Source organism: Drosophila subobscura, chromosome A (genome assembly GCF_008121235.1).
Source record: "Drosophila subobscura isolate 14011-0131.10 chromosome A, UCBerk_Dsub_1.0, whole genome shotgun sequence".
Taxonomy (NCBI): domain Eukaryota; kingdom Metazoa; phylum Arthropoda; class Insecta; order Diptera; family Drosophilidae; genus Drosophila; species Drosophila subobscura.
Genome location: NC_048530.1, coordinates 24056608 through 24182865, shown reverse-complemented (window position 1 = coordinate 24182865; position 126258 = coordinate 24056608). Strand labels below are relative to the sequence as shown.

The 126258-nt window shown below is 48.7% G+C and overlaps 19 protein-coding genes and 1 long non-coding RNA gene across 29 annotated transcripts; 14 read left to right on the top strand and 6 right to left on the bottom strand.

Annotated features, from left to right (window-relative positions):
* Nucleotides 1-11844: 11844 nt before the first annotated feature.
* On the top strand, nucleotides 11845-15021 carry LOC117900558 (nuclear exosome regulator NRDE2). The gene is made up of 2 exons (XM_034810968.1): nucleotides 11845-12704; nucleotides 12772-15021. Exons 1-2 carry the CDS (start codon nucleotides 11934-11936, stop codon nucleotides 14971-14973), a joined length of 2973 nt encoding a protein of 990 aa, XP_034666859.1. The 5' UTR covers nucleotides 11845-11933; the 3' UTR covers nucleotides 14974-15021.
* An 8565-nt stretch (nucleotides 15022-23586) lies between these two features.
* LOC117893100 (aryl hydrocarbon receptor nuclear translocator-like protein 2) lies at nucleotides 23587-34820 on the top strand. Of its 3 annotated transcripts, XM_034799544.1 has the most exons (10): nucleotides 23587-24081; nucleotides 27203-28122; nucleotides 28156-28230; nucleotides 31425-31588; nucleotides 31654-32011; nucleotides 32084-32276; nucleotides 32343-32574; nucleotides 32639-33457; nucleotides 33526-33665; nucleotides 33726-34820. In XM_034799544.1, exons 2-10 carry the CDS (start codon nucleotides 27212-27214, stop codon nucleotides 33891-33893), a joined length of 3060 nt encoding a protein of 1019 aa, XP_034655435.1. In that variant the 5' UTR covers nucleotides 23587-24081; nucleotides 27203-27211; the 3' UTR covers nucleotides 33894-34820. The 3 variants fall into 3 exon arrangements, with proteins under 3 accessions (XP_034655435.1, XP_034655426.1, XP_034655443.1); XM_034799535.1 differs by having other exon boundaries at nucleotides 27203-28230; XM_034799552.1 differs by lacking the exons at nucleotides 23587-24081; nucleotides 27203-28122; nucleotides 28156-28230 and adding an exon at nucleotides 30686-30796.
* Nucleotides 34821-35197: 377 nt separating this feature from the next.
* LOC117903728 (lymphokine-activated killer T-cell-originated protein kinase) lies at nucleotides 35198-36968 on the top strand. The gene is made up of 3 exons (XM_034816080.1): nucleotides 35198-35576; nucleotides 35705-36048; nucleotides 36105-36968. The coding sequence occupies exons 1-3, from the start codon at nucleotides 35317-35319 to the stop codon at nucleotides 36539-36541; spliced, it is 1041 nt and encodes a 346-aa protein (XP_034671971.1). The 5' UTR covers nucleotides 35198-35316; the 3' UTR covers nucleotides 36542-36968.
* A 323-nt stretch (nucleotides 36969-37291) lies between these two features.
* Nucleotides 37292-39935, bottom strand: LOC117903727 (partitioning defective protein 6). Its single transcript, XM_034816079.1, has 3 exons — nucleotides 39591-39935; nucleotides 39051-39279; nucleotides 37292-38988 (listed from the first exon to the last, which is right to left on the bottom strand). The coding sequence occupies exons 1-3, from the start codon at nucleotides 39666-39668 to the stop codon at nucleotides 38195-38197; spliced, it is 1101 nt and encodes a 366-aa protein (XP_034671970.1). The 5' UTR covers nucleotides 39669-39935; the 3' UTR covers nucleotides 37292-38194.
* A 568-nt stretch (nucleotides 39936-40503) lies between these two features.
* LOC117903729 (ubiquitin-conjugating enzyme E2 S) lies at nucleotides 40504-42648 on the top strand. Of its 2 annotated transcripts, none has more exons than XM_034816083.1 (3): nucleotides 40504-41048; nucleotides 41122-41589; nucleotides 41656-42648. In XM_034816083.1, the coding sequence occupies exons 1-3, from the start codon at nucleotides 41040-41042 to the stop codon at nucleotides 41803-41805; spliced, it is 627 nt and encodes a 208-aa protein (XP_034671974.1). In that variant the 5' UTR covers nucleotides 40504-41039; the 3' UTR covers nucleotides 41806-42648. The 2 variants fall into 2 exon arrangements, with proteins under 2 accessions (XP_034671974.1, XP_034671973.1); XM_034816082.1 differs by having other exon boundaries at nucleotides 41119-41589.
* Nucleotides 42649-42892: 244 nt separating this feature from the next.
* LOC117903730 lies at nucleotides 42893-43794 on the bottom strand. Its single transcript, XR_004649526.1, has 2 exons — nucleotides 43746-43794; nucleotides 42893-42976 (listed from the first exon to the last, which is right to left on the bottom strand). It is a non-coding gene; the product is annotated as an uncharacterized LOC117903730 (long non-coding RNA).
* A 3559-nt stretch (nucleotides 43795-47353) lies between these two features.
* On the top strand, nucleotides 47354-65177 carry LOC117903725. 3 transcript variants are annotated; one of them, XM_034816076.1, is made up of 8 exons: nucleotides 48104-48235; nucleotides 51215-52163; nucleotides 54858-55027; nucleotides 55098-55379; nucleotides 60914-61421; nucleotides 61488-63727; nucleotides 63779-64477; nucleotides 64511-65177. In XM_034816076.1, the coding sequence occupies exons 2-8, from the start codon at nucleotides 51470-51472 to the stop codon at nucleotides 64577-64579; spliced, it is 4662 nt and encodes a 1553-aa protein (XP_034671967.1). In that variant the 5' UTR covers nucleotides 48104-48235; nucleotides 51215-51469; the 3' UTR covers nucleotides 64580-65177. The 3 variants fall into 3 exon arrangements, with proteins under 3 accessions (XP_034671968.1, XP_034671967.1, XP_034671966.1); XM_034816077.1 differs by lacking the exon at nucleotides 48104-48235 and adding an exon at nucleotides 47354-47521 and having other exon boundaries at nucleotides 52082-52163; nucleotides 63779-65172; XM_034816075.1 differs by having other exon boundaries at nucleotides 48105-48235; nucleotides 63779-65176.
* Nucleotides 65178-65788: 611 nt separating this feature from the next.
* LOC117903726 (nose resistant to fluoxetine protein 6) lies at nucleotides 65789-68166 on the top strand. Its single transcript, XM_034816078.1, has 3 exons — nucleotides 65789-66180; nucleotides 66278-67941; nucleotides 68004-68166. Exons 1-3 carry the CDS (start codon nucleotides 65982-65984, stop codon nucleotides 68136-68138), a joined length of 1998 nt encoding a protein of 665 aa, XP_034671969.1. The 5' UTR covers nucleotides 65789-65981; the 3' UTR covers nucleotides 68139-68166.
* A 237-nt stretch (nucleotides 68167-68403) lies between these two features.
* On the top strand, nucleotides 68404-69993 carry LOC117903741. The gene is made up of 3 exons (XM_034816107.1): nucleotides 68404-68733; nucleotides 68792-69378; nucleotides 69435-69993. Exons 1-3 carry the CDS (start codon nucleotides 68463-68465, stop codon nucleotides 69624-69626), a joined length of 1050 nt encoding a protein of 349 aa, XP_034671998.1. The 5' UTR covers nucleotides 68404-68462; the 3' UTR covers nucleotides 69627-69993.
* Nucleotides 69994-70117: 124 nt separating this feature from the next.
* LOC117903740 (spectrin beta chain) lies at nucleotides 70118-82080 on the bottom strand. Of its 4 annotated transcripts, none has more exons than XM_034816103.1 (9): nucleotides 81934-82080; nucleotides 77509-78160; nucleotides 71736-77322; nucleotides 71468-71664; nucleotides 71229-71397; nucleotides 70908-70958; nucleotides 70667-70773; nucleotides 70438-70604; nucleotides 70118-70371 (listed from the first exon to the last, which is right to left on the bottom strand). In XM_034816103.1, the coding sequence occupies exons 2-9, from the start codon at nucleotides 77968-77970 to the stop codon at nucleotides 70185-70187; spliced, it is 6927 nt and encodes a 2308-aa protein (XP_034671994.1). In that variant the 5' UTR covers nucleotides 77971-78160; nucleotides 81934-82080; the 3' UTR covers nucleotides 70118-70184. The 4 variants fall into 4 exon arrangements, with proteins under 4 accessions (XP_034671994.1, XP_034671996.1, XP_034671995.1 ...); XM_034816105.1 differs by having other exon boundaries at nucleotides 81938-82062; XM_034816104.1 differs by lacking the exon at nucleotides 81934-82080 and adding an exon at nucleotides 81286-81339.
* Nucleotides 82081-82643: 563 nt separating this feature from the next.
* Nucleotides 82644-86427, top strand: LOC117895186 (integrator complex subunit 2). The gene is made up of 3 exons (XM_034802667.1): nucleotides 82644-83635; nucleotides 83703-85342; nucleotides 85402-86427. The coding sequence occupies exons 1-3, from the start codon at nucleotides 82736-82738 to the stop codon at nucleotides 86258-86260; spliced, it is 3399 nt and encodes a 1132-aa protein (XP_034658558.1). The 5' UTR covers nucleotides 82644-82735; the 3' UTR covers nucleotides 86261-86427.
* A 562-nt stretch (nucleotides 86428-86989) lies between these two features.
* Nucleotides 86990-88426, top strand: LOC117893566 (exopolyphosphatase PRUNE1). The gene is made up of 2 exons (XM_034800239.1): nucleotides 86990-87147; nucleotides 87223-88426. The coding sequence occupies exons 1-2, from the start codon at nucleotides 87100-87102 to the stop codon at nucleotides 88402-88404; spliced, it is 1230 nt and encodes a 409-aa protein (XP_034656130.1). The 5' UTR covers nucleotides 86990-87099; the 3' UTR covers nucleotides 88405-88426.
* Nucleotides 88427-88448: 22 nt separating this feature from the next.
* On the bottom strand, nucleotides 88449-90243 carry LOC117893560 (60S ribosomal export protein NMD3). Its single transcript, XM_034800226.1, has 2 exons — nucleotides 89214-90243; nucleotides 88449-89147 (listed from the first exon to the last, which is right to left on the bottom strand). Exons 1-2 carry the CDS (start codon nucleotides 90140-90142, stop codon nucleotides 88517-88519), a joined length of 1560 nt encoding a protein of 519 aa, XP_034656117.1. The 5' UTR covers nucleotides 90143-90243; the 3' UTR covers nucleotides 88449-88516.
* Nucleotides 90244-90576: 333 nt separating this feature from the next.
* LOC117893595 lies at nucleotides 90577-90966 on the top strand. The gene has a single exon (XM_034800273.1). The coding sequence runs from the start codon at nucleotides 90660-90662 to the stop codon at nucleotides 90870-90872; it is 213 nt and encodes a 70-aa protein (XP_034656164.1). The 5' UTR covers nucleotides 90577-90659; the 3' UTR covers nucleotides 90873-90966.
* A 1943-nt stretch (nucleotides 90967-92909) lies between these two features.
* On the top strand, nucleotides 92910-93414 carry LOC117893585 (shematrin-like protein 3). The gene is made up of 2 exons (XM_034800261.1): nucleotides 92910-92999; nucleotides 93067-93414. Exons 1-2 carry the CDS (start codon nucleotides 92988-92990, stop codon nucleotides 93409-93411), a joined length of 357 nt encoding a protein of 118 aa, XP_034656152.1. The 5' UTR covers nucleotides 92910-92987; the 3' UTR covers nucleotides 93412-93414.
* Nucleotides 93415-93674: 260 nt separating this feature from the next.
* LOC117893575 lies at nucleotides 93675-94297 on the top strand. Its single transcript, XM_034800250.1, has one exon. It carries the CDS (start codon nucleotides 93760-93762, stop codon nucleotides 94198-94200), a length of 441 nt encoding a protein of 146 aa, XP_034656141.1. The 5' UTR covers nucleotides 93675-93759; the 3' UTR covers nucleotides 94201-94297.
* Nucleotides 94298-98949: 4652 nt separating this feature from the next.
* Nucleotides 98950-109054, top strand: LOC117894323 (monocarboxylate transporter 12). The gene is made up of 9 exons (XM_034801307.1): nucleotides 98950-99426; nucleotides 103248-103662; nucleotides 104078-104197; nucleotides 104256-104833; nucleotides 104894-105103; nucleotides 105170-105295; nucleotides 107916-108246; nucleotides 108312-108512; nucleotides 108583-109054. Exons 2-9 carry the CDS (start codon nucleotides 103488-103490, stop codon nucleotides 108753-108755), a joined length of 1914 nt encoding a protein of 637 aa, XP_034657198.1. The 5' UTR covers nucleotides 98950-99426; nucleotides 103248-103487; the 3' UTR covers nucleotides 108756-109054.
* LOC117894332 (fatty acyl-CoA reductase wat) lies at nucleotides 105301-107589 on the bottom strand. Its single transcript, XM_034801319.1, has 6 exons — nucleotides 106979-107589; nucleotides 106805-106914; nucleotides 106537-106738; nucleotides 106116-106484; nucleotides 105914-106060; nucleotides 105301-105853 (listed from the first exon to the last, which is right to left on the bottom strand). Exons 1-6 carry the CDS (start codon nucleotides 107560-107562, stop codon nucleotides 105763-105765), a joined length of 1503 nt encoding a protein of 500 aa, XP_034657210.1. The 5' UTR covers nucleotides 107563-107589; the 3' UTR covers nucleotides 105301-105762.
* Nucleotides 109055-110955: 1901 nt separating the features above from the next.
* LOC117895890 (polycystic kidney disease 2-like 2 protein) lies at nucleotides 110956-113341 on the top strand. The gene has a single exon (XM_034803896.1). The coding sequence runs from the start codon at nucleotides 111183-111185 to the stop codon at nucleotides 113319-113321; it is 2139 nt and encodes a 712-aa protein (XP_034659787.1). The 5' UTR covers nucleotides 110956-111182; the 3' UTR covers nucleotides 113322-113341.
* Nucleotides 113342-113358: 17 nt separating this feature from the next.
* LOC117895905 (SET domain-containing protein SmydA-8) lies at nucleotides 113359-120207 on the bottom strand. 2 transcript variants are annotated; one of them, XM_034803898.1, is made up of 2 exons: nucleotides 119257-120207; nucleotides 113359-113919 (listed from the first exon to the last, which is right to left on the bottom strand). In XM_034803898.1, exons 1-2 carry the CDS (start codon nucleotides 120190-120192, stop codon nucleotides 113482-113484), a joined length of 1374 nt encoding a protein of 457 aa, XP_034659789.1. In that variant the 5' UTR covers nucleotides 120193-120207; the 3' UTR covers nucleotides 113359-113481. The 2 variants fall into 2 exon arrangements, with proteins under 2 accessions (XP_034659789.1, XP_034659790.1); XM_034803899.1 differs by lacking the exon at nucleotides 119257-120207 and adding an exon at nucleotides 115051-116112.
* Between the last annotated feature and the right edge of the window lie 6051 nt (nucleotides 120208-126258).

Genomic DNA, 126258 nt, shown 5'->3' with positions numbered 1-126258 from the left:
CAAAATGTCCCGCAAAAACTGTAGAAATAGCGGAAATACGAGTGTATATGACATTTGATGTTTCTCCTTGCTATCGTCACTGATATACGAAAGAGAAAACATAAGAGAAACTATTCATGAGGAGTCGACTAAAATTGAAGGTTAGTTTACCCCATAATTTACTCAACATTTCCTACATATTTTTACATAAAACAGTTTTTGGAATTTTTTTTTTGATGCGGAAAATTAAACCACCAAAAGTATTATATGGATATCCTAAATATATGTATATTTTCTTTTTTGATTTTTATTATATTCATTATGTACAATTTTATAACTATTTTATCTATTATGTATCGTATCCTTTTTTGGTGGATAGTTTAATTTACTTAGAATGGATGGATCCAAAAGTATCTCTGGTGTCTCCTTCAATATGTTTCGGAAGTTTCGATTCCTTATTTCTCACAATTTCCTTTTGCACTGCCCGCCTGCTGCTCGCTCTTTTCCTCAGCCGCTGATTGAATTTCCTCGAGAATGCCTTGAATGCCGCTGGCTGCATATGTTGCCACTTGCCGGCTTGTGCCTCCTGCCTGCTCCTGTGGCAATAAGAAGAAGTTTATTGAAAGCGACTCTGCCACCGTATATTCTATAATGGTTGCTAGTTTTATGGACCCTCTTTTATTTGGTTTTGTAGGAAATAAGGTTTAAAGAAACCGGGCCAATGCATAAAACTTCAGTATGTAGGGAGTGCAATGTGTACGGTATAAAATATATGTATGTACATAAGTATGTGTGTGCGGATTGCTGGCCAACCGGCTTCAGAAATAAACATGGAAGCTGTGTCCAACTGATAAGTCAGTTTTTTATATAATTGGTTTTCCTTCTTTTTTGTTTAAAAATAATGTCTAAACAAAAAAACTAACATCTTTTTGTTGAAAGAAAGTCATATTCCTCAATTTTGAATTTGTGTTTAATATTACTAACTACCCAGAACTCTTATGGCTGAACATATAATTTGAACAGAAAGATTAATTATTTTTCTATAAAGGGGGCCTTTTTTAAGGATTTCTTCTTTGCTGGTTTGTTTTAGAAATTTGGTTTAAACAAAAGGGGCCAATGCCAATGTACGGTATTTTTGCAGTCGAAATATTTGTTGAAAGGAAGTCTTATTTATTGATTTTTAGATTCTGTTTAAAATTACCAACTTGCCAGGACTCCCAGGACAAATCATATAATTTTATCGGATAGATTAGTCAATTTTCTATAATGGTTGCTAGTTTTATGGACCCTCTTTTATTTGGTTTTGCAGGAAATAAGGTTTAAAGAAACCGGGCCAATGCATAAAAATTCAGTATGTAGGGAGTGCAATGTGTACGGTTTAAAATATACGTATGTATGTACATACATATGTGTGTTCGGATTGCTGGCCAACCGGCTTCAGAAATAAACTGGAAGCTGTGTCCAACTGATAAGTCAGTTTTTTATATAATTGGTTTTCCTTTAACAACTTTTTTTTTTTTTTTTTTTAGAAAATAATGTCTAAACACAAAAAATAACATCTTTTTGTTGAAAGGAAGTCATATTCCTCGATTTTTGAATTTGTGTTTAATATTAGTGGCTACCCAGAACTCTAAAGGCTGAACATAAAATTTGAACAGAAAGATTAATTATTTTTCTATAAAGGCGGCCTTTTTTAAGGATTTCTTCTTTGCTGGGTTGTTTTAGAAATATGGTTTAAACAAAAGAGGCCAATGCCAATGTACGGTATTTTTGCAGTCGGAATTTTTGTTGATAGGAAGTCTTATTTATTGATTTTGAGATTCTGTTTAAAATTACCAACTTGCCAGGACTCCCAGGACAAATCATATAATTTTATCGGATAGATTAATCAATTTTCTATAATGGTTGCTAGTTTTATGGACCCTCTTTTATTTGGTTTTGCAGGAAATAAGGTTTAAAGAAACCGGGCCAATGCATAAAAATTCAGTATGTAGGGAGTGCAATGTGTACGGTAAAAACGGTATGTAAAATATATGTATGTACATATGTATGTTCGGATTGCTGGCCAACCAGCTTCAGAAATAAACATGGAAGCTGTGTCCAACTGATAAGTCAGTTTTTTTATATAATTGGTTTTCTTTTTTTTTTTTTTTTAATGTCTAAACAAAAAAACTAACATCTTTTTGTTGAAAGAAAGTCATATTCCTCAATTTTGAATTTGTGTTTAATATTACTAACTACCCAGAACTCTTATGGCTGAACATATAATTTGAACAGAAAGATTAATTATTTTTCTATAAAGGCGGCCTTTTTTAAGGATTTCTTCTTTGCTGGTTTGTTTTAGAAATATTGTTTAAACAAAAGGAGCCAATGCCAGTGTACGGTATTTTTGCAGTCGGAATTTTTGTTGATAGGAAGTCTTATTTATTGATTTTTAGATTCTGTTTAAAATTACCAACTTGCCAGGACTCCCAGGACAAATCATATAATTTTATCGGATAGATTAGTCAATTTTCTATAATGGTTGCTAGTTTTATGGACCCTCTTTTATTTGGTTTTGCAGGAAATAAGGTTTAAAGAAACCGGGCCAATGCATAAAAATTCAGTATGTAGGGAGTGCAATGTGTACGGTTTAAAATATACGTATGTATGTACATACATATGTGTGTTCGGATTGCTGGCCAACCGGCTTCAGAAATAAACTGGAAGCTGTGTCCAACTGATAAGTCAGTTTTTTTATATAATTGGTGTTCTTTCTTTTTTTTTAGAAAATAATGTCTAAAAATAAAAAATAACATCTTTTTTTGTTGAAAGGAAGTCGTATTCCTCGATTTTGAATTTGTGTTTAATATTACTGGCTACCCAGAACTCTAATGGCTGAACATATAATTTGAACAGAAAGATTAATAATTTTTCTATAAAGGCGGCCTTTTTTAAGGATTTCTTCTTTGCTGTGTTGTTTTAGAAATATGGTTCAAGCAAAAGAGGCCAATGCCAATGTACGGTATTTTTGCAGTCGGAATTTTTGTTGATAGGAAGTCTTATTTATTGATTTTGAGATTCTGTTTAAAATTACCAACTTGCCAGGACTCCCTGGACAAATCATATAATTTTATCGGATAGATTAGTCAATTTTCTATAATGGTTGCTAGTTTTATGGACCCTCTTTTATTTGGTTTTGTAGGAAATAAGGTTTAAAGAAACCGGGCCAATGCATAAAAATTCAGTATGTAGGGAGTGCAATGTGTACGGTATAAAATATATGTATGTACATATGTTCGGATTGCTGGCCAACCAGCTTCAGAAATAAACATGGAAGCTGTGTCCAACTGATAAGTCAGTTTTTTATATAATTGGTTTTCCTTCTTTTTTGTTTGAAAATAATGTCTAAACCAAAAAACTAACATCTTTTTGTTGAAAGGAAGTCATATTCCTCGATTTTGAATTTGTGTTTAATATTACTAACTACCCAGAACTCTTATGGCTGAACATATAATTTGAACAGAAAAATTAATTATTTTTCTATAAAGGCGGCCTTTTTTAAAGATTTCTTCTTTGCTGGGTTGTTTTAGAAATTTGGTTTAAACAAAAGGGGCCAATGCCAATGTACGGTATTTTTGCAGTCGAAATATTTGTTGAAAGGAAGTCTTATTTATCGATTTTGAGATTCCTATTAATATTACCAGCTAGCTAGGACTCCCAGGACAAATCATATAATTTTATCGGATAGATTAATCAATTTTCTATAATGGTTGCTTGTTTTATGGACCCTCTTTTATTTGGTTTTGTAGGAAATAAGGTTTAAAGAAACCGGGCCAATGCATAAAAATTCAGTATGTAGGGAGTGCAATGTGTACGGTATAAAATATATGTATGTATGTACATAAGTATGTGTGTGCGGATTGCTGGCCAACCGGCTTCAGAAATAAACATGGAAGCTGTGTCCAACTGATAAGTCAGTTTTTTATATAATTGGTTTTCCTTCTTTTTTGTTTAAAAATAATGTCTAAACAAAAAAACTAACATCTTTTTGTTGAAAGAAAGTCATATTCCTCAATTTTGAATTTGTGTTTAATATTACTAACTACCCAGAACTCTTATGGCTGAACATATAATTTGAACAGAAAGATTAATTATTTTTCTATAAAGGGGGCCTTTTTTAAGGATTTCTTCTTTGCTGGTTTGTTTTAGAAATATTGTTTAAACAAAGGAGCCAATGCCAGTGTACGGTATTTTTGCAGTCGGAATTTTTGTTGATAGGAAGTCTTATTTATTGATTTTTAGATTCTGTTTAAAATTACCAACTTGCCAGGACTCCCAGGACAAATCATATAATTTTATCGGATAGATTAGTCAATTTTCTATAATGGTTGCTAGTTTTATGGACCCTCTTTTATTTGGTTTTGCAGGAAATAAGGTTTAAAGAAACCGGGCCAATGCATAAAAATTCAGTATGTAGGGAGTGCAATGTGTACGGTTTAAAATATACGTATGTATGTACATACATATGTGTGTTCGGATTTCTGGCCAACCGGCTTCAGAAATAAACTGGAAGCTGTGTCCAACTGATAAGTCAGTTTTTTTATATAATTGGTGCTCTTTCTTTTTTTTTAGAAAATAATGTCTAAACATATAAAATAACAACTTTTTGTTGAAAGGAAGTCGTATTCCTCGATTTTGAATTTGTGTTCAATATGAGTGGCTACCCAGAACTCTAAAGGCTGAACATATAATTTGAACAGAAAGATTAATAATTTTTCTATAAAGGCGGCCTTTTTTAAGGATTTCTTCTTTGCTGTGTTGTTTTAGAAATATGGTTTAAGCAAAAGAGGCCAATGCCAATGTACGGTATTTTTGCAGTCGGAATTTTTGTTGATAGGAAGTCTTATTTATTGATTTTGAGATTCTGTTTAAAATTACCAACTTGCCAGGACTCCCTGGACAAATCATATAATTTTATCGGATAGATTAGTCAATTTTCTATAATGGTTGCTAGTTTTATGGACCCTCTTTTATTTGGTTTTGTAGGAAATAAGGTTTAAAGAAACCGGGCCAATGCATAAAAATTCAGTATGTAGGGAGTGCAATGTGTACGGTATAAAATATATGTATGTACATATGTATGTTCGGATTGCTGGCCAACCGGCTTCAGAAATAAACATGGAAGCTGTGTCCAACTGATAAGTCAGTTTTTTATATAATTGGTTTTCCTTTTTTTTTTTTTTTGAAAATAATGTCTAAACCAAAAAACTAACATCTTTTTGTTGAAAGGAAGTCATATTCCTCGATTTTGAATTTGTGTTTAATATTACTAACTACCCAGAACTCTTATGGCTGAACATATAATTTGAACAGAAAGATTAATAATTTTTCTATAAAGGCGGCCTTTTTTAAGGATTTCTTCTTTGCTGTGTTGTTTTAGAAATTTGGTTTAAACAAAAGGGGCCAATGCCAATGTACGGTATTTTTGCAGTCGAAATTTTTGTTGATAGGAAGTCTTATTTATCGATTTTGAGATTCTGTTTAAAATTACCAGCTTGCCAGGACTCCCAGGACAAATCATATAATTTTATCGGATAGATTAGTCAATTTTCTATAATGGTTGCTAGTTTTATGGACCCTCTTTTATTTGGTTTTGTAGGAAATAAGGTTTAAAGAAACCGGGCCAATGCATAAAAATTCAGTATGTAGGGAGTGCAATGTGTACGGTATAAAATATACGTATGTATGTACATACATATGTATGTTCGGATTGCTGGCCAACCGGCTTCAGAAATAAACATGGAAGCTGTGTCCAACTGATAAGTCAGTTTTTTATATAATTGGTTTTCCTTCTTTTTTGTTTAAAAATAATGTCTAAACAAAAAAACTAACATCTTTTTGTTGAAAGAAAGTCATATTCCTCGATTTTGAATTTGTGTTTAATATTACTAACTACCCAGAACTCTTATGGCTGAACATATAATTTGAACAGAAAGATTAATTATTTTTCTATAAAGGGGGCCTTTTTTAAGGATTTCTTCTTTGCTGGTTTGTTTTAGAAATATTGTTTAAACAAAGGAGCCAATGCCAGTGTACGGTATTTTTGCAGTCGGAATTTTTGTTGATAGGAAGTCTTATTTATTGATTTTTAGATTCTGTTTAAAATTACCAACTTGCCAGGACTCCCAGGACAAATCGTATAATTTTATCGGATAGATTAATCAATTTTCTATAATGGTTGCTAGTTTTATGGACCCTCTTTTATTTGGTTTTGTAGGAAATAAGGTTTAAAGAAACCGGGCCAATGCATAAAACTTCAGTATGTAGGGATTGCAATGCGTACGGTATAAAATATACGTATGTATATGTATGTACATACATATGTATGTTCGGATTGCTGGCCAACCAGCTTCAGAAATAAACATGGAAGCTGTGTCCAACTGATAAGTCAGTTTATTTTATATAATTGGTGTTCTTTTTTTTTTTTAGAAAATAATGTCTAAACATATAAAATAACAACTTTTTGTTGAAAGGAAGTCGTATTCCTCGATTTTGAATTTGTGTTTCAATATTAGTAACTACCCAGAACTCTAAAGGCTGAACATATAATTTGAACAGAAAGATTAATAATTTTTCTATAATGGCGGCCTTTTTTAAGGATTTCTTCTTTGCTGGGTTTTTTTAGAAACATGGTTTAAATAAAAGGGGCCAATGGGAACGTACGGTATTTTTGCCGTCGGAATTGTTGTTGATAGGAAGTCTTATTTATCGATTTTGAGATTCTGTTTAAAATTACCAACTTGCCAGGACTCCCAGGACAAATCATATAATTTTATCGGATAGATTAATCAATTTTCTATAATGGTTGCTAGTTTTATGGACCCTCTTTTATTTGGTTTTGCAGGAAATAAGGTTTAAAGAAACCGGGCCAATGCATAAAAATTCAGTATGTAGGGAGTGCGATGTGTACGGTATAAAATATATGTATGTACATATGTATGTTCGGATTGCTGGCCAACCAGCTTCAGAAATAAACATGGAAGCTGTGTCCAACTGATAAGTCAGTTTTTTATATAATTAATTTTTGTCAGTTTTTTGAAAATACCCGGTAACATCTTTCGAAGAGTAAATCATATTATATTTTGAATTTGTGTTTAATATTTTAACCCAGTGAATGAACATATAATTTGAACAGAAAAGGAAATATTTTTCCGACCCCATAAAGTATGGGTTATATTCTTGTTTCAAACAGCATCAAATAGCCGAGTTTATGTCTGTCTGTCTGTTTGTCCGTCTGTCCGTCCGTTTTGTTGAGCGCCTGGATCTCAGAGGACAAATCATATAATTTTATTTTCAATTTTCTATAATGGTTGCTAGAGCCACCCCATTTTTTGCATCCAAACTTAAACTGTTATGTGTACGGTATAAAAAAAAAAATGCCACGCCCCCTTTCTGCAATGTTGTCGGGTTGCTGGCCAAAGAAAATGGAAAACCTCCTGATAAGTGTTGTTTGTAGATGACAGATGAAGAAAAATTTGATGTATTTCCGTCTAAACAAAAACTGACATACAAATTTTGAAGATTAGAAAACTAAAAACGCCATTCCGTAAGGGAATGTCTAAACCATATCATATTTTTGTTGAAAGAAATCGATTTTGAATTTGTGTTTAATATTACTAACTACCCAGAACTCTTATGGCTGAACATATAATTTGAACAGAAAGATTAATTATTTTTCTATAAAGGGGGCCTTTTTTAAGGATTTCTTCTTTGCTGGTTTGTTTTAGAAATATTGTTTAAACAAAGGAGCCAATGCCAGTGTACGGTATTTTTGCAGTCGGAATTTTTGTTGATAGGAAGTCTTATTTATTGATTTTTAGATTCTGTTTAAAATTACCAACTTGCCAGGACTCCCAGGACAAATCATATAATTTTATCGGATAGATTAGTCAATTTTCTATAATGGTTGCTAGTTTTATGGACCCTCTTTTATTTGGTTTTGCAGGAAATAAGGTTTAAAGAAACCGGGCCAATGCATAAAAATTCAGTATGTAGGGATTGCAATGTGTACGGTTTAAAATATACGTATGTATGTACATACATATGTGTGTTCGGATTTCTGGCCAACCGGCTTCAGAAATAAACTGGAAGCTGTGTCCAACTGATAAGTCAGTTTTTTTATATAATTGGTGTTTTTTTTTTTTTTTTTTAGAAAATAATGTCTAAACATATAAAATAACAACTTTTTGTTGAAAGGAAGTCGTATTCCTCGATTTTGAATTTGTGTTCAATATGAGTGGTTACCCAGAACTCTAAAGGCTGAACATATAATTTGAACAGAAAGATTAATAATTTTTCTATAAAGGCGGCCTTTTTTAAGGATTTCTTCTTTGCTGTGTTGTTTTAGAAATATGGTTCAAGCAAAAGAGGCCAATGCCAATGTACGGTATTTTTGCAGTCGGAATTTTTGTTGATAGGAAGTCTTATTTATTGATTTTTAGATTCTGTTTAAAATTACCAACTTGCCAGGACTCCCAGGACAAATCATATAATTTTATCGGATAGATTAGTCAATTTTCTATAATGGTTGCTAGTTTTATGGACCCTCTTTTATTTGGTTTTGCAGGAAATAAGGTTTAAAGAAACCGGGCCAATGCATAAAAATTCAGTATGTAGGGAGTGCAATGTGTACGGTTTAAAATATATGTATGTATGTATGTACATACATATGTGTGTTCGGATTTCTGGCCAACCGGCTTCAGAAATAAACTGGAAGCTGTGTCCAACTGATAAGTCAGTTTTTTTATATAATTGGTGTTCTTTTTTTTTTTTTTAGAAAATAATGTCTAAACATATAAAATAACAACTTTTTGTTGAAAGGAAGTCGTATTCCTCGATTTTGAATTTGTGTTCAATATGAGTGGCTACCCTAAAGAATATGAGTTGCTACCCAGTACTCCCCAGAACTCACCAAATTTAATATTACTAACTACCCAGAACTCTTATGGCTGAACATATAATTTGAACAGAAAGATTAATAATTTTTCTATAAAGGCATTTTTTTTTTTTAAGGATTTCTTCTTTGCTGTGTTGTTTTAGAAATATGGTTCAAGCAAAAGAGGCCAATGCCAATGTACGGTATTTTTGCAGTCGAAATATTTGTTGAAAGGAAGTCTTATTTATCGATTTTGAGATTCCTATTAATATTACCAGCTAGCTAGGACTCCCAGGACAAATCATATAATTTTATCGGATAGATTAATCAATTTTCTATAATGGTTGCTTGTTTTATGGACCCTCTTTTATTTGGTTTTGTACATATGTATGTACATAAGTATGTGTGTGCGGATTGCTGGCCAACCGGCTTCAGAAATAAACATGGAAGCTGTGTCCAACTGATAAGTCAGTTTTTTATATAATTGGTTTTCCTTCTTTTTTGTTTAAAAATAATGCCTAAACAAAAAACTAACATCTTTTTGTTGAAAGAAAGTCATATTCCTTGATTTTGAATTTGTGTTTAATATTACTAACTACCCAGAACTCTTATGGCTGAACATATAATTTGAACAGAAAGATTAATTATTTTTCTATAAAGGGGGCCTTTTTTAAGGATTTCTTCTTTGCTGGTTTGTTTTAGAAATATTGTTTAAACAAAGGAGCCAATGCCAGTGTACGGTATTTTTGCAGTCGGAATTTTTGTTGATAGGAAGTCTTATTTATTGATTTTTAGATTCTGTTTAAAATTACCAACTTGCCAGGACTCCCAGGACAAATCATATAATTTTATCGGATAGATTAGTCAATTTTCTATAATGGTTGCTAGTTTTATGGACCCTCTTTTATTTGGTTTTGCAGGAAATAAGGTTTAAAGAAACCGGGCCAATGCATAAAAATTCAGTATGTAGGGATTGCAATGTGTACGGTTTAAAATATACGTATGTATGTATGTGTATGTGCTTAATGTACATTTATGTATGCAAAGTGTACAGGCTGAATTGTCTCCCAAAAGCTGTCTTTATCATTGGTTATCGGAAAACAAAGTTCCCTAAAAGCACTAACCAAATAGTATAATAGATATCCAGCTTTGAAGAAGCAAAACGTCACCGCTAAATGTGCGCCTTGGAGTCCCAGGCCTCTGCCTGGAGTCCCGGCTACAAGTATTAGTGCATGTAGAACACGCAGCAGAAGCCCAAGCTACATGGGCATTAGTGTTTGTAGAGCGCGCAGCTAGAAGCTACATTTGTATAAGTTCGTGTAGCCAATGATTTTGTAGCGCTCCAAACCGGTTTTGTCTTCATTCACACGGACACTGCAAGCAATGTACATATGTGTTGGTGCGTTGACTTCCTAAACTGTGATGGAAAGAAAATTCGTTTTGATGATTTGATTTTGTTTTCGGGCTTGGCGTATGAACCTGACCTGCCGCAACATGTGCAGAATGAGGGGTGGGGGTTGGTGGCCAGACCCTTGGGGGTTGGAAAAATAAATATACCAATAAAAGTTGTTATTGTATTTGAATGCTGTAATTGTTTTAAATGCAGATTTTATACTGCTTTATTCAAAATTGTATGCATATTATGGAAACGCCGTCGCTTCTCGACTTCGTTGCTGCCGTATTATCAACATTGTTACCAAAGCCATCTTTTACAGACAAATCATTTCATTTCATTTCATACAACTTTTCAACTGCTCTTCTCGTCGTCGTTTCTGTTCTCGACTTCATGTGCGCTTTAATTGTTAGCGCTTGAAACCTTTTTTTTTTTTTTTTTTGCTTGTGAGCTAACATACCATTCAAAATGAAAACCCTCAAGACTTTATGAAGTAGCTTGCCCCTCAATATCAAAATAAATTTGTTTTGTGTTACCTTTATATGCTTTATATAATTTAGGGTGAAAGGGGTAACGGATATTAACATCTGAATATGTATACAAATAATGAATTGCGGCAATCGACTTTGCGATACAAATATTTCCCATTAGAGTATTCAGAGTCACGGTGTGAACAAGCAAGAAGTTTTGACGGAACGGGACATGGAGACATGTTTGATGGCAAGGCGGCTGCCTTGCACATGTACACACACATTAACACTTGCACATTTTCCTCCGTCTCCCATCGGCAAATCGAGATTTGGACAACTGACCACATATGTACATATTATGACGGTGCACACATGACGCTCAACAAGACGGTCGGATGGACGAAGGAAGGAACAGACGGACGGAGGAAGGAAAGAACAGACGGACGGACGAAGGAAGGAACAGACGGACGGACGAACAGACAGACATAGCTTAATCGACTCGGCTATTGATGCTGATCTAGAATATATATATACAGTATATATATATATAGTATATATATATTCTTCATCTATTACTATTACTACTACAATATATATATATACAATATATATATAAATATATAAACATATATATATATATTTATATACAAAATAATAAGTACGCGGTGGGCTATGCAGATTTTAGTGCCTTGCTTGGAGGTTTGGAGCGCTACAAAATCATTGGCTACACGAACTTATACAAATGTAGCTTCTAGCTGCGCGCTCTACAAACACTAATACCCATGTAGCTTGGGCTTCTGCTGCGTGTTCTACATGCACTAATACTTGTAGCCGGGACTCCAGGCAGAGGCCTGGGACTCCAAGGCGCACATTTAGCGGTGACGTTTTGATTCTTCAAAGCTGGATATCTATTATACTATTTGGTTAGTGCTAAAAGTCAATCATATAAAACAATGGTTTTTCCAGCTTTAATTCCCCCGTATATAATTTTGTACGGTATATTTACGGTATTTTTTGAAAATGGGCAGTTATACTTTGGTATATTTTAGAGGGTCGTGCGGTATATTTGGTCGATAAGACCGCTGTCACACTGATTGTTACTCCAGCTGTTCTTTGTTTGCCGCCACTTATTTTATTGTATTTATAAACATTAAACGATTCCAAATCACTGAGCATGTCACTGTTTCCAGCCTATGGCGGCGTATCAAAGCCGCCTCCAGCCGTCAAAGAAACAAATACTGAAGAAACCACACAGGCGGCGGCAGCAGCGGCATTCGCCGGTGAATCCTCAACGGAGGGCTGGAAAAACAACACAAGCTTCGCCGCGGGCAGCCAGGTGATAGACGACGAGAAACCCGGAACGCACAGCTCACCGCCAGATAGCTCCAGCGAGGAGGAGGAGAGCTCGAGGGAGGGCAGCAGCCCCCGACCGCCGGAACAGAGAGAACAGAGAGAGATTCCCCTGCGCCGCCTGGAGTTCGATGCCAGCGACGGCTTCTATGTGGACAAGAAGAACAATGCCAGCTACCTGACAGTCAAGAGCCTGGCTCGCCTCTCCCGCCCCCGCTACATACCGAAGCTGCGACGCCTCAGGGATGTCAGTCAGCCCTTTCAGGGGCTCGGACACCACCGGAAGGTGGACTGGAAGCGCTGCCGCTATGGCAAACGTGTGGAGAGGGAGAGCAAAGTGACGCCGGAAGAGCTGGACGCGGTGCGCACGGAGCTCAACGAGTGCCGCGTGCTGGTGGCCAGGGAGCCGCAGCGCTTGGAGCACTGGATGCGGCAGCACCAGCTGCTGGGACGCAATCCAGACAGAGCCAACCGTCTGGCCGTCTCCGAGCAGCAGCTGCACGCGCTCAAGCTGGCCCTGGAGCAGCACACCTCCAACGAGGAGATCCTACAGCTGTACATAGAGACGGCCTCCGCCACGTATCCGGCCAGTCAGGTGAGCGCAGTCCTTGCGGGGGGAATCGAAAATGAACTGAAAATGAACCCAAATTCCCTGCCCTTAGGTGGCGCTGCTGATCGAGCAGTTGCTGGAGCGGAATCCGTTCGAGTACACGCTGTGGACAGCGCTGATTATGGCCACGCAGGGCACGATGGCGAGGTGCAACGCGAACGATGTGCTGCGCATCTACGAGAATAGCATGCGCCGCATGCACCTGGGCCACACGGACGACAGCAGGCGGTTCGACTCGGTGGACACGGACCCCATCATGCTCAAGCTCTTCCACAACTGCGCGCTCTTTCTGCGGCAAATGGGGCACAGCAATCGGATGTTCGCCATGCTCAAGATGGCCCTGGAGATGAATGTGATGGGGCTGGAGGTGGACTGCCTGGTGGCGCAGGCGGAGCGCGAGCGGCCGCTCATTGACTACGAGGAGGTCGTCCTGGAGTCGGGCATGCCCCTGCCAGAGATATGGACGCGCGTCGAGCTGCTGCGCCAGGCGTACTGCTATCTGCCCTACCCGGCGCTGGCCACCGATGAGAACATCGATGCGGAGCGTTTGGTGTTCAGCGCCGACGTCTGCTCGTACGTCTACCCACTGAAGGCGCCCTGCAATCGGCTGCATCTGTATCTGCTGATCGTGCAGGTGACCAAGGTGCCCGTGGTGCGCAGCCACTGCCTGGCGGAGCGTCTGTGCGCGCGCATCAAGCAGATCGGCGAGTCGGAGGCGGTCGAGATGCTGCTGGCCGTTCTGGCGGATCGCCACACATACATCACCGCCGCGCGGCATGCCGGCAACTTCTCGCTGGCGCTGCTCAACCTCGCGCGAGAGATGAGCGTGACGCCCAGCTTCATGCCGCACTTCCTGGGCAGCGATCTGTACGAGGAGACCGTCTGCGGGCTGCTGCTCAAGTGCAGCGAGGCCCTTGCCCACGAGGAGAACTCGCGCCGGATATTCATTCTGCTGTGGTTCCGCTTCAAGCGGCTGCTGCTCGTCATTCGCAAGCGCATGAAGAAGCTGAACCCGGAGTACCTGAAGGAGGCGCGGCAGCGCATTCGCCAGCTGCTGCGCCAGGAGGAGAACCGGCAGGTGGCGCGCTTCTTCACGGAGCTGGCCATGTTCGAGTACGAGGCGCTGGACGGCGACAGCGATCCGGCGCCAGCCTTCAACGTCTTCCGGCACGTGGTCGACTGGCAGCGGAGCACCGAGGCGCGTCTCGCCCAGCCCGACCTCATGCACGCCTACGCCACCTACGCGGAGATGCTGATCGCGCGCAATCAACGGCAGGAGGCGCTGGAGCTGCTCACCTGCGTCTGCCTGCAGCAGCACGCGCCGCTCAGCGCGGAGCAAGCGGCCGACACAGCAGCGGCGCTGCAGCACAGCGAGAGGCTCGTGCAGGCGGAGCTGGAACTGCTCGACGCTGCACCGCCGACCCTGGCGCTGGAGGAGTTCTTTGCGGCCAATAAGCTGCTGCTGGGGCTGCGCTGCCACTGCCTCGCCCTGTGCCTGCTGGGCCGTGCCACCGAGGCCGATCAGCTGCTCCACGCTCTGCTCAAGGCACGCTTCGGCGCCGGCAAAGTGCTGGGCAGCGAGCGACATCGCTTCCTGCGCGAGCAGCTGCTGGAGCTGCACATGGTGGTGCTGCAGGTGCCGGGCGCTGTGTCCAGCAGCAGCAGGCAGCTGGTGCAGCTGCTGGAGCGGGGGCTGGAGGAGTTTCCGCGCAACATGGCCCTGCTGGGACGCTGGGCCACCGTGGACAAGCTGCCCTGGTACAAGCAGCGCGCACGCTTCATCCGCACCAAGGGCGGCATTCTGTCCGTGCTCCATCTGGTGCTGGCCGCCCGCTGCCGCTACGTCCTCAGCCTGGAGCAGCAGTCGGGCGGGGTGGAGGCGGAGGCTGGTGTGGGCCAGCACATCCCCTTCCAGCTGGCCGCGCGGAATCGCGTGATCCACGTGTTCGAGACCTTTCTGCCGACGAATGTGCAGCGATCGGAGACCGAGGCCGAGCAGTACCAGATCCTCAGGCGGAACTCGCTCTACTGGCGCTGCTACCTGCGCTGCCTGTCCGACAAGTACACCAGCTTCGACCGCAGCAAGGAGGTGCTGCTCACCGCCCTCGATGAGTGCCCCTGGGACAAGGCGCTCTACATGGATGGCGCCATGTACGTGCCGCAGGAGCTGGGCCACCTGCAGGACGTCATGATCGAGAAGCAGCTGCGCATCTACGCGATGATTGAGGAGTTGGACATCCTCAGGCACTCCTAGCACCCCTTTAACTATTTCATTTGCGAGTAAGTAAATAAATAAACGATGCAAATGTAGCAGCTGCCTGCACCGCCCGCTAATCCGCGCACTTGGTGCAATTTCCATTAAGGCTTAAGTCCCTTTTCCGGTAAACCAAAGTACGCTTCAAGGCTATCCGCTTATACGGAACGTGACAACAAGCGAACTGCAGCAGCAGAGAGGCTGAGCGGCTGCAGCATGGTGGCATGTTTGGCATTTCTTGTGGAAATTATGGGTAGCAGTGGAAGGAGAGGGGACCAGCTAACCGATGGCTGCTAATTTCAGGATCTAGTTGAAGAATTGAAGCATTTATGTTGCGAAAAACCAACCAAATGGGTTCAGCATAGACCTAAAAAAAGAACTTTCTGGGCGTGCAATTCATCATTCGTTTTTGGCATCATTTGGAGCTGCTTTGGGAACAAAAATTAAACATTAAAACGGGTATATGCCTTCTAGCACCTAGGATCAAAAACCCTGCGAAAGATGCCACAATTATTGCTCAAACTCAATTTGTTTTGCGAATATTCGCGCTGCAGTTTCTGTGTGAGAACTATAAAAGTGTTTTTTTATGCGATTTTTGGGTGTAAATTGCAAATTCGAAGTGCGAGGAATCGCAGGGCCTAATTGTTGTCTCGAGCATTTGTTAGCTCGCATTAGCGGGCCCCATCGGCGGCGCTTGTTATTATTTTGATTGTGTTATCGCAAGATTACAAAGGAAATCGTATACCAGCTAGCGGGCGAGGAGGAGGAGCGCCTCACTCCTTTCCCTGGCCAGGCTCTCGAGGGGAGTGCAAGCGAGATGGTTCGATTCTTACCACGCACTTGGAAATGCTGCGTGTGCGCCCTTTTGGCCACTTCAACTTCTGTTTTTCGGGGGCTCCCAAAAGGAGCAGACTCTACACTGGGTGGCGGGGATGCCGAAAAGCTTTTCTCAACAACGGAAAGCGAAAGCACTGGGAGCAGCCTTAAGGATTTGCCTTGCCACTGGGCGCTCAGTCAGTCGGCATCAGTCCAAGTCCAACGACGCGTCCGTCGCTTTGCCTAGGCCCCCCCCTGCTGCAGCGGATGGCGAGGTGGCGCCTCCAGCATAGCTCGCTGTTTCACAGTTACTCCTTTTTGCTGTAGCTGTTGTTGTTGTTGTGTCCAGTGCAGCGCGAACAACAGTAATAATCATAAGTAGCAGCAGCAGCAGCAGCAGCAATGGCAACGGCTACTCAGCCGCTTTGATTTGCCCCCCAAACGGTGGTTGCTGCTGCTGCTGCTGCTGCTCTTTTGCTCTTTTCAAGCTTTATGTGTTTGTGTTTATAAAACTCGGTTGTTGGCTGTGGTGTGTGGTGTGGTGTGGTGTTTGTGTTGTTCGGGGAGGCGTGTACATGCCATGCCGTGCCGTGCCATCAAATTCAAGCGTCAAGTTCATAGACTAAAAAGCGACAAACTGTCGCGACGCTCTCCACGCTGATGCCAAAAAGCTCGCTCTCTCTCCCTCACCCGCTCGCTCTCGCCCTCTCTCCGTCTCTATCTATCGCACTGTCTCTCTTTGGCAAACGCTGCCTGCCTGACTGCCTGCCTGCCGCTGTATAGTGTAAATGCTACAACAATCTGAGCGATGTAACGGCTTCCCGGCCGGAAACCTTAGTCCAAGGTCTTCTTGACGACATCCAACGACGTAGCCAGCTTTTGGAACGCAACGCAGGTTGTTGCTTTCGCTCTGCGCTCTCCGCTCACTCGCTCTCCGTTCTCTGCTCTCCGAACGCTTTGAGCAAGCTTTCATGCAGCTGATTCGCTCGCTCTTCGGTCTCCTCTCTGCCGCTCTGCTGCTCTGCTGCTGCTGGTCTGGCTGATTAGTTTAGTTTGTGATTTCAATATATGTAATTAATTTTTGTTTCTGTAGCGGCTCGGGACGGACGCGTCGCGACGTACGCTCGTTCGGTTTGTTTCTCGCTGTTCCATCTTTCGGCTTCTCTCTGTTCCTAATCCACCAACCAGCCCGCCCCCAACCCACTCCTACTTGTTATTATTACACACATAAACTGTTATTATTATTTGTATTTTGTTCTGTGAGTGTGTGCCGTGCGTGCGAGTGCTGTGCTGTGTGTGTTTCGGAAACAGTTTTCGAAAATGCAGAGAACACGCTCGAGCGGCCGAAATGCTAGCCAATGGAATTGGAACGTCAAACAGTGAGGCCAAAGCCAAAAGAAACATCAGCAGCAACCGAAACACACACACAACAATTGGTTGCAACTTTTCTTTTTTGTTATATTTATTGTACGTGTGTGCGTTCGTGTGTGTGTGTGTGTGTGTGCTCTGTGTAAAGTTTGAAACGAAACAAATGTGAAAATATTTGCCAAAACATAGCAAGAAATACAACAACAAGCAAACGACTTACAGGTAAAGCTCGTGGCTGAGCGGCGGCGTTCGAGTGTGCTTCACAGCGAGCTTTCACTGTACCACACAGTAAATATGAAACGTGAGCTTATACATGTGTAGGAATGTATGAATATGTATGTATTTGTGTATGTATTTGTGTCTTGGAATCAGCTGCGCGCGCGCCTTTTGATCGTCTCGAAGGAGCGTGATCGAAACTCGAGAACTGTAACTTTGGCAATGGCAAGAAGCATTTCGTGTCTGGCGGCAAAGGGAAATATGTTTCCCATTTGCCAGAAATCCTCACAAATTTGCTTAGCCAACGCTAAAAGCAACAACTTCAAGACACAGACACAAGACAGCCACAGCCACAGACACTGACACAGCCACAGATACAGACACAATCAATGAGGCAAGACAAAAAAGAAATTAACATATTAATGAATTTCCAGTTTCTTTTTTTGGTTTAGTTAATTTTGTTGCTTGTATTTTTATTTGTTGCCTCTTGACAAAATAATCAAACCCGAGAGACCCGATCCGATCCGATCAGATCAGATGCGACACTCTATCGACCATAAGGATACCCAAAGACAGACATTTGGGCCCGACTTTAGACTAGTTTCCGCTAGTTTTTCTTGATATTTGGTTCTTTGAAAGTGAAGAAGATCTGCGGCTGGGCAGATCCGTGATAAGCGGAAGGGCATGCCCCAGCAGCAGCATTCCACATCTCTCGCCCGCTGGCTGTGTGTGTGTGTGCGAGAGATCAAGGTGCTCGTTCTGATAGCCGGACGGACGGACAGGTGGAGTATATTTTACATATACATATACATACATACGTACATACGTACTACATGTATGTATGTAGTATAAAGTACAGTGTGATGGGGTCGCAAAACCCCTGAACTTGTCGCGGCAGCCAGCACCTCCGCAGCACACAAACACACAACTGAAACTGAGCGGAGTTAAAAGCTAATAATAATAATAATACTGCCAACATATTACACATTTTAAGGGGGCAAAGTGAGGCAATAATAGCAACACTTTTCGAATGGCTTCGCCGTCAAATTCCAAGTTTCGTTCAATAAAAAACGTTTGCTTTTGGTTTTTGGTTGTTTTTTTTTTTGTATCTTTTTTGTGTGTTTTTTCTGTCGAATTTTTTCGATTTTATTTTTTCAAGGTTTTTCTTGCGTTTTTATGTTTTTTTTTTATTATTATTATTTTCGCTGGCTGTTGTCCGAAATGTTTGCGTGTGTGTTTTGTTTTGTTTTATGTTTGATAATTAATTTCTGCGTCGCATGTCTCACACAAGTGCTTCCGGGTGGGGGTGGCGGGAATATCGCTGTGTGGGCAGCGGGAATGCTGGTGGGGGTGCTGGCTGCTTGGTGGGTGGTGGGTGGCAGGGCGTATAGGGGCTCAGCTCACTGCAAATAACTAAACATAAAAATGTACATAAATATGTACAAATGTACGCAAATATGTAAAAATGTACATGAATATTTAAAAATGTACACAAATATGTACAAATGTATGTACATTTTGGCGATTTCTTATTAATTTTCTTTTGATATTCTCTCACTCTTATATATATTGAATTTTTTGTTTTATATTTTTTGTTGTTTTTGTCGCCTTTGTACAATTCTTTTTTGCTGACGTCGCGTCTGAGAGAACAGCCAGGCGGGCAGGCAGGCAGCCCCGCTCCGATGTTCAGCATTTGTCTGAGCGCGGGAGAGTGGCATAACAGACGCAGAGCCAGAGACAGAGAGCGCTGAGAAGCTGAAAGCTGAAAGCTCGCTAGGGGGCAAACCGCGTAGAGCAGAGCCGGAGCTGAGGCAGCGAAGAGCCAGCAGCAGAGCAGCAGCAAAGCCGAACCTGTACTGGTTCGTAGACGCAGCCGTGGACGTAGACCCCAGCAACCTGAGCGAGAGCAAGTGATAACCTAACCTAGACAATAAATTTGCCATCTAGCAGCTCTGCCGTCTAGCATTTCAAAGAGCAGACCGAATATCCAATATTTATTCAGACTATTAATAATCTGCACATCGCTTGGCTACAGCTGCTAATGATTCGATTGTGTTGTGCCCCAGAAGAGCAGTTGACTCTCGCCTTGTCCTCAAACATCCACTTAATGATCGGCAATCATTTGGTGTATTTACGCCCATCCATTCACCGACTTTCCTGGGATCTGCTGGACTGCTGGAGCTCTGCAGCAATCTGATTTGATCCACAAATTAGGCGCAATCAAATCGATCGGGCAAGAATGCGGGAATGCCAGAGCAAAGGTTTATCGATAAATCGAATCTTAATTGGCTGAGAATTGTGGCAGGGCGAGGGAGCGGCTGCGGGGCGACTCCCAGATAGCTTGACGCCATGTTGGGCTGCCAGTCCATGGATCGGCTCTAACATTGCGACGAGTGTGCGTTGCGTATGCGTAATCTTTTGGCTACAAGCACATTACGCATACGCTCAGTGCGCCGTGTGCCGCTTTTCGGGTAGGTTATGTAAAGATGAGCCAGAGATCAGAGAGCACACGGAACGGAATTCAGCACGGAACGTGCCCAAGCCACAGAAGTGGCACACTGAAACCACAAATGACCACGTTCCGGGTCGCCACTCTCTGCCTCTCTGCTCTCTCTCTTGCTGCGGCAGTGTCCTCCCCCTTTGCCTTCGGGCTTGCTGCTATTTTTGGCCAGCCACCACCTGATGTCCCCCCAATGTTGGCAAAGAAAAAAACGACGTCAGCGTCAGCATTAGAGCAGGTCGAGGCGGCAGGCGGCAGGCGGCAAAGACAGACTCTGCAGGCGAGAGCAAAGCAAAAGACAAACAAGAGAGTGGAGCAAGCACTTGACACCGACTCAGCAGGCAGTCGAAGAGGAAGAGGAGCGAGGCTGCTGCCTGTTTTTCGCTTTTCTGTCGCTGATTTTTGCTGCTTCTGCTGAGCGCGTAATTCCTTTCGCAAGCTTCAAGGACGTGCTGTGTGCAGGTTCTATTATTTGCTGTGTGTCTGCGTAATCGCATGGCCCAGAAGCTGTTTCACATTCAATTAAATTGAAGACGAAATGGCAAAGGAGAAGCCGCCCGCCCAGCGACTGATCCTCTGCGGATGATCTATTTTGTCAGTTGTGTCTCTATTTATAAACCTAAGAGAGAGCGAGAGAGGGAGAGCTAAAGCGTCGCATACGTATACGTAATATTGCGTATACGCCCCACAGTTCACAACTAAATCTTAGCCGCCCTGCTTGGCACTTGATGTAACTTTAACTACAAAAAATGTAAACAAAAAACGTACAAACGTAGGGGGTGTAGCAGGGGTTTGTGGCTGTGCGGCGGGGTGGGGGTTCAGCAAACGTCAAAGCAAATTATATAATTTATTTATTTTATACTCTCTCTGTCTCTCTCTGTCTCTCTGGCTGTCGCTTCGTGCTCTGCTCTTGCTTTTGTTATTCTTTTTTATAATCCCTCAACACACACTCCCCGCCCCCCGCCCCACCCCGCTCTCTGCCGCGCTAAATTGCTTTTTTGCCTTTTGCTCGCCAACATTTTGTCTCAATTTGTTGTTGTTTTTGTTCTTTTTGGGACGAAGCACTTGAATTTATTTTAATTTTTTTCTACGTCGCGCCTGAAATGCAAATAAACCGAGTGCAAAAGCACACACAAAGCGAGAGCAGGAGAGAGGAGAGGGAGCAGGGAATAGAAGCGGCGAGGGAGAAGGGTAGAGCAGAAAAGGTTTCTTGTTCACATTACATTTGAACGCTTTTGTTGCTGTTGCTGTTGCTGTTGCTGCTTTTTTGCAATTACGAGCCGCAGTCGGGTGATTGACCCAGGCCCCCAGATGCGAACCTCTGCGGGAGACAGAAACAGTTACACAGACAGAGGGACAGAGAGAGAAGAGCAGGAGAGAGGCGAAGACGCAGTGCAGCGCAGCGCAGCGCATGGGTGTGTGGGTGTGGGTGGTTGTGCAAGTTAGTGCTGGAAGGGGCTGGATGTCGCCTGTCAACCGCAGCACAAACAATTGCAAATGGGAAATGCTCACAAGGATTGTTGTTTTGCGACGTGCGTGCGCTGGCTCCCCAGGCAAGAACCCAAGCACAGTGCTGCCCCAGCAATGAAGGCAACTTCAGGCAATGCCATGCCTGGCAGAGAGCGAGGTCTCACTGTAGTTGGACCCTGGCACAGACGCATACGCAAGCGAACGAGCAGCCCACACGCAGACTGTCGTCTTCAGAGCTTCGCCCACCGCCCCCACTCCCGCAGCGCAAGACATCAGTGGCTCATGATTCAGTTGTCCTTGCTCCACTCATAAATGTGTACCCATACCCATACATATACATAAATATGTGTTCATGGGGGAAGCTTTTGGCAGGAACAAGAACTTAGGCAAAACAGAAGCAAACAATTTGATTCCCCAAAGGAGCTTGCGTTGGGCTTGGGCTTGGGCTTAGGTTTGGGTTGGTAATATTTGATTTGGCATGCCAAGCGCCACTTGAGTTCAATTCACACAACTAGACAATGCTGTGCATACACACACACACACATACATACATATGTACATACTTGTGTACATATTTACGTACATAATATGTACCTGCCTGTCGGCATGGACTGTGCGCCTCTGATTTGATAGAAAGCAATCGAAGGAGATGCATATCTCAGCAGGGATTGATACAAGAGAGCAAGGAGAAAATCTGAATTGGATTGTTCCGAATTAGTAGCTGAAATGCGAGCAGCAGAACGACATTTGCATAGCAAATCAATAGTTGCTCCACAAATGCAAATGGGAAATGTTGAATGCATGTTCGTGAGACTCTCTCACGTGTGCAAGACAATCTGTTGGTACTTATCGAATGACGTAGAGCCCCGCGCACCACCCCGCACCCCCTCCCGCGGACTGGTGTTAACTGCGACGCGACTCCAGCAACCGGTTCATATGTACATATATGTAGATATTCCCACCAACAGCTTCACGCGAGCCCAAAAAACAATGAAATATTTAATACAAAAACGAATTTTAGAAGCATTTAGCAGCAGCAGCGGCGGCAGCAAAAAGCAACAAAGCAACAGGTGACAGACCCGCCGATTCGATCAACAAAAACAATTTCTGTCCGTGTGTTGGCTTTGTCGAAATACACAATAAAATATGTACACTGCACATACATAAATTAATATTATTTAATTAGCAAAAACCAGACGCAGGCCGCAGCAACATCTAAATTATATTTTAGTCAGGTTTAAAAAAAACACACACACACACACGCACACAAAGGGAGTCAAAGTCTGAACTGAGTATTCGAGAATATTTTGTGTTCCAATTAAAATTAAATTAAATTTGGAGAGCAAAATAAAATATTTGCAGGGCAATCATTTTGTTTATATTATTTATAAACAGAGAAACGCCAGAAAAGTGCAATTTAAATTCAATTAAAATCTATTTAACATAAAAACAACAAATTCCGTTGCTCGTGTGTGAACCAGCGGCTTAATACATAATAAACTCAACAAAAAGCAAAGAACTAAGAGGACAAAATGAAGTTCATTAAATACAGATTGTTTTTCAACTTCTTTCTCCACTTATTTTGTTCTTTAGCAACAATCATTGAGCACTTGCTGGAAGCTTGTTGCGAGGACAACAACGGCAACAGATCCAACACCAAGAACTACCTCCAGCTGTACAAATATTTCAAAAACAACAGCAACCAAAATATATAACTGAAGAATATAAATATGCAAATTAAAGTAAAAAGTGAGAAAGTGAACAAGTGAGGAGAAGCAGCAGCAGCTACACGTCGAAAATGTAACTGAAGAATAAACTGTACTCCGTACCCCGTGATCCCGTCCGCCAAACAAAATATTTGTATTTTAATGCAGGAAAATGGACATAATCCAATTTCCACGCCAATTGAAAATGCATTCGGTGCGTGAGTTGAAAACGAAAACACTTTTCCCTGCGAGTAAAACTATAAAATACCATCAAAAGGCGCAGAAAACTTAGCTAACTGAAATGCTAGAACACAATTGTAACCAGTGGAGTGGACCAGAAAAAGCAAACAAATAAAATTAGACAAATAAAAATAAAAACGAGTGGCAAGCAAATGCCGGCGAAAAAGTGAGAGTACCCGAAAATACAACAACAAACAAAATACTTAAAGTACAGAATTCTGCCAGTTACTGTTGTTTTTTTATCTTTTTTTTTATTGTTGTTACATTGGTTTTTTTTTGTTTTGTTTTAAATATGTAAATAAAAAAGCACAAAAATTGAAGTACAAAAATAACGACAGAAACAAAGAGCCAGCCCAGCCGTAGAAGATAACAACTGTAATTGCAACTGCACAACAGAGCTATCAGGACAACAACAAAGTAATACAAAATACATAAATTTCTAATACCACCCACCACCCGCACCCCCCCGCCACTCCCCAGAAGAAGGAAGGGCGAACCACTCCTGGCCGCGCCACTCCACTCCAAATCCCCCACTGGAGGCGAGACAGAGCGGGACAGCGACAGAGACAGACAGTCTTGTCAATCCAGGGAAGGAGAGAGAGAGAGGGGGCAGTGCCATCGAAATAAACAAACCGCACAGACAGAGCGCGCGCAAGAGTGAGCGGGTGGAGAAAGCTTGCAGCGAACACACACAGCAGAGTGAGAGCAGAGCAGAGCAGAGGAAGAGCGAGAGCGAGCTTTTGCTTTCGAACGCTCGCTTCATGCAGAAGACGAAGAAACAGCGCAAAATATGTAAGTGAAATTGATTTTAGCCTCTCTCCCCCGCCAAGCGTCTCTGCGTCGCTTTTTCGCTTTTATTTGATTGTTATGGTTGTTGTTATTGTTACCGTTAGTGTTGGACGTAAATATTTAATGATTGATTTATGTATGTTGGGCTCAAGGCTAAGCGTCAGCGCTGAGTGGTGTAAAGGGAATGGGGAAGGGGCAGGGGCAGGGGCTTGTGCGCAAAAGGTGGCGACAGCCATGTGAGAGTTTGCTTAAACCGTTAGATCTACACATTAGCTGCGCTCCTCTCTCCCTCTCTCTTTGCGTAGCGAAAGCTCTCTCGTGCATCTCATCTCTCCCACGGAGCAGTAATCTACATATTCCCATGATTGAGTTGCTTTAAAGCAGCAGCAGCTAAAAGTTGGGTTAAAAGTGAACTTTCATTGTGACTGCTCAACCTTCAGTGGGGTCTATGCACTACAAGATCTCTTGGCTCTCCTACTGAGCCAGCGCTAACTGTAACTGACCTTCCGCTTGCGCAGACGAACCACAAGTGTTAGAGAACACTACAGTGTGGGTGCATAGCCCAAACTCGTACTCAAAATGTAACTAATGTGAACAACGCAAACAAATTTTGTGGGTGTCGTCTGGCCATGGTCATTGGCCCAACACACAACACAAGCGAGAAGAGCAAATAAGCGTCGGCGTTGCCGCTGTCGTTGTCCACACTGGCGGTTTATCAAAAGCCATATTCATGTTAAATACAAAGATTATACTTGCCCAACACACAGAGACCAGACCGTATAAATATCACACACACATTTATAATTTACACAGCTCACAGCCTAATAAAGCGGAACCGGCCCAAAGCATTTCTCCCACCTGTATGCTTTGCAATGTGGATGATATGGAGTCGCTTGGTGGCACATACTTGCATATTTATGAGCAATCTCCACTCTGTTGCTGCTCCTTTAATTATTGAGATTGAGCCACGCTAATTGAGATTAGCCAACGTCTGCCTGAAGATTTTGGCAGCAATTGACACATGTCTGCCCCTGCCCCTGCCCACTGTTTGCGATGCACTCGAGAACAATTACAAAACAAAGTATGGAGCTGGGAAAAACAAATAGGCGCGCTACAGTCAAGTGTTTCGACTGCGGGGATACCCGCCAAGTGTGCATAAAGTGGATCTCGTCTGCTCCGAAGATATTTCAAAAATGTTGCAGAAAATTATAACCCAAAGTGCGAATAAAATCAAAAATAATCTATCCGCGATGCACAGAAAAGTGCATGATAATGAACTAAAAATAAGAGCACTCGAATCGCATATTAGTTACTTTCTTGTGAAGTATTTGTTCGGGTTCCGTGTTTACTTAGCCCCGGGTACTTGCACTTCTTTCGAGACTGTAATTGCTGGGCAGAGGCTGAGCACTGCCCAAACAAAGGTGGGTGCAGGGGGGCGAATGACTGATAGCCAGACTTTGCGATAGGGAAGAGCAATGGCGCTTACGAATGGGAGAATGGTTCTATTTACACGAAATAACAATACGCCTTGACTGTCTTTTGTATACCTTTTACCAATGTTTGGTGGATCATTGGGAAATTATCTGTTCCGATACTTATTTGCCAGTCAATCAATCGATGGAATGAGCTACAATTATTGCTGAATGTAGGATTTGTTCAAGAGCAATAGGTTAGTGGACAAATTCGAGAGGGAAAATCAAAAAACAAAATCACAGAATGAATCAGAGGAGCGGAATATGAGTGTGTGTGGACAAAGGAAATGGAATGGCACTGGCATGGACAAAGCGAGGAGTAAATATAGTTCAAAGATCCGACATGAAAGCGCCGCCATATGTATTTGTCCCCGGCTCTGTCTATGTATCTGTGTTATACACCTACTTATATATTATTTATATACTCGGATCTATAGTTTTGCGTATTATTTATAGGCGGCACTAGGACAAGAGTCGCGTATAAATAACCAAGAGAATATGTAAAAAAGTTTCACTAGCAGTTCTTTGACTTTTCCTTTTTTTTTTTTATACCCGGTACTCGAAGAGTAAATAGGGTATATTGTATTTGTGCGGATAACGGTTGTATGTAACGCACAGAAGGAAACGTTTCCGACCCCATAAAGTATATATATTCTTGATCAGCATCAATAGCCGAGTCGATTGAGCCATGTCTGTCTGTCCGTCTGTCCGTCTGTCCGTCTGTCCGTCCGTCCGTCTTGTTTGTCGGCTAGTTCTCAGAGACTATAAGAGCTAGAGCCACCAAATTTTGGCACCAGACTGCTGTATGCTCACACTGAAACCAGTGTATTTCAAAAATGAGCCCCGCCCCCTTCCGCCCCCGCAAAAGGGCGAAAACCTCCCAAATCCCCAATTTTAAAGATAACAGAAAACTAAAAACGCCATTCCGTAGGGAATGACCATATCTATCAGATCACCAAATTGGGATCCGATTGGATCATTATTATAGCCACAATGGAGAAATTAATTTTCAGTGGCCAAACCCACCCCGTCCCGCAGCATTTACACTCTGCTTCGCGCTGTTTATGGCCTGGCCCCTGACACGTCACTGCCTCTGCCGCTGCCTCTGCCGCTGCCTCTGCCTCTGCCACTGCCCCTGCCGCGACTCTGCAGTGTGTGTCTTTAGGGGAGGGTGGCGAGCTAAAGGAGCGTGTTGGCTTGAGTAGTGTTGTTGATGTAGATGACAGATGAAGAAAAAATGTAAAATTTGACAAATAACCGCTAAAGTGCAGATGTAGTACTGAGTGCCGGGTATAAAAGTTGTGACGCGTAAGAAGCGTCTCACACGTCCCTTCTCGTTTGTCATACACTTGCGCCCTTCACGGTACCCTCCCCCGCCGCACCACCATGACTCACGGTCTCACAGTCGTTTATTGCCGCCAGAAGTTTACGAGTTCGATCATAAAAATACACCAAAAAAACGTTCAGCAACGTCCAATTGGATTTTGTTTTTTTTGTGGTTGATCTATTTTTAATATTCGAATATAATTTGGCAAACGAATGGGAAAACAAATGGTAACAAAAGCTCAAAACTAACAATAAAATAATAACAATCAAGCAATCGAAATACTTTATTGATTGAACTTCGAACTCTTTCCGCCTATCTGTTGCAGCTGGAGAACATGGAGGGGACGAGCCGCAGCAGAAGCTCCACCAGTCAAAGTCAGGACGTTGAAGATCTCGAGCAAGACATTCCCTACTTTGACGAGCCGCAAGCAGTGGCTGTTCCGCGAACTGGTTCCGCGAGTGGAGCGGCAAGCAGAACTGATTTCGGAACTGAGAGCGGAGCTGGCTCCGTCTTTGCCAGCGATCTGCTCTCGCTGAGTAAACCCGATGGCAGCCTGGCCGAATACGACGATCCAAGCCCCATTGACTGGGATCCCGACGCAGATGCGGAGCCTGAACTAGCTGCTGAAAAGCAACTAGAACTGCAACTGGAACTGCAAGCGAAAAGAGCGAGCCCGGATGACGGGGATGACGATGGCAGCAACGAGCTGGACGATAGCTATCCGGACGAGAACGAGAGCTCCGTGCTGGGCTCCGACTACGGGGCAAGCGGCAGCGGGAGCGCCGCCAACAGCTACTACCAGTCGCCGACGCCCTCCAACTGCGAACTGATGCTGCGTCCGCCATCGAGCTCGGTGTACCATCATTTCAACTACCGATCGCCGGGCAGTCCAGTGCCCCCCGGCATGGGAGTGCCTGCAGGTGCCCCTGGCGGCTCGCCGGCGGGCTCCAGCTCGAACGGTGGCGGCCGCCTGCAGCACCCTTATGCACATTCCCCAGCGGCACCCACCTCGCCCAACTTCTATCCGAATATGTGGTATCCGAATTCGCTGTACAGCTCCCGCGGAGCGGCAGGAGCTGCTGGAGGTGCTGGCCGCTATGGCGGCTACGGACCGCAGACGGGTGGCAACGGGACCGCAACGGGTACAGGACCAGGACCAGTACCAGGACCAGGCTCCTTTGGCGCTCATACGACGCATCTGCATCCGCTGCATCATCAGTATCCACACATGCCAGCGCCGCATCCACACCAGCACCCGCACCCGCACCACCATCCGCAGCATCAGCATCCGCATCAACATCCACACCCGCATCCGCACGAGACCATGATGGAGATGTTCCAGCTATCAAATAGGTGAGTCCACTAGTCCACCAATCCTCCAGCAGATCCCCCCCACTGTGCAAATTGAGTCGGCATCCACTCGTGGCCGAGACGCAGGCGCCAATTTGTTTCCCATTCAAAATGTATCTACTCCTCCTCCACACACCGCCCGTCGAGTGTCTGGTCTGGTCTGATTGGATTGAAGATTGGCCCCGCTCAATTAGCTGCACATCCCTCTGCCGCGGCTGATTAGGAGCGAGCCCATGGTGCCCTAATGCAGGGGGGGTCGTTATATTTTTGTATCAAATTTCTTTGATTTATTTTCGTACTCCAGACAACCCGCGACCACAATTCATAATTTTGGCCAATTTGCGGCGCTGCACACGCGTGTATCCCCGCTCCGACCTCACCCCCCACCCAACGGCACGTCAGCCCCGCTCCCCACTTGATTGGCTGACCATAAACAGAATATGGAATTTGTTTCCTTATTTACTTTGCAATATTTCTATTTGTACACTTATTTGGTGTTGCTTTTGCTTTTGCCTTTGCTGTACCGTTGCACTGCTTGACTTTGCCCAAATCCCATTCCCATGCGTTTCGATGAGCGCTGGCATAGCCGTCCCTCTCTCGCTACTGTATTTCGCATTCCTCTCTCTCCCTGCTTCTGCATGGTTTCAAGGTCCCAGTGCATTACACTGCAGCGCAACTGAGAGCTGGAGCAGCAGGCGAGAGCGAGTACAGTTAGCGCTTACATTGTAGCAGAAGGCAGCAAAAAGTAAGAGAGAAAGAGAGAGAGAGAGGGCGACCGAACGAACGAACGAACAGTTGGCGTAGCTCTGCGCCTCACTCTGCCATTCAGCAACGGCAAATGCAACAAGTTGTGTAAACAAAAACAAAAACGGACACACACATACACACACACACACATAACTCATGCAAAATGACATACACACGGAATAGAGCTTGCAATCAGCTGAAAAACTGACAGGCAGACGGACAGACACATCGCATCGAGTGGCCAAAAGCCACATTAACTTGGCCACTTGTCCCGCATTAGAATCACCACTAAAAACCGGGCGCAACGGCAATTGCAGCTGATTTGTAGGGTATCGATTCGGTAGATTCAATGCAGCCGACTGCTTCGATATGTACCAACTAAAGAAAGAAATTGAAAACTACTTTTTTGGTTGACTCTCTGGCTGCCGCACAAGCTAAAAGCTGTAAAGGGACTGGCCCAAAGAACATTCTTAATCGTCGATCGAGTATATTCAAGCTTAACATTATAGAGCAGAGTGCTCGCAAGGTCGGGACTACCCGTCCCTACTACACTTTTTCCACTCGTATTCTATTTACAATTTACAACTCGAAGCTGCATGCCAACATATTTGAAATATGATTTCACTAGCTATATTTTTATCTAGATAAAATCGACCTTAATTGCCATTTCCCTGCCCGGAACAAGTTTAAAAACAAACTTTACTGTTTGTGTAAATGAAATAGAATTTTCTGCTGCGCAAAACTTTTTCCCAATTAGTTTAATCCGAAGTCTCAAATTGCATTTCTCGCATCGCTCGTTCGCAAAACTTTTTTTAGCAGCCCCTCCCCCCCGGGCCCGCTCATTATTTTCGCTTTAATCCCATCCTAATTGGCAACATCGCACTTCATTCGAGTGCAAGCTTCACTTGCCCGGAGTAAGTACCCCGCACCCCGCACCACGCACCCGGCGAATGTATTTTGATGACTTTGATGGCTGCTGCGCATTTTGCGCATCACTCGAATAGTTCTTGTTGCCGGCACGCGTAAAATCTTGCAGGAGATTATTTATGTATCTGGTTGAGTGCCACCCCAGCGCCACATTATTTTAGCTTAAATTCCGCCGCTCATTAAGACGCTGTTGCCCCTTCATTGGAGTGCAATTTGTTGGGCATGCTCGAGCTTATTAATTAGTACGAGTTTTACCCTCCACAAGGGTTATGTTTACGTGTAAAGAAGTGTTTCCAATAAGCACATCAAACAGCGGGCTGTCGATATATGTGCATGCAAATATGTATGTGTGTGTGTCTATGCTTTATGCTTCTTCCCCACATCTAGAGAGCAGAGAGGGCATATCGAATTCGTGTCAAATATGAGCCACACAAATGAGCCAGCTAGGGCAGCAAAAACCTCACCAATTCTAACGTATTTGTATTGTATTTTTTGTATTCCCATTTGTATTTTGCTTTGCCAACCGAAGGATAAACATAATACTGCAATAAGCAAGACCATTATTAGTGGGTATCGCACAGTAGCAAGAGTTCCGCTGCTTGCTTATGATTTTGTTTACATTACTCGTTCGTACTCCTGCACTTCGTTGCGCTGGGTCTGTGTGTGTGTGTGTTTTTGCACTCGTAATTTGCGAACTTGTTTTGCAATTGCGTTCTAAAATAAATTACATCAGTACGGGCCTGGGTCCGAGCGGAGTGGAGTGGCGCGGAGGGGGGTTCGCAACGCAACGCAACAATGTGGTGGCCCATTGCTAATCGAACGCAATGCTCTCCGCATTTCCGTATAAATTACTCATCCAAAGGGGCAGCCGGACGAGAGAGAGCGAGAACTTTATGTAATCAAAAGTGGTAGCTAAGGAATTGCATTCAAGACGAACGCCAATCCGAATCGTTTCGAACGTGATCATTGCACTTGGATCGCTTCCACTGGCTGATCCCCCCTGTGGCTGCCACTCCCCTTGCCCGAACGGAAGCCAGCTGGTTGCTGATTATTGATTATTGATGGACTGTGAGAGTCGCTAGTCGCTAGTCGTCTAGCCGGATAGCACACACTCGTATGCATATTGTACATAGAACATGCCATGCGACTGCGTAACCCCTTAGCCAAATGCCAATTCGTGACAGGCGGGGGAGCGAGGGAGAGCGAGCTGAGCCGGTAAAGCTGCTTGATACAATGTCATGCCGGCTCCGGCCTGGGATAGATCGTCGAATCGATTAGCAAGTGTCACCTTTATGGGGTTCTCTTATATGTAGCTATATACAATCGTTCTCTCTCACACATACACACAGTAGCTTAGCATTTAAGGGTGGGTTGGTTGGCTTTCCCAACTCTCTCTCCCGATTCTCACAATGCACTGTTGAGAAATTAGTCCAGCCAGCACCTACCCCAATAGGAAAAAGATTAACCAACTGCTTTATATCTTTTTTCAACCTTAACCATTTTGCCTTTGTTCTCTCTTAAAGCGGTCGAGAGGCACGCAACCGCGCGGAGAAGAATCGCCGCGACAAACTCAATGGCTCAATCCAAGAGCTCTCCACGATGGTGCCTCATGTGGCAGAGTCGCCGAGACGTGTGGACAAGACGGCCGTGCTGCGCTTTGCTGCCCATGGACTGCGGCTGAAGCATGGTAAGTGATCAATGATCAATGATTACTGTTCGATGATGGCAAAACTTACAATGATTTTCCAATAGCCTTCGGCAAGACGTTACAGCACCAGCGGCCACAGATCACAGACACCCTGATGGGCATGCTGGACAGCTTCTTCCTTACCGTCACCTGCCATGGACATATACTGCTGATCTCGTCGAGCATCGAGCAGCATCTGGGTCACTGTCAGACGGATCTGTATGGGCAGAGCATCATGCAGATCACCCATCCAGAGGACCAGAATATGCTCAAACAGCAGCTGATACCCACAGAGCTGGAGAATCTCTTCGATGTGCACGCCACAGACTCGGAAGCAGACGGAGAGCCGCGATTGCGCAGCAAGTCCGAGGAGGATTACATCGATTGCAAGCTGCGCGAGGATAGGCGCAGTTTTCGTGTGCGGTATGTCCATCACGAGGATCACTGATCACTGGAACTTATTCTCTGAATCTCTCTCTCTCTCTCTCTGTGCAGATTGGCTCGTGCGGGGCCTCGGTCGGAGCCCACAGCCTATGAGGTGGTGAAGATCGATGGCTGCTTTCGCCGTAGCGATGATGCGCCTCGAGGCGTACGCTCCAGTACCTTCAGCTCGAGCCTGCAGCTGATACGTAGGACGCGAGGTCGGGACGATGTCATTCCTCTGCACACGATCAGCGGCAATGATATTGTGAGTTTGCAGCCATGATCCATGATCCAGAACCATAAGCAAACTCTCTCTCTCTCTCTCGTTTAGGTACTGACTGCCTGTGCTCGGATCATCCGTCCGCCGAAGATCGCCAGCCGCTTGATCGATGCCAATACGCTGGAGTATCGCACTCGCCACCTGATAGATGGACGAATCATCGACTGCGATCAGCGAATCGGCATTGTGGCCGGCTACATGACAGACGAGGTGCGCAATCTGAGTCCCTTCACCTTCATGCACAACGATGACGTGCGCTGGGTGATCGTGGCCCTAAGACAGAGTAAGAAACTCTCTCCTCGATCGCTGCAAAGGTCCAACTCCTAACCCATTAATCCCCCTTTCAGTGTACGACTGTAACAGCTCGTATGGTGAGTCGACGTATCGTCTGTTCACTCGGAATGGCAACATCATTTACCTGCAGTCCAAGGGTTACCTGGAGATCGACAAGGAGACCAACAAGGTGCACTCGTTTGTCTGTGTCAACACATTGCTGGACGACGAGGAGGGCAAGCGGCGCGTTCAGGAGATGAAGAAGAAGTTTTCGGTGATTATCAACACGCAGATTCCTCAGTCCACCATCGATGTGCCCGCCTCCGAGCATCCAGCGCTGCTGGAGAAGGCCGTCCTGCGGCTTATACAAAATTTGCAAAAATCCAACGAGGATCCGTCTCAGCTGGTGGGCGAGGAGGATGATGACGATGATGAGGAGGACGACGAGGAAGACGATGATGAAGATGATGGCGGTCGCAGCGTGTCAGAGTCTGGTGATTCCTATCAGCAGCATCATCACCATCATGGGCGAACGCATCACAGCTCCTCCTCCTTTCTGGGTCACTCATCGGCTTTGTTGGAGGCCCGCCATGGCCAGGGCAGCTCCAAGACGCCGCCTTTGGCACTGGTGCCGCCCGAAGCTGCCTCCGTGAAGTCCTCAATATCAAAGAGCATCAGCGTGGTGAATGTCACAGCAGCCAAGCATCTGCGCGGCGTTCAAAGTTCGGCCGTAAAGTCACCCAACAGCTCCCAGGCAGAATGCAGCTGCCATGGCGGCGCACAATGCGAGGTGTGCCAGGTGCCAGGTGCTCCACTGAAGCGAAGCAGCAGCTCCGGCTCGCCGGAACAGGAGGATGTTAGAGCGCCAAAGCGTCGCTTTATGCCCAGTACAGGTGAGCGCTTTAGCTCATTCCATAGCTGAGACTGGACACCTGACAGCTTCTGTTGTTCCTTCTTGCAGAGATCGAACATGTGCTGAACACGTCGCTGGATCACATTGGACGCAAGTTGTCGCAGCAGCTGAATGTGGCCAGAAATCTGCGGGATCAGGGCAATCGATACGAGCTGCCGCATGCCAACCAGCGTTTCGATGAGATCATGGTAAGCCAGAGCACAGAGCAGACTCCTTGATAGATAATGGAGTTCGATTTGTTCCTGCAGCAGGAGCATCAAAAGCAAAGTGAATTATTTGTGAACATCAAAAGCGAGTACGAGGTGCAGCTGCAGCACAAGGCCAGCAGCAATGTCAGCACAACTAAGAATTCGGATTCCGAGCCACACAGACAGAATGAGGATCCACGTGAGGATCCAGACAGCAGGATAGTTTAGGACAAAGACAGAGGAGAGCGTAGGAGGATTGACTCTCGAACTGAAGAAGGGTTTCATCGATGATGTGATACAACTGTCTTGGCATTGGCAGGCAAGCTCAACAACAAATGATGGAACAAATCCATAAATTTATTCTAGTTGGAAAGCAGCAAAAACCCCAACACTACACAGCACTAAACTGAACCCATGAGTGAGCATGAGCATCTCCTCCCAGCAGTACATACTTGTTTGTTTGTTGTTTTAACCCGTTATGTACCATGTAGAGTTAGAGTCTAGTGTTGGTAAACTTCAAATTAAGAGCCGCACACCGAGACGAGGTGCTGGAAAGGATAAAACAATTATTAGTTTAGTCTAAATCGGAATATAATTAAATTAAATATTAAATACTAAATATATATATATACAAAAATATATATGTATACCTATGTACCATAAATTATGCATGTTGCAGCATGTGCATAACCAAAACTAAACGTGATAAAAGACTGTTACCAACTACATACATACATATGTACATAGTTACATACAAACATACATAAATGCATAACTCTATACAACACTAAAATGTTAATGTATGTACAACCAAACACACACACACATACACACATGTGTGTTTTATGGCTTAGTTAAACTAAATTTACTGTACGAACATTTTTGATAGATGTTTAATGTTGCTAGGCTCTAAGTGTAATACGGAATTGGATTCCGTTTCCAATGCCCCAGACCCCGCAGAATTGAATCTGTAAGTTAGAGAATGATATTGGCAGAAACACATACAAAATGGGAAGCGATAAAATGATGGCGAAAACTATTAAGAGAACTATGTTAAATGTTTGTTATGCATTTGTTTTTTTTTTTTATCCAAATTAATATTAAAAGAGTGTATTAGAGAATAAACTTGTGTACCTATAAACAAAACCCCTGAAATCACTTAAATTTCAATTTAAATTCAAACAGAAACGGTAAAAGTTGAGCGCGCCTGTTTTGGTATTCTTAATCAGAGCAGAGCAACATTGTTGTCAACTAAGAGAATCAAACCCTGTCCGGGCATTTGTGGCACTCACGCTCAGTGCAGGGTGATCGATTATGGTATATTCAGTATATTTGAAAAAGGGGGAGCAAAGCCACTGCTGAACTCTGTTTCATTCTGGCCGACCCACAATCTGGTGTATATGGTCATTCTTTATTATCTGCACTTTCGCTTTTCTCGCACCTTAAAAACCTGGTATACAACATTGTCTCGGTATATTTCGCAAGTAACATGGTATATTTCGGTATATTTGTGAGGGTCAGTACGGTATATTCTATCAATAATTCCGCGGTTGCGCTGCCTCACTGTTTTTCAATTCAAACTAAATTCGCCCGTCGCCTTAAAAATAGCATTTAAACCTTATTCCGCGGAACAATTTTGACAAAAATCAAGATGGAAACACCGCGCGGAAAGCAACGTAATTTGCATGTGAAGACCATTCAGAGCATAAGCACACCAGTTCGCTTACCGCCATCAACAATGCTGAAGACCCTGGGCTATGGCACCGGCGTTCAAGTTTATCTACTGGATCGTTCACCCCGCCTCGGCCAACCACGCTCACCGTGGGCAATCAAGAGTATCACCAAGCGTTCGCTGGCACAAAAGGATCAGAATATCAGCGAGCGCATTATCCATGAGGCGGACATCTTGCGGTGGGTACTGCGTGCGTCATGTCGTGATTTGTGTGTGTGTGTGTGTGTGTTGGGCCTGCATTTGCATGTATAAGTGGAGAACGAACGGGAAATGTTTACCGTTAACCATGAGCCCTTTACATTTACAGCAAACTAAAGCATCCCAACATTGTTGGCTTCCGCGCCGAAATCCCATCGGAGGAGGGCGCCCACAGCCTGGCCCTGGAGATGTGCAACACCTCGCTGGGCTCGATACTGGAAATGCGCTTCGACGACGAGGAGGGACGCCTGGACTCTGACAAAATCTTCAAAATGATGCTGGACGTTACCAAGGGGCTGGACTATCTGCACACCGAGGCCAAGTTGCTGCACGGCGACATCAAGTCCTTCAATGTGCTCGTGAAAGGCGAGTTTGAGATCTGCAAACTGTGCGACTTTGGCGTGTCTCTGCCACTGGATGAGAACAATGAGGCGAAGAGCAGTGGCTACGTGGGTGAGTCTTAAACTTAATATGGATCAAAAGAATATGGATCTGATGTGTCGTTGCAGGCACCAGTCCGTGGTCCGCACCCGAGGTGATTGACTGCCAGGACACAATTGACAGCAAGGCTGACATCTTCAGCTTTGGCCTTGTCATCTACGAGACTTTGGCCCTCGTGCCGCCGCATACACTGCCGCTGGACTATGTCGACGAGAGCATGGATGGCTACGACGCCAGCATCGAGATGAACAGCTCCGAAGAGCTGTCGCTACCGGAGACGGACGACATGGAGGACATGGAGGACGATCAAGAGCTGCGTAACATGGAGTCGGCATTTGGCACACGACCACCGCTACCGCAGGCCTTCGAACTAACCGAAGACTACAACACCATTGTCGAGCTTTACTACCTGTGCACGAATGCCTTAAGCGAGGATCGCCCCTCGGCGCGCACCATTCTGGAGTGTCTCGAGAATAATGCGCCCGCTCCCGCGCCCAGCGTTTAAGCGAGCTGAGCACCAAGCACCAACCGCATCTAATCTTCCACCACGTTTGGCATTTAATGTTAGCCATGAAACCTGAGAGTCGCTTCGGAAGTTGCGTGAATGTTGAGCACTTGCGGACGAGCGTAAAAGCCACAAATATCCTTACCTTGATTATAATTAGCGTGTAAAAATGATGAAACAATTGTGGGACCTGCCCTCAGCCACAGTCTCCTCCCTCGCAAACTCATTTAAAGGCGATTTCTGACAAAGAACAATAAGGAAATAGTTCTAGATTACATTCCTCAGACAATGACTGCTAAATGTTCAGCTGAAACCCGATTCCTTCTGTAAACTTGTGGAATTCTCCAGACTCCCATAACGAATAACAAATTGTGCTTCGAGTTTCGATTACACTTTTCTTAGATTTATTACAAAATAATAATACATACATCAAAATATAAGTTTTTCTTTCGTTTCTTCTTCTCAGTTGTTCAGCTGGATTATAATTTATTCACAGTATATGCGTGAGGGTTTTGGGCTGTAGTTTCGGATGCGCTGCCTGTCACCAATCTCAGATCATTCTATCTATAGTGGAGCTAGCTAAGGTATTGCCTGGGCTGAATGTCTTTCCTTCGATTTCGCTAAAGCGTATTCAGTGTGTGTGTTCGCGTGTTCGTGTTCCATTAGGTCTAATTAGATGCGTGCACAACATGCTCGGATGCGCTATCATTATTATTTTGTATATTTTATATATGTATATATTTTGCTTGTAAACATATAAAAAGTATCGAATTTGCTCTCTTAAAGGCGAAGGCGCTGTTGGTGTTTGTTTAACTTTATCTTCCCCGAACTTCTCTTCTATCCTACGATGATGAACATAAATATTTGTATTTGTTTTAAAAAAAATTGGAACGAGTATTGGGGACACACAATTACGACAATTACGACAAAAACACGAGTGTAAAATGACCAAAAAAAAATTAGATATGATTAACAATTGTTTAACATAACAAAATGTGGAATAAAAGTTTAAATTGGACACACAAGTAAAATGGAACTTACAGAAATCTTTTGTTTAAAAATAATGCACACAAATCCACGCCTTAAATGTGCACAAATTTCGCGAGTTCTTTTTTTGGGTTTACATAAAATGGAATGTGTTTCTCTCTCTCTCTCTCTCTCTGTCTCGCTCTTTTTCAGCATTTAATGCTTGCTCTGTCTCAATCTCCGTCTTGCCATCTCGCTCTAATCTAATGCAACATCGTCAGAGGGGGAATGTGTGGGTGTTGGGAGGGGGGACTACAAATTTAAATACACAAATAAATATGAAAAGTAAAAGGAAAATAGATAAAAAAAACAAAGGGACAAACTGCATTCCAAAAACATGCAAATGAATGTGTGTGTGTGGGTGTGGGTGTGTGTGTGTGTGTGGAATGTATGGGGGATAGTCGTGTAGCTGCATATATAAACATTTTATATATGTTATGATGATATATGTACGTGGCCTGTGGCGGGGATTATCTCATTGAACTTTACGCTTAATTGACTGGCTCAAGGCTCTCGATCTACACACTAATGTACCCCGCGCGACAGGCCGGCACTCTCTCTGGTTCTCTGGTGTGTTGGTGTGGTGTGGTCGTCGCTGGCCGTTCCCTTTGTCGCTGGCTGCCTGGCTTACAAGTGCAGCACACCATCCTTGACATCGCTGGCCATAATTGTGGACGCATTGGAGGCTGCCGGATGGTGATGCGTGGGCGGTGACGATGACTGCTGCTGCGTCTGCTGCTGCGTCTGCTGCTGCTGCGTTTGCGGCTGATGATTATTGTGACTGCCGGTGGAGGAGGTGCCCGTGGGACTCTCATCGAGCGTGACGCCCGTTAGATCGACAATATCATCCTGATCGTCGTGCTCAATCTCATCGGAGGTGTTCGTGTGATTCGTGTGATGCGAGCCGCTCGACAGCTGACTGTTGCGCGAGAAGGAGCCGCGATGTGTGGACGTGAGCGTGCGCTGATTGGCCGGCTTGACGGTTATAATCAAGTTGGAGCTGTTGGCCACCATCATGTCGGTGACCTGATCCAGCGTCTTGCCAGCCACTTCGATGCCGTTCACCTCGATAACCTCATCGTTGACGGCCAGCAGGCCGGTGCTCTCGGCCAGTCCGCCCGGCACCAAGCGCGATATGAATATGCCCGGCTGCTTCTCCAGGCCGCTGGACGTCACCCGCACCGATGTCCCGTCGCGTATGTAGAATCCCAGCGGCTTGTCGCTGCCGTGCTTCAGCAGGCGCACCCTCCGATGCGTCTCCGGCACAATGTCCACATCAATGATGGCCGAAACCTGGCGAAAGTCGTGCGGCTTCGATATCGATGGCGCCTTGGTCTTAACCGGCGTATGGCCGAGCAGAATGCTGCCAATCAGGTTGCGCGGCTTCATCGTCCCAAAGCCAGAGTACTCGTTCAGATCATCTGCAAGGGGGAAAGCATTTAAAGTGGAAATCGGCTCAGAGGGGCGTTCGCTGCGCTCTCACCTTTGCGTTGCACTATCACACGCAGCAGGGGTCGTGCCGTCTTGAGTGCACGCCCGAAGTTATCATCGTTGTTGATGGGCAGCAGGTCGTTGTCCCGCGGATCGATGTAGAGTATCAGAAACTGAATATTCGCCAGCTTGTGCAGCTGCTCGATGAGTGCCGCGAATTTGTCGAAGCTCTGCTCCGTTTCGTTGCGCTTGAAGCTCCAGCGTCGGAATTCGGCATCGAACTGAAAATGCAAATGGCCATTAGAGCTGTTCTTCCAGTGCGAATTAAGATTTGCAATTTGCAGTGAAAAATTGCAGCCTGCAACAACTGTTGCACGGCCTGTTGCGCCCAGCCTGCAGCCTACAGGTGCTGGCTGATCCACTGGAGGCAACCCGTTTGCATTGCCATTTCTACACGCATGAATCAGCAATGGCACCGCTTGATCAACATCGACCTGACCCCGACGGATTATAGTGTTAGTAGCCATAATGGCGTGCCAGCGGCACGGCAGCGGCACAGCAGCATTAATTTTTCTTCCCTGGGAGTAGTCACCTTTGATTTCACTTCGATTAGATTCGTTTCAGCGCCGGTCGCCGTGGCCGAGGTTGTGTTTATTTTATTCTTCGACATTTTTTTCCACACAACAGACAATTTTTCAGCAAACGCACACACAACGGAGGGGGCAGGCAGGCACACACTTGGGTTGGCTCTGTTTCTGTGTCGGTGTCGGTGGGCGGGGGCTCACACGGACAAACCGGACCGGAGCGAGGCGAGCCGAACGGGATGCGAGTCACAGAAATTAAAATGTTTTAATAAATTAGAATTAGAAATCTAAATTAAAACTAATTAAATAAAAGAAATGGATGGAGATGGATGTAGTAGATCTCGCTCAGCGCTGGAGTGTGGTGTTGGAAAATGCGCAATGTGTGCGGAATGCGCTGCAGTGCTGGCAAACGGCCACACCGAACCACCGCCCCTGCAATTCATCGCTATTTATTTTTTTGTCTGCAATTGCCAGCTCACAAATGCCATTTTACCGCAGTCTTCATAAAATGTTCTGCATATTTTTAATTTCAGCTTCATCAAAGACCCCAGGAAAATAGTTGCACTGAAATTAGTGTGAACTTCAACTGCAGCTGGGATGCGCTCATATGCGTGCGCCAGAGCGGGACAACCCTATTATTGCGCCCTGAAAGAAGTGTAGAGAGCTGCATGTTTGCTTAGGCTATGCCCACTCACGTACACCCTACATAGTGAGCGATGCGAAGAATAATGCATATTTTGATTTAATTAACTATAAAAAGTGTACCAGGGTAAGCGTAAAGCTGAATTGTACCAGTTTTTGTATATTTGTAATTGAATTACCATCAAACGCGGCTTCTCAAATTGGTTTGTACGAGGGACGTTTTGGCGAGTCAGCATGCCTGATGTGTAGCGCATGCCATACGACGAGGGTTTCTGTAAATGGAAGCTGTTTTCGTGTTGTTGTTGAGCGTGAAGTGTGCAATTTGACAGAATTTGTTTAAATGTGACGAAAAAAGAAGGACAACAACAACAGCAACAAAGCAGGCGATCAAATCGATTTGAAATCCATCGCAAGGCAAAATTCAAAAGTCTTCAAATATCTATTAGGCATAAAAGTGAAAAGCGTGCGAAAACAGAAGAAGAAACCCAAACCAAACCAAAGCAAACCCTCCCACTCGAAGCAGAAGCAAGCAAAAACTGCAAAAGACAGTGAAACAAGAGTAGTTTTCCACTCCAACGACTACGCCAATTGGCAGAAGTGAAAAAAAAACACGCCAAGTGCCGCCAGCACACAGCAGCACCAGATTGCACATTGGCGTCTTCTCCGCGCGAAGAGAGATTGCAACACACTTTTGGAGTCAAGCCTCCAAGCTGCGGGCCCAGGATAGCACCGTCGCGAAACCTTGAAAAACCTCCACACACACATACACACGCACACGAACTGTTACAAAGCATCCGTTGGGCACAGGAACAGCCATGAGTTCGGTAATGTATCCAAAATATTGGGAGATTGAAAATCAAAACTAAAACAATTGAAAAACTGTACCACTTTTAGCAGTATTCCAATGTGGAGAACCTGTCGCCGCAAACGATACGGCAGGTGATGAGGGAGCTGCAAGAGATGGAAACCACGCCGCCGGAGGGCATTAAAGTGCTAATAAACGAGAGCGATGTCACCGATATACAGGCCTTGATCGACGGACCAGCGGGCACACCGTACGCCGTTGGCATCTTCCGCGTCAAGCTGACACTCAGCAAAGATTTCCCACAAACGCCGCCAAAGGCCTATTTCCTAACCAAAATCTTTCACCCAAATGTGGCGAGCAACGGCGAGATTTGCGTCAACACACTGAAGAAGGACTGGAAGCCGGATCTGGGTATCAAACACATACTGCTTACCATTAAATGCCTGCTGATTGTGCCCAATCCGGAGTCTGCACTCAACGAGGAGGCTGGCAAGATGCTGCTCGAACGATACGATGACTACTCGCAGAGAGCGCGCATGATGACGGAGATCCATGCCCAGGTAAGTGTTCCCTTACGTTCGTATGGATTATATCTTCGATCTCAACCGATTTTCATTTGGGTTTAGCCCGCCAAGTGCGGTGTTAGCGCTGCGAGCGATGCCAAAGATGATGATGGACCCTCAACTAAGAAGCATGCGGGCCTGGACAAGAAGCTGCAGGACAAGAAGAAGGAGAAGTTGCTCAAGGAGAAGAAGCGCATGTTGAAGAGGTTATGAGAGGCATAAGTGGAGTTCCAGCCACTACTCACTGCAGGCGCAGGAGGAACAGTTGCAGGAACACACGGTGGAAGCAGAGCAGTAAGGAAGCAAACGGCTTCGGCTTCGGTGACTAACACGGGCGGGGACAACTGGACGGGAATGGACGGATGGAAGCAATTATTTAGTAGAGCGATGAGTGAAGGCGCGCTATGAAATTTTACACTGATCCAGTAACGAGGAGCAACCAAAAGCAGAGCTGATGCAATCAACCAGGATACCAGCCAGGTGGGGGGGGGATAGAAAAGAACTTAAGGAAGACCTACAAAGAGAGAATGAACCACAACCACTACTCCAAAGAAAACGAACATCCAGTAATCATATAAAATTGCGTATTTACACGACACATCGGCGGTTGGGTGGGCCACTCGAGGCGTCCGAGTCGGCCCTGCTGTCCGAATCTAGAATGTAGAAGGGGGGGAATCACCAAGAGAAACCGGGACGACAGCGTCCCAATTAATTTATGTAGTCCTCTTTTTTAACAATCACGCGCTATCCTAGCATAATTTATGTAATTAGTTTAAACATAATGCAGAAGTGAAACAGTGTCATCGCCCAAGAACCAGTAGCATCATCATCAATAATCTTACTTACCTACCCTTAGAAATCAAATCAAATCAGAACGAGATCATTAATCATATTTGCAATTAAATTCTGTCCTAGAATGGATTTATTTCGCCGATTTTTTAATGAATATTCTTTTGATCTTTTTTTTACCATGTGACATTCGTAAGTTTCAATTTTAATCAGCTGTCCCTAGCTTAAGAAACAAAAAGGCATCCATAAAACAACAGCAGAAATACATAAAAACTATAAATGAAAATTGTAAAAGATCAATAATTGCACATTCTGTAGAGATTAAGGTTATGATTGTACTTACTGTAAAACACTCGAGGCGGAAAGGAATGCAACGAAAGGGGACGACTGGAATGGATCAGCTGACTGATAGAGATATTCATCCTTTCGCTCTCTCTCAATCTCGCTTTCATTTTGTAGGGAGTGAGCGTGCGTGAACGATACTCTCTCCCGCTGCATCTCTCTCTTTTCGTTGTGTTGGGAGTGGAAGCCAATCCTTTCGTTCGGTCCAAACATCATCATCATCATCATCACACACACAGACAGAAAGAAAAACCTTAATGAGAAATGAAAACAATAAAAAAGAATAAAATTCCATGAAAAAACCAGGGCGAGAGTATTTTCTATCTATTGTTGCTCTTCCGACACGGCCACCCCCCTCCCGGCAAGCAGTGCATGCAGCGCGTGCCAATGACAAAAGGCATTTCCTAGTTCCGTTCCACCCCCAGTCCCCCGCCCTGAACAGTTTATCAGTTTGGCGGGCAGTTTTGATATTCCCCCCCCAGCGATTCTGCGAAATGTCATGAGACACACGCCAACATGAGGTTTACTCTGCGTCCGAGTGTAGGTGTGTGCGCAGGTCACTCACTGTCTGTCTCTGTCTCTCTCTTGCTCTCTGTCGTTGCCTAACCGCCAACGCTTTGAGCCGGCCAGCATTCCAATCGGGCCTAACCTTCAAGCGACAAGTTGCTCCAACCAAATATTGTCGCAGCAAGCCACAAGCAGAAGCATCGAATGTTGGCTACCCTACCAAGCGGCTTACGGTTTAACTGTTGTGCGTGTGTGCATACCCATCTAACGTTAGGGTAGCTGTTCGCTCTTGCTCTCTCGCATTCTCATTCTCATTGATCCGCTCAGTCAGCCCCGATCCCAAAGCTCATTAATGTGGGGTGAGGCAGAGTTAAGCTTTAGCGTGAAGCTCTCCTATGCACTTCTTTCACTTTCGTTTTTATGTGCATGCGAGACGTGAGAAATGTTCTGGGAGAGTGTGGAAACCTCAAAGAATATTGGCTGGACCGGAAGTGCTTCACCTTGACTAAACACACCTTGCCCCGATACAGGTATTCGCATCATGGCTGCTGCTGCTGCGGCTGCTGGCCAGCTTCGATTCGGAATTGCTCTCTCCCGCTGCCGCTGCCTCTGCTCTCTCTCTTTCTCGCTCTTTGCGGTTCTCACTCTCTGCTCTGCTCTGTCTGTGTTGCTTGAATGAATGCCCAAGTGGCTGGCTAGCAGATGTACCGACCACAAAGCTGGGGCTTAGCTTGTTGTGAATGCGAATGGGAAATACTGATCGCCGATCGGTGGGGCTGTGGCTGTGGCTCTGGCTCAGATTGGGGCTAGGGCTGGGGCTGGGGTTGGGGCAGGGAGCGGCGGCTGAGCAGCGCGCGCGATCGCCAATTTTGCGGCGACAGACGGCAACGGAGCTACGGCTATGCCAGCAGGTAGATCAGTTGTGAATCTGGCACAGGCGGACTACAACAAACCATTTGGCCTGGCCTGCTGCTCCGAGTGCTCTCGCGACGGGCGGACACACAAAAAACGACAACAACAACACAAAAACGTGCGCGCGGCTCCTTCTAAGTACTGTCTATCTCTCCCTCGTCCTACCCTTTCGGTTAGTGTGTGTGTGTGTGTGTGTGTGTGTGTGTGTGGTGTGTGTGCTTCTGTTGCATTGTTATTACTGTTATTGTTATTGTTAATACTGAGTGAATAATCGAATCGAACGGTATAACCATCAAAAGATCACGCCCACATCCCGAATAACTCCACCTATCGATGCTCGGTGGACTGAAAATCGATAGATTGTCATCCTTGAGGGGCGCCCATCCCTAGGCGCGCTCCAGTCTACCATTCTGGACACGCTCGTCTGCCCCATTAGCCATTTTTGCAACATCTGTTTGGCCAGCTGTCCGTTCATGTGTCTTTTGGCCAATTAGATTCCTCTTCCCCCGCTCTCTCTCTCTCCCTCGCTGGCCCTGTCTCTCTCGCTGTGCCGCGCTCTGTCCCCCAACTCCATCTGTGCGTTTATTTGTTTGTTTTTCTTTTTGTTAAGTGTTCGATCTGTGATCTGCGAGAGAGAGATCATCTGATGTAGCCCAAGTGCCCATTGCCCAGTGCTGGACTCGCTCCGAAATTCGTATATCCAGAGATATCGTTTTGCGAATCGAAATCGATTCAACTTGACAATGACGATGACGATGACTCTGGCGCGATGTTTGTTTGTACTTCAATTTTTGTGTGGCTTTCGCAGAGGTCGTCGTAAAATGTTTTGCATATGATTACAGTGAAGCCTTCGCTAGGGAAAACATTATGTTTCAGTTTCAATTTTAAGGCGCAAACTCTCCTGATGTGAAGTCTTGAGAACAACTTCTAACTTTGGAACATAATACTCAATTCATAAAAGGAAAATTCAAAAAATCTAAAATCATATTTTTCCTCCTTTCCTCCTTTCCTCATTTGAAAATAATCCTAAAGTAAGCCTCTGCCCTGCAACCCGTAGGAGTCCTTATCAGAAAGCAATTTTCGTTCAACATTTTCTGGCTGAATAGATTCAAAATATAGCTAAAAATGCAGCTAAAATGTTCTTGAAACACGTAAAGATGCTTCCAAAAAGCAACAAATCGTTCGAAAACTGTGATTTAATCATATCTTAAGCAAACTTGTATGTATTTTTTATGGGTATGCATACGCACGCTTAACCATTCCTTCACTCATTCATTCATTAATTTCTGCAGCGACTTTCGCAGTCATTCATTAACCTAGAAACTCATTCACACCTTATGGGTGGTCATGCCCATTTCTTCATTGATCTGATGTATCCAATCATTCATCATTCCTTTGGTTCATATGTTCATTTGTCCTATGAATATTCATCTATGTTTTGAAATCATGCAAGATCTGTTCGACGAATCATCTTAGGACTGTTACACTGTAGCTGGGTGTATGACAAACTGTCAGTTCGACTTCATGTGCCATGTACGACGTTATGTTTGCCGCACTCACGCACACTGGCAGAGAGCGCGACACAGATACAGCAGATCGCAGTTCTATAATATTCATATGGCAGATACTGGCCCGACACTGTGTGGGCCGAAGAAAGAAAAAGAAAAAAAAGCGTTAAGAGTGGCAAAAAAAGAGAAAAAAAACGCAAATAACTCGCTCATTTCGTCATTTCGAGCAGCTATCAATATTTGATATATGTCGGAATATATGGGTTTCGATGTCTATACATGATCATGTCTAGTATATATCTGGAACACATATTTACGTACCTATTTACGTACATATGTATGTACATATGCACATATGCAAATCCATTTTGAGATCTACGTAGATGGATCTCGCCTTGGTGGCGCTCGGTGTTCGGGCATCGTAAAATCCTCTGATTTTGTAGATTTGTTGACTTCAAACTGTTTGTGTGTCAACAATATTATTATGTTTTTACTTTCGTTGTTGCTTTTGTTTGTCTCGATGTTGTTGTTGGTGTTGTGGCAAGAACGCTTCAACGCTCGTTTCATTAACAGGCGGGGGCGGGTGGTGTGCCGCTGCGGCCCGAAGGCGTTTCAAATGCTTTGGCCATCAGGCTTCAAAGCCAAAAACGAAAACTCATTTTGACCAAATGCGCTCGAAACTATGCGACGAAACAGCGAGTGGGCAGCAGCCACCATCAGTTCAAAGCAGTTGTTCGAGAGCAGCAATTATCTTAAATGAGAAAAGCCAGAGAAGAAGCAGATCTTCTGATCACTCCAAAAGGCAGAATAAGTATGGTTTTACATAGTTCAAATCGAGTCCAAGGAGGAACAAAACAGTAATTGGTGTCCCCAGAAATTGGGAATAAAACATCACTCTCCTTCCCCTATTGGAAGTTCATCCTTTTCTCCTCAGAGGCAATTCTTTTCCTCATGGCAATAGCATTTTTAAGGATTTTATAAGTCTTTGCCCTTACAAATTGTTGGGCAAATTGTGGGTACTATTTGATGATGTACAATGTACATGATGTATGAGAAAACATTTAGAACATCAAATTGTTTAATTTTGGTTCAAGTTTCGTTGCTTTTTTTCGATTCTCTTGACATACACATTTATATTTCTATGAAACCCGTTTTCTTGGCTTATTTTCTAAAGCGTTTTAGAAACAGGAAAGGGAATGCTAGTGAAATGTGTGCAAAGTGCAATTCCTTGTGGTTAGAGACTTGTGGACTAGACTAGAAGTTTCTGTAAAAATACTAACATTTCCAAGAGCACAGCTGAATATTGTACTTGTATGAAAAAGGACTTTATTTCAATATCGGGAGGTCGAAAAAGCACCAATTTGTTGTATTAGACATTAAGCTAAGTGCAATATTTTAGTACAGGCAAAAGTTATCCAAATGATCAACTGAGCAAAATGAGCACTTTTATAAGTATGACACAAAAATAATTTAAAATTTGTTGTTTTAAAAACAATAATAAGTGTATTAAGTGCTTAAGTGCTTAAGTTTTCAAGCTATCAATAGCCTTTGAAACATTTTAATGTTTATTGTTTTGATTCTCTTTCTTTGGTGTATTAACTCGCTGCATACTTTCAGGCGCAACATTGGATTGAAACCTCGGCTAAGCACAGTCGCAATCCAATGAGAAGCTTTCGGTCTACAACTGCAGAATAAGTTTATTGCTGTTGAGTTACAAGAAGTAAATTTTGCAACAGAACCAACAACAACAAAAGGAGACAAACAAAGCGTGGATCTAAGCTCCTGCTGGTGGTGGCAGCTCCATTAACGCCATGGCTCTGAGCAAGACCATCAAATCCAAAGCTGGCTCCAAAGACGAGCAAAATGAACTGGTAAGTACAGAGTACTCCCTGGTACCTGTGGCTGCATTTGCACATATTTCCATGCCACCCCCTAACCCGCTACATACACGAACACCATGTACACTCATACATATATATTTACGTACATATCTACATAAATACTTGGTTACTTTTGTGTAAGGTGGCAGTGGCAAAGCTCTCGCGTCGCGGGAAAAAAAAACACAATGATTGGCGGCAGCGGCGGCGGCGGCGGCTTGGGCCCAAAAACTTTTCAGTTCAGGTGTAACAAACTAACGGTGCAGCTTGCCGCCATACCCCAGTCGTAGGCGCGCCATCGAAGCTCTCGCTCGTACTCGCACTCGCGCTTGCGCTCTCCTTCAGCAGCGCTCCGTCGCGCGCGTTTTGTTTACCGTCGGTTTTTAATTTCTTGTTGTTTGATTTTCGGGCTTCGGTTGCGCGGCTGTTCTTCTGTTTTTTTTTGTTGTTGCATTTTGTTGTGGGGCTGCGCTTCATTTAATAACGTTTAAATTCGAACCAGAAAAAACGAACAAAAGTGCGCCAGAGCGATACCTACTCGTATTTATTGCTAATTGTTATTGCACAATTTGCGGTTTTTGTTGTTTTTGTAATTTTTGTTTGCTAATTGTTATTTCTGCTGCCCCTCGGCCTGAATGGCAAAGGCAAAGTGCAAAGTGTGACAACGCCAAAGAGTGTGTTCGTGTGTGCTGGTGCCCAGAGAGAACGGTGAGAGGAGACTCAGGAGAGCTCAGGAGAGTGAGAGACAGAAAGAGAGAGAGGATGGAGGAATTGATCCATGCCCAGAGGGTGTCCACGCAGTGATGATCGCGCAGGTTGACGTGTGTACGCTTGGGGTGGGAGCGAATTAGAGAGGAGAGATTTATGCGACCCATTCCCATTTTGTCCATTGCTTAGGGCATCCATCCATGTGTGTGTGTGTGCCCCGCTGGCTGCCAGCTGCCAGCTCTATCTCGCGTACATGGCTCGGCTCTGGCTTTAGTACGTGCGAAAAATTAATCTTTAGCTCGACTCTTGCACTCCCCACTCCCCACCCCCCACTCTGGCTGAATAACTTTTGCTGCTCGCCTCGTTTCGTCTCGTTTTTCTTTGCACTTCTGTCGTGACATTTGTTGCTGTTTCTCTTAACTGCATATTGGCTGTACATTTATTTCGTACTACATTTTCTTCTCTCTCTCAACGGAGCGTATTTTCGTTATTTACATCATTCCCCTACTCCTCCTTGCTCTCGATCGAGTGGTGTACGCAACAATCCCAATGTTCCTAGTTCCTATTAGAGAAATATTGCAGCTCCACCGCCACCACCATGGCGGCCATAAGGCGCAAATATTTTCCCACCATTAAAAAGTTCCAAGTCCGAGAGAAATAACAACAGAAACGGAAGGCTAGTTTGGTTTCGCCGCAGCCTTTAATACCCTACCCTCGCAAACATGTTTGTCAGACATGCATGTGTTGGCTCTAGGTTATTGTCATACGAGTTTGATCAAATTTGTGTCTGTGCTTCGGGAATACCTGAATGTAAGTAAGTGTTAATCACCATGCCTTCTTGTCGATAGGGTATCGAGACAGCAACAGCCATGAGAAACACACTCATGCAACAAATCATAGCCTGCACACACAAAGTGGACGGCGACACCGTGCGGGCGGGCAGCAGGCGGGCTGACAAAGTGGTAGATCGTGGGGTGGAAAGGGTGGAGGGAGGAGGGAGGCTGCAAAGCACCCACAACACAACTGTTGCTGTTGTTGCTGTTGTTGTTTCTATTCCTGTCACTGTCTCGCTGTTCGCCGTTGCCGTTAGTTTGCGGTTAAGTGTGGCTGCCTTTTTCAAAGAGCTTCAACTGTTGTTGTCGCCCTCTCCCTCTTCCGCTCTTTCAACTTGTTTATTTGTTGTATTTTGCTGCTGATTTTAGGGGGTAAGCAGCGTTGTCGTTGGAGTGTGAGTGGGAGTGGGAGAGGGGGGGGGAGAGAGGGAAGCAGTGTGCAGCAGGTCTGAACTATTTGTGATTTGGTTGCGAGCTCTTCTAAAAGGAAACTTTGTTTGTTATTTTGTTTAGTTTTGGACTGCTACCACAATTCAATGTCTTTGTATGGTCAAAAGGCGTGAATTAGCTGCAACAACAATGCGGTAGGGGATGGCTGCGTCGAGAGGGGGGGCCTGTTTGGATACCTATTCGTCGTTGACCAGTGCGTGACTTGTGGGCTCGGCTCCAACTTTGTCTCAGCTTGAAGCATTCTCACATGAAGTTGTCATTGCTGCTGTTGTTTTTGTTGTTGTTGTTGCTTTTGCTGCTGCTGCTGCTTTTGGGTCAAGTAAAAGGCACTGCGAGATTGCATTCGGAGTTGTCAGACTTTGTGCCAAACTCCAAAACAAATCTAAATTCAGCTCCCAGCAGCAGGCCACAAAGAGAGCCGATGAATACCCTTTCCTGTGGGAGCGCCTTTGGCGGGGGGTGGGGAGAATGTGGGCATCAAAGCTCAGTGTGGAGTTGATTGACTCACAGCTGGCCACTCCCCAATTCCACCCCTCGCCAAAAGAGGGAGCCAGCGCGCCTTAAGCGTTGACAGACAGAAGCCAAGCCTCTCCCTCCATATTCCCTGTTCGCTCTCTTCGCTCTCTCTGCGATTCGCTGACAATTGTTGTTGCTCATAACCATCCATATGCCAATCACCAACAATCCACCAACCAGCCAACAAGTCGCTTTTGACCGGAAACAATTACTAAAATGGCCAAATTGCAGCCACAATTAATTGTTGTTGTGTCGGTCTGCTGTCTGACGTCAGTTTTTGCGGCTTCAACGAATGCTTATTGAGCCGGCCCGGCCCCAGCACCGTTGGCAGCACCAAATCGATCGCTAAAAACCGAAAATAGCAAATCAAGAGAACCCAACAACAATGGCACTCACTCTTCAGATTTATTGCTCGCTGCCGCCTAATTGTCAATTCAAGAATCGTTTTCGCACAACAGCCACGGCGGCAGCAACAAATTGGTGGGCAAGCTGTGGGAGATGTGCCCCGTCCATAGGAAGTGCCGACAGATAAGCGATTGTCCGATGTTGGATATCCATTTTGGATGGTTAGCAGCGATAATGTAGGTCATTCAGTGGTTGCCATAAAGACATTACATTGGTGTACATACGCTTACATACATATTTACATATTTGCATACATAAGCGAATGTAGAGCCATGGGAAAACCATCTTAAGGATGTTAGTTGAAGGGGATCAAATGGAAGGGTGTGCTGGCAGCAGTCTGTGGCCACACGCTGTCTGACCTTTGTCCGCATTTTGGGCACAGTTCAAACCCAACTGACATCGAGTTTATTTGTGTCCATTTTGGCCGCCCTGAACTCTGCTCTTTGAGTTGAGTTTCGGACGCGTTTTGTTCTCTGATTTTCGCTGAGCAAGTCCCAGCAGCAGTGCCAGTGCCAGTACCAGTCCCAGATCCAGTTAATTCCACTGGCGGCTTAATGAGCTTGTGGCGCGGCACTCGCTCAGCTGCACATGGCCAGTTTGGGGCCTTAACGCTTGGTGGGTTTAACGCCCATCGGCAGCCCTTACTGGCATCACCTCTCTCTCTCTCTCTCACTCACCATATACATATGTACGAGTACATGTTTATATGTATGGAATGTCCATAACTTATGGCTAAATTTTGTTGTTCTCATTCCGCTTTGATTTGGCTCGCAAGTCGGCAGAGTTTTGGTCACTTTTGAAGGAGTCGCGCTCTGAGATGTTTTGCGTGGCCAATGCGAACGGGATCCGCTGCAGAGCAAGTTCACAAGCCAAAGTACTTATCGCGTGGTTGCCACGGGCAGCTGGGACCAGAGCTGGCGCCGAACACGGGCTGGGACAGAGGCAGCAGCAGCAGCAGCAGCAGCAGCAGCAGCAGATGTAGTCAGCAGAAAGCGCACAGCCACAGCAACCGCCACCGCCAGATGATCGAATGGTGGTGATCCTCCTACTGTCGCCATGCACTTGCAGCCGCATCAGCAGCAGCAGCAGTCACGCCCACATCCAAGCACAAGCACAGGCACAGGCACCGCCCAAGCACGATCCTCCACAACCCTCGGACTGCACCGATCGCAGCAGCAGCAATGAGTCCTCGTCGGCATCCACGGGGGACACGGCCATACCGGCCAGCTATCTCCAGCGACAGCATCAGGTCCGGCAGCAGCAGCAGCAGCAGCCACCCCGTCCCGTCCTCCGACCTAGTCATAGTCATAGCCATCAGCAGCCAGCAGCACTGCCAGCCCCTGCCTTTGCCCAGGGAAGATGGGTGCCGGTCCGGCAGCCCGCAAATGCCGTGCCCAAGCCACCGCGCGCCCACGGACACCCAGCAGCCCTTCTGCAACGGCCAGCAATCGTCCTGCGTGTCCAGGGCCAGGCCGTGCCCACGCAACCATTACTGCCCGCCGTCAGATACACTACTAACCACCAAGCAATCACCAGTCCCAATCTCAATCCAAATGCAAATGCAACCACAGCTACCGCCACCACCACTGACTACGTGCGTCACGTGACCCGCGTTAATTTCTACGACATTGATACTTCGCAGGTCGAATTCGAACCCAAAGACGACGAGGAGAGCAACGAGGCAGCGGCAACAAATTGCGATACAGAAGCTATAACCAAAGAAGGTGAGTGAGGGATCCAAACGGGCTAACATTTGATCATAATTGATTGCTTCAAGTGAATAAAATCGTTGATCTGCCAGGATATGCCATCCTTATGGATAAGCCTCTATTTATCAGTTCATTATATGCTGATCGATCTATCAAATCAATTGCAATGAGCAAATCCACTGACATCATCGAGTTGTCCGAAACCTGCGATCCAGCGGGGCGTGAGATCACAGCTAGAGATGGGGGGAGCTCGATTACTCACTCGGCTATCGATTGTCAGGGAGTCAGCGGGGAATCGACTCAATCAGATCGATATTTGAGCAAAATGCGACGGGTGGGATGACAGAGTGGGGGGGTGTGGGGGAAAGGAACACCTATGGGAAATGAAAGTGAAAGATCATGAAAGAGAAATCCCTTCCCATATTGAAAATGCAGCTAGCTAATCGCAAACTCCTTAACGCTCCCTTGCAATCGCTCCGGGGGCACCACTTGCGGAAATTATAGAAGGAAAGTCTTGATTTAATTATGTGATTAACATAACACAAAGGCGCCAACTGCCACTGCCAGCTGCAACAGCCAACAATAAGTCGATTACTGAAAAATGTATGAGCCAGAGCCAGAGTGAAAAACGTGTAAAAAATTAGAAATAACAAGCAGCAGCGGCAGCAGCAGCAGCAGCAAAATGCAAATGGAAATGCATGGAAAAGCGCAGCACTGAGACAGAAAACTGCGCAGATTTCCCACGTTAGCAAATCATTAAAAAATCAACTGAAAGGCGGCCAGCAGCCTGACAAGCCAGCGACGACATTTGCCCATATGCAAACGGGCGGAGATTATGAGCAAAAATTACAATAATTGGTGCAACACTGGGAAACACCTTCCTTGCAGCAAGTGGCAGCAAGTTCCTTCCCAGCAATTGCTAGGAAATGGGTTGACAGCCATAATCGATACCACAATTAGTCCAAAGTGTGTGCAGCAGATCAGACAGAGCCTCAGATGTGTAATGCAATCTTTGGCTGTGGCTGTGGCCAAATCGTTGCCACAAATCGCGGCTTGTTAGGTGGGCGTGGCCATGCAACATACATAAATTAACATTAGCGTCAGCCCAAGCGCAATCGATCGCATCGAAACGAATCGAATCGAACAATGAAAACGAAACCGCCTCGGCCTCTGCCTCTGCCACAACCTGCTGCACCACAAGCAACGAACCACCTCCAAGTGTAGCCGCTTGCTCTTCCCTTTTCCTTTCCCTACCCTTCTGTTCCCTTCCCTTTCGTTTGCTTAATTGTGATTGCTGCAGTTGTTACTGCCAAAGTTTTGCTGCTATTTATGAAGTGCTCTGCGAGCCGCAGCAGAGGCAGAGGCAGAGGCAGTTGCAACAATGCGGATATATGCACAATATGCACAAATGATAAAGATAAACAGTCTGGTCAGGCAAATGTACACGAACAATAGACAGGGACGAGACCAGACAGAGCACTTGCCACAGTAGAAACCCATTTGGGGGGCCGATCAACAAATCAGCAAATTACTTGCAATTGTAGACATTTTTGCTAGCTCATCCTCTTAGATTGTCCATTAGCTAAGTATAATTATTGCTGCAACAAGTCTTAAAGTTCTTCCTGAAGTTGTGCTGGAATATAATTTCTATAATTTGCCATGGGAAACTTGCTTCAAATCGTCCCTAAACGATCACCCAAATAATTGTACTTTAAACCTCAAACACAATTTGGAAATCTCCTCAAAGTTTCTTCCAACCAAGGCCAACCCTTCATCGCTGATATTTTCTCTAGCGAAATATAAAATACATTTCTCAGCTTACCTTCGACTGTGGTGCGGTCTTCTATAGGCAGTCTGTACTGTACTTTTGTTCGATCGACTGCCCAGCGGATGGGCGATTGCGGGCTCGAATTTGAAGCTCCCCCCTAGACGCCAGACAACGAGACGTCTCGTTTCGGTTTCTGCTGCTGTTGCTGTTGCTGCTGCGAATGCAGATAGATTATATAAGCGACCTTTAATGGTCCAGCGGCTTCAATGCAGCCAGAGACGGAGAGCGAGCCTAGACGCTGTCGATGCAAAAAAAAGCGAAGCAAAAACTCGGCTTCAGATGCAACAAGAAAAAACACAACAAAAAAAGAGCAGAAATCTGTGCTCTGCCAGTTGTCGGATGTCCGTGCTCGAAGAGAGCACTTGGCCCACCTCTGAGTGCAGGTTGCCCAACACAGGCACAAACACACACCGCACCAAGTACAGTTAGGCAGAGAACGGAGTGGGACAGAGACTGCGGCTGCGACTGAGACTGAGACAGAGACTGCGACTGAGACTGCGAGTGTGGCCGAGAGACCAACTTGGACTTGGTTACGTAATTGGGCGAGCGCAGCTCATGAGCGGCAGCAGATCGCTGAAGCGCTTCAGTCTCTGTGCCTCCCCCCTCCCCTCAATCCAGCCGTTTCTTTTGTTAGAAGTTGCAACTTCCAAAAGGGGCTCTATCCACATGCAAATGAGGCAATGACAGCCTCAAAAAAAAAGAACTGGAATTGACCAACAACCCAATCAAAGTCCTTTGTGCTTTCATAATAAGTATTGAGACGGAAAAGCTTCCCTTCAGCTTGGGCTTGGTCTGAGCATCGGCTGTCAAAGCTTTCTGTAGTCTTCTTTTGGGAGAGGCTCGAAACGCAAAGCTCTAACCGCAGCTTTTGATCATTGCAGAGGAGTGGATAACGAAGCGAAAGACAGAGCTAACCACGACCAGGCAGATCGAGACGAGAGTGAAGCGACAAGTGAAGCTGCAGGATGGCAAAGTCATCGAGGACTCCGGCCCCATTGTCTCCACCAATACCACCGAGGACACTGACAAGCAGGAGACGGAAACCACTGAGGTGAGTGGACTGGACGCAGCAGTCGGTTTATCTGTTGCCTAATGACGATTCCCCCTCTCTCTTCCGACAGAAACGCGATCTAGACCTGCCCGATGAACTGGATGGGAACGCCCAACTGATCGATGTGGCAGCCTTGCAGGCGGGCGCAGTTAATGAAACGCAGCTAGCCCAGCTGCAGGAGGCCTTCGGCCCGGACAGTGGATCCGGCGGAAAGCTGGTGAAGCGAATGGTGCCACGGCCCGTGGATGGACTGGTGCGTCAGGTGGACGACAAGCGGGTCATCTCGCACGAGGAGATCAAGGACTACCACGAGACGGAGGATATACGGCACTTGGGTGACTTTACGGATCAGGTGAGTCCCGAAGTATGGAAGAGATGCAGACAGAAACAGAAGTCAGGAGCCAGGTCTGTGCGCACACAGATTACCATGGGAGTGCGTCTGTGTGTTGCTGTGTGTAATCGGAGACAGGAGTGCGGAGAAGCAAAACCGAAAATTGGCGTAAATAACTGAAAATCAATTCGGCGTGAAAAAAGCCACAATGTAGACGGCGGCAGGCGGCAGACGGCAGACAGCAGCGACGCCAGCAGCGGCAGCGCCACTGGTCAGTTGAGTTGAGTTTTTGTTATACTCGTACCCTTGGTGAAGGTATTATGACTTGAGGCAGATGTATGCAACACAGCGACTAACTGGAGACTGAAGAATACTTGATCATATTCTTGATGAGCATTAACTATTTATTTGGTATACCCATGTCCATCTTTACACCTGTGTCTGATCTAGGCAAACTAGGCCCGAGTGAGCCCTAGTTGCGCTCTCTTTGCAAAGGGTATCAATGTTGCGGCTCCCGAAGCTGCGCTTATTTTTCTTGCTGCTTCTTCTTCTGTTTTGTTCGGTCGCTGCCGCTACCTGCGCCGCCATCTCTGCTTCTGCTTGTTGCTGCTGCTTTTAAGCTCATTCGAAAGTTATTGGTGTTGTTTCTGGTTGCTGCTTGCTGGTGGCTGCTGGCTGCATCCCAAAAGCAACTCAAGCTGCGGGCCGCTGCCGCTGCTGCTGCTCGCTGCTGCTTTCAGATCAGTCGCCGCCGAGCGAGCGCCAAGACAACACAACTCGTTTTGCATTTAGCGCGTTCGATTCGAACTCGGGTTCGGAGTCGGCCTCTGCAGTGTCCGTCGTGTATCTCTCTGTCTCTGCATTTGGTTTACAGTTGTTGTCTTTGATTTAGCTAACTAAAAGCTCGAAACATTGGATGGATAGACCGTGTATTACCCTATTGGATATATCCTAACATCTGGCTGTGTTGTTGTTGTAGGTGTGTGTACATTTGTTGTTTTGTTTACAACGGCGCTTCTCTGTGATTTGATTTCGTTAGTTACTATCTCTCTCTCTTTGTCTCGTGCTCTTCCTCTCGCTTCACAATTCTCTTCATCGCGAACTCTCTCTGTGGTGGGAGGTGCGTGTGCGTGTCTGTGTTTGTGTCTAAATTTAACTGTTAATGCGTGGGTTCAGTCCACCTATGGATGGTGGATGGTTTAACAGATAAGAGAAGCGCCAATTAAGTGCAAAGTGACCAAAAAAAGCGCAAGGAGTAGCAGCAAAAGGAAGAGCACTAAGAAGAAGGGGCAGCAAACAAACCCAAACAGCAATTTGCATAATACTCAAAGGTGAGATGTTATCGAATCAGCAAATGAGAAAGAGACTCCTAATGTGAATGTGGAATCCAAAGCTCTTGCCCTGATCTAGAGCTAATGCCATCCTAAACCGGTAGTTGGCAATTAACCAAACCAAAACGAAAAAGGTATTTGCCATTGAAGCTGCACGGCAAGAAAAAAAAATTAGTTTCAATTTCGTAAAGTTTATGGTTTCCGTATGTCTTCTATATTTACCTTCAAGGTGATACATTTCATGCAAACATGATGTGATCTGGAGTGATATTACAAAAACCAAGTATGAAATCTGTTTATTTTTTTTACGTTGTCCTACCCGAAATATTTATCTGCGGTTTTCAGTGTCTGTTGATGATGATTCTCCTCTTGTTGTGGTCGTTAATATTACAAGAAGCAGCGAAAGAGAGAGAGGGAGAGAGACCGAAAGAGAGAGAGAGAGAGAGTACGCTCTTTGGGTTCGGGTTCGGGCTGGGGCAGCTGGTCTGCCGAGCTGCGCAGACCTGTTCTGAGCCAGGTTTAATCAATAGCTGGAGAGGAGGCTCCTTGTGCTTGGATTCTAGGCGTGTCTGCGGCAGGTCCATGAACCTAACCACACACACACACACACAGGTTGAGATATAAACACAAAGAAGAATGGGGAGCTGTGTGTGGAGTGGGCAAGGCAGCAGGGAGGCCACAGGCCAGGCCACAGGCCAGGCCACATTCAATTCGTCCATGCCACAAAAAATTCACAGAAGTCTCTGTCTGTCTGGTGGCAAGAGAGGCAAGAGAGAGGCCCCCTGCTAAAAAGTGTTTGGAATTTGAATTTTCATTTCTTGTATCTTTCGAGTATTTCTTTGTATCTGTGTGTTCCCTTGCCAGCATGTCTGTGTGGCTGTGTGTCTGTGTGTGTATGTGTGGGGGTACTTGGCTAGCTTGTGGCCCAAACCGAAACCCGTTTCGAGTGAGTCTAGGTGCCCACATGCTAAACCAAAACCAAAACCAAACTGAACCGATCCAGGCCCCAACAACTCTAATCAGCAAATGCCAATCAGCAGCTGGGGCAACGGCTGTGGCTGTGGCTGTGGCAGCAACAGGGACTGGCACTGGCACTGCCACTGAGGCCGAAGGGGGCAGCAAACTTCACGCAACGGAAACTATAACCAGACCCAGAGTAAACCCCGCTCAGTACTCTAGTCTGGACTCCCAGACTCGTTCCCAAAGTCGAGCTCTGACTTGGGCTCGCAACGGGGCGTTTAACTAAGTGTACACATGGCTAGATACCCACCCCAGGGAGGCGAGCATTTCTGAACCTATAAATTATACATACAGATCATATATACAGAAAGTTAGTGGGGTTCTGAAACCCAAAGAACTACTATAAGACGTTCGAGAAACAGAATCTGCATACGAATATGGACAGTGCCCCCAGTGGACTGGGGTTGCTGTTCTCCAATTTGATAAGAGAACCAATTGGAAGGATATACCATCGGATCTTTATTCATACTTATTATTCAAAGAATTCAACAAAAGAAAGTATCCTTTCGATAGTTATTCATATGCTAAAGTTCGAGCAGTTCTGTTGCAGTCCATAAGCCAAACTCCAGCTGTCCTTCCTGCGGTTTATTATATATTCAAACTGCAAAGGGTATCTGTGATGCCCTCTCTTCGGTGGTACGGCCACTGTTGGAGTGCCCAACGCCCAGTCTACCCCTGGCTGTGGCTCTCTGTCTCCAGCCCGAAACCTCATCATCGACTTTACTATCATTATCATATGGTGGCAGGCTGGCGCTGGCGCGTTGGCGTTGGCCGCCGCGCACACTAACTGAATTACAATAATAATAATCGATCGCGAGCGAGCGCCGTGAGGTTGAGCAACTCCCAAGGCAAACTGGTCTTGGTCTTGGTCGGTGAGCTCCAGCTACAGCTCCAGCTACAGCACTCCGCAGAGCCAACTCCCCTCCACCCCTTTGAAAATTTGCTCATTTCTCTTTTTGTATTTTTTGTTTTAGTTTGTTGCGATTTTGTGTCTTTCATTTGGCTTTGTTTTTTCGACTGTTCGGTTCGGTTGGCCACTTGGCATGCCAGGCAACATGGCCAGCAACAGTCCATTTGAATATTGCTATAGGTATGGGTATGGGTATGTGTGTGGGTATGGTTGTACATGCATGTAAAGTATGTATTTATGGAGCCCTGCCACAGGCCCCTTTGGCCCCTTTGGCCCATCAGGTCCCAGCCAACTCTTTTCGTTGGAAATCCGTTTGAGATTCGTCCAAGTTAAGTCAAGGCAATAAACGAATCGAGTCGAAGATAAATCACAGTCGTGAAAGAACCAGTGCGTACTCGATCTGGGGATACCCTGTTCTATGACCAAGGTATACCCTGGGAAACCGCCATGAGAATCCCGGAGAATCACTCGAATTTCAGCCCAAAGTTTTGGTTTTCCCCATCAATTTGTGGATTTTTATAATCCCTTTTTCTCATAGGGTTCTGATAGTCCCTGATAATATTTTTGTTAAGTCAATCCAAGGTCCAGTGTTAAGCCAAAGTCTCCCCTAAACCAATATGCTCATACTCAGTGTGCTGCCCATTAGGTTACGGTATTTTTGGTCAATGACGAACCGCTTGACAATGCTATAAAAAGACTGATACTCGGGTAGAGGGGTAAAGTCCGTCTCCGTCTCTGTCTGCACTCTGCGTCACGGATTGATATTAATCATCGATTGGCGCGGTAACGACAACGACAACAGCTCTTTACCATCTCTATATAAGCATCAGCAGAGGCGCCTTCCCTGGCTTTTGCCTTTGCCTGCCAGTGGATCAGTCATTGAAGCTAGCAGCGCAGAAAGCCCACAGACACCGTCACACACATTTGTTGTGGCCTATTCGAACATGTTCGTACACTAGCGTTCCAAATATTAGCACACATGCTGCAAAAAGAGTAAATGATTTGGCATCATTGCAAAACTATTCATATTCGATGATTTTCATGCAGAATGTTTCCAAAAACACTCTTAAAAAACTCTAACCAAATCTAAGAGAAACATATTCCAACTATGCCCAAAGAGTTTTCATTTGTTCTTGCTTTAGTGTAATTTTGAATTGAAGAATCACTGCTAATATTTGCACCGCCACTGTGCCCGCAGATGCTCGTAGACATGCATATGGATGGCAAATTTCGTTCGAACGATCAATGGGCTGAAGAGTGAACAACAAAAGCCCCAAAGGCGTATCACAAAAACACACACACACAAACACAAAACTGTGGGGAGCGGATGCTGTGGCAGAGGCTGAGCTAAAGGCAGGGGTGGGGGGTGTGGGTATGAGGATGGTGACTGAGGCCTGACTGACCATCAAGTTTCAGACTGAAAGCAAAAACAAAAAACCAGCAACAAAACACTTTCTACGCGCGTTACCGTTAAACAAGGTCGGCGACAACAGCAACAACAACCAGTTGTGAATCCACACAGTCAGATAGGTGGACGGTGGGGCGGGTGGTGCTTTGGGTCGGACAAAGCGATCTCTTCAGCGGTTCGGCTGGGAGATGGCCAGCGCTGGTCACCCAGGCGTGCCTTTTGCTTGTCATCCATGCCAGCCATGCGATCCCATTCGACCTTGAGATGTCTATGCTTAAGTGTTCCCTTCTTTAGCACTCATCATGCCCATGCCCATGCCATGCCATACCAACCCCACCGCACTCCAATGCACTTCACTCCACTGTAACCTTCTCTTTGTTTTGCTCTGCATTAGAGATGGACTTTCTTGTGATATATGTACATATGTGGTGATGTGTCGATGGGTTAACGTGCGCAAATTGTTAAATCAAAACAATGATAAATGCAATCCATCACTGATCGCTGTTCATTTACATTTATTAGATGTATTTATGGTGCTGGAAGATCCAAGGGTATCCAAGTGTCGTCTCTTTTATTCGTTTTGCGGCGTTTGCATTCTTAACTTTTACCGCTAACCCAATGACGTTGCCCCATCCATGCTTGAAGCTTGAAAAAGTAAATGGATTTACCGTTGTTGCTCCTACGCCGACTGAGTCTTGCTCTGAATACCAAAGCTCCCAGCTGAAAGCTCCGCTCTGTCTGTGCACTCACTGCAACGCTGCAGAAGTGCTGCAACTTTAAGAGGGAAGAGAAGAAAAGGGAAGGGACTGATGTTGCCAGAATGTTGCTAACACTCTTACTAAGCAAAAGTTTTGTTTTGTTTTGTTTGTTTTTCTATCTTTAACAGACATACGTGAAGGCAGTGCGCGAGGGAGCGGAGGATCTTGAGGCTGTGCTCTGTTCGCCGGAGAGTCAACGTCAGCTGGTGCCACTGGGGCCGCAGGTGGTGGCCAATCGGAGCAAGTCGCGCAAGACCATTGACTCGGAGGACACGCAGAAGCGGTGTCTGGCGCAGGACGACGGCACACTGGTGACGGAGAGCAAGCGGACCACCGAACACGAGCTCATACTCGACGACGAGCTGCCCGAGAGGGATGAGCGGGCCCTGCAGCTCGGACTGGCGCAGGAGCAGGTGACAACGACGGCGGCAAATCAACGTTTCTTCCGTCAGCGTGATGAGCAGCATGTGGATGTGCTAGCCAACGGAAAGTTGCTCTCCACCGAGATGCGCTACGCGGCCGAGACGACACAGATGGACAAGGACGGTCCCGGCGAACTGGAGCGACCCGGCGACTGGGACAGCCTCTCCGATCGCATGCGCAAGCTGCGGCGCTCCCAGCAGCAGCAGCAGAAGGGTGAGTAGAGCATCGGGCACCAGCCTAGCCCGTGGTTAATCCCTTGTGTTGCCCTTCCCCTTGCAGAGGTGGCCCTGCTGGCCGATCGCAAGGATGCACTGACCAAGCGGCCGCTCGACTTTGATCGCGAGGAGGAGACGCGCAAGGGCGAGACCATGAAGTGGCTGGAGTCGCACTTTGGCAGCGAGTCGACAGCCTCGAACGATTCCCGCGACGACGAAGCCGAGGCCGAAGTGGAACCCACCAAGAAGAGTTACTTCAATGTGACAATCAAGTCGCAGAGCCAGCCGGCGGCCCACGGGCACTCGCAGTCGCAGCTGAACACCAGCCAGCATCCACATCCACATGCGTCCCAGCATCACGCGCATCATCCGCAGACACTGCCCCGCAGTGCAGAGAGGGAGCGGGAACGGGAACGGGAGAGGGAACGCTTGCCGCCCGCTATGGCAGTGCCAGCCAGCACCACGCTGGAGCGGAAGCCAGTCAATCAGAGCGGAGCAGCTGGACGCTCCAAGTACTTTCAAGGGATAACCAATTGGTCGGAGCGCAAGGAGGCGGGCGCCCAAGTGAATCACTTCTCGTCGCAGGCATTCCGCGAGGATCTCCAGGAGACAATACGCCGCAACGGACTCAAGAAGAAGATCAGCGGTCCCACCTCCAGCCAGGGCTCGGCACTGGGCACGGACAGCGGCCTGGCCAAGGACAGCTATGTGAGCCGCGAGGATATACTGCAGCAGAAGCGGCAGAGTCTCTCCTCGCAGTTCCTGGCTCGATCCATGCGCGGCTCACGCGATGCGCTCGACGACTTGGAGGCCATACCCGGGCCGGGACCAGCGCCGGTGCCGATGCCGCCACGACCCGAGGAGCCGTCACACAAGCGAGTGGCGTACGGACGTCCGGTGAACGGGATTGCCGCCAGCGGTGGAGCGTTAAATGGACGCGGGAAGAGCTACGAGCCCGTTGCTCCCACGCCGCCACTCAGCTCGCTGGCCGCCATGGACAATCTGGGCGGAATGGCCAGGCCCACAGTGCCGCAGCGTCGTCGTGCCATCGAGAAGAAACTGGTGGAGCACAGCCATGGCCATGGCCTTGTCCATGTGCCTGTCAAGGCGAGCGCACCGCTGCCGTCGGTGGAGCCACCGCCGGACTACTCGCCGCCACCGCGCAGTCGCAGTCGCAGCCGTTCCTCCTCGCCGCAGGTGGACTACCTGATTACACGGCCGCCCCGGGAGGTACCCATCAGCACGATGACGCTCAGCAGGAAGCAGCAGCAGCGCACACGATTCGCGCCCACGTCCAACTATCCGCCAGCATTGGGCGGAGGCGTGAGCACGGGCACGGGCATGGGCACGGGCACCCTCCGTCCAGGGGCCACGTCTGCCTCCACCTCGAATCTGTCTGCGGTCAGTGGCAGTGCCGGTGGCGGTGGCGGCAGCGGCCTCAGCAAGCCCAGCCGGATGGGTCAAGTCATTGGGAACTCGCTGCGCAAGTTGGTCAGCAAGATACGCTCGGCCAGCGCCGAGCGCAAGTTCCGCATGAAGTCCGCATCCAGCAAGTCCCGCGAGCAGTCGCCCAGTCAGGCTCATGGCGGAGTCGGTGGCGCTGGTGCCCCGGGCGTGACCACCTATCAGCAGTACAATGTAATCGATGGCCACATTGGCAGCGGACATCGTCACAGCAGCAACGATTCGGAGGATTCAGCCAGCGACAATCAGCACCGAAGAGACAGGGAAAGGGAACGAGAGCGAGAAAGAGATCGCGAGCGAGAAAGAGATCGCGAACGAGAGCGAGAGCCACTCAAGCCGGAGACACAATCCACGCTAGCCATATCCCACACACAGCCGGGGCGACAGAACTTCAAGCGTGCCGAGTCCGCAGATCCTCAGCTGCAGCATCTGGAGCAGACAATCAGTCCACGGCAGCGGTACTACCTGGGCGAGGATCCCTACTCCAGCACTCTGTACGGCAAGGAGAACATCTACGAGCGTCGACCGCGCCAGCGCTACGACCAGCGAGAGCGAGAGCGGGAGCGTGAGCGAGAGGATGACTACTACGAGTCGCGGGCACCGCCGCCTGTCACCTCGTCACACACTTTGGGACGCTACCAGAAGCATGGACAACGCTTCAGCGGCTCCACGCCGAATCTCCATCAGCAGCAGCAGGACTATCGCTCGTCACAGACGTTGCCACGCAAGCTGCACGAGCAGCGCACGCAGCGCTATGGCCCGGAGAAGCCAATGCCGCCTCATGGCAGGTCCACGTCTACCTATGTGACGGCCAGCACGGCACCGAGCTCACTGCAGCAGCAGCAGCAGCAGCAGCAGCAGCAGCAGCAGCAACAGCAGCAGCAGCACTCCCAGCAGCAACGTGGAGTTAGCCAGGTGCAGCAGGTGATGCCGCAGGGTCCGGCCAAGCCGGCACGCACCTATGCCAAGGTCTTGAATCGTAGCAAAAGCTTCAACGTGCACGGCATGAATGGCAGCAATGATCCTAGTCCCATTTACATTGAGAAGCTGACCAGGAACAACTACAGCGGCGGCGGCGGCGGCGGCGGAGGAGGAGGAGGACCTGGCTACAGCAATGGCTATCAGCTGCGGCAGGAGCAGGGGCTGGGACAGAGCCAGAACTACAAGTCCAATCCGCATTTGTTCGCTGGCAAGGACAACTCATTGAAGAGCGGTCTCAAGAGTCCATCGATTGTCAATCTGATCAGCCGCAGTCAGAAGGATCTGACCAAGATAGCCACGGGCAACGAGGACGACCCGGATCTGCCATATCAGGAGGATAAAAAGCAAATGTACTTGCGTGGCCTGCACCAGCAGGCGCCAGATCTCTACCGGGTCATACACGGCGATGAGGACTACAGTCCGCGCATCGCCACCACCAATGGCCACAAGTATCCGTTGCAGCCGAAGTACTCGCTGGACTCGCGCTCCCCACCGTCCGTCGAGCTCAACAAGGATACGGCGAGCATTGTGCGACGCAGCAGCGAGCTGGATGCCAAGCATCAGCATCAGCACCAGCACCAGCACCAGCAACATGTCCACACGCATCACCAGCATCTGCAGCATCAGCAGCATCAGCAGCAGCAGCATCTGCGACGGGGCTCTGGGGCCACAATCATAGAGCTGCGTAATGCTGCCGGCCATCGAAAATGATTTGCCATCGCCTACCATCGCTCTCTCTCTCTCGCTCTCTCTTATCAAAGACTTGAACCAAGGTAAATTTACTAGCTAGGTGGTCCCCGATGTCACCTTGCCAGTATTTTCACCATGGTGAGGAGCAAAAGCTTATTCCCCACGGTTCTTAGAGAGCCAATGCATGCCGATGCCCGACGTCACTGACTTGCACTACGCAGCCATGTCTCTCTCTCTCTGTCTAACTATTTTGCTGTATCACTCGCTAACAAATGCCCCGGCCTTGGCTTTAGTTTCATTTGACAAGCAGCAAATCAAAATAAAAGGCCAAAAACCTAATTCAAATAATTGATGGTCAGAGAATCTGGACCACAGTCCACGCATCGCCACCATTCCTGCTGTCCTGCCACACCACGCCTCTTCCAATCGTAATCTACACTATATATAATATGTTGATTATAATAGTAATGCCTTAAGCTTAAATGCAATATCTATAATATTTCGATCCTTCTTTTTTTTTTTGTTTTTTTTTTATACTAATCTTAACGTTTTTGTTGTATAGATACCGTTGTATGGATAAACTAACTAAAATAACTAATATTAATTCGATATTATTGTACAAGTTTGATTAATAAAAAAAAAAACAAAACAACTTCAAATTAAAATTACAATTAAAAATAAAGTGCCAAAAAAAAAAAAAAACAAAGCCCTGCGCCGTTTTATTCACAAAATAAAAACTTATAGAAAAGGAATTGTTTTTGATTTAAGGAAATATTAAAATTGAATTTTTTTTCAAATCTATTTTGATATTTTTCAAACATAATTAATTTTTCAATTAAATATATTTCATCTTCCAATTGAAAATATTTAGCTCATTACGAAATTTCACGTTTAAATGAATTCATTTTCGCAGCCAAAATATTTTGCTTTGGCGTAAAAAATGTCTTTAAAAAAAAGTCTGGATTCCCTCAATCCACTCGCACAATGTTGAGCTGAAAGCGGATTCATTACCCTGTAGCTCTGTACTTTGTGGTCGCATAAACCTTTTACCTCATTGCACTTTAAAATAATTATTATTCATAAATGTGCTTTAGATAAAATGTAAGCAAAAGTTAGGCCTGGCCTGGTCTGGTCTGTATGGCACTCTGCAGCTGACTGCTGCGTTCCAACAAACAACAAAGTAAAACCGAGTTTAGACATGGGTCAGTCGATGGATCATCCAATAACAGCACAGCCGAGGTGCAGCCAGCGAGCTATTTGTGGTACTAGTCGAGCGTTACGGGTCATCCAAACCTCCAAACCGAGTGTTAATCTCCGGTGGGGTGGTTTGGGTCGCACAGACTTTGGCATATCGGACAAAAGCAAACTCGATCAGTTGCATAGTGTCTGTCGTGGAGCGTTAAAGTGCTGCTGGACTCTTGCCATGCTAATAATTTTGTTGCTGTTTAAAGTCCTTGCCGTGCTGGGCGATGGCGTGGGCTGGCCATGGGGCACCACATCCCTGCTGGTGGACATCGTTAGAACTGTGCCAAAGAGCTACAATGCAACGATGAGCCAGTGCGAGAAGGAGCTGTTGGCCCTGAGGGATGCCTGGCGGGATCGCCAGTACTGGGCGTTGAAGGGTGAGTGAAAGATCCCACAGATCGCTCGATGATCGGAGGCTGAACGCTCGCTGATCGTTCACTGATCATTCGCTGATCAAACTCTTGCTTGTTTCAGCTCTGGATGCCTCGGGTGAGGGCTTCTCAAACATCATGCTGGGCCAGAGCAGCTGGCTGGGCAGTCCAGCCACCTGCCGTGCCGTCAATGAGCCAGTGCTGAAGCAACTAACGCCGCAACAGTCGAAGCTCCTTGAGGAGGTGGCACCCTTTCCCTTTGACTACCAGGTGGCGTACATCAAAGCCCGATCACCGTGGCAAATGTCGGTGAGCATCAAGGAGGATCCATTGCTGCACATTGGTCTCTGTCTGCCCCGAAGCTGCAGCACGCCCAGAGTCGAGCGGCTGCTGCGGCAGGCACTGGCCACGGGCCACAGCTTCCAGCGCTGGCAGATGCGTCCACAGTTGGAGTACGCGAAGAAGCCGCAACTACGATCGGAGTTCTACCGCAGCCGCACACTCCACCTGCTGCTGGCAGTGGCCGCGGGAACGCTGTTGCTCACCGTGCTGGCCAGCAGTGGCTTGGCGGACAGTTCCCGCATGCTGGCCTGCTTTCATGTCTCCAGCAACTGGCGGCGCCTGCGTCGGGCGGGGAACCCCAGCCAGGAGAACAGCGTCATCAATGGGTTGAGGGTGTGCGCGGCGTTTATCCTGCTGGGCGTGCATGTCATGTGGTACAAGTACTACTCCGTGGACCCGTCGCTGGAGATACTCGACAAGATAGTCACACTGACGATGCAGCACACATATGTGCCACTCGTGGTGGAGGTGTTCTTTGTTATCAGCGGCTACCTCACCGTCACGAACTTCCTGCGGGACGAGCAGCTTCTGCAGAACATTGCACGGGACAGCCTGGCTGGCAATGCGCACCGCTACTGCAGGCAGCTTCTGCATCGCTATCTGCGACTGGCACCGCTTCAGCTTGTCATTCTGCTGCTGGCCGCACTCAGCATGGAGTACCAGCGGCAGGTGTCCGTTTTTCACATCACCGATCCGTTGGACGAGCTCTGCCCGCGGCACTGGCACCGCTACTTGCTGTTCATCCAGAACCTTTTTCCCCTCGTTGAGCTCTGCGGGAACTGGACGTGGTCGCTGGCCTGCGACATGCAGATCCATATGCTGGCCCTGCTGCTGCTCTTCGCACACGCGCGACACCCGAGGGTGGTGCGCTGGCTGGTTGCACTGCTGATGGCGGGGAATTTCGGCTACACGGTTGTCATGATGAATGTCCTCAATGTGGGTGGCCATTTCGAGTCGTTCTTCCACACGGCGGAGTGGTTCTACGTGAGTCCCATTGTCCGCCTGCTGCCCTACATTGTTGGCGCTGCCTATGGCTATTCGCAGGCGCGTGGCTGCGCGACTCCCTTCGATCAGCTGCTGCCCAATTGGTGGTCCAAGCTGGGGCTGCTCTGCGTTGCGTTGTGGCTCACGCATCAGATTTTGGGCGCGCATCTCTCCTCGCCCCTGGTAATCACTATTTTTATGATCCTTTTGCGACTGCTGTTTGCCACAGGCATCAGCCATCTCATCAACTGGGGCGACAGTCCGAAACCGAGTGAACCGCGTGCACCTGCGCCCACGCGCTGGCTGCTTGCCCTGCTGCAGGCCAACTCGATGCAGCGTGCTAGTCGCTTCACCTACGCCATTTACCTGCTGAATCCCATTGTCATACTCAACTTTTACTACTCCTTCAGCAGCGGCTTACAGGCAGATGCCGCCATGATTGTAAGTTCAGACAGCACACAACAAACAAACACTCGAATAACTATTCTCGACCGATTTTTCAGTTCCTTCTAACTGTGGCCCACTCGGTGATTTGCTACGTTCTGGCCATTGGACTAACGCTGATAATCGAGACTCCATTCAATAGGCTGTCCAATCTGCTGCTGACCACCATTTTTGGCAAGGAGAAGAGCCTCTAAATAAATAATCAATTAATTAAGCTTCACCCTACAATTCAAAATGGCGATCAGTGTTTACATAGGTGTGACCAGACTCCATGAGCGGCATATGCCCATAATTTCAACTTGTCCCTTTATGTCTTCAAACTCAAACCAGAATTGCGAGCCAAAATAACATAAACTCTAAATTATTGGTTTCATACGAGCATTAATATCTGATTTCAGGAACTACATTCTGCTCCCGCAGAATTGGACATTTTTGCTGTCGCGATTATTGTATATAATCTTGAAGCTCCGATAGGCTGGCCGATATTTTGGGGCGATATCAAAATAGGTGCCATCCCTATGGTGGCATGCACACCTCTAGGAGCAGACATTTGTCATTTCATTCCCATTTTGAATTCCCAACACGCCACACGCCACCGAAAAAAAAAAAAAATGTCAGGCATGATGTTCGAACATACGTTTCAGGCATATCTGGAAAATGTGCCAAGGTTCCAATATCCACTTTCGCAACTAGGCTTTGACTCTAAAGAGATTTCCGAGAAGATATGTGAAGTGTTCCACGATATAAACTCTGATTTTCGGGCCAATATACTGAATTTGAAGGAAACTTGTAAGTTGTAAATTCTTAGCGATCCAACACAGCTTTGGCAAATTGTTTCCTCCCAAAGGTACTACGCATAAGGATCATAAACTCTACAAGTTTGGGCTGCTGCTGCAAATGCCATTTAAGGTAACTGCGACTGAAGGACGCTACGTGCAAGGCACGCTGTCGCACGACCTGAAGGCTGATGTAAAGCATCCGGTAGTAAAAGGCGGAAAGGTTGATCCCCAGTTGTTGTTGAAATCGTTCGAAAAGAGCTACAAGAAAGCTCTTGGCCACATTGGTCAGCTAAAGACGGAGAGTGGCAAGAGCTACACCTTCAAGCTTACTTCTGGATATGCTGACGGCAGGGCAGTATTTGAAATGAACACCTTCGATGCGGGCGTAAAGGTTGAGAATCTTCTTTTCAAGTTTCCACTTGCGTATATATTTGAGGCCGATCCCAACATATATGTGGGCACCAGGCGCCACTTCGCGGCATTCGAGCTGACACGTGAGCATGGAATCAGGATCTCTACACGCAAAGTGCTGGATTTTTTGATGCTTCTAACACAAATCTTAGACATACCCGCTCGCCAAATGGAAGACATCTACCATGGATATTTAGATGTATGTAGCCCTCACAATAAGACTCTTTTCCGGATTACATGGGAGGTGGGTTCCAGTCAATCGCTCAAAGTTATTGCACTAAACCATTTGAATCGTTTCAGGCACTTCTTCTCATCAATCACACCCTCAAGCATCCCGATGTGTTGCGAGTCTTGCTGTTCCAGCTAGTACATTATCGGAAAACGAACAGTGTCGACCTGGCTGCATTTTCGACCTTCTTTGCTGGCTTCATCGCGATGCATAAGCGTGTTGAAGAGGTGGAGGAAGAGCTGGATGGTTCAACTACTTCCTAAGTTTTGTATTTATAAGCAGGATTTGTTGTAGCCCCTTTGGGGGCTCTCTTCCGCATAGAGCGGAGACAAATCCCCTGAAGATCCGTGAACAGCGAATGTCGAAGAGTTTGAATGCAGCTTTTTGGTGTACTTTAAAGGAATATTTTCGTTTATTTTTATCGAATACATTGAAATGCATACACGAGTTTGGTTTTCCTCAAAATGTGGATTTTCTTGTTGTGTTTTTTGCTTGTTTTTTTTGTCGTTTTTGTTTTCTCTTTATATATTACTTTGTATTTGTTTAAATAAATAAGATACATACGTCGTTTAATCATAATAGCAGTATTTATCGTGCAAATTTGATAAGCATTAATAATGGTTTACGAATTGTTGCCTTTCGCCTTTTGCATTTGTCTCTTTTACGAAATAAATTTAAATATATGAAAAAAAAATATATATATTTTTGTTATCTTTCTTTTTCCGTATCATGTTTTTGTTTGTTGTTTGTTGTGTTTTTGTGTGTGTAATTTGTTTGTTTTTGTTTTTGTTTTAATTAGCTGCTCTTTCCTATGCTTGAATTTACTTTTTCTTTAAAGTAAAAAACGATCTGCGCTTTGGTTCGTCCTTCTGTGAGGTGGCTGGCAGAGTCTGGGATCTGCTGGCCGCCACAGCCGCCGAATCGCTTTGGGCTTTCAGCGAGGTCACCCACTGGGCCATTTCGGTGTCGTCGTGGGCCTGCAGCAAGAACTCGGCACCGTTGGCGAGCCTGCAAAGAGAAGAATGCGAATCAGCATCGCTTGCTCCAAGGACGCCTCTCGCTGGTTCTACTCACTTGACGCGCAGCACATGCTTCTTCTTGGTGTAATCACTGGCAATTTCGACAGCCGCTCCCTGCAGATCATAGCTGGGCTCACCGCGGAAGGTCAACTCGGGGCTGCTCTTGCAACCCTTCTGATCCTTAAAGAACGAAATGCGTCCGCTGCGTGCAGCCATGTAGACCTGGGGGCAAAGGCAGAGCCAACAGATTGTTTAGTGCTTCAGCTTGTTCGGTTAACACTCACCTTATCCCAGGATCGGTTGGAGGCCTTCTTGGTGGTCGAGTCCCATTCATGCTTTCGTGTCACATAACCCTCCTGGCCCTCGCCAGCAGCTGGTGTGGCGCCTCGTTCTAGGTGGGAGCAGAGCAAAGCAAGAGGTCAGCGTTTGCACAAAGTTTCGATTAAATATTTCTAGCTACTCGCATGCTACGGTCTACGGCTCTACGGCTGCTCTTTAAATAATTGTTGATATCTTTTTCGGTACCTGTTTGGATCTCGACAGCGCGCTCGAATTCAACGGCCGTGTCTTTGGCGGCTTCGTTTTGTTTTGTTTTGTTTTTTGTTTTTTGTTTATTTGTTAGTTGTTCGTTTGTTAATCCATGGCAATATTTAATAGCACATTTCGATTGTTTGTTTTGGGGTTTAGTAAGCATGAGTGAATGATATAGAAACGGTTTAGAGATCAATTTGGGTCGGACTTGAGTCTTGATTTTAATCTATGATTGGCGTAGATATTCTTGTTATATTTGCTTGTGGGGGCAATGCTTGTGGGTTTGTGGATGGGGAGCCAAATGTCTGTGCTTACCTGCATCGTCGTGCGAAGTGCCAACATCGACATCGTCACGCCGCTCAGCCTCCCGTTTGGCCAACTCCGCCGCCTCGGAGGCAGCCTTGGCCTCCTGCTCCTCCTTCACCCGCTGTCGCTCGGCCTCCTCGGCCAGCTCCTGGCGCCGCTTCATTTCCTTAAGCTCAAACTGTGAACGCAAATCAGCAAATTAGACAAATTTTCAGCAGTAGTTCACGCGCCCCGCGCTCTTTCCTCACCGTTGTCAATCGCTCAAGTGCACTGAAGCGCTCCTCCTGGGCGGCGGCTGACTTCTCGAATGCCTCGTGCTTCTTGATCAGATTCTCCACCTCGTCGATGGTGTGGCCGAGCTCGGAGGAGAGCAGGTAGGGCTCCTGGGCAATGAGCCAAGCCTCGGCCACGGCAGCGTCTCTGGCAAACTGGTAGACCTCGAGGACTGAGCACAAGCACGGGAATTAATAGAGAAAAAAGCGCACGCACAGAACTGTGCTTGAGGATTGCACTTACTCAGCTGTAGGTTCTCCCAGCGCTCCTCCCAGCGTCGCAGCAGGGCGTTGCGGCTGTTGCTCAGCTGGTGCAGGCGATCCTTGATGTCCGCGGAGGCGTAATGGTTGCGCGTGAGCAGCTCCTTGCCCAGCGATATGCAGGCGGCAAAGTTGTCCTCGCGCGTATCAATCTCGGCCTTGAGGCTCTGGTGATTGTTCATCAGCAGCTCGACGCCGGAGACGTCGCGCGGCTTCTCGGAGGTGTTCATCTGGCGGACGAGATCCTCCATCCAGATCATGAGAATGCGCACCATGTTGAAGAATCGGAAGAGATCGCCGGTGTCGGCCAGCTTCTGTTTGCGTGCGTCGCACATGGCCTGCAGATTGTCCCAGGCGTTGAGCACCTCCTGCTCGCGGTTGGTAATCTCCTTGGCCTTGTCGCCGGCGTAGGCGTCCTGCAGCTTGGCGGACTCCTCCTGGATCTGCTGCACCTGCGAGTAGAGCGTGGTCAGGTCCTGCTGGAAGTTGTAGTGTTTGCGCTGCAGCGTGGACACCGAGCCGGCGTCGCGGCCCAGCTCGTCGGAGACGCCGTGCTGCTTCTCGAGGATGCGGCCCAGCACGTCCTTGCAGTCGTGGAAGAACTTGTGCAGCTCCCGCGAGGCGGCCAGCATCTGTGTGCGCGTCTCAATCAGCTCCAGCAGATCCTGCCACGACTCGTTCAGGTTATCCTTCCACTCGGCAATGGTGGCCGAGTCCGAGTGCCCCGCCTGGATCAGGTTGTCCGCAATGCCGTTCACCTTGGCCACCCGCTCTCCGCCCACCGCCTCCGTGTCGCGCGCGAACTCGTTGAAGCGCTCCGACAGCAGCGTCACGTGGTCGAAGTCCTGGCCCAGCTCCTGGGAGCCCGCGACCACCTCGCGGTCCGTGATCCACTGCTCCAGATCGTCCACCTCGCGACTCAGCATGAACAGCTGCAGCGCCTCGTTGAGGCGCGCCCGCCGCTCCCCGGCCAGGTCCTTGAGCCCCGCATAGAGCTTGTCCAGCTGCGACTGCTTGACGGCAACGGCATCGCCGCTGGAAATGTCATCGCCGCTGAACTGGCGGGCCACCTCGCCCAGCTGCCGTATGGTGTTGGCATAGTCCTCGACGGACTGCTCGAGGTTCTCGTGCTTCTTCATGAGGTTCTGGGCGCTGATCTCATCCTTGCCGCGATCCTCGACCATCATGTACAGCTCCTGCTCGCTCATCCAGGACTCGGCCTCCTGGGCGTCGAAGAAGTACTGCTGCACCTTCTCCGACTCCAGCAGATGCTTCTTGCGGTTCTCGATGGCGTCCTTCAGCTCCTGCCACTTCTGTGTGAGATCGCTGATCAGCGCCTCGAACTTCTTGGCGTCCTCGTGCCCCTCGTCGATCAGCTTCCTGCCATTGTTGCAGATGGCATTGATGCGCGGCTCGTGGTTGTCGATCTCCGTGGCCAGCGACTGGTTCTTCTTCTTCAGCACGTGCACATTGAAGAGGGAGTTGCCGTAGTCGCTGGAGTTGGCCACCGGCAGCTTCTCGTCGATCCACAGCTTCTCGTCCTCCACGTCGCGACAGAACTGGAAGGCTTCCTTCTTCTTCTCCAGCTGCTTCTGGCGCTCCATCAGCGGCGCCTTGATCTTCTCGAAGCGCTCCAGCACGGCGGTCTTCTTCACGACAATCGGCTCGATCTGCTCCTCGGGCACGGTCTTCTGCAGGTACTCCGTCTGCTTGTCGATCTCCTCCACCTGGCGGGCCTTCACCGCCATTTGGGTCTGGATGACCTGCTGCTTCTGCATGAGTATGTTGACGGATGTCAGATCGTTGGCCGTGTCCCCGCTGACAATCTGCTTCTCCAGGTCGGTGATGTACGAGTCGATGTCGTCGCAGGTCTGCTGGACGAGCACCTCGCGGTTCGCATCGAACAGCATGGCGCCCTTCTCCTTGGTGTGCACCTCGAGGTCGTCGAACTGCTTGGCCAATTCCTTCAGCTTGGGCTCGATGACGTCCTTGAACTCGGGCTTCTCGCTGGACAGCTCCTGGGCGGACTTCTCGGCCTCGAACAGGCGCTCCTTGTTGGCCGCGATCTCCGCCTCGAACGCCTGATGGCGCGTCCACTTCGAGTGGATTGTCTTGGCGCTTCTGTAGGTCTCGTCCTGGGACGTGGCGTACTTCTCCTGCACCCACTCGGCCAGCTCCTCGAGGTCCTGCAGGAACTCGTGCAGCTTCACCTGATTCTTCAGCTTCTCGTGCTGATCGAGAGCCCGCTGCCGGTTGTCGTCCCGCCGCCCGGTTATGTTCTCCGCCCGCTTGCCAATCTTGTCCGCATCGAAGTGCTCCTTCTCGACGAGTGTGTCGGCCACCTGGAGCAGCGTATTGATCTTGTCATCGTTCGCCTCCATGGTGGTGAGGAAGGCCTCGTGGCGCTTCAGCTGGTTCTCCGCCTGCTCGAGATTCACGGGCGTGTCGTCCTTGCTGAGGAAGTGCTCCTGCTGGCTGAGCAGCACCTCCGTCTGACGGGCATCGCGATTGAAGAGCTGCTGGTCGAGACTCTGCGAGAGCAGCACCTGGCGATTCTCCCACATCTGGTGCAGCTCCTCCCAGCCGTCCTTGAGCGCGTTGAGGCGCTCGCGCAGGAACATGTACTGCGGATCGTCGGAGGTGCTGCCCTCGGAGGTCAGCCGCTCGCCGTACTCCATCATGTTCTTGTAGTCCTCCGTGTAGTTGTCGATCTCCTCGCGTATCGACTGGTGCTGGTTCAGCAGCTTCTCGGCCTCGGGCAGCGACGTGGGCGTGTCCTCGGAGGCCACGTCGGTCTGGGTCTTGGTCAGCCACGTCTGGAAGTGGTCGAGATCGCGCAGGAAGCGATGCAGGTCGCCGGCCTCCTCCAGCTTCGAGTCGCGCTCCTTCAGCATCTGCGTGAGCTGCTCCCAGATCAGTTCGATCTGAGCGATGCGCTCGCGGATCAGCTGCGCCTCCTCCGGGTGCTCGTCCTCGATGCTGTTCGCCTCACGCTCCAGGCTCGACAGCTTGGCCTGAATGGCCGCCAGGTCGCGATCCATGCCGCTCAGCCTCCGCTGCAGCGTCATGACGCCAGTCAGGTCCATCTCCAGGCTGTCGGTCTCCGTGAGGATGCGCTTCTTGTCCTCGATCCACGAGATGGTCTCGCGGCACTCGATGTAGAAGGTCTGGACCCCGTGGGCGGACTTCAGGTCGTCCATCTTGGCCTCGGCCTTCTCGCGCAGCGTCGACCACTCCTGGTTGAGGTGATTCTGGCGCTCCAGAATCTCGTCGGAGTTCGGGTGCTCCACGTGGAGCAGTTGGCGGGCCAGCTGGTTGACCACCGCCACGCGCGAGGCATTGGCGTTCATCTCCTTGTCGAAGCCCTCGAAGCGGTGCTTCATGATCTCCACGTCCTCGATGTCCTTGCCGGGCACCATGGTGTCCAGCATCTTGGTCTTCTCCTTGATCCACTGCTCCACGCCGTCGGCCTCCGACATCAGCTTGTAGAGGCTGAGGGCGTCGAGGAGGCGCTGCTTGCGCAGCTTCGCCAGCTCCGTGAGCTCCTTGTAGCGGCTGTCGATCGCCTCCAGGCGCTTGTCCACGTTCGCCTTCTCCGCTTCGTTCAGCTTGAGGCTCTCGGCCTGCTTGTGCAGGGCATCGATGACCTCGGCGTAGTTCTTCAGCTCGTCGGCCACGTCCTTGTGCTTCTTCAGCAGCGACTGAACGTTGGCCTCGTCGCGGCCCACGTCCTCGCTGGAGACAATGCGCAGCGTGTCCAGCATCCAGTTGTCGACATCGTCGGCATCGGCGAACAGCTGGAAGTACTCGACGGCGTTCTCGAGGCGCTGGCGGCGGTACTTGGTGAGATCGAGGAGGTGGTCCCACTTGGAGAGGATCTCCTTGAGGCGATCCTTGATGCGATCGGCCCCAAAGTGCCCCTCGGTGATCAGCTCCGCCCCGACCTTGGCCACGTTCTGCAGCTGGGGATCGTGCGAGGTGATCTCCGACTCGAGGGCCTTGTGCTTGCTCAGCAGCAGATTGACGGTGGTCAGGTCGTGGCCGATCTCGTCGGTGGACACGATCTGCTCCTTCTCCTTGATCCAGTTCTCCTCGTCGGCGGTGTCCCAGTAGAACTGCCAGAGCTTGCGGCTCTCCTCCAGTCGGCTGCGGCGCTCGACGGCGAGGCGCACCAGCTCCGCGTAGGCATCCTCCAGCTGCTGGACGCGGCTCACGATGATCTCCGGGTCGCAGGGCTTGTACGACTCCGGGTCGTCGCTGAGGAACTTCTGCGAGTTCTGCACCACGACCTTGACCCGCTCGCCGAGTATGTTGATGTCGGCCTCGACGAGGGAGTGCTTCTGCAGCAGATCCTCGACGCCCATCAGATGCTTGCCGTAGTCGTCGGTCATCAGGAGCTGCTTGATCTCCTCCATGTTGTCGAGGATGTAGAGCATCTCCTGGAAGTTCTGCTGCAGCTGCAGCGAGATCTCCAGCCGCATGCGACGGGCGCGCAGCAGCTCCAGCAGATACGTCCACAGGCGCATCACGTTGTCCTTGCGCAGCAGGATGCGCTTCACGTCGTGATAGCGCTCCGACTCGAGCTCGTCGCAGACAGCCACCACGGCCTGGACACGCTCCTCGTACGCAAAGATGTCCGTCTCGATGGCCTCGTGCTTCTTGGCCGCCGCCTCCACGGCCGCCAGGTCAAAGCCAAAGTTGTCCTGGCTGACGAGACGCTGGTTCTCCGACAGCCACGTCTCCCGCATGGAGGCCTTGCGGTCGAAGCGCGCGGCCAGCTGCTCGAGCTTCTCCTGCCGAATGAGCTCCTCGCGCAGCGCCAGCTCGCGCTCGTGCTCGGCCTTCTCGAGCCGCTCCCAGGCCTTGTTGATGTCCGAAATCATTTTGCCCTCCTTGGGGGTGTAGGGCTTCTGGTTGTTCGCCCGCATCTTCGACTGCAGCGTGAAGAGCAGCACCTCCAGGTTGCCCTTCTCCACAAACTTGGGCGGCTTCTCGATGGTGCGGTAGTTGGAGAACTGCGCCAGCTGTCCCTGGACACCCACCAGCGAGTTCTCGAACTCGCGCTCGCCCAGCGACGTGATGGTCGTCTCGATCCACTTGAGCAGATCGCTGGTGAAGTGCTCGTAGTCGTTGATCATCTTGTCGTTCTCCATGGCGATGCCGACCACCTTGCCGATGCGCTTGCCCTGCACCGTCTCCTGCTTCAGCTTGCTGAAGTAATGGTAGTACGTGACGACGTACGTGATGATTGACTTCTCGTCGGGATGCTCCACGAACACGTCCTCGGCGTCGAGCAGCTTGGCCAGGCCCAGCTTGTCCTCGGCCACATCGAACGCGTTGTTCAGGTTGTGTATGGCATTCGTCTTGGACAGCTTCTCGAACTGCACCAGATCTGGACGGTGTTTGTGGATGATGGCGTTGAAGGCGAGTCCATCGCGCCACGATGTTGTGAAGTTCCTCACATTCACGTTCTGGTAGCCGGCGGTCTTCATCTGGCACCACAACAGCAGCGCATCCTTGGCCGATTTGGTCTCCTTGTTGTCCACCTCCTCGATGGTAATATCTTGAATCTGTTATATGTGTGTGGAAGGGAGACAAAATGTGTGTGTGTGGGTTACAGTTACAGTTAGTGAGAGCCAAAGCCAATATAAATACGAGTAGAAAACTGAGTGGCAACGCCCAAGAGTGATCTCTCTCTCTCTTTCTCTCTCACACTCGTATTTTATGCTCTTTTATAGCTACGAAGGAAAGCTTACCTGGAAGCGCAAGATAATCGTCCAGATGAGGCCCAAATTGAGGGATGCATTGCCATCGACAATATCGTGGGAGCCAATGTTCTCGAGATGCACACGCTGTTCCCGCAGAAATTGTAGCGCCTTGTCGACATTCTCCAAGCAATGAATCCTCATCTTGCCCTTGGTGGGCTTGGGCAGACGCTCGCCGGAGAGGACTTCGAGCAGCTTAATTAGATGCTTGCCATCCCGCATGTCCACATAGAGGTCGGCGATGCGGCAGTTCACGCGGCACAGATGCGAATTAACCCACTTGGTGAAGGTCTTCTTCTGTACGCTCTCACGCTCCTCGGCGAGGGCCTTGATGCGGCTACGCTCGAACAGCCTGGAGCTGCTGTTGCCGCCATCGTATTCGTATTCGTCGATATATTCGTTGCCGGGCCCCTGACTGGGGTCCCATCGAACAATTGAGATGTCCGTCGTCATATTTGCTTATTTGAACGTTCTACAGTTTCCACACTTTTCGTTTTTCCTTCTCTCTGGTTTCGATAAAGTTATGTTTTCTTCTCTGCTCTGCTCCTTCCTCCTTCCTTCCTTCCTTTTTTCCGTCGTCAAGTTGCGCGTTGTTTTATTCTTCTAGTCCAGAACCGAATTTGCTGCCTTCAGAGGAGAATCACTGCAAAGGGAAACGAAAGGAGAGCAAAGGTAAGCCATTGGGCGGAATACTGTGTGAATATTATTTTGGCAAATTTTTGTATGGGGATGATTCATTGAGGTGACGTCATGGGCGGGCAGGGTCGCCTGGGTCAACCCACCAACAAGTCCGATCGCAACTGTACCACTCTGTCTCACTCACTCTATCGGACACACACACACACACAAACATAGTGGTAGTTAACGCGATTACATCACACACTGACCGACCTCCCCCCACACCCAAAAAAACTAGAATAAAAGTGTGAGACTCTCTCTCTGTCTCTTTGTTCAACCCATGCCTATCCCCAGCCGAATCCCCTCCTAGGGGGGCCAACATTTGATGAAATGGCAGGAAATTCAATTCACAGAAAAAAAAACGTATCGAAAACAAAACCCAGAATACGGTAATCAGTGTACAAATGTATGTATGTAGTACATCAATCCATTATGGTTTCACACAGCTTCCATCTCTACACAGAGAATCTCTACACAACATTTTGCACTGTAGAATAGGAAACCAATTACCTTTCGCCTACAAAATCGTTCACACATTCCCGATTTTATCTCTACAAAACACAAATGAGCAGGGGGGCATGGCTAACCGATGTCAGCAGTACTCAATACTCGGAGCTTATATCTCAAAATGTGCATTCCAAAGCCATTTTCCATACTATGGAGAAAAACATAAATGATGCCACCACATTCACACTGCAAAGCTCAAAGGCTCTACACACTGACGAGCTTCCCATCTCTACACGCCTCCCTAGCGCCGACAAAGAAGGGCTTCATCTCTCCAAATGATTAACCGTTCACGCTGTCGTCCATCATTCATTCGCACTGCCCTCCACTACGGGCGCAGTATTTTCGCACTTGTGCTAAGCAAACGAAATGGGTTATGCTCGAATGTTGGGCTCGAACTTTGGATGCAATGAAAATGTGTACATATTTTTTACTGCCTCTCATATGTAGACATACTTATGTACATATGTACTTGGCACTTTCTCCTGCTTTCACATTTTAGTTTGAGGCACTGCAGTTTTCATTTCGAATTTGATTTCGGTTTTGCGGACCTAGGTCAAGCGAGAATGATGCAAAACAACGTTAGATATGTATCCACAACCGGGTACCTATGTGTGTGTTTGTTTGTTTGTGTGTGTTTAGATGTCCTTTGACGGTTGTTCCAGCACGGCACAGGTGCTGGCTGGGGGTCATTCCTCCAGCAACACAATACATACACAATTGTTTATCTGCTCTGGCTCTGGCTCTGGTCTGGCTAAGGCTCTACTCCGGCTGTGGTTTTCTCGCTCTGCCCTACTCTGGGCTCTTCACAACACTATGAGAGCTGCAGTTAAAGCTCTGCCGCTGTCGCAATCGCTGCCGCTGTCGCCACCGTAGTTACTGCTGATTTCATTTGTACTAATTTTGCGACAGCAACAACCACAGCAACAGTAAGAGAAAAAACTTGTTAAAACAAACAATACAAAATCAGCACACTAACACATGCACCTACATATGTACGCAGCCACGTACATGTATGTATGTTTCCATGCCCATACGCAATCACACACAATAGTGGCTTCTATCTATTACGTAATATTTTTAATAAAACGAAGCTTAAAACTTGCCGCAACGCAAAAACAACAACGAATGAGCTAACGAAAGAAAGAGCGAGCCCGCGAGCCCTCTCACGCACTATGGAAGAGAGAGAGAGAGTGTAAACGAGAGAGTATTTGTATTGTATCTGCTGTATATCTGAAGGTGGTGCAGCAGTGCCAGCGGGTGGGGGTGGGAGTAGTAGCTCAACTCAGGGTTGGTTTCAACAACTCAAAATGCACTCTCCTCTCTCATTTTGTCGCTCGCTCTCTCTCTCTCCCCCCCCATCAATATTTCCATCTCCGTCTGTCTATCCATCTTGCGATGTTTAATTATGATTGCCTGGCGCACAATTTAATAAGTGATCTTCTTATGAGTTCATCACTCATCATTTTTATGAAGGCTGGCAGAGAGAGAGAGAGAGAGAGAGAGAGAGAGAGAGAGAGCTGAGTGTCTGCAGAGAGAACGTGTGCGGGGCGTGGAGGAGTTGTAGTGGTTGTGCAACTCCCGAGTTCAATTAAGCAGGCCAAGAGTTCAGCTCAGCTCAATTCAGGCCCAATGCAAACCACCACCAAAGTCAAAGTTGTGTTTTTTTTCTTTTTCGGTTTCTGTTTCGGTTTCAGTTTCTTCTATGGAGAAACCAGTTTACTGGGGTGGGGTTGGGGCATCACAGTATCACATCATTTGTTGTTCCTTTGCATTTTTCGAACAAGAGTTACATTATTTTGTTTTCCAGTTGCGGGCCTCCGCTCCCCTCTATATACGGCATGGGCACCTGAGGGCCAGGCAGGCCCATGTACGTGCCAAAGCCTGCTGTTTGTTTGTGTGTCGTTGTGTTTACAACTGTACAAGTGAGTGATAGCCGCTGATTTGTCATAAACAAGGTGGGCCAGAACATCACACTCTCACACACACACACATGCATGAACTATCGGAGCTAAAGAGCAAGTGCAGCGCCAACGCCACACCGTTTTCACCCATTATTGCCAGTGGGTTTCTTTCTCTTTCCTACAAAAACCAACTTCAACTCGTGACCTCTTGTACGCGGAAAGGAGAGGGAGAAGCGACGAAGGAGTTCCTATTTTTACATGGGGCGTATGGGTGTACGTGTGTGTGCGTGCGTGAGTGTGTGCACGTAACTGTATTTCAAAGTGCAAGCGTATCCATGAGGAAGCGAAGAGTGTTCCGCCGCTTGTATTTCTGTACGAATCATAAACATGCACACATGTATGCGTGTATACATGCAAGCATACATATGTATGATTGAGTGAGCGAGTGTAGCTCCGATTAGGCGATTGCCTGATATTTCATTTTATCACCAACTGACGCAAATGTTACTTAAGGCTCTTCTTCTTATGTTTCAGGTTCTTGTTCTGCTTATTATTTCTCTTCACGTACGTTCTCGATGTTCTTTATGCTCGACTCTCGGGCGATTGCCGATCACTTTCTCACTGTTTCTGTTTTGTTTTGACTCGGATTCGAATTTTGATTTCAGTCACTGCATTAATTTACCGTTTTAACACAATCTTCTCTCACACATTCGTCTCCATTGAGACACTCGAGTATGGTGGGGGAGGCTGGGTAAAAACATAAAAATAAAACGAATCCGAACGTCCGCCACTCGACCACACACTCACGTCCAATTCGATTAGGAGGGCAGTAATGAGACAAGCGAACCACACCACACGACTTGGGACTGTGGGACTTGTACGCGCTCGCTCTGCCCAAAAACCAAAATGATGTCATCGACGGCAGCGACGGCAGCAGAAGCAACTACAGCGGCGCTGTGGCGGTGGCGGTAGAGCAGGCAATTTTAATCGATGATGTTTTTATTATGTATGTATGTATGCGCACGGCCTAACCACTATATATTATACGCACACAGCATATAGGGTAGAGCACATTTATGTCCGGATTACTAATTGGTTAGTTTTAGTCCACTCTGATCTGGCCCACATTTCAATCTCTCAGATACTTTTTTTCTTCACTCTACTCTCTGCTACTTTCTGCCACTCTCTTCTTCTCACTAGTTTGGTCGCCAGAGGTGGGAAGAGCTAGAGCTAGAGGTAAGAAGCACAAGCACTTGGGCGTTGGTCTGTTTTACCGACAGTTTTCGGCGTTATTTCGGGATTTTCACTGCGCTCCGCAACTCTCACTTACCTACTCGATAATCTTGCAGCTCCGTTTGCTATGATTGATTCATAAAACACAGCAAATATCATAGATTTCACACGATAAAACTTATAATTTCGGTCTGGCGGATATGGAAAATGTATGTATTCAAAACATCGGAGAGAACCAGTGTGACCGCGGACTTGTCGATAAGATGTACCGACAGACCCTCGGAAATATACCGAGATATACCCTTTCGTTTTCAAAATATACTGTAAATATACCGAAGTTCTTAAAACATTTTCCTCGACTTTGATCTTCTGTTTAATATTACCAGCTGGTTAGGATTCTCAGCTTTAACAATGTAATTTTACTCGAATCATCATTAAATTTCCCTCAGGATTGACTGACTTTCATGGCTTATCTTTATTGGATTGATTGCAAAATAACATTAAAAATCAAGAGGTCAACCTTGCCTCCAAGGGTAGTACCCTTATTGTTGCTTATTCCATGAAAAATGTTGTGGAACAGCGCTGCTGGTAAAATGCGTGAGATATTTTGATATCGAAATTGAGATTTTGGTATATTTTTAAGGTATTATTAAGTACATTGCATACTATAAATATATTCAAGTGTCTGTCTGTTGGTCCTATCAAAATCGATGAAAATAATATAACATGCGGTATATTAAGGGCACATTTAGAAAATGAGTGGGTATATTTTTGAGGGTTAGACGGTATAGCTTGCCGATGAATCCGCGGTCGCACTGATTTTCAATTCCATTCCCCTGGACTGGCCTGATTTTGTTTTTGAATTTTGAATCCCGAAAAGCTACGGCCAGTTATTCGAAATGCTGGCCCCGGCTCCACTGACCAAGATCACGCGCATCGAGCTGGACATCGACAAGCTCGGACACTGGGCCAAGACGAAAAAGACGCCGGTTCAAGTGTACGATGTGTCCGAGCGTGTCTTCACATCGATGCAGAATCTGGACATTACCTCGCTGGCCAGCTACCCGGAGGCCGAGATCCGGCCGGTGCTGCCCTCGCTGGTGCGGATGAGTTTGCTCTCGCCACTGGACAACACCACATCCTCCATGGAGTCGCGCAAGCAGATCCTGGCCGTGCTCATTGGCATCGAGGTGGTGAACAGCATCGTCTCCTATCTGCAGGTCAACTACCACGAGCTGGAGAACGAGCTGAAGAAGGAGCTGCAGACGCGCCAGAAGACGCCCTACTTCGAGGGCCAGCAGCAGGAGTACGGCCTGCAGTCGGGCATCGCTCTGGGCTTCGAGCGGGCCGATGTGGCGCGCAAGGTGCGCGTCGTCCTCTCCGAAATATTCAATCTGCAGCAGCAGGTGGCCGAGCAGAAGCCAGCCGCACACTCCGAAATGCTCGACGATGGCATCTACCTCGAGGAGGTGGTGGACATTCTCTGCATTGCCCTCGCCGAACTCCCCTCCCTGCTCAACATCCTCGAGCTGACCGACGCCCTGATCAGCGTGCCCAACGGCTACCGCATCATCACGGCGCTGGTGGCCAACTTTCCCGACTGCTATCGCGACGTTGTCTCCCACGTGATTGCCAACTACGACGAGGATGGCAGCGATGGCAAGCACAGGCTCGCGCTGCTCATGTCCCTCAGCGAAATGAACCCCACCCAGGCGCTGGCCAATCGGGCGCTGTGCGTGGAAATGATGAAGGGACCCTCATTCATGCTCAAACTGGCGCTCAAGCATTCGGATGATCTGGTGAGTGAACTAAAGCCTCGCCCACACCTTAAGCAATGGCTAATGGCTAGCCCTTTGCCCTCTGTAGATCCCCTTCCTCACGGGCTTGCTGCTGGGCAACGATCAGAATCTGCGCTGCTGGTTTGCCATCTACACACGCTCCAGCCAGAAGCGCAAGGGCGATGCACTCAATCTGGTGCGTGTGGAGCTGCTGCAGAAGGTGGTGAAGACGACGACAAATGCCGCGGAGCTGAAGGACTTCAATCTGCAGGGCGTGGTGCTGATGCGTCTGTACTGCGCCCTGCGCGGCATTGGCGGTCTGAAGTTCAACGACGACGAGATCAATGCGCTGTCGCAGCTGGTGACGAGTCGGCCACAGCCGACGCCCTCGGGCCTGAGATTCGTCACGCTGGGCCTGTGCATGCTGATAGCCTGCCCCTCGCTGGTGTCGACCATCCCGCTGGAGATGAAGGCCATCGAGTGGCTGCAGTGGCTGACGCGCGAGGATGCCTTCTTCTGCAAGCGCTCGGGAACGAGCACCTCGCTGGGGGAGATGCTCCTGCTGCTGGCCATTCACTTCCACAGCAACCAGATCACGGCCATCAGCGAAATGGTCTGCTCCACGCTGGGCATGCGCATACCCATCCGGCCGAACAGCACCAGCCGCATCAAGCAGCTCTTCACGCAGGAGCTCTTCACCGAGCAGGTGGTGGCCCTCAAGGCGGTGCGTGTGCCCGTGACGCCGAACCTGAGCGGGACGATACCCGGCTACCTGCCCGTGCACTGCATCCACCAGCTGCTCAAGTCGCGCACCTTCCTCAAGCACAAGGTGACGATCAAGTCGTGGATCTTCAAGCAAATATGCAGCGCCGTGCGGCCCATACATCCCGTGATGCCCGCCCTCGTCGAGGTGTTTGTCAACACGCTGATAATCCCCAATCCCACCGGGAAGGTGAACATCGACCACATCCATATGCCCTTCACCGAGGTGGAGATTCTGCACGTGTTCCGCACCTCGCAGCTGACGTTGTTCGGCGAGGATCTGCCACCGATGGCGGAGAGCGAGGAGCTGGCCAAGGTCGAGGTCAGTTGTCCGCTCACCGCCCAGCTGCTCATGGTCTACTATCTGCTGCTGTACGAGGACACGCGACTGATGAACCTCAGCGCCATCGGCGGACGCAAGCAGAAGGAGTACGCGAACAACTTCATGGGCGGACTGCCGCTCAAGTATCTGCTGCAGAAGGCGCACAAGTATCACGGCGAGTATCAGTTTCTGTTCCATCCGCTGCTGCGGCTGATCATCTCCAATTATCCGCACCTGAGCATGGTCGACGACTGGCTGGAGGAGCACAATCTGACGACGCTGGGCATCGAGGCGCTCGACTGTCCCTGCCCCGAGCCAACGCCCGAGCAGCTGAGCCGCGCCCTCGAGCACATTCGGACCAAGCCGCGCCTGGCGATACGCATCTTCAAGCAGCTGCTGCAGCTGCCCGCCGAATCGCTGGCGCAGTACGGCCAGCAGCTGGTCAGGCACATGCCGGCGGTGTTCCAGAAGTCGGTGCCGCGCTACATCAAGGATCTGTTCCACGATCTCTGGCTGCGCCTCAACGCGGTGCTGCCCACCACGCTGTGGGTCATGTCGCTGCGCGCGATCACGAACAGCGCGGACTCGATCAATCGTCGCACCTTCGCCAACGAGAGCCTGCTGGAGCCCATGGAAGTACTGAGGTGAGTACCAAGGAGCATCTTGGAGTGAAATTCGATCCATTGTCCTATTGTTCCTGCAGCTGCCCCAGGCAAGTGTTCTGCTCGCCGTATCTGCTGATGATCATGCTGCGCATACTGAAGGGCAGCCTGGCCGCCTCGAAGACATATCTGAACGTGTACATGCAGCAGAAGCAGGTGCTGGACAAGAACGGACTCGTGCAGACGGACGCCGACCGGGAGGAGCTGAAGACGACGCTGATTGCCTCGCAGGAGAGCGCCGCGGTGCACATTCTGCTCGAGGTCCTCGAGTACATGTCCAACAATTCGCGGGATCGGCTGTCGCACCTGGAGCTGCGCGAGATCCAGGGCATCATTGGCACCTACGTGCATCAGGCATTCATCTCGGAGCCGTCGCTGGCCAAGCTGGTGCACTTCCAGACGTACCCCAAGGCGGTCATCCCCATGATGGTGGCCAGCGTGCCCTCGATGCACATTTGCATCGACTTCGTGCACGAGTTCCTCAACGTCAACGAAATGGACAAGCAAATATTCACCATTGAGCTGACCTCCCATCTGGTGCTGAACTACTCGATACCCAAGAGTCTGGGCGTGTCCAAGTTCTGCCTGAATGTGATACAGACGACGCTCTCGCTGCTCACCGTCTCCTCCAAGTGCAAGTTCCTGCGCCACGTGCTGCCGGCCATGGTGCGCTTCGTCGAGACGTTCCCCATACTGGCCGACGACTGCGTCAACATCCTGATGAACACTGGCCGCAGCCTCCACTCGCAATCGTCGCTGGGCGTCACCACCATGGAAATGCCGCTCACGGAGAGCGCCAAGCTCTGGTCGTACCGCGATGCCCAGCTGCACATCGTGCTGATAGAGGATGCTTTCAAAGCCCTGGTCTCCGCCGTCATGCGGAAGTCCGAGTTGTATTAGCCCCCCGAGAATATTGCTAGAATAATATATATAGAATCCATATCCCCCCATATAGATGTACATAATTCCCATTGTACCTTCGCGCCTGACCCTGCCCCTGCCCCTGTCACTCTACCAATCTCCAAAATTGTTATAATGTGTAATAAACAAATTCATAAAATGACCAAAATAGCTAAATAAACAGCTCCATGATATTGAAGTTTGGTCACATCGTCACAGCGGGATTTACGTTTTCAAATAACCGCCGAAATGTTCAACTCTTTTTAGCTTCTTTACAGCTAAAACTTGGCTATTCTGGCGGGAAAAATATGAGCAATTGTTAGTGAGTGGCTGTGGCCTCCACTCCATATAAAGAGAGCTGCAGGGGCCACGTAAATTATTATTCATCATAATCTTATCTTTAAACTTTAGTTCATTTTCGTAATTAAATTTAATAAAATACTTTTCGCGGCCATACTGCATCGCGAACGTCTTTAATCGATTGATAACTTTGCTATCGATATTCTATTTCTGGTGTTCGTTCGGCAAACAACTCTTTTTTGAGTTCAAAATTTTCAGCAACATATTTTTGTCTTCTAATATTCAGCATAAAGAACCTGGTCAATGCGGACTCATCGTCTGCGACCAACCAATTTCGCTGTAGCGATTAAATAACGAAAAAAAAACAAAAACTTTGCTATCGATATTATGGCAACTGTTGCTTGCAGCTGCTATCGATACAACATCAACAGTCCTGGCAGGTGGTGAGGGGGTTGTTGAGCTTTTTGCCGAATTCTGGTCATAGTTTTTCTTGTTTTCTTTTTGGTTTTGGACAGCTGTAAGGCAATAGCTAATTGAGAATGCGTTTTGTGCGTTTTCTAACCCAAGCACGGACCACGCTCAGCCGTGTAAGTATGCCCCCGGAGACGACCTTCACCGGCATCATTATCTGATCTCTGGTTCGGGGGAATTTCTCGTTTCAGTATCTGGCTGAGGGTTCGTCGACGGTTGCCTGGCAGCAGCAGCAGCAGTTGGAACTACGCAAGCTGCACGTAGTGATTGGCAACGAGTCGTGCGACCTGGACTCGGCCATTTCAGCCCTGACGCTGGCCTTCATCTACTCGGAGCGCCACCAGGAGCACGACTATGTGCCCGTGCTGAACATTCCACGCAGGGACTACCTGCTCAAGACAGAGGTGGGCCACATGCTGACCAAGTGCGGCATAGCCGAGGCCATGCTGCTCTTTCGCGACGATTTGCCCAAGCAATTCACTGGCGATGTCCGCGTGCTGCTCGTCGATCATCACGTGAGTGAGTTGGCGCCGCAGGTGCTGGAGATACTCGACCATAGACCCATCGATGCTGCCAATCCGCAGTACCTGTTGCTGCCCGAGAGCTGTGTGCGCAGCATTGAGCCTGGCGTTGGCTCGTGCGCGACACTCGTGGGGCAGCGCTACTTCGCCGCGGAGCAGCCACGTTCGCCCGTCGTCGCGGAGCTGCTGCGCGCCACCATAGTCCTGGACACGGTTAACTTTTCGGCCACGGCCAAGCGCGGCTCGCCCGCGGATCTGGACATGGTGGAGCAGCTGGAGCGGGAGCTGTGTGCGGGACAGGCGGTTGTGGCGGAGCGCACGGAGCTCTTCAATGAACTGGTGGCGGCACGCGCGGACATCAGCAAGCTGACACTCGGCGAGGTGCTGCGCAAGGACATGAAACTCATCCAGACAGAGCGTCAGAAGGTGCCCGTGGCCGGCATGCCCATCCTCATCCGGGACTTCATAGAGCTAAGTGGCGCGGAGCAGGCGGTGAGGGAGTTCGGCATCGACAGCAATCTGCTGGTGATGCTCGGCATGTACGTCTCCCCCGTGGATGGCGCGGTGCAGCGGGACGTGGGACTCATCTCGCTGGCTGGGCAGAGTCAGCTGCTGGAATGCGTGCGCCTGGCCCTGGTGGGCTGCCAGGAGCCGCCGCTGGATCTCAGGGCGCACGCTGTGGGCAGCCGCTTCATGGGCGGCTGCTACCTGCGCCAGCACAATCTGCGCGCCACACGCAAGCACATTCAGCCGGTGATCAAGCGAGCGCTAATGGACTGGGAGGAGCTGCACGGCTTTGGCTGCAACGAGGTTTACTTCTTCAAGGAGAAACCCAAGCTGGGACTGTCCTAAGCGGGTGAGCGGGCGAGCGGGGGCCGGGAGGAGCTGTAGCTAAATGTTTAGCAAGGATTCCTTTTAGTTTGTAATTATACAAAGAAAAATACATGTAAAGCAAAAAAGAAACCTAAAGCTCGGGCTCGGGCTCTGGCTCTGCATCGCCCATTTCATCGTCGGCGCACTCCAGCGTCATGTCCTCCAGCATCTCCTCGAGCGTGATCTGTGGCACATCGCCGCTGGCTGGCTGCGACTCGCTGGGCAGCGTCTTGTTTGTGTCCCGGTAGATGTTCACCTGTCCGCGCATGTCCACGTTCTCCTCCAGATCGTCGAGGAACTCGTGGTAGTCGTGCTTGCTGCGCTCATCCGTCGCCTCCGCCGCCAAGTGCTTGAGCTTCCACAGCCGCTGGCTGAGGCGCGTCTGGCGATCGTAATGCTTGCGCACCAGCACCACATCCGGCACGAGGTCTGCGGGCAGCTTCTCAAACTCTGGATCATTGATGTTCGCCTCGCCCGTGTTGTAGCCCATGACGGAGTCGCCCACCTTCAGCAGGTGCCCCAGATGGGAGCGTGTGTGTATGGGGTTGTCGTTGATGCCCAGCTCCGAGGAGCGCAGCACCCAAATGTCACACAGAGCGTGCTTGAACGACAGCTGCCCCTGGCCCGGGTACGTTTTGCGATCCTTCTCCATAATCACCTCAATGTCCATGACGATGTACTCCACCAGCTGCTTGGGATTGCACACAGCCTCAAAGGGTGCCCTGCGGAGGAGGGAGAAAATGGATTCATTTTGGACCCGTCTCTGGGGGATTTACATGCGAAAATACCTAAAGTAAACCTGCGAAGTTAGCTCTGCAATCTGTGCTGTGAGGGGATCGATCAGATGTATGCTGCTGGACACGCGATTCACCAGGCAAACGGGCGACAGGTTGCCCAGCTGGTGGCGCAGCTTCTTGGACAGGCAAACGGCGCTGTCCTTAGACACGGGCGCCAGCTCGACGGACCACGAGTACTTGTAGTTGTAGTTGTTGCTGTGTATGTCGTGCGAGATGAGCCGCTTCGAGGTGGTCACCTTGCCGGGCACCTGTGTCAGCAGAAAGTCCACCATGCGGCGTGCATGATTCTCGTTTGCGTAGTAGAAATCCAGGCCGCCATGCTCCGGCTTGATGCCCAGCGTGTGCTCGTGCGCCTTGTGCTTGAGTATGAGCTGCTCCAGGTAGTAGAATGTCTTCTTGTTCTCCGCTCGCTGCCGCACCTGCACCAGGCAGCGCCAAAAGTCCTTTGCCTCGGTGCGGTGGCAGTCGGTGCACATTTGATTCTGCACCGTGAACTCCACGACAAAGACCTGCTGGAGCACAGTGCCGCCGACGATCTCGCCATGCACTGTGAGCTTCACCTTGATGCGCTTTGAATGCTGTTCGGTCCATATGAAGCCTGCATCGACGAGCTTCACCTCTTTGAGGCCCTTCAGCTTTTTCAGGCAGAGCGCGAGCAGCTCGCGGGACTCGAGGGAGGCCTGAATCCATTCGGTGGGTGGCTGTAGGTAGCGCTCACAGTTGCGGCAAAAGTGCAGCACCGCCTGCTTGGGTATGTTCTCAGTTATGTCCACATGATTGCGCAGACAAGTGACGCACATGTTGGCTGGATTCGGTTGGATGGGAACGGCACACTCGCAGCAGAGGATGACGGCATTGGGTACGTTGCTCTGGCTGCTGCTGTCGCCCAGGGAGCTGACGCCAGCGGATTCGTGCTCCATGGGTGTGTTGTGATCTTCCCTTTTTCCCTTCGTTTATTTCGAAATTTGTTACTGACGCAGTTGCTGGAATATGCAAGTAAACACGTGCCCGTGTACCGTGTATCAAATTATCGATACAATATACCGACAGACCCTCGGAAATATACCCTTTCATTTTTAAAATATACTCTAAATATACCGTAAATCCAAAATCATTTTACTCGACTTTGATCTTCTGTTTAATATTACCAGCTAGTTACGACTCTCAGCTTAAAAACTATAATTTTATTCAAATTATCATTTAATACTGCACTAGATTGGCTTATTTTCATGAAATATCTTTCTCGAATTGATTGCAAAACGAGGTTAAAACTAAAAAGGTCAACCAGAAAAAATATCATTGAAAGTTACGTGTGTGGGAATGACATGTGTCAAAAACACTGCCTCAATGTCATCACTAGCTGCAAATTGAAAACAACAAAAAGCACAGATCAGATATTTTTTTTTTGGAAACCGGCAAAGCGTAAATTTCATCATCATGCAGAAGAAACCCATCAATGCCAACGCTCTGCTGGACAAACTGCATCGCGGCGCCGTCTACGCCTGCATCGGCGTCACCCTCTACGGCACCTATGTGCTGGGCAGCCGCTACTACCACTACTACACTGTTATACGCCCGGAGAAGCAGCAGGCGGAGCTGAAGCTCCTCGACGAGGGCGCCCACGACAAGGCCAAGGAGCTGAAGTACTAGACATTTACCCCAATATTATCTTTAATGTTTGTTAAGCGTAATAAATTGTAAGGAAATGTAAGCATTTTCCCATCAAATGGATGCCCAACCAAAAGTCGCAGCCACTGGCCGCTGTTGTTGTTGTGTAACATGCACAGCTGATTGCCGATTGCTTCGGCAAAGAGCAGGCGGAAGGGGGCGTATATTTAAAGACGGTTCCTAACGGATTGTGGAAGATCTGATCTGGCCACAGCCAGATGGTTCTTCAACAATGCGCCATTAACAGTCGTGATAATAAATCAAGCGACTCGATCTCCAGTCAATGGGTAAGGAGAATCAATCAATTTCAAGACTTGAATTATGTAAAATCCGTGCCAAGAATTATGGTTTAGCGCTGGCAATCGAAAAATGTTTCTTGCTTATCTCTGAGGGGCATCGTGACTGGGACTGGGACTGGGCTTCCGCTTGCTTAACTTGGCCCGCATCTGCAGTCAGCAAGTCGGCAGATCGGAGACGTCGCGTGCATTAACCTCATCGCCGGTGCTGGCTGCAGACCGCCCGAATAGTCCAAGTACTTGCGAATATTAACATTAAATGGTACAACAGCAACAACAATAGGCGGGCTGGGCCATAACAATGGCGTTGCCACCCACTTTTCTGTGGATGTCGAGACATCATCGGAGGGGAAGCTTGTGAAACGAGCGCTTGCATTTTCCATGCTTCATTTCATTTGATTTCATTCAACAATGTTGCCTCCGGCCATTGCCCCACTCCACTCTTCCGCCCGCTGCCATCCCATCGCGTTGGCAAATCAAAAAGTGCATTTGCAATTGTAGCTGCCACTGCGGTCAAGGTCGTCCTTCATTGTGGCCCAAAGCAGTCGGAAATGAGTCGCAAAATGTTGAAACGCGACTGAGCGACACCCTGTTACATGATTTGAGTCTTGAACGAAGGAACTAATGCACGTGGAAGGGTGAAAAATCTGTCCCTCGGTTTTTTGTTCGCTAAATGCTCTTTTCTGAACGCGATTGCGAGCATTGAGCGAGGCTTCAGTCATTGCTCGTGGATTATAATAGTTTTCAAGTGCGTTTCGTTCCAGCATACCCTTCCCCGCCATGCATGTTTTACAGGTAACCAAATGAGTCGTGCTCTGTGGATTCCTTCGATAAGAGCGGGAGGCAGCAATGTATTTTTTGCATTTGAAATGATCTGGCAGCTTAATTAAAAATGCCAAAATGCTGTAAACGTGCAATTGTTCATAATTTGTATGTAATCGCATGCATATTGTGTGTATTTGAATGCATTTCCCACGGGGCTTGTGGCATTTCGATTTTGCCCGCCCCCCGCTTCTAGATGGATCACAACGCTACGCCCTCTCGCATGCATACATATGATTGGGTAACTGTAATCCATACACACATGCGTATGTCTGTATGCATGTAATCTGCAGTGCTGCATGTGAAAGTGTCATACGATAGTTTTTCGCCAGGTGATTGTGGCACTCATTTCAGTGTGGATCGTATTGCCTGGTTGTGGAATTCAGTTTTTGTTAGATTGCATAATGGCAGGCCGCCGTGGCTTCTAGAACTTGCATTTGGTTTATTTAATGAGCGGAAATCGAGGAAGGGGAGTTAAAACGTTAGTTGCAACGCCCACTCACAAATCTGTAGGGGTTGAGCGGCGCTGAGAACTGACCTTTTGGCTCGCTTGCAGCATAAACAATATTCGATTTCAAGCCGTCCCCCCGCCAGCCGTCATGCATTCGCAATCCCTTAGCTTTAACAATCGCTGAATTCGTTGCCGATTCTCCGCTGCTGCTGCCGATGCTCCTCTGCTGCTGCGCAGCTGCGCTGTTTCTGCTGATGATGCCACCCTGTTGCTGCTGCGCTGCTTCTGCTGCTACTCCTCTGCAGCTGCGCTGCTACTCCTCTGCTGATGCTGCTGCTGCTGCTGTGAGCTGTGGGCTGGGGGGAAGGTGTTTGGCTTTTGCATAACTGCAAACTGTAGCAGCAATGCCCTGGACGGTGACTATAAAAGCGCAGGGCACAGCTCCCAACCATAAACAAACGCAGGTCGGCTCCAATCGCGACAACCAGCAGCAGCAGCGACACAAGAAAAACCCCACACCCCCGCAAAATGAAGTACTTGGTAAGATCAGCAGCAGCAGCAGCAGCAGTGTCACCCCCCAAAGGACTAACCACCGTTATTCTAGCAGTGCATTTTTGTGATGCTTGCCATGTGCCTGGCCAGCAGCTGGGCAGCCATTTCCGAGCCAGCTGGTGCTCTGCCCGAGATCCCAGAGCAGGATGCGGCTGCGGCTGCGGCCATTGGTGAGAAGAAGACGGAGAAGCGCGGCATCTATGGATTTGGCCATGGCTACGGTGGCTATGGCGGCTACGGGGGCTATGGACATGGCTACGGCGACTATGGACACGGGCACTATGGCTATGCCAGTCCGTACTACGGCAGCATTGGATACGTGCACTCCGCGCCATACTACGGCGGGCATCATGGCGGTTACTATCCCTACCACGGTCACGGCCACTACGGCTACTACTAGGAGGGGAAGGGGAGGCTCCGGCAACAAATCCATGCATACATAATTTTTTTTTATCGCTTCACATTCATCAACTACACATCATGCAATATATAAATTAAAATATGCATAAATAGATGTATCGAAGAAAATGAAATAAAAACATTTGGTCCAAAATCATTTGAACCTGTAAGCTGTTCGCGCCGCTTTATGTTGCTAATCGATAGTTATGATTCCCACCCGCACTCCACTGTTGGTTTAGCTTTCTCAACGATCTGGCAGCCTTCGGGAATAACTGTTTATGACAAGCCATCCTCAATCGCGGCAAAATATTGTTTTCTGCAAGCAAATTGACTCTTTTTGTGTTTTAAAATGTTGAAACGTGATCTGCAGAGCATCACACTGAAGCTGTCCGATCTCAAGGAGTACGACGCGAAGCGCCTTGAGAACAAAATGAAGAATCAGCGCTCGCGACGATCTGTGGAGCCCATCACCGGGGACGACGCGTCCACTTCGGGCACGACCACTTCCAGCTTTTCGGGGGGCAATTTCACGGATACACCGACCGCGAACACACCCACAGGTTCGACCACGCCAACGCTGCCCACCGAGGAGGATGTGGCTGATCGTCCACCCCGACCCACTTCTGTGGCCGCCACAGCCACAACCGCAGCCACGAATTCCGGCTCGACCGACGATGATATTAGCGTGGCGGCCGTGGCCGATGACAACGACACCATCGATGAGCTCAGCGACGACAACTGGGTCGACTTGGAGCCCAACGACGAAGATGGAGCTAGAGGTGGAGCCTAGTCCAGCCTAGTCCAGCCAAGCGGCGTGCATTTCTGGTGCTTGCATGTGCCCAATTTTGTAAACGCAACAAAATAATAATTCCAGAACTCTAACTCGATGCGTATCGATTGCAGTGGGCTTCATAAAGGGAAGGGAAGCGTGGGGGAAATATTATTTACAGCTAAACACAGCCATGTATGAAAAATGCAAGAAACTTAAAGCTGGCTGCTGTGTGACTATACAAAGCTGGCTGCTGAGGAACTATTGCCATTTCTCTTTCTTGCACTGGACACGAGAGAGAAGGCACAACTAGGGAATATTTGTTGTCCAATTTTCTGGCTCTTATCTTCTCTGAAACCTGTCAGATGAGCGTTAATCAAAAGTCTTTGGAAATACATTAGGATCTTTGGCCACGAAGGTAGGGAAAAGAACCATAATAAATATTAGAAAAATATTAACTAAATGAACAACCAACTCCGAAGAGTGGCGCTGACTTGATTAAAACAATAACAGCATACTTTTCGGTTTTGAAAAAAAAGAAATAAAAGATCTAAGCAATTGTTAAAGTTAAAGTCTTAATGCTTCGCTCTTAAATTCACTTCTAAGTTCTCCACACGATGTCTTGGGGGTGGGCTGCGTGGGGTGGCGGAAGTATCAGCCGCTAGAGTGCGCCCGTGTTACGGGTAGAAAATCTCAAGGCGCAGCTTGGTGGCTGTCACTCGCAGTTGTCACGCTACCTGGCTGGGGTTATCCAACCTGTGGCCATATGCAGATTTCGTAATGCCATAAGAAAACTCCGAAAAACCAAATGGATGCTGCATGCATATGTGTAGAGACGTGTTGTTGCCTCACGTTAGGGCGACACATGTGCCCGGCAGGATCCCATGGATGACGACACTGCAAATGGTTAACTCTTCCGTGAAGCTCAGGCTCACAATCCACGTGATTTAGGCACTCACATGGTGGGGGCAGTGGGGACCGAGTGCCAGGGGCCACCATCCATTGCAGTGGAAAAGCACACTATAAAAGCTCGAAAGCTTGTGCACGGGCGCTGCATTTCAAAACGGGACGTCGAGCTTTGTTGTTTCTGTTGTTCTGTTCGTTTGGTGTTGTCGCTGCCAAGACGCGGCCAAAACACAACGGTAAATCCTGCTAGTCTGCTGGTCGCCGGTCTCTTTCCCGCTTCTCGCCGGTCCGCTCCGCTTCGGTGCGTGACGCGACGTTAAACGGCGGCCCGCGGCCAAACTAAATTGTGGACAGTCTTAAATTAATTACGCGTACAAATTCGATTTTCGAGCGTCGTTTACAGCTGTGAAGGTGTATAGGTATCGGGTATCTGTCTGTCTGTGTGTGTGTGTGTGTGTGTGTGTGTCCGTGACCTGCAGTTAAGGATCGACCCGTGCAGCACGTGGCACGTGCCAGCGAAAAGTGCAAAGGGTAAGTTTACGTGGCCCAGGGGATGCCGCGCAGAGCCCCCATGCACATCGATATACTATAGAAACTCGTAACCACCTGTCATGCACACACACAGCACAGAGAGAGAGACACACACACAGCCATAGACACGTGCAACAGCGAAGAGTGACGCCTGCCGAGGCCAAGGAGCTGCCGATGCTGCCGGCCAACATTCAGTTTCAATGAGTTCTACCGCGCGGTCGTTGTCCGATCCATCAGCACAGGACCAGTCGCAACATCACGCCATTGCTTGTAAGTAGAACCCATTTTGTAGACAGACAGACAGACAGGACGGGTCTGTGCATAATTAGCACCCACAATCCACACCACACCACACAATCCACACCACATACAACCCACAACCAAGTCGCACATCTCACTGGGGTTTAGCGCTCAACAGGTGCCAAACGCCCACTGGCCGTGACTGGCCGTGCAATATTAATGCGGCACAAAGCGGGCCACGACAAGTGCATGTTAAATAGAAGGCGGTAACAATGCAAACGACTCGACACAGGCACAGACACAGTGACGGTGCCTGACACAGGCAGGATGCCCATGGCCCAGGGCCAACCCATTTGCTTGCCTTTGCTGCCATTTGACTGCTGGCTGGCTGGCTGGCTGGCTGCCTGGCGACCCCAGCAAGTTCGTTCCTACAGCCAGCTTTTGGGCTGCGTCATGGCAATGCGGCATGTTTCGTGCTGTCGCTGCAGTTGTTATTTGTCTGCCCTGCACCCAAGCTCATTTGCGGGGTATATTCGATTAGTGTGGAGTGGGAAAGTGCCATTCGTAGCCCCTCGCTGACTCTGCTGAAATACTGCAAAAGGGAAATGGGAAAACAAACACGGAGTGCAGGCTTACTCCTTGGAAGCTCTATGAGATCTCCTCGTAAGCCACCTCAAGCGTATGAGGTAGTGTTGGGCCTCTTGCCCTCGCTCCCACTCGCTGGCTGTTGGCTGTGCGGCAGCTGGGCGCAGACAATTCCTTTGTTATTGCCAGACAATTTGCGGCTGATTGCTGACTGCCAATCTCTTTTGCATGCATTTTCTTTGCATTACTTTTGCTGCGCTGTTCCTGGCAGCTCGACGAGTGACTCCGCAGAAGGGTACCCCAGATCAGGCCAATTAACAGTCCGGGAAGGGTGTCAGCATATCCATTCATGGTAAGTTCTCCGCGAGAAGACAACAAAACGATCGATCGATCAGCGCAGGGGAATTTCCCTTTGAGGAAGACAAGTGAATGCACCTATTCAAATATTCATATCAAATCAGCAAAAGGTGTCTGACAGCGATAAGCGGCCGTCCTGCCCGGCCATTGCCCAGTCGCGGATCAAGGGGATATCTAATGCTGCTCAACTAACTGCACTCCATGCACAGCCTGATATTTCAGCGGCCTGAGCTATTGACCGCAATTCGGCACCTGCTTATCACCAGCATCCAGCATCCAGCATCCACAATCCGTCGCTGCTCCAAGTGCACAACGCACAACACACTTTTTGGTCCCCGGGCAGGCTAATCGGCGCTGTAAGCTGAATAAACAGTAAACACAATCAGTGCTGAGGAGGCGCTATCAGGTCGCCGTTGAAGCTAGAGACGGAGGAATGGGAAAATCCAAGCTAATGCTGCAGTGGGTCCATGAAGATGGAGTTTAAAAATAGCGCAAAAGCGTTTAAAAATAACCCAAAGAAAAGTAACTCGAAGTCCAGGAGCGCACTCACAGCGGAAAGGTAAACGGGGAATTTTTTGGCAGTAGGAAAGGAGTGGAAAACTGGCAGCTGGTGGACCGCTGGGGGATTTCTACATAGGAAAACGGAAAACTCTCAAGTCTGAAATTGGCATACGCCACCCGCTTTTGTCCGCTCCGCTCCTGCGCTAACGCACTCTTGCCGTTTCACTTCATCTAACTGTGTTCCAGCTGTGGAGCTGTGGCTCTATCTGTGCTGACCAAGGGGCGTGGCAGTTGGCCCTCCCACTGGGCAGCGCTGAGCGGAATCAATTCCCCTTGGCAGCGATCCTTATCAACCTTATCAGCGGGCTGCTCCACTGCTCTACGAGGAATCGAGTGAATCGCTTAGCGGAAGGGGTTGCTGCAGCCAGAGAGGCAAGGAAATCTCTCCTCCCCCCACACACACGCACATGCTGAACGGATAACCTGTGACCGAGCTGGTCACGATCGCACCTTGTCTGGCCTCTGGTCTCGGGTCTCTGGTCTCGGGTCTCGTCTCGTCCCGAGTGCTGCTTATATTTTTAGCATTAAATCCATTTCGGTGCTCGATCCGGGCCAAGTGTGTTGTTTGCTCAGCAAATTATTCGCTCAGTGCGAGGCTTGGCCAGAGCCAGGTTCAAAATTCTTGGCACAGTGGGCAACAGACCCAAAATGACTTCAGCTTATTCCACTGTAAGGCGGAGAACTCTGCCCACAACTCCACTGCTCTTCTGCCCCTCTGCAGCTGCTGTTTGCCCCACTGTGGCCACAACTTCTCCCACAGATACAATTTAAACTTATTTCGCATTAGCAATATCTTAGTGGGTCGCGGCCAAGTGTGCTCTAAATGCGAAATAAATATAACGAAAGGGTTCTGGATGCCTGCATTGGTTCTGTAGACATTTTAGAGTACCTTTCACAAGTGGAGGTGTGGGCAGCCCATATACATACATACATACATAGATGCGTATCGTGGCGTAGCTGCTGAAATTTGTTAATTAAAATGTAACACTAAGGCCCAGCCAAGACGCCAGGCACTCCTAATTCGATCGACTTCGCTTGGGAACACGCTACATACGAGTATGTAAATATGTATGTAAATATGTACATGCATATGTATGTATCATGTATTAAGTGTTTGCTTTGTGTACAACAATTGGAAATCACACAAAAAGGGACAGCAACAGCCACTAATGGGGAATGCTGAACACAAAATTATAGAGCAGAAGCTGATAAGGTGTTTATAATTCGAATGCGGATTGAGTCCGATCACTGGCACTGCCCCTGTCCCTGCCCCTCACCGAGCTACCTCTGCACCTTGTTCCCCCTTTGTCCCACACACACACACACACAGCCACACACACATACTGCTCCCTCTCTCTCTCTCTCTCTCTCTCTTTCTATCTGCTGCTCTGTGGGGCGCTCTCGCTTTTTCCAGCAGTTGGCCAGTGATAAGAACAGCAGCAGAAGCCTCCGCGATGAGCGAGCGGGAGAGCGGAAGAGAGAGAGAGCGCAGAACGCTTCCAATGTTTTCTTCAGTGCGTTCTGCCGCTCCACTGTTTCTTCCTATTCGCTTGCCTTTTTGTTCTGTTCACATTTAATTTTATTTGGTCGCTCGGTCGACATCGGTTGCTCGTCTCGCCGTCCCCTCTTGTATGCACATGAATCGAAGCGGATCGCAACGGATCGAAAGCAGTAACCCTAGTCCACTTAGACATCCTTATCCTTAGGGACAGACAACTATCAAAAGTGCATCGAGTGAGACTGCAATCTGATTGCAATCTGCAATTGCAACGCGAACGCGAACGTAAAAGCAAAGCGCGAATGCGAGCGCGAAAATTGTCAACAAAGTCGTAAAACGTAAAACGTAAAACGACATCAAAGCACAAAAACAAAAGCCAGTAAAGTAATTATCAAATGATCCAATCGAACGCAACATAAGTCCCGTTCCGTGCCGACACTGCCCGAGCTACGAAGGAAGCAGCAACAACCAATTACAGTAACGGCACACAATTACAGGCCTGGTGGAAGCAGCACACATTTACAGGCCTGCCAGCAGCACTGCCGTTAACCGTTAACCGAAAGCGAAAGGTGAGTTGAGCGCCATCAGCGTACAGGGAGATAAGGCAGCGTGCTGCAGATCTGAGCCATAATTCTCGTATCATGATCCACACAGATCCACACAGATCCACACTCAAATATTCCCACAATCAAATATGCAATCTGGAAAACCAAAACAAAAATAATAAAAACAGAACGAAACGAAACGAAAAGAGAAAAAAAATACAAAACGATGCGAGAGGAGAGAAGAGAAGAGAAGAGAAGAGGAACGCACTTCTTAACTAAAACTATTTTTAAACAAAATTCTCAAACTGTTTGTGGGTGTTTCTGCTTTGACTTTTGCTTTGGCCGCACGAATGCGGGAGTGCCAGAAAGTGCATAAAAGTAAGGTGTGTGGGCTGGCAAAGTGGAGCAATTTAAGGCTGGGAAAGACCAATATTGCAGGCATCGAAATTGATTAAAGAAAAGCAAATCGAAAGATGTAAAGAGCATAAGGAAAGAGCATAATTAAATAGAAGACGGGTGACAAAAGTCCTTCGTTATTGTATCATCCACAAGTGCTACTCCATGCCGATGCCCCTATCATCGACGCTGCATAAAGATTGAAATCTGGTCAGTGGGTCAGTCGTTCGCTCTGTGCCAAGGTCAACACAGGCGCAGAGCAGCAGATTAATGGGTGGAGATGCTGTGTGCTGTGTGCCGTAGTGGGTAGTGAGTCCCAACTAAGGCCAAAGCAATTAAAAATCTGTGACCGCAAAATCAGAAATTCATTTAGTGACAAGCAAAGTGAATTAATTTGAGCGATAAACAAAGTGTGAATGGCCAAGGAGGCGTTGGAGATGGATGTGGACGGGGACGGGCTGTCCACTGGGAGAGTGGATGGTGCCGTGGGGCGAGTGCAGAGTGCAGTGAGTGCATTCCAGCATGTGATTCACTTTGTTTTTGCATGCGGCCTGCAAATGCAGCTTGGGCTTGTGTCTCCGCTCTTTTCCTCTCTCTGCTCTTTTCCTCTCTTTCGTTCCACCGTTTTGTTGTTCTCACCAAAAATGTGTTTATTTTGCTGCTGCTTTTGGTTCAACGACCCACACCAGCACGGACAACAACCACCCCACACAGCCCCCAGCCACACCACACTTTATCGAATGTTGTACCCCCCAAGTTCCCTCCCCGCAATTTGCTGCTGATATTGCATTTTCATGAACTGCGCAAATCTTTTAGCGTGTTCGGCGTATGGTTATGAGTAATATTATGGAATAGGTCAAGGCAAAAGTACACGGCATACCAGCCAAGGGCAAGCCATGAGCAAGGCGAATTTACATATGTAGAAGGTGCCGTTGTCCGCTGTGGGGAGGAGCAATAACTTATTCACCAAGAGCTAGAAAGGGTTGGAGTCGGAGCTATTGGTACTCGCCTGTGGTGAAGTAGATTCACCCAAGGCGCACGATTATGTCTCCTTATGTTTACTCTTCGAAAGGGACACATCGAGTGGCGGCACTTAATGCTGTTATCGCCAGGCAGTTACCCAGATAGTCACAAGTGTCAGCGGATTAACCAGTTCATAGCCGACACACAACCAGACAAAAGCTGATTCCCATTCCCGCACTACAGTCAAACTTGATCCGAATGATTACATTCTGTAGAGTGGCGTCTAATCATTGTTGCATTGTCAGCTACAGATACGAAGAATACAAAGTAACTGCACAGTTATCTACTCTAAGTACTTTTTCTATAAAAACAAAAGAAGTCTACAAAGTGTTTAGAACTTTGCTTAGTGGGGTTCCATCCAAAGATTGTTCCCACGAAAGGGCATATCAATGATCGAAAATAGAACTAAAGTTGAAGTTTGCATAGAAGTTCTCGTGGAATAGTTCCTAAATCAATGCTATAATCTATTGAAAAACATGCAGTTTCGCTTCTGTTTTATCTCCTAAGCAACGCCCACAGGCAGCGCCTCGCAGCAGCTGAGCTCAAAGTCGAATTTGGTTTTTTCATTGTTTTTGCTGCGGGATTAGCTGTGGCTGCGGCTAGATGTGGGCGGCCATTCCGGGCACTTCTTCGATCTATTTGTGGCGCTTTTGCCGCGCAACGTACACAGAGAGAGCGAGAGTTAGAGATTAAAGCAGCGCCAGTCAATGTCATGGTCAATATTTGGCCACACTCTTGATTATTCCAGCTGATAATTGCCGCCAGGGGGACAAGGGACAAGGGGACAAGTGCTGCTGGAGCTAAAACTTCAGGCGGCGCTTTTTGGTCTCTCTTCATTCAATTCGATTTGATTTGCTTTTCTTTGTTTTAATTGCTTTTGATTGCACAAAGAGCAAGTGCCGACACGCATGAATCATGCGACGGATTAGAGGCTGCGTTTCCTGCTCTGATTTTGCTTTTGCTTTGCGTTGCCAAGCCACAGGGCCTGGTTTTAGTCTCCGCTGCAGCTTCTAATCACTTTTGGAGTGGAGAGATATCGAGTCCAACTGGACTCTGCTCTTCCTCCCTCTCGCTGCATTATCTTTGCTGCACATTCACATTGTTGCAACTCTCCGCGCTTTGTTCTCGCCACAATGGTTAAGCATTCAGCAAATATGCACACATACATAAAAAATCTTTTATATGTGGACTTGCGCGATTATTATATCTAAGAGTTGGCCAAGCAACAGCGGAATGAAAACAAAAGCAAAAGAATACGGGAATAATTCGCACCTTGGCGCTCGTTTAGAGTGGCTGTAAATCTGAGTTTGTGTGCTGGCTGGCAACGGGAAATATACTTCCCCGTTCTTTATAGCAAAAAATGAAAACTGTTGAGGGGTTGAGGGATTAGCTCAGATTTCACCTTTACGTGTGTCCGCGTATCAGAGCCCATGCCAAATCGCCTTCTGCAGTTCATCGCTTGACCACTTGTTCGTGAGTTCATGTACATCGGTACATCTGTACATACGTAGAAAAGTTATTCCAATACTCAAATGTGCCAGGGGGGGTCTAAATCGCACAGCCACGCCACGACCCGCACCGTTCATTCAGCTTCGAGTGTTTTTCGAACTGTTCGCTGATAAGCGGGAATCCAGAGAGTTCTATAAAAGTGCTATAAATGATGATACACTACACAGCACATCCATGCACATTGCCATACAGCCCAGAGACTGATCCCAGAGACTGTGTCCGCGAGAGAGCGAGAGAGGGGATCAATGGGGATCTGCGGACAATGGAAATGTAAGCGGAATCTTCCCCCAAAAAACACCAACCATAATATTGATAACGGTGTTTGCGTGGCTTGCTGGGTTGGAGGGGGGTTGGTGTCGAGGGTGAGCTGTGATGTGGCTGCTGTCTAGGGGCAGGGAAGACAGTTCAGCAGGTTACCGACTGCATGATAACCGCTTCGATTTGGTTTTCAGACAGATTCGTCTCGATTTGATTCGATTTGCAGTGGATTGCTGGGTTTGCATTCGGAAGGCTTTATGGAGCATCAGAGAGTTGGTTGAGAAATTCGATAATTAGCCTGTGGAATTGGTGCACATCCGGAAGGGAATCGGGGAAATATTTTAAGGTGAATTTGAATTGGTTTCGTTGGCTTTTTTTAGTCGTTGCTTCAAGTGCAAAAATTGTTACATATTGCTGGAATTCCGCTCAAGCTTCGACTCAAACGCTTGAAAGACATTTCACAATTGTTTTTTGTTTTTGTTTTTGTTTTTCGCTTCTTTCCTCAACTATTCTCGTGCGTATTTATGTACACAAATTAAGTTTGGGTCAATGTATTTTTGGCGTTGCTCGCTGATAAGCGCAGACAAACAACAGAGTCATCATCACGTGTTTCGAGCATAATTCTCTAATATTCAAACCTACTATAAATTCCGTTACAGCGGACACACCATGCAGCAGCCGGAGCGCAGCTAGAGAAGATCTCAACACAGCAGCGGGAGCGGTGGAGCCAGTGGCAGCTCCGTTAGCAGCGACAGCAACCGACGAGGCAGATTTGTGGGTGGAGCTGTATAGCACATTGATTGCTCGAGGCCTCGATCCGGCACCCGATACGAGCAGGACTCGCACCAGAAGGAGAAAGCGGGCTCTGCCTTTAGTTTTTTTTATTGATAGCTGGGAAAATGGTGCATGGACCGCCCGCCCGGAGAAAATCGCAGCAGCAGGAACAGAATCAGAAGGAGCAGCAGCAGCACCACCAGAAGCCATGTGAAATGGATATGGAGCGCATGCCCACGCCGCCAGATGGCGGCTGGGGTTGGGTGGTTGTCTTTGCCTCCTTCATGATACACATTGTCAGTAAGTTTTGCCATAAGTTTCGCCATAAGTTTGCCATAAGTTCGCTGGCCATAAATCAGCCATAAACCTTGGAATGTGCCGATGGCAACCGATGGCTGGCCACGAGATCGTTCGCGTACCATAAATATCAGCCGCTTACGCACTCTAATCGCTTGAAATCAGGGACAGATTAGGGTGCTGGCTGCTACAAGGTTCACTCCACTTGAGGCACACACAACCACCAATTGGGCTGATAATTATCGGGTGTGCCAAGCGCCCAGCGACTGCGCTGACCAGTCGCCAGATAATCTTATCGCCGCGTTTTGCTGTAATTGCCCCAGACACGGCTACATGCTATAATTAATTGTGCAACTAAACTGATTTATGGTTCGAGCTAGAGCTAATCCTGTTGCCCATGATCTGTCTCTCTCCACAGCCGATGGGATGACTTATTCTTTTGGCATTTTCTATGATGAGTTTACGGCGTACTTCAACGAGGGCAAAGGTTACACCGCATGGATAGCATCCATAATGGTGGGCGTTACATTCTCTTCGGGTGAGTGTCTCCGCTTACAATTTCCCCTTTCCCCTACTGAAACTCACCTCTTTTGCAGGCCCCATCAGCTCTTCGTTTGTCAATCGTTATGGCTGTCGAGCGGTGACCATTGCCGGTGCCATACTCGCTGCCAGTTGCATTATTGTCAGCATGTTTGCCCAGAATGTCCTCACGCTCATCATAACAATTGGTTTTGGCACTGGCCTGGGCTTTGGCTTGATCTATCTGCCGGCCATTGTCAGCGTCACACAATATTTTGACACAAAGCGGTCCCTGGCCACGGGCATTGCCGTGTGTGGCTCCGGTTTCGGCACCTTTCTGTTCGCTCCTTTGACGGAATATCTGATTGGCAGCTTTGGCTGGCGTGGCGCCATGCTAATCATTGGTGGGATTGTCCTTAATTGCATTATTTTCGGTGCAATGTTTCGGCCGCTGGAGCTGGAGGCGCCACCAAGCACGCCGAAACTGTGCGCCAAGAAATCGGCCATCATTGATGGGCACACAACGTCCGCTGAGTTGGAGCCGCTGAAGGATCAGCAGTATCTGCAGCTGCCACAGCGCACAGATGTGCCAACAGGTGGCGGCACTACACTGTGTCGCTCGAACAGCATGGGTCACAACCTAAAACCAAATTTGGTGAGTATTTGCATGGCAGCTTTTATGGCTCTTCCTGCTAATGTTCTGCCTCCTCCACAGAACAACAATTTGAATGGCGCCATCAATGGCCAGACGCTGACAGCGCCACACACACACAACTCCTCCACCACGGTGGTGGTGGTAAAGAGCAACAGCAATGATGACATTGCACGCAATTGCCACAGCCAGTTGCAGCTAAATCCACTGCGAGATGCACACAGAGAGCGAAGTGCCAGTGGCACAATGTACCGCGTGGATGCGCTCTATCAGGTGAGCAAATGACACAACCGCTCAGCCATGACAGGAACCCTGCTAATTGTTCACTTTTTTCCCCAGGGCTCGCTGCACAATCTACCGGAATATGGCAGCTCCAGGCACGACCTCAGTCGCTCCATGTCCGGCTCGGGTGTGATCAAGCGTTATGGCTCTCTGCGCCAGAGCAATCAAATGGATGAGACTCAGGTGGGTTTTAGTTTCTAGTGTTTTATTTGTAAATGAAGCTACAAGTCCTCTTTCCTGGGTCGACCCATTTTCTCGAGCAACGCGGCGCCCCATTCGTTAATTGTCGCGTCCATCCATGCCGGCCAGCAAAGACATTGAGGGCCAGCCCCGCGTGCGTTAAAATTCTCCATCATTAAAGCCAAGTAAACAACCGCAAATAGTGCCGCCAGGCAGCTCAAACCAAAGACGAAAAGCCGCCAGATGACGCTGCCAAGCCAAAGCCATAAGCGCTGCGACAGCGACTCACCACGGAATTGTGTGCCCTTGTGCCGCATGTGGATGCAGCATTGCTGACTGAAGTCGCGTCTGGCTGGGTTTTTGCGTCTGCTGCTTCGCCGCATCTCGTTTGGTGTGGGAAATGCTCTGACATAAATTTCAACATAAACTTAGGAATACAAAAAAAAAAAAGAGTAAAAAAACAAATGTGGCTAGAAGTGGGATCCCAGAAAGCTGAGCCAGAGCCAGCGTAGAAGTTTGTAGAGCAAAAAGAGTCGCAGGCCCTGGTAGATGATTGTCTTGCTGTGGGGAGAGTGGATTAGCTAGGGATCAAAGTCAAGTGGTACAAGTGGCGCCACCTACACGGTGAGTATTCGCTGGGAGCGCTGCAACGTGCGCGGATCCTCGCGCAGCAGGTGGGTCCGGATGCTGTGCAACATTTGGCCGCTGGCGCGTATGACCAGGCCATTGATGTCCGGATCATTGAAGGCGCTCAAATGGAACTCCGTGCTGGAAGAGACAGGCAGTCAGAGAGAGAGAGAGAGAGAGAGAGAGTTCGCCTCACCCTTCGTTCTCCTTTGATATCTCATCCTTGTGCGTCACGCCCGGACTGTCGTAGTTGTTGAACATAAACGGCTGCATCACCTCGAGCGTCTGATAGGCCTTGCGCACCACGCCCATCAGCTGCGGCCGCTGGCCGAAGAGGCGCAGCAGCAGATCGATGAGGAGTGCGGGCAGAATCTGTTTGGTGACGACCAGAAACTGGTAGACCCAGCGATTGTCCGTGTAGTGGCAGCCCGGCACCATGAGGTTCTTCTCGAAGGCCGCGCCCTTCCACAGCTCGAGCGTGTCCATTTGCTCGGCAATTTGGGTGAAGGTGTGCGGCACATGGGTGCACGAGGAGGACATGTAGACGGGCAGCTCCCTGGGCGGACTGCAAGAGGGACCAATAGAAGCAATCGACAATTTGCCTGCGCCCAACTCACCCCCTCTGGTACTGCTCGTGGCCCTTTTTCGTGTAGGACAACATGCTCTTGATGCCCATGTCCTGCGGCGTTATGTCCAGCCGCGTATCCTTGCCCAGATAAACAGTTTTCAGGATGCCAGCGCCGACCAGTGCAAACAAGCCCATGGCTCCCATGAGTGAGGGCGAGAAGCCGGGCGAGGGATCGTCCACAGCGAACAGAACTAGCGCCCAGACAATCGATTAGTACAGCAGTCGACCTATCGATTGTGGTTCGTGTCTTTGCTCACCTATCGACGGGCGGTAAACGATCAGCGGCAAGCGGCTGCGATAGTCGTTGACCAACGACTCGGCGAGGTTCTTCGTGAAGGTGTACGTGTTCGGGAAACCCACAATGAGTCTGCCACAACGATGGAGAGAGAGATCGATAAGCGATGTATTGGGCTCCCCCAACGACTACTTACTTGCGTGTCAGAGCATTGAGCATGCCGTCGTCTGGGATCTCATCGATCATGCGCAGGCAGAGTCGCCAGTCCATGGGCGAGGAGTAGAACCGGGGCTCGACCCGCTTCAGATACGGATTGCTGTAGAACGTGGACACGTGCACAAAGACGCGCAGCTGGCTGAGGGTCTCGGCAAACCTGAGGGCCTCCAGCGTGCCACCCACATTGAGTTGCAGGGCCACCCGCAGCGGCTCATCGAACCGCACGGTGGCCGCGCAGTGGTACACGAGCGACACCTGGGCCATGCGCTCCACCATGGCCGCCGCGATGCCCAGGCCGGGCAGCGAGACATCCCCCGGCACGGCCACCAGCTTGTCCAGCTCGTGCGGCTTCTGCCTGTGCAGCACGTGGAAGATGGTGGCCTGGCGCAGCTTCAGCAGCCGCTGCTCGGCGCTCAGCTCGCGGCGGGGACGCAGCAGGACGTAGATCCGCCGCACGTTGCACGAGCGCAGCAGCTTCTCGATCAGCGCCTTGCCCACCACGCCCGAGCCGCCCGTCACGAATATTTCGCTGTCCTCGTAGAAGTCCACCAATGACTGTGCCATCGCCGCGCGGAGAGACCAGCTGCCGGTTGCTACCAAAGCCAACGCTGCACTGAACACTCGCGCTGCCCGCGGCTCGCTTGTGGCATTTGGAGCAGCTCGTGGCGCTTGCCCTTCGCATATTCATGTGCCAGTGGTCGTCCACTGCCTCATTTGACTAACATGAGGCCGGAGTGGAGCGGAGTGGAGTGGAGTGGAGCGCAGGCTATGCTAATGTCTGGCACATGGCTGCGGCTTCGACGTCACCGCACAACGAGCCAGAGCCCGAGGCCAAAGTGGCGACCCCGCACTATCGCGAAAGTTACACTGCCAAACGCCCAACGCTAAAGCAACTCTCTTTCCTTCCTCTCTTGCAGGACGATGGCAAGTGCTGCGGCTGCATCAGCTGCTCCAAGGAGACGCGCGACACATTCTCCGAAATGATGAACTTCTCGCTGCTCAGGGACATCATCTTCGTGATCTTCTCGCTGTCGAACTTCTGCACCAGCATCGGCTTCAACGTGCCCTACCTTTACATCGGCGCCTACGCCAAGGAGCTGGGCATCAGCAAGACCAACAGCAGCTACCTGATAGCCACCATCGGCGTGGCCAACACCGTGGGGCGCATCGTGCTCGGCTACGTGTCGGACAAGCCGTGGGTCAATCGCCTGCTCGTCTACAACGTGTGCCTCACGGCCTGCGGCATTGGTGAGTCCCAATCCCTGCGCAGTCCCTGCCCCGAGCTCCACCTAATCGTGCCTCCCCTCTTGCAGCCACTGCCATGGTGCCGCTGTGCAAGGACTTCAACTCGCTGGCCTTCTACTGCATCGTTTTTGGCTTCACAATTGGCGCCTACGTGGGCCTCACCTCGGTCATTCTCGTGGACCTGCTGGGCCTGGACAAGCTGACCAACGCCTTTGGCCTGCTGCTGCTCTTCCAGGGCATTGCCAGCTTCATTGGCCCACCCATTGGAGGTGAGTCCGTCCACCCATTGCTCTCTCAATCCCCCTCTCTGATCCTTCACTCTCTCTCTCGCTCCGCCAGGTTGGATGTACGACCTGATGCGCTCCTATTCGCCAGCCTTTCTCATGGCCGGCCTCATGATTGCCATCAGCGGGCTGCTCATGTTCGCCATTCCGCCGCTGCAGCGCTTTCAGGCCAACCAGGCCGACCAGGCCGATCGCAAGAACAATTCCGAGCACTTATCCCTAAGCTAGTTCAGCTCCCAGCTCCCAGCTCCCACATTCGCGGGGAGCTGCACTTTTTTTTGTTTTTTTTTTATACGAAACTTTGTTAGTTCTTAAGCGTAGCATCTAGGGCCCAGGACAAGTAGCAGCCGTAGCCAGAAATTGTTTATTTATAGATGTATCCATCACTCTGCATTACATTTGTGTCTGTGCATCCAACAGTTCCAGAGAACTTCCAATTGTTGTTGTTGTTGCACTCGTGTCTGTCGCTGATTGAATGTTTCTCTGTGCTCCTCCAGGCGATAATTAAAGGAAACTTTTGTACCACAGCAGCAGAAACTGCAACGAAATTGTGTGTTGGGTTTTATTTGATGCCTTGCAAGCGGTGCATAAAACAAGAGAAACAAACGCCAAAGAGGCTCAAAAGTGTTCCCGAACCTGCTGCAGTCCAGAAATTACTGTACAACAAATTAGAGCTGCTCATCCACTGAAATTGCGGAACATTAAGTCTCTCGGCGAAGCAGAAGAAATGGAGAACTCCCCCCCCCCCTCCCCCATCAAAATTTAATTCTATTAGAAAAAGAAAAAAAAAACAATTTTATTTAATTTTACAATTTTGATTTTATTTTGTTCCGAATTATTAACATTTTACTTGAACAATTTTGAATTTATTCTTCCTTGTCGCGGATCTTTCCTGTCTCTTTTCTGGAATTGGTGGGGAGGCGAGGAGAGAGAGATCACACCACGCTGCGACGACTTCGACTTCTTGTAGTTTCTGACACCGACCCCTGCTTGTGCTTGTGCTTGCGCTTGTGTTAGTTAAGATAGAATTCATGTAACATTTCTTGTGTGTTTGCTTGTCTTCGTCTTCTTCTGTTATTGGTTGGTAGTTGTTGTTGCAGTGAATGCAGAAGCAGGCAGAGAGATGTAGAAACTTTCTGCTTGAAAACTACGCAGCCCGCACTGGGAATCGAACCCAGGACCGGACACTTGCCAGGCAACACCTCTACCCCTGGGCTATGTCCGGCGGCGATGAAACAGTGTCAAAATGCTCTACTTCAACTGCCGCTAGGCCTACTACGATTTTCAACACTTTAAACTTTAAACTTGAAATTGAAAGGATGTTCACAATTCGAATCGAAATTTGGGCTTTAACTTGGACCAATGCGCGATCCATCTTATAAGCAGGAGTAATTTGATGAAGAAAATGAATAAAATGAACAAAAGGAAATATTTGTGGTATCTGGCAGGAGGCGAACTCGTGCCTCCCCGTTCCAGGATCGCTCGGTCTCTCCACTGAGCCATGAGCCAGGCTCTGGGAGTGAAATAACGCAAAAGGAAACGGCGGGCGAGGGAAGCCCAGCCCTTGGCCACGCAATTAACATCTGGAATACGAGTATTTGCAGCGGCCATGGGGGAGTGGGGTGGGAGGGGGGGAAGGAAAGGAAGTTATCCGTGGAGAGACTTTTCTCGGAGTAAGCTGATGTTATTATTATTATGGTCAGACATCAATCGGATGAGTTGCAGCAAATGAAGGCAGCAGATAATGCCCAGTGCGACGCTTGGGCAGAATGTGCGCAGCACCTCCATGAGCCCTGCCAATTCCCCGCAACCCAACCCCAAGCAAACAGAGAAAAGCTGAAAGACGGAGCCACACAAACATTTATTTTGTTACAACAACAACAACAAGAGCAACAAGCGCAAGAGGAACCCAAGTGTGGAATGTGGAATGTGATTGGTGGATTTGTGGATTGGTGTGCGGTGGGAGTGGGAGGGGAGGCATTGGTGTAGCTCTCTCGCTCCCCTCACATGTTCGGGAATAATTGTGTTATTTTCTCCTTCAGCCACGAGGCGGGATCGGCGCTTAGGGCGCTGTAAAGGGTGTATGTGAGTGAGAAGAACAAGAGCATCTCCATCAGGTAGTAGAGTGCATTCTTCCGATCCACCATCGGCTCCACCTGGGTGGCCTTCGACACTGAATGGAACCTGGCGTCCGCCTGCCTGCGAGTGGCTGCCAAAAGGGCCACCAAGCCACGGTCAGCCTGCCATGGTTTGGGCACATAGAAGCATGTCTGTGTCGACTTGGAGACCTGGAGACTGCACTGGGTCTGGGTCTGGGTCTCCCCATTTCGCATTTGCTTGCGGTGCGGCGGCGGTGTCTCGTCCTTCAGCCAGGCCAGATCTTCGTTGAGCAATTCAAGCAGTGGACCATCCACGATGCTCAGATCGGGCAGTGGAGTGCCCGGTGCGGAATTTACTTCTGGCTGCCACATTTCAGTTGTTACTCAATGAAAGTTCGAGACGGAATGAAGTTCAACCTTTTGGAATGGTTTTGCCGGACTACTACGAAAGGGAATGAATCTCAACTAGCCTCAGAAAGTGGATCAAATGTTCAAATAAACTGTAACACAGCAGGCAGAGGGACTCTTGTCAGTTGTAAGAAATCTCAGCCTGGAAATGGACACCCAGCAGCAGGAACAGCCGTCGGCTGTCAGCATTGGGGGGCAGGTCTCTCAGGCGGCCTCACAATGGATAAACGTAGTGGAAACTGCTGCTCCACCTGCGACAGAGGAGCCGCAAGTGGAGGCCGCACAACGGAAAGGCAAGAGAAAAGGCAAACTCGAAGGCTTGCAGATACCCGTGGAACATCCACGACCATCCCGTTGGCGCAGGAAGCCCCCGAAGGCGCCCAAGGCACTCAAGAAGAAAACAACTCAGATTCTGTACACCACGGACGAGCAGGTGCGCGACGCGCTGCTGGAGTTCCTCGTCTTCATTGTGTTCCTGACACTCACCTCGCTGATCGCGCTGACCGTGCGGAGTCCGTACATGTTCTACTTCAACGACACGACCAAGAAGCTCTTTGTGACCCGCAGTCTGGTGGTGGCACCCTCGGTGACCAATTGCTTTGAGAACATTGTCCAAGTGTCGGACTGGTACGACTACTTGATCTACAACTTTCTGATAACTCTGCACGGAGACATGACAGCGGACGAGGACGAGGATGGAGCAAAGACCAATTCCCTGGGTGGCTCCGATCCGATTGAGAACCTTCGCGCTCGCAGATTCATGTACGAGAATTTGCTGCTGGGTCCGCCGCGTCTGCGCCAGATACGAGTGTCGAAGCAGAGATGTCATATGGGCTGGCACTTTGACGCCTGCTACGACGACTATTCGCGGGGAGTCGAGGAGCGGAATGAGTCCCACAAGGGCTCGGAGTATCGGAGCATGCGCGAGGCGGAGGCGACACCTTTTTGGACGCTGCTCGCCTACTACAGCACCGGCGGCTACACTGTGGATCTGACGTACGACAAGGAGGTGAATCTGCGGAAGATCCACGAGCTGAAGACCATCCACTGGCTGGACCGCAGCACCAGGCTGTGCCTCGTCGAGTTCAATCTCTTCAACGAGAACACGGACATCTTCCAGAGCGTCAAGCTGATCGCAGAGATCCCAGCCTCGGGCGTGGTCCTGCCCCAAGCGCGCATGCAGACAGTCAAGAAGTATTCCTTCTTCACGGATCCCGATCCCAAGCAGACTCTGCTGTACATTGTCTGGTATCTGATGATCGTCTACTACACCGTCATCGAGATCAACGAGCTGCGGCTGTCGGGCTTCAGGGCGCACTTCAAGTCCTTCCTGAACATCCTCGAGTGCTTCCTGCTGCCGATCTGCTATCTGGCCTTGGCCTACAACATTTGGCACACCGTCGAAGTGGAGTCGCTCGTGAGCAAGGCACAGAGGCAGGAGGTCTACCAGAGCATCGATGTGCTCTGCTTCCTGAACATTATCTACGTGAACATGATGGCCATACTGGCATTCCTCGTGTGGATCAAGCTGTTCAAGTTCATCAGCCTGAACAAGACCTTGGTGGAGTGGACGACGACGCTGAGCAGATGCTCCAAGGACTTGGCCGGCTTCAGCCTCATGTTCGGCATTGTGTTCGTGATCTACGCCCGGCTGGGACTGCTGCTCTTTGGCAGCAACCATCCGGACTTCTACAGCATCGTCATCTCCATGCTCACCATGATACGCATGATCCTGGGCGACTTTCGGTACAACCTGATCCAGGAGTCGGATCGCCTGATCGGTCCCATCTACTTCATCACTTACATTCTGCTGGTGTTCTTCATTCTGCTGAACATATTCCTGGCCATCATCATGGAGTCGTACAGTGCGGTGAAGAGTGGCACCGACATCCAGGGCACCCAGCTGGCCTCCTTTGTCTACCGGAAGATCACGGGTGCCGTCTACTGGATCTACTGTCGCCTGTGCAAGCAGCGCGCGAAGAGTGTCAAGGCCCAGCTGGTGCGCCTGAAGCCTTTTCCCACCAGAAAGTCCCGTCCATCGCCCTTCCGCAAGCGCGCCGATCAGGACAATGCCACCGCAGAGTTTGAGGAGCCTGCGAAAAGGAGAAACTTGACTGCAGCCGAGACACTCTACTTTCATGCCATGCCGAAGGATACGCAGAACAGGAAAGCGTTTCGAGTGAATCAACGCATCACACTGCTCGAGGAAATGCTGGATAGGCTGGTGGCCAACATGGCAGACATCACCAGGAGCCTGGACAGAGTCTACGGGGAAGGTGCTCAGTGAGTGTGGCTCAAGGTTCGAGTTTCAGCCCCCTTCGGTTGGGATCCACGTATCCTTCCGTTTATTGGTGTTCCTTAAGTGATTACAAAATAAAAGTACTAGCAACAATTTGTACAGCCAAACACAATCACACAATCACACAAGTGGGAGTGGAGCATCTCCTTCATTGTATCTCCTCGGTGATGAGCTTCTTGAGTGTGCACTCGCCCGCTCCGAGCTTGTGTATGATGGCCAGAATGTCCTCGCGATAGCGATCCTTGTGTGCCACCTCCTCGGGTGTGTACTGGTCCGTGTCGAAGCGTGTCATGCGCCAAATCACATTGAGCTTCGCCTCGATGAGCACGTAGTTCGAGGGCGGACAGAAGCGCGGACACAGATCGTTGATGAAGTGTATCATGTCGGGCACGCTGCACGAGTTGATGCGATTGTTGATGGTGTTCAGGGCAAAGTCCTGATACCGGGCCATCTTGGCATGGGGAAAGACATTCTCGCAGGTGAGGCAGCGCCAGTCGGGCTGCAGTGTTCGTGTCTGCACGGGAATCACCAAGCCACGACAGCCCTGCTCCCGGCAGAACAGCGCCGACAAATACGTTCCATTCTCCTGCAGGACAAAAAGAGAAACGCATTTAGTTCGGGATTCACATTCAGGTTGCTGCTGGGATGCGCTGACCGCCTCTGTCACTTCACGGCGCAGTTCATGCCACTGAAATTCGAAGTTTTATGGAACTATAATTCAATGTGCCATGCGAAGGGACAGGTTGTGTGCAGGAGGAGTGCCAAGGAGGAGTTTCAAGTGCGATTTTAAGCAGCGTAAGTAAGGAGGGATCAACGAGACGCAACACCAACATTGATGGCCCCCTTGGCGCCACTTCTGGGCCAGTGCATGAACAGAAATCATAGAGCTAATTTAATTAGGGAACGCATTTGTGTCAGGTGGCCTGGTCCCTGGCCCCTGGCCTGCCAACGCCAGAGGCCATTATTCAACTTATCCCCACAGAACGAGCAGCATGACCACATCATAATGAGCAGATGTAGATGTGTATGTATGTATGTACATATATGTATGTAAATACATATGCATATACATACATAGTCGCATAGGGAGAGAGAAAGAAACAAGCAGCGACGTTGACATCTAAACGTTGGCCAAGAATACACTCGTATGAGTCGAGTATTGTGTTCAAATTCATGCAAAACAAAAATATTTGTGTTTGAAATTTTAATAATTGCTTTATAAGCGTCAGTCGCTGCCAGTGATCTCGTTTCGAGGGCCACACGAGAATTTATGTTGGAATTTCTTAAGAATTATTCAAGCAAAACCTATTCGGAAAAGGATTATTTAATTCTTAATTGGAACTAGCAGCGAAGCTTCTTGGATAAAAGCTTGAAGTATTTACAGAGATTAAAGCAGATGAAATCTTGCAACTCGACAAAGAACGCTTCAGTGTCATACGGCCATAAGGCCTCGAGCACAGTGCAGTTGTAGGAGGAGCTGCAAGAGGAGCATTAAATGTGGACAAAGACTGCAACAGTGTCATACGGCCACAAGGCCTCGCGCACACTAGAGCCAAAAGAGAAGCTGCAAGAGGAGCATTAAATGTGGACAAAGACTGCAACAGTGTCATACGGCCATAAGGCCTCGCGCACACTAGAGGCAAAAGGGAAGCTGCAATAGTGTGCGCAAGCTCTCTGCCCTGCCCTGCCCTTCCCTGGATGAACTTCACCTACTCACAGTATTGTCGTTGCACCTGGTACAGTCACACATGAAGTGCTTCGTCATCTTGAGGAAAATGCCGCGCGTGAGATTGCCCCAGAGGATCTTGGTGTAGGTTGTGGTTATCTCCCCGCCCTTGGGTATGTCTCTGGCAGCACGCACGATGGCCAGACGACCGTTGTCAAAGTAGTGACTGGCATTGGGGGTGCACTCGTGGTTCATGATCGCCGTCAGCGGGAAGAGGCCACGCAGCAGCGTCTCGCGGCCGTCGGTGCGGCAGGGCGCCTCAAAGGCGTTCGTGTTGAGCACGCCGACAATGCGGAACAGCTGATCCATGAAGGGTTTGTCTGTGGTGGGAAAGTTGCGAAAGCATTGCGCCGCCTTGATGATCTCCTGGCGGAAACCCCGCTCCGCGTTTGCCTGCATGGCGTCCACCAGGTGGCGCTGCTCCTTGCCCAGATGGAAGACACGCACGGCGGTGAGGATGCGCAGCGACAGCGGGTTCACCTGCTCCTCCTCAGCGTCTGCGTCCTTTGGCTGCCAGCGGCGGAAGTGCTCGCATTCCGCACGATGCGCCGCAGATCCAGAGCAAGCTTCGCACACGGGCAGCGTGCAGCGCTGCTTGCAGAGAAAGCCCTGCGTCGGCAGCAACCGGTGGCAGCACACACATGTGCTCAGCTGGCCCTTGCGCGCCGTAGGGCCCACCACCAGAGCGCGCTCACGGAAGATCAGCTCTCCTGCTGCAATGTCCCGGGTGGCAAAGACCCCGCGACCGGCCACCTTCGAGACGGCCAGCGTCCAGTTGGGCTCCTCCTCGCGCAGCTCGCCAAGGTGAACGTCGATGAGCTGGGCCAGCTGCTCCGGCGTGGTGTCCCGACAGGGTGCCATGTGCGCCAGCATTGCGGCCGTTGTGTTTATCCTGCCCCCTGCCCCATGGTCGTTTCCCGACATTTGTGGGCGTGTCCGACGATGCCAAACGCTCGACGATGCCAAATGCTGCCCAGGATCGGACTAGCGCGAGAGAGAGACGGAGATAGACAGAGACGGAACGGAACGGAACGGAGCAACAGCAACCAACGCGGCGGGCGGCAACGCAACGAGTGATGTCGCTTCTCTGGTCTGGCCTGGTCGGTTCGGTCGCTCTATGGGAATAGCGACGACGACGACGACGACGATGATTGCGACGACTGCGACCGCGACAGCGGTGACAGCAGCATGAGCGACGGCGACGCCGACAGTGACGCTTATGACATCGACTCGACGCCCTCGGAGAGCATTAAACGCAACTAAAAAACACAAATTAGAGAAAGCAACAACAACAACAACAAGAGCTGAACGGGAGAGGAGGAAGAGAAGAAAAAGAAGAACCAATGGTAGCAACAACAGCAACAAGAAGAGCCAGCAGCAGTGTGGTGAAGAAGCAGGGTAAAGCGGTAAAAGAAAGTAAAGGGAGGGCAACAGTAGCAACAGAATAAAGAGGAAGCACTGGACAAAAGCAACAGAAAGACGTTGAAGCGGGGGACAGCAACAACAAGAGCAACAACAGTAATGAAAAGGACACGAAAGGGATAACAACAGCAACAGCAAGATAAGGAAAAGGGAGACAGCAAATGTAACGGCAACCGCAAAAAGCTTGTGCAGAGCGGGGGAGGGGTGGGCGGACAGACAGTCAGCAGGAGCAGTGACAACAGTCAAATATGATTGTTTCCCAAGGCGCGACGACACACACGCACATGAGCACCACACACACACGCACGCACAAAAGCACCACACACTGGCACATTGTAGGCACACGACACACGAGAGAGGGAGAGGCGACGCCAAGCGGATTTTGCTTTTGACTCTTATTCAATTTGTGTTCAATTGGATTCATGTGCTGGTGGAAATGAGGGGGTGGGAGGGAAGGAAAGCCAACACGCGCCAGGGGCAGTGGATGCAACGGTGGGAAGGGTACACTAATAACAGGGTACGACTGTCTGCATATGGTTCGAATCCGACACCAGTGTAGCTGTGTGTTTGCGTGTGCGTGCGTGGCCTCACGACAAATTGTATGCCACCTGAAGAGCCACACTGTTCCACCTTATAATTGTGTGCCTTGCACTGGAGAACATGTTCCGCTCTCTCCCCTCGCTCTCTCTCTCTCTTTCTCGCTCACTTGTCAGTTTTGTGCGTTGAACACCTCAGCCGTGGTACATCCCGACCACCAAACACCTCAACCTCCACCTCCACCTCCACCACCATCGCATGCGGTCGGTTATGGATGCCATAAAGCGAAACCATAGGAAGGCTGCCCTGCCCTGCCGTCAACGTTCGTACCCCTTAAAAAAGTTGAGCTGCTAAAGTAAAGATTTGCACGAGTATGAGGCGTCGCTGACCCAATCTCCCCACTCTCCCACCACGCTCCATGGGAGTCTCCAGCTGGTGGCGGTGCGTGTGGATGCCACATAAATTAAGACATTGTCGCCGGGCATGGACCGGGGCCAAAAGGTGAACCGAGACACGTGACTAGGCTGAATGGTGGGACGGTGGGTGCGACTGGTTGCCGTGACTGTCACGCATTGTCACATGTCAGCGCCGCTGCAGCCGCTTCCAGCTAATCATCCAGCTGCCTGTTAACGGGGATCCTCTTCGGCACAAACTGCCAAGCCCCTCTAGTATCCACGCACATTAGTTACATAGAATGTTTGCATTATTTTCGACCAAGCAAAACCAAAAAACCATCCCATACATACATATATATTTACATACATACAGATGTACATATTTACATACATTAATATGTACAATACATACGCGACCCATCGAACGTGAATTTTGAAATCTATTTTCATATTTTACGTGCGTTTTATTGCCCCAAATCGAAGGAATCGAAGCGCGAAATATGTTTTCCAAAACAAATGAAGAAATTCGAAAAACCATTGGGAAATTTTGTGTTTAGGAATACTGAAGGGAAAATACCCTTTAGTGGGGAGCCAAGGAAAAGGAAGTTCCACGAAAGAAATTATTTATCAATTTGAACAGTTCCATAACTCGAGATAATCTCTGAACAAATTACATAATTAAAGTTTCTGCATATGGGTACTAATTATAATAAGTGAAATGAAATCTACATGGTATTACAGATGGGTTAAAAGGCAGTCAAACTCAGAAAAGGAAAAACAAACATTTGGATTGATTTAGCGTAAAATTAAAAATTATTAAACGAGAACGAATTTTCATTGATGGACAACCGCAAGTGCGTTAGGGTATGGCAACAAAAAAAATGTACAAAATATGTAAATACATACATACATACATATGTAAATATGTACACACATACAAATGTACTCGAATAATTTTGAATATTTCTTCATTTTGTTTTTCGTTTTCATTCTGAAGAATTTCCGCGCAAATTTGATATTTTTAAAAGCAAAGCACCAAAACAACAACAAGAAGAAGAAGTAGGAACCAATTTAGTTTTTCTCTTGGCAAGAATATGACCAAGAACGGGGAAGGGACAAGGGCATGGTATTGGGGGGTTTTTTCGATTTGTATGTTATGCGATTTATAACTCGGGAGAGTGAATGAAAGAATGAGTGAGAGCGAGTGGGGGGATGATGAATGAATGAATGCATGTGTGTGTGTGTGTGTGTGTGTGTGTGTGTGTGTGTGTGAGTACTTGAACTAGTTGGGTCTACGTCTCCCCCAACCATTTGGGACGCTGGCATTGTGCCCAGTGCAAAGCAGATACGGATTTACAGTTATGATGGCTTCAGTCCACTGTTAGGGCGTTATGTTATGTAAAGGAAATGCACAACCATCCAACAAGTTGCCGTTGAATGTGAAACGAATGCCAACGCGTGCTTCCTTTTGGGGCACTTCTGTGAGCCTTTTCCTTTGGAGCATCTGGCGGCTACTCACTGATAGATGGCGATCCTCCACTGCGGAGGGCATCCGATGTGGCACACTTATTGTGCCAGACTCTGGCTGATTATTCAGTCATTAAGTAAACACTTATTTGCACAGACACAAATGTTGCAAAGTTCTTTGACACTTTCGCCCCGTTTGGTGGCGCCCCTGCCAGATGCATATTTGCGGCCACTTCGATAAAGCTATTTTGGTTGCGCGCAATGATTGCGACACGACTGAATGAACTCGCTCCCAAATTGGCTGCAGTTGCAGTTGCAGTTGCAGCTGCTGATCGAGATGCACATCCACATTGGAAGTGGAAGTGGAAGCACTCACCGTTGGATCCTGGCAGCGTGGACACTGGCACATGAAGCCCTTGGTCATGCCGAGGAATATCTTTCGGGCCAAAGTTGACCAGAGCATCTTGGCATAGGAGACCGTGATCTCGGCACCGCAGGGTATTCGCTCCGTGGCGCAGACAATGATCGTCTCCCCATCCTCAAAGTGGTGGGTGGCATTCGGCGTGCATTGGTGGTTGAGCAGGCCCGCCAGGGGGAAGAGAGCGCGGATGAGCACCTCGTGGCCATCGACGCAGCTGCGGCTCTCGAATGCATTCGTGTTGAAGGCACAAATGGTGCGGTAGAAGAAGTCGAGCATTTGCTGCTCGCGGGGAAAGTCCTCGAAGCAGGCAGCTGCCCGCTCCACCTCCTTCATGTAGTAGCGGTCCGCGTTGGCCTGCATCGCGTAGAGCAGCCGCCGCTGCTGCTCGTCCAGGAAGAAGCAGCGCACCACGCTCAGTATGCGCAGCGAGCGCGGATCGATGCGCTGCGTCTGCTTGGGCCTCCACTTGAGAAAGAGATCGCACTCGGTCTTGTGGCGCGGCGACTTGCCGCACTCCTCGCACACGGGCAGGCCACAGCCGGCGGGGCAGAGGGCTTCCGCGTCCGTCTGTCCCGGCACCAGGCGGTAGCAGAGCGTGCAGGTGCGCAGCTTCGAGGAGCGATGCGCCGTCGGCCCCACCAGAATGGTGTGCTCTCGGAACAGCTCCTCGCCCTTGGCAATGTCGCGAGTGGCGAATATGCCGCGACCCGAGATGGGGGAGTCGGACACCCGCCAGGCGGGCTCCTTGGGCCGCAGCTGCCCGAGATGCAGATCGATCAGCTCGGCCAGCTCCTGTGTGGAGGCGCTGATGGCCATTTGCTGTGGCTGCCTGGACAGCTGTTGCACTGCTGCTGGCTGCTGCTGCCCCGGATGCTCGGGCTGTTCGGACATGTCGATTGGATAATTGAAACTCTCTCTCACTCGCCGATAATCGAAACGCAACTGACCGCCGCACGCCGCCAGCAGACTCTTTTTTTTTGCGCAGTCTGTGCGCTGCTTTTCGCTCTCACTCTTCCGGCGGGGGCTCTATTAATAGTTGCGCGTGGCCCTCAGATTTCCCCATGCGCCGACTGGACACGCGAATTGGATTGAATTCGATTGGAATGCTGGGCGGAGGTAGGTGCAAAAGGGCAACGGGCAACGCTTGTCTCTTTGAGCGTGGTGAATAAGTTTGTGGTCCTCCCCACAGCGGACAACATCACCTTGGCAGTAATTTCACCATGGTCTGTGGTGTAAACAATAAGCCCGCAGCCCGCCCTCCATCCGGCTATTTGTTTCATCCCGTTTATTTTAACACTCTCCTAGAGCGAAACTTTTATCAAATGCAATGGAAAGTTGTGCACACATGAGCATACAATTAGTTCCCATTAAGGGTAACGTTCATCTTTGTGTTCAGGCCTGGTTTGGTTTCCTTCCTGGCCATGGAACGAAAACGTATTATCAATGATGGTGCCGCCCTCTGTCGGGCATGATATCAAGAAAAGCTTTCCAGCTTTAACCCTGGTGCCCAGTCTTTGGTGGTCTTTTCAAAATGTACCGAACACTTATTTTTATTTGTTCAAAGCTTTATGGTGAAAAACAGCATCCGCCAGATGGCACGCTAAAAATTCAGCTGGTGTTAAATATTTGATACAAGTTGTGACGCGAGAGAAGCGTCTCACAACGTTTCTACTCGTTTCGTTGTCATTTCGAGTTTTCGCCCTGGTGAACGCAAGTGATCAGCGTTGTTGATGCACAAATTCATGGATCAGATATTGAGAAATGGTCGGTGAGAAGAGAAAAAAATAAATTAAAAAATCTGGAGTCTGGAAGAAAAAAAGCTTAAACAAAAATCGAAAACAGTCTTTCGTTGTGGTAATGTCTAGTCTTAAAATATGTAATTATTAACGTAATTTAATCTTAAGCACACTGGTTTCAGATTGACATATCCCGAAAAAAAAAAACACTTAATCTATTTAGAATTTTTTTGTCCCATACAAAAACTATTAACATGTATTTCCATGAACATTTAAATGAATAAAAAAGGGATCTTGTGCTCTAGAAAATCTGGAAAAGTATATTTATGTACATATGTATGTATGCCATACATAATTAAGTTTATAAGATTGCCATTGGTAAGCGTAGGTAGGCGAAAATAGCTACAAAAAAAACCCAACCACAAATTTGGTGCTTTAAGCGCTCGTAGTCACAGAGCCTGAAAAACAATAAATTTATTAGCGTATTACGCAGCAAAAAGGATGGCCAGCCATTGGATTCTTTCGAGGTCGAAGTGGCCCCCAAAACGGACAGCAGCCATTTGGATATCCTCCAGCTGACCCAACTGGGCACCCAGACGGTCACGGTGGTGAGGCAGACCAAGCCTGTGGATCCAGCGCAATGCCACAGGTGCCAGGCATTTGGACACACCCGCACATATTGCAGACGCGCCTTTGTTTGAATGAAATGTGCGGGTGCGCACATGTCCACCACCTGCGCCAAGCCTCGGTCCGAGGCACCGAAATGCGCCAACTGCCAGGGCAGCCACATCAGCGCCTACAAGGGATGCCCGTCCTTCAAGGCTGCTAGGGGCCGTCTCCTGTCCCACAGGATGACGAAGCAGGAGATGCGACTTGTGCATCACAAGCGGCAGCAATCGCAGCCTCGGCAGCAAAATCTGAAATAAAAGAGGACAAATTAAAACAAAATATATAAACAATAATCCGTCAAAGCACTCATCTGCAGGCGTCCGGACCAGAAGCCGTTTGATCGTGGTCGAGTGTTGACACGGGGCGCCCAAAAATGCCATGCCCTACGCAAGCTCCAAGCCTATATCCACCGCAAGCCCAGTCACTTCCTTCTGGTCCAAGGAGAGTCCGCTGGATGGTGTGTGGGCGGCCCTTTCCTCTATTTGATGATGGCGCGAACAGCCATAACCCGACGACGCAGCCTCAGCAGAAAAACCTGTAAATAAAAAGGGGATCACTTAAAACACAATAAATAAACACAAATAAACCAAAACAAACACTCGCCTGCAGGCGGCCGGACCAGAGCCGCTAATTTATGGTCGAGTGTGACAACTTTGGATGGTCCGTCCAGAGGCACGCCAACTCCGACACTCGCACACAAACACACGCCAATTCACGCACTTGCCAGGCGGCCGGACCCGAGGCGCTAAGGGTGCAAATGTGTGTGAAAGTGCCTGTCCAATCGACGTCTATATCGACGTCTATATGAATGACGATGAGAAGTTGCTGAATGCCGCGGATCCCACGCCAACCTCTGCAGTAAATATTACTCCCAATATCAAAGCCAATCCAGCACTATCATGCTCAGCCAATGGGGCTTCTGTGGCAATGACCCGTGAGTCAAAGCCACCGCCAATCGTTCTGCTAAATGTGACCAACGTTGTTGCCACCATAGCCGAAATCAAGTCACTGATTAGCTTGAATAAATTTCACACTAAATCTACTCCCACTGGCGGGCTTCGCATCATGTGCAGTGAAGTGGCCTCGTTTAGAACACTCCAAAACCACTATAATGGCGAGGAGTGCGCCACCAAAAGCTACACGCACCAGCTCCAAGAGGAGCGAGGATATCGCATTGTCATCCGTGATCTGCATCATTCAACTGAACCAAAGTACGTTACTGAAGTTCTAGCTAGCATATTTAAAGTTGAGCTCATGGCTGCCAGCAACAATGCAGAGGTGCTCAAAGTCAATAACATCGAAGGCCAGAGGGTCAGAGTAGAGGTGCAAAGGCGCACCACCCCTATTGTCCAGTGCCATAGATGCCAGCGTATTGGGCATACGCAAAATTACTGCCGTGACGAGTTCTTGTGTGTCAAGTGTGGCTTGAAGCATCCCTCCACAACCTGCGCTAAGCCACCCAATACGCAGGCAACATGTGCAACCTGCGGTGGCCCCATTCTGCAAGCTACAGAGGCTGCATAGCTTTCAAAAATGCGGAGAAGAGAAGAATCCCACCCTCCACTGATATCCAGCGTGCAAATGCACTCCTCCATGAATTTAATATGCCTGACATTCCTGGCCAAATGCTAACCTCACAATACAAGTCTCAGCTGTGGGAAGACCGCCACCAAGTGAACATTAATTTCGAGGATGAAATGGAAAAAAAGGAGAAGATTCCTCCATTTGCGAGGAAACCGCAAGCGAGTATCGCGATCCGCAGGCGAAACGATTGCGCAGCAAATATTTATGTACATATGTATGTATGCCATACATAATTAAGTTTATAAGATTGCCATTGGTAAGCGTAGGTAGGCGAAAATAGCTACAAAAAACCCAACCACAAATTTGGTGCTTTAAGCGCTCGTAGTCACAGAGCCTGAAAAACAATAAATTTATTAGCGTATTACGCAGCAAAAAGGATGGCCAGCCATTGGATTCTTTCGAGGTCGAAGTGGCCCCCAAAACGGACAGCAGCCATTTGGATATCCTCCAGCTGACCCAACTGGGCACCCAGACGGTCACGGTGGTGAGGCAGACCAAGCCTGTGGATCCAGCGCAATGCCACAGGTGCCAGGCATTTGGACACACCCGCACATATTGCAGACGCGCCTTTGTTTGAATGAAATGTGCGGGTGCGCACATGTCCACCACCTGCGCCAAGCCTCGGTCCGAGGCACCGAAATGCGCCAACTGCCAGGGCAGCCACATCAGCGCCTACAAGGGATGCCCGTCCTTCAAGGCTGCTAGGGGCCGTCTCCTGTCCCACAGGATGACGAAGCAGGAGATGCGACTTGTGCATCACAAGCGGCAGCAATCGCAGCCTCGGCAGCAAAATCTGAAATAAAAGAGGACAAATTAAAACAAAATATATAAACAATAATCCGTCAAAGCACTCATCTGCAGGCGTCCGGACCAGAAGCCGTTTGATCGTGGTCGAGTGTTGACACGGGGCGCCCAAAAATGCCATGCCCTACGCAAGCTCCAAGCCTATATCCACCGCAAGCCCAGTCACTTCCTTCTGGTCCAAGGAGAGTCCGCTGGATGGTGTGTGGGCGGCCCTTTCCTCTATTTGATGATGGCGCGAACAGCCATAACCCGACGACGCAGCCTCAGCAGAAAAACCTGTAAATAAAAAGGGGATCACTTAAAACACAATAAATAAACACAAATAAACCAAAACAAACACTCGCCTGCAGGCGGCCGGACCAGAGCCGCTAATTTATGGTCGAGTGTGACAACTTTGGATGGTCCGTCCAGAGGCACGCCAACTCCGACACTCGCACACAAACACACGCCAATTCACGCACTTGCCAGGCGGCCGGACCCGAGGCGCTAAGGGTGCAAATGTGTGTGAAAGTGCCTGTCCAATCGACGTCTATATCGACGTCTATATGAATGACGATGAGAAGTTGCTGAATGCCGCGGATCCCACGCCAACCTCTGCAGTAAATATTACTCCCAATATCCAAGCCAATCCAGCACTATCATGCTCAGCCAATGGGGATTCTGTGGCAATGACCCGTGAGTCAAAGCCACCGCCAATCGTTCTGCTAAATGTGACCAACGTTGTTGCCACCATAGCCGAAATCAAGTCACTGATTAGCTTGGATAAATTTCACACTAAATCTACTCCCACTGGCGGGCTTCGCATCATGTGCAGGTGCCTGTCCAATCGACGTCTATATCGACGTCTATATGAATGATGATGAGAAGTTGCTGAATGCCGCGGATCCCACGCCAACCTCTGCAGTAAATATTACTCCCAATATCCAAGCCAATCCAGCACTATCATGCTCAGCCAATGGGGATTCTGTGGCAATGACCCGTGAGTCAAAGCCACCGCCAATCGTTCTGCTAAATGTGACCAACGTTGTTGCCACCATAGCCGAAATCAAGTCACTAATTAGCTTGGATAAATTTCACACTAAATCTACTCCCACTGGCGGGCTTCGCATCATGTGCAGGTGCCTGTCCAATCGACGTCTATATCGACGTCTATATGAATGATGATGAGAAGTTGCTGAATGCCGCGGATCCCACGCCAACCTCTGCAGTAAATATTACTCCCAATATCAAAGCCAATCCAGCACTATCATGCTCAGCCAATGGGGCTTCTGTGGCAATGACCCGTGAGTCAAAGCCACCGCCAATCGTTCTGCTAAATGTGACCAACGTTGTTGCCACCATAGCCGAAATCAAGTCACTGATTAGCTTGGATAAATTTCACACTAAATCTACTCCCACTGGCGGGCTTCGCATCATGTGCAGGGAGTGGCCTCGTTTAGAACACTCCAAAACCACTATAATGGCGAGGAGTGCGCCACCAAAAGCTACACGCACCAGCTCCAAGAGGAGCGAGGATATCGCATTGTCATCCGTGATCTGCATCATTCAACTGAACCAAAGTACGTTACTGAAGTTCTAGCTAGCATATTTAAAGTTGAGCTCATGGCTGCCAGCAACAATGCAGAGGTGCTCAAAGTCAATAACATCGAAGGCCAGAGGGTCAGAGTAGAGGTGCAAAGGCGCACCACCCCTATTGTCCAGTGCCATAGATGCCAGCGTATTGGGCATACGCAAAATTACTGCCGTGACGAGTTCTTGTGTGTCAAGTGTGGCTTGAAGCATCCCTCCACAACCTGCGCTAAGCCACCCAATACGCAGGCAACATGTGCAACCTGCGGTGGCCCCATTCTGCAAGCTACAGAGGCTGCATAGCTTTCAAAAAATGCGGAGAAGAGAAGAATCCCACCCTCCACTGATATCCAGCGTGCAAATGCACTCCTCCATGAATTTAATATGCCTGACATTCCTGGCCAAATGCTAACCTCACAATACAAGTCTCAGCTGTGGGAAGACCGCCACCAAGTGAACATTAATTTCGAGGATGAAATGGAAAAAAAGGAGAAGATTCCTCCATTTGCGAGGAAACCGCAAGCGAGTATCGCGATCCGCAGGCGAAACGATTGCGCAGCAAATATTTATGTACATATGTATGTATGCCATACAT

Coding starts and splice junctions, on each gene's coding strand:
- LOC117900558 (XM_034810968.1), top strand. CDS start 11,934: ATGTCACTGTTTCCAGCCTATGGCGGCGTATCAAAGCCGCCTCCAGCC. Junction 12,705..12,771: donor CCACGTATCCGGCCAGTCAG/GTGAGCGCAGTC, acceptor CCCTGCCCTTAG/GTGGCGCTGCTGATCGAGCA.
- LOC117893100 (XM_034799535.1), top strand. CDS start 27,212: ATGGAGGGGACGAGCCGCAGCAGAAGCTCCACCAGTCAAAGTCAGGAC. Junction 28,231..31,424: donor ATGTTCCAGCTATCAAATAG/GTGAGTCCACTA, acceptor TCTCTCTTAAAG/CGGTCGAGAGGCACGCAACC. Junction 32,277..32,342: donor CGATCAGCGGCAATGATATT/GTGAGTTTGCAG, acceptor TCTCTCGTTTAG/GTACTGACTGCCTGTGCTCG.
- LOC117903728 (XM_034816080.1), top strand. CDS start 35,317: ATGGAAACACCGCGCGGAAAGCAACGTAATTTGCATGTGAAGACCATT. Junction 35,577..35,704: donor CATGAGGCGGACATCTTGCG/GTGGGTACTGCG, acceptor TTACATTTACAG/CAAACTAAAGCATCCCAACA. Junction 36,049..36,104: donor GAAGAGCAGTGGCTACGTGG/GTGAGTCTTAAA, acceptor GTGTCGTTGCAG/GCACCAGTCCGTGGTCCGCA.
- LOC117903727 (XM_034816079.1), bottom strand. CDS start 39,668: ATGTCGAAGAATAAAATAAACACAACCTCGGCCACGGCGACCGGCGCT. Junction 39,280..39,590: donor TAATCGAAGTGAAATCAAAG/GTGACTACTCCC, acceptor TTGCATTTTCAG/TTCGATGCCGAATTCCGACG. Junction 38,989..39,050: donor TGTGATAGTGCAACGCAAAG/GTGAGAGCGCAG, acceptor TCCCCCTTGCAG/ATGATCTGAACGAGTACTCT.
- LOC117903729 (XM_034816082.1), top strand. Junction 41,590..41,655: donor TGACGGAGATCCATGCCCAG/GTAAGTGTTCCC, acceptor ATTTGGGTTTAG/CCCGCCAAGTGCGGTGTTAG.
- LOC117903725 (XM_034816075.1), top strand. CDS start 51,470: ATGGTGGTGATCCTCCTACTGTCGCCATGCACTTGCAGCCGCATCAGC. Junction 55,380..60,913: donor TGGGTGACTTTACGGATCAG/GTGAGTCCCGAA, acceptor TATCTTTAACAG/ACATACGTGAAGGCAGTGCG. Junction 61,422..61,487: donor CCAGCAGCAGCAGCAGAAGG/GTGAGTAGAGCA, acceptor TTCCCCTTGCAG/AGGTGGCCCTGCTGGCCGAT.
- LOC117903726 (XM_034816078.1), top strand. CDS start 65,982: ATGCTAATAATTTTGTTGCTGTTTAAAGTCCTTGCCGTGCTGGGCGAT. Junction 66,181..66,277: donor CCAGTACTGGGCGTTGAAGG/GTGAGTGAAAGA, acceptor TGCTTGTTTCAG/CTCTGGATGCCTCGGGTGAG. Junction 67,942..68,003: donor AGGCAGATGCCGCCATGATT/GTAAGTTCAGAC, acceptor CCGATTTTTCAG/TTCCTTCTAACTGTGGCCCA.
- LOC117903741 (XM_034816107.1), top strand. CDS start 68,463: ATGGTGGCATGCACACCTCTAGGAGCAGACATTTGTCATTTCATTCCC. Junction 68,734..68,791: donor ACTGAATTTGAAGGAAACTT/GTAAGTTGTAAA, acceptor TTCCTCCCAAAG/GTACTACGCATAAGGATCAT. Junction 69,379..69,434: donor TTTTCCGGATTACATGGGAG/GTGGGTTCCAGT, acceptor GAATCGTTTCAG/GCACTTCTTCTCATCAATCA.
- LOC117903740 (XM_034816103.1), bottom strand. CDS start 77,970: ATGACGACGGACATCTCAATTGTTCGATGGGACCCCAGTCAGGGGCCC. Junction 71,665..71,735: donor CTGGGAGAACCTACAGCTGA/GTAAGTGCAATC, acceptor GCTTGTGCTCAG/TCCTCGAGGTCTACCAGTTT. Junction 70,959..71,228: donor CACTTCGCACGACGATGCAG/GTAAGCACAGAC, acceptor AACAAAACGAAG/CCGCCAAAGACACGGCCGTT.
- LOC117895186 (XM_034802667.1), top strand. CDS start 82,736: ATGCTGGCCCCGGCTCCACTGACCAAGATCACGCGCATCGAGCTGGAC. Junction 83,636..83,702: donor TCAAGCATTCGGATGATCTG/GTGAGTGAACTA, acceptor TGCCCTCTGTAG/ATCCCCTTCCTCACGGGCTT. Junction 85,343..85,401: donor GAGCCCATGGAAGTACTGAG/GTGAGTACCAAG, acceptor TTGTTCCTGCAG/CTGCCCCAGGCAAGTGTTCT.
- LOC117893566 (XM_034800239.1), top strand. CDS start 87,100: ATGCGTTTTGTGCGTTTTCTAACCCAAGCACGGACCACGCTCAGCCGT. Junction 87,148..87,222: donor CACGGACCACGCTCAGCCGT/GTAAGTATGCCC, acceptor TTCTCGTTTCAG/TATCTGGCTGAGGGTTCGTC.
- LOC117893560 (XM_034800226.1), bottom strand. CDS start 90,142: ATGGAGCACGAATCCGCTGGCGTCAGCTCCCTGGGCGACAGCAGCAGC. Junction 89,148..89,213: donor ACTTCGCAGGTTTACTTTAG/GTATTTTCGCAT, acceptor CCTCCTCCGCAG/GGCACCCTTTGAGGCTGTGT.
- LOC117893595 (XM_034800273.1), top strand. CDS start 90,660: ATGCAGAAGAAACCCATCAATGCCAACGCTCTGCTGGACAAACTGCAT.
- LOC117893575 (XM_034800250.1), top strand. CDS start 93,760: ATGTTGAAACGTGATCTGCAGAGCATCACACTGAAGCTGTCCGATCTC.
- LOC117894323 (XM_034801307.1), top strand. CDS start 103,488: ATGGTGCATGGACCGCCCGCCCGGAGAAAATCGCAGCAGCAGGAACAG. Junction 104,198..104,255: donor GGGCGTTACATTCTCTTCGG/GTGAGTGTCTCC, acceptor CCTCTTTTGCAG/GCCCCATCAGCTCTTCGTTT. Junction 105,104..105,169: donor GCGTGGATGCGCTCTATCAG/GTGAGCAAATGA, acceptor TTTTTTCCCCAG/GGCTCGCTGCACAATCTACC.
- LOC117894332 (XM_034801319.1), bottom strand. CDS start 107,562: ATGGCACAGTCATTGGTGGACTTCTACGAGGACAGCGAAATATTCGTG. Junction 106,485..106,536: donor CACGAGCAGTACCAGAGGGG/GTGAGTTGGGCG, acceptor TCCCTCTTGCAG/TCCGCCCAGGGAGCTGCCCG. Junction 106,061..106,115: donor ATATCAAAGGAGAACGAAGG/GTGAGGCGAACT, acceptor TGTCTCTTCCAG/CACGGAGTTCCATTTGAGCG.
- LOC117895890 (XM_034803896.1), top strand. CDS start 111,183: ATGGACACCCAGCAGCAGGAACAGCCGTCGGCTGTCAGCATTGGGGGG.
- LOC117895905 (XM_034803898.1), bottom strand. CDS start 120,192: ATGTCCGAACAGCCCGAGCATCCGGGGCAGCAGCAGCCAGCAGCAGTG. Junction 113,920..119,256: donor CACGCTGCCAGGATCCAACG/GTGAGTGCTTCC, acceptor TTTGTCCTGCAG/GAGAATGGAACGTATTTGTC.